This window comes from Diadema setosum, chromosome 13 (assembly GCF_964275005.1).
Source record: "Diadema setosum chromosome 13, eeDiaSeto1, whole genome shotgun sequence".
Taxonomy (NCBI): Eukaryota; Metazoa; Echinodermata; class Echinoidea; order Diadematoida; family Diadematidae; genus Diadema; species Diadema setosum.
Window position 1 is genome coordinate 35316514 of NC_092697.1, and position 135369 is coordinate 35451882.

Genomic DNA, 135369 nt, shown 5'->3' on the forward strand with positions numbered 1-135369 from the left:
TCCAAAGGTTCGTAATTTCGAAAATGAAATAAGGTTCGTTCTTCCGAAGCTTCGTTACTGATCCAAAAATTAAAGAAAAAAAGGCCCGTCACAATTCTGACTCCCGAAGGTCTGTTAATTCTAGAATGAAAAGAAGGCAGGGGCGGATCCAGGAATTCCGTAAAGGGGAGGCGCCTTTACAAAATTATTGGGGGGGGGGGTGCGCACGAGCGCCCCCCCCCCCATTTTTTCTTTTTATTCTTTAAAAAAAAAAAAAAAAAAAAAAAAAAGAGTGGGCGCACGCCCGGTGCGCTCCCTCTGGATCCGCCACTGGAAGGTGTGAAGTACAAACGAATTTGACCATCGTGTAATTGCGAATCTTCAACGGGTTAGTTTATGGAGTAACAAACCTTTGGAATAATAAACTCTTTTTTTTTTCGTTTTAGGATTACTACATAACGATCGTTACGTAATGCAAAAACCTTCGGAATAACGAACTGTTATAACGAAATGACATAAAACATTGCATCGCTTTTGAAATACAAATTGACGCGCGTGAATTAATCTGTACTTTGAGTTACTTATAGAAAATGAATATAATTATCTTTTAAGGATACCAGAACCCAAATACAAAATGTATGCTTGTGTATTGAGTAAAAGCAACAATATCAGTAGAACACATCAGTGAAAGTTTGAAGAAAATCGGACAATCGATTCAAAAGATATGAACATTTAAAGTTGCGATGCTGTCATTGCTGTAGGCCTACGTAAGAATAGAAGACTATAATACTGCAGTTCATGACTTCATTTTGGGCAGCAATACGAAGAAAACATAAAGAGAATTCCATAAATTTTCATTCTTCGTGAAAAAGTACAGACTTGTTACTGGCATAAAGATACATCTCCACTGCTTTATATAAGAGGTGAGGCAAGTGAAGGGGGCAAGCGCTCTTTATATATGATAGAAAAGTGAAAATGTTGAATTTTCTTTGTATATTCAAATTCATGAAATTCTTCCGTCGAGATGTTTTCATCGCAACTGATTGACAAATCAATCAATTCAGTCCTTATTTACGTCGATGTGGGGAAATTTGTCAATCAGTTGCAATTCTTTACATTGTTGTTCATAATGACGCATGAAGTCTAATAGTATCCTCCAGTGATGACAGCACTGAAACTTAACGAAATCATAACGTTTGAATCGATTGTTCGATGTCCTCCAACGTCCACGGATGTGTTCAACTGTAATAGTATTGCTGCTTTCACTCTATATCCGCATTTATATCTAATGAAAGTCGTCCCATCCCATCATCACAGGCATCAGGGCGGTGAAGTCCAAACGAATTTTCTAGCGTTTTCCATGTGCTGCACAATTTATGCTGTGCGCTTCCATTATAACACTGCAAAAAGTCCGGTGTTAAATAGTGAACACCGAGCTGGTGTTAAATTTTCGGTGCTCATTTATGGTGTTAAATCAACACCCCCGGGTGTCATTTCCAAATTTTAAACTGTTTTTTGAAGAGTTTCTTAGTAACTGCACTTCTTGTTGATTTTTAATTTAAACAAGACGATCAAGAATTTTACATTAAAATACTAGATTTTTGAAAAAATGTGAAAATAATTTTACACCAAAGTAACACCAGCTGGTGTGGTCCCTTATTGAAGCTGGACGGGTGTTAAACCATTGATATTAACACCAACAAGTATCAAATCAACACCATGTGGTGTCATTTTTTCATTAACACCAGTACAGTGTCAAAATAACACCAGGTACAGTGTCAAATTAACACCACGAAGTGTCAGGTGAACACTTTTCAACACCATCACAGTGCATTTTTAACACCTGTGGGTGTAGTCCTTTATTGAAGTTTGATCGGTGTTAGATTTAACACCCGTGGTGTTAAATCTAACACCCATGTTTTTACAGTGAACGAACACGGTTATAACAAAATTCCGGTACAACGAATTAAAAAAAAATAAATAAAATAAAGAAGAAAGAAATCAGATCCCTAAGCAATTCTCTATTAGACCTAGGCCTATATATCTTTATATTCTTTGTTTATTCCGCTATAACGAATTCCAATGCAAACACACACACACACACACACACGCACACAAACAACACACAGACACTCACATACACATGCATTACGTGTAACAGACATCATTGGCCTAGATGGACACGAATGGATAAATATACCAAGTACAGTGTATATCATTTTCTTGGAACAATTATGTAACACTTCGTACACGTCTTAGGTATATAAGGAGTAATATTGTCTCTTATGTGCAAAAGTTGAAGATAGAATTAGAAATTCTATTCATATACAGGTACAATGTATGTAGATAGTCTCAGAAGGTCATCATGTGGAGAATTGTATGTATATGTTTCTACCCTATATTTGAAGTTTGTTCGCAAAAACAGATAAGTCCATTTTTGAAGATTTTGAAGTACGGTCTCTGTCATAAAGTACAAAATAATACCTTTTAAATTATATATTGGTCACTACCTATAAAGGTACATTTTTGAAGTTATGGTCAAAAGAAGCAAAAATTTTCTTATCATTCTCTTTATTTTTCTTGACATTTAATCGCAAATATCTCCATTTGGCAAATATGGACTTATCGGTTTTTGCGAACAAACTCTTCATTTGTTACTTTGAGTACTTTGAATTAATTGTTATTTTGTTATTTTGCTGCAGGGCCCCCAAGAATAAGAGTAAACCAATGGTGGGGCAACCCTTATTAGTAAAGAATATTGAATAAGTAATACAGTATTTTTTTCCCCGTACAGTTTATTTTGTGGTGTCAGTTACACCTGTACACATACCAACCCCCAAACTCTCTGGCCAATTACATTAATATTCCTCTATGAGAAGTTAGGCAGACATCAATATAAGAAGACTTCTGAAGACCCCAAAACACCATATTTTCAAAATGATTTAGGATTCATTCTGATTATCATCAGCCAAAAGAAATAACAATCAATGGTTTGAAGTGGTAAAATTTATCAATTTCTATGTAGAGATCAGCTGCACTTTGCATATTATATTTATGTCTCACAAAAGTAAACATTTATAATAAAAAGGAATTGGACAGTATTAGATACAAACAAAAATGTGTGTTTTTTTTTTTATTGAAAAAGTGAGTACTTTCACAGATATCTTGTACATGTACACCACTGTCAGACAGTACATTGTATTATCTTACACAACAATTCAACACATCACAGTTTTATGTGTATTACTTATTAATGCATGCAAGAAAGTGTTTGCTCTTCCAGTGTAATGACTTCTTGCAGAAAATGAACAGAATATTCCATTACAGTTAGTATTACAGATCCACTTTCCTAAAACTCATTGCAATTTTAACAGCTTCATTCATACATAGTCCTTTTTGTGTCTCAGAATGATCAAGTGATTTACAGAAGGATGTCAATATGCTTATAATTGATGACAGGAGAAATGTCTTCAGAAATATTAACATTTCATATTCTTAAGCAGATAGAGATCATAATTGTGTAAAATTTGTTTTCCACAACAACAAAAAAAGTAACAATGTTTGCTTATCAGGCACGTATAGTTGAAACATTTCAAATACATTAGAAAATGCCATAAAAATCAGACCAGCTAAACTCAAAATGTACAACATATGTGGATTGCACACCTCCATAACATTTACAATGTACAATTTAATGTCCCATGCAGAATCTCCAAAAATAACACAAATATACATGTACATACTACATGTACATACACAATATGAAGTGTATATTCTTTTTTTTTTTTAGGAACAGTGAAATTTGAATAGCAGACTAAGTAAGCTATCACAGCATCTCAAAGTATGCCATCAAGGTCATTTTACCAACAAAGGTCAAGTGCTAAATAAAATCCTCATTTGGTTCACCCACAGAAAGAGTCAAACAATTTTTTAAACAAAAATTGCACATAGTAACTCACTCATGCTCTTTCTACAGAGAAGCAATTTAAACTGAATACCTCAATACAAATGTAAAATATAATGACTTATTCCATTAAAAGCAAAGTTTGGGGTGGTTTAATAAATGGCATTCCACAAACATGAGGGGAGTACTATACAGTCATATGACCAAGACAAGACTATCACTATCTGGGCCCCACTTCATAAAATATGTTAGGATAGCAACTCTTGCTAGTATGGCACCTCCGCATAGCAACAGCCAATCAGGAATCTGGACTCTTGCTGTTACCACAACAATGGACATTCCAGCAGGAGTTGCTATCATATCATTTTTTTTAATGAAATTGGGCCCAAATGTTATGTGCAGTGGTTTGGTAAATACAAAACTGTATTCAGTCTTCAAGATCTCAAATAATTATTTCATTACAATAGATTATTGTGCAGTATTATGCAGTATCAAAACATAATCTTATTTGAATAATAAAAATGAAATAACCAAAAATAAGCAGAACCACCTAAAGCATCATCTCATCAATGACATCATACCTGGTACATGACAGTCAGAGTTGCTATTGGCTGAACACAGTTGGCAGTGGTTGTGGTAGAAACAAACTTATCAGTCTGAATATCTAGGCAAATATTAACCCTCAATAATATTAAAGGACAAGTTCACCTTCATAGACATGTGGGTTTTGTGAATGCAGCAATATTAGTAGAACACATCAGTGAGAGTTTGAGGAAAATCTGACAATCCGTTCAAAAGTTATGATTTTTGAAGTTTTTGCTCAGTCACGACTGGATGAGAAGACTACTATAGCTTGCGATGTCACATGAGTACAATGACATAAAGAAAGTATAAAGAAAATTCAACATATTTTTACTTTTCTTGCGTAACAAAAGAACATTCAACTTCTCTCTTTCAGAAGGCAAGGGGAATAATATTACCCTTAACATACGTCAGTAGCAAGTCAAAGAAATGTGCACTTTATTCAAAAAGTAAAGTTTTGTGAAATTCTCTTTTTATTTTCCTTATATCGTTGTACGCATGTGACATCATACACTGTGGTAGTCTTCTCATCCAGCAGTGACTGCGCAGATATTTAAAAAATTCATAACTTTTGAACGGATTGTCCGATTTTCCCCAAGCTTTCACTGATGTGTTCTACTAATATTGCTGCATTCACAAAACCCACATGTCTATGAAGGTGAACTTGTCCTTTAACCCTAAACAAACATGACACACACTTCCAGTGATGCATACATGTATTATGATGCCAAGACACTGCCAAAATGAGTGGCAATGTTAATGTACAAAACGCAGATTATGTGTGCACAGGCAAACATAGAATAGACTGCAATATTTTCAAATGTTTCATGTACACTGTATTCAAAAACATGGCAGACAAATTAAACTCTTTCTGTTCAAATGATAACCATTGTAACAGCCCCTTTCACAATTATATAAATAAATAAAAATATACACACAAAAGATTGACTTCATACTTATCATTGATGCTTGCTGAATGCCATACTGACATTACATATTGCAAGAAAAGAAATCATGTATAACTTGCTTCAACTGTTTGTGGATTGGTAATTGCTAATACTTCTACATGTATGGAGACAGCACAATAACTGACATTTATAAACATGGTCTTGGAGGGTTTTTTTTTGCATGTCACAAGTGTTATTCAGCATCTCTTGTAGAAGATATGCAAAAAAAAAAACCCGTCAGTTTGTAATAATTGAATCCATTATGCAAGCAATCAAAAGTGTAAACACCTTCCTGATCAATAGCAGTCACTTGTTTAAGAGTCCAACTGGCAGGTGTTCATTGTTATACATACATAGAATAGGGGCCTGAGTTTGTGTGATGATGCCTGTCCACATGGCAAATTTGACTTTACAAGCACAATTGGCATGATTTGTGATTCCCTTGTAAGGTTACACATTCTATAAATGATAATATGAAAAGACAGACCTTTCAGGCTTAGCAATAATACATGACATTTTTCACTTTAAAAGCAATATGTATTTTGAAACAATTCTCCTGAGTTTACTTTGCCTAAAACATAAGGCACATTGTAGTTTGAGTTGCCATGTCTTCTAATTCTTTTCATTAACATGACCAGTCAAGCTTATAAAGATGAGGCATTTTTTTTTTGCACCTCCTGCAATAAAGAAGAAAGTGAAGAAGAAAAAGAAAGAAATACATGTATACACACATATTGCCATGCTTCGCTCATTCAACTCATGCTGTCTAGGGCTAAGAAAGCGACTTGAATGTAATCTTAATGAGATACTTCCTGAAGTTATTTGAACCTATCTTGGAAAGAAAGCCGATCATGAAAATTACTATGGCAATAATCCATGTGCATCTCAACAGCAATTTGCCTTCAAAAATTTAGGTAATTCTAAACCCACCATAATAATTCTAGAACATAAGAAAAAAAGAAAAACAAACAGTGAGCATAAAGAATCAAATACACTTTCATTCAAAGGAAGTATGAACCAAAAATGTAAAAATAGTCTTTAGTTCTTGTCTTTGTTTTTTGGACAAGTGACTGTCACGCACAATATGCTCGGTTTCTCTGAAATCGCATCAATCGGCCATCATCCGCTGTGCAACAATGTTACGGTAGATGATCGAGACATATATCAGGAGGATGAGCACCACAAAAATATCATCAAAAAGGCCCAGGACTCCAAAGACGGCCTCGGGAATGATGTCGAGAGGAGAGATGAGGTACATGAAGCCGACGACGAGACAGAGCAGAATCCTGAACCGGAACATCCAGACGAAGCCGTGCGGGGTGAAGAATTCCCTGACGGCATGGCGCAGCAGCATTGGAAGGTCGTAGATGTAGTCCATAATCTGGCAGAGGGGTCAACAGGTGGATTTGGAAAACAGTGTGAAACAAATCCATTACAATTATACCCACATCCAAAAGAGTGTTTTTAGCACTAACCATGAAGCCCTGGTGTACCTTTATAACAGACTTGTCTTAACCATTTTTGCTATAGAAAGAACAAATAAAGTTGCCTGAAAATATCAAATGGGCAAATTACAGGAAATATTCCTTTTATTAGGCAGGAAAATTGAGGTATTATCAACTAATGTTGTGAACTGGATGCCAAACAAATGGAAACATATACAGTATATTTCATGGTGTACCTTTTTTTTTTTTCTTTCTTTTTTTGCATATTTCATGAGTTGACTGATATTCATTAAATTAATAACTCATGAAGATGTTGCCTCCTGTAATAAAAAGTCATTGTAAATCATCTTTGAGGTGGGAAATCGCTAACTTTTCTCTTTAAATGGGATAAAACTTATCACTCATTTCGTCATCTTAGTTCTCAATTGCTAATTCAACCGACTGCAATACTGTCTCTCATGTCCAAATTTGTGAAATAGTCTTGCGAAATATATTGTGAAATATATGCATATGTGGTATGGATCAGGGATCATTATGGATCAGGCTGGTATTCTTACTGGTCTAGGCTCCCCAGAGAATCTTCTGTTGTAATCCCTGATTTCAGCTGAGACTCTTCTGCCTTCATCACTGTTCTCCTCCCCTTCTTGGAAGATTGGAAGAATCATCGTTACCTAAACAAGCAAACAAACAAAAAAACAAAGAGAGTCTAAAAACGTAAAGACTTGACACATCATTTGATGGTGTCTGCAATGTTTACTGATGCAGGATAATTTTTATGGGTGCTGTTATTTACAACCATCCACATCAAGCTTTTCTGACTGCAAAATTGCCTACAAGACTAATGACAGTACATCACATTTCTGGCATAATCTATAGATCTGCACCATTTGACAAACTCAGTGACATTTTTCTTTGCAACTGATTGACAAATTGCCCTACATCGACATAAATAAGCACTGAAACTGAAGATTTTTCTTGTTACAAATTCACTCAAAGAACAATTTACATGAATGTGTTCACAATGTCTGAAATTAAATGAATTGACCAGAACAATGTTTCCAAATTTGCTGGTCACAATGCAATCTTTTCAAGCTGGACATGGTGACCCTTCAAACTTTATGATACAGCTTTCTACTCTTGGAATGATTTTGGCTTGTCTTTCAATGTATAATACAATGTAGATACATTTAGTAGATGATGCTAGCCGGTAACACTATTAATCAGACACTTTCCCTGTCAGATTATCATGTGCACATTTTTCACAAGACATGCTTGCCATAAATTGCATGGTGAAAGCTTCCTACCCACCATTTTATTTCATTAGTATTATCATTATTACTAATAATATCATCATCATCTTTTCTCTTTTTCATGTAGGGCCTATAGTGAGTGGTATAGGGGTGTAGACTGTAGAGAGCAGGTAATTAATGAAGATTCATACATCGATGAAAATTGGCAAGCTAGCAATCATTTTTTTTTTTTCATATCCCTCTATGAACTACAGGTTCATTTCTTGATTAGACAACGCAACTTTAGTGGAATCAAATATTCACATCCATGGTAGTCACTTTTCATCCCTCAGATGATTCCTTCTCTAAGAAAAAAAAAACACAGACAGGTGTACTGTCAACAACATACACTCATCACAAAAATCCTCCTGAACTGACATTCACAGACAATGAAATAACCTACTTTACATTTGCTGTTTTCTCACCCTTTGTCTGCATACAGGACAACTAATAGCACCAAGCCATGTCCCATGTCTCCAATAGGCAATTAAGCAGTTACCTGAAATGCAATTACACAGGGTCAGCTTTATGCTTTGAAGTGTCATAAACCTTATGTCATCTACCACTCTGCATTTTTAGGTGATCTGCAGCATCCCTGCAGATCACCTCTTGATTTCGTCAGAATCTTATTTATTTATTTATTTATTTCCCACCTAAATTTGTTAAAGGTAGGGAATCCCATTTGCATGCCTTAAATGAAGAGTTGTATAAACACAGTGGTATGTTGAAGAGAGTATCATTTTAGAAACTCCCATAAAGTATTGAAAGTGGAAGGTAACATTTAGTACATTTTTATTGACCGTTAGATTTTGAATTGAATTTTTTTCGGGGCTCACCGTAAATTCCAGTACATGTAGGCTACCTTTGCAGACCCATGCACTGCATGTGTGTCCACCATGTATATTTTGTGAATAAAGTTCATCAAAATTTACAAACATTTCTATATACATTCTTGCCACACACTCTATATGTTATTACATCAGCTCTTATACTTTTAGATTTGTGTTTATAGATAAAAAATACATAAGACTGCAACAAAAAAGCTTAAGTGTGGTTGACACACAGAACTACTGAGTCGTTGAGCTTTGTGCATTATTCAAATTGTAGATAACTGTTGACTTCCAAATTTCTAAGCAGTGGCCTAAACAAGTCCACTGAGGTTCATATTTAATGTTTTGCTGCATTTTAGGAGTTCTGTAAAAGGTATCCCCTACCTTTAAGACATTATCTCAAAAAATCACAATCTGATCATCACCAAACTTTCAGCACAGTTTTGTCCTTGTCAGGAATAGAAATGCCAACTGAGACAACGTGATCAGTCGACCGTGACGTCACCCATCCGCCATTTTGAAAAATCACATTATCATCAATATCTTCATAACTAAATACAATAAATCCACCAAATTTAGCACACATAAACTTCAGTTCATGACTTAACATACGGAATTTTTTGGTATTTTTAGCACGTTGTTAAGTGCGCATATGCGCGCGTCAAAATTTTAAAATGCTCAAAATCACCAACTGAGACAAGGAGAGTACATTTCAGGTTATTTTGAGCATTTTTCAAATTTACGCGCGTAAGCGTCCGCGCGCGTGTTTTGCACGGGCGCAGTGTGTAAGGAACGTCGAAACACCGTTTTTCTTACAGTTTTGGATTCCTGATACAATACTTAACAAATTGCAACAATTTTCAACTTTCTCGGACTTACCATAATGTCGCACGCCCGCGCCAAAGTCTGAAATCCGCGCGCGCCTCTATGGAGAATAACACACAAAAACATGTCTATCTTTAAACTGCCACAGCTCCTTAGAACGCACGGATACCCCCAATTTTTTTTTATATATTTGGAAAGCCTATGAGTTGTAGGTATGAATCCATGCATCATTTGGGCCGATCGGACATTGTGACGTCATCATATAGTCTCTTAAACTTACAAAATTGATTTTTTTTAAATGACGTCACAAATTTTGAATTCATTTGCGCATATCTCGCTTATTGGTGGTCGATTCTCTCCGAAATTTTTTGACAAGTTGTAGCTTGAACTATTTTCTTTCGATTTACCCCATGTCAGAATTTCGATTAGAGGACGTCTTCATGGTCAAAATTTGGATTAAAGGCTAAGTGTCAAAATTGACACCATTTGCGTGTTAAGTCTATGGAAGGTAATTTTTTGGCAAAACCTGAATTTGCATTGCAATGTTCTTTGCGCCGTGTCTCGCTCATTTTTGCTCCATTTTCTCCCAAATTTCAGTATGTTGTAGCTGAGACTATGGGCTTTGCAGCACATGACCTTCATTTTTTGATTAGATGCCAGGATCATGCCGAAATTTTGCATTGAAAATCAAACTTGCAAACTGAACCATGACACAGTTTGACCGTCACGTGTTAAGTCTATGGGGATATTTGTGCCTCAATTGGTAAGTCATCTGCCTGCTAATGTATTGGACGTGGGTTGGAATGCCGCTGTTGGCGGTCAAAGAAAAAATCATTTTGCTTTATTTTTTTCTTGATGTTTTACATCTGGCTGACAACTAATTAAATTTTCTATTTTATGTACAAAAAAATCAAAAAAAAAAATCACTGCTGAAAATGATATGTTAGAACAATGTAAAGTTGAAACAAATGCCAAACATTATCACAAGATCAAGATGCTGCAGATCACCCCAATTCGTCGCAGTCACAAATTAAATCTCGTTTGTTTTGTTTTGCTCTGCACTTCGAACAACTTTGTAAAGAGTACATAATACAAACAAATGACACACAAGAAATTAGGAACATTATCATCCTCACAGAATGAATGTCTTCAAATGTTAGTGACAAGTGATTAATTCACTTTATCCCTAGCTTAATACATCAGCATTTTGAACTAATATTGCATGGACATGTTTTTCTAGGATTTTGTACATTAAACTTCACTTGTTTTTCTCATCAGCAAGACTATTTTGAACTTAAAAAAAAAATGATTACACACTTGATGTAAAGTGTACCCTGTATTGAGTGTCCTTTTTTTCTGTTAACACAAAATTTAAGATATTTACAGGCAGTTAATCAGTTTGGCAAAAAATGCCAAATCAAATGTAAGGCTCACCACAGAATACATGGCCACAGTTGGTTTCTGCTGCACATTCCTTTTCCTGGAGGCATATTGGACATGCAGCGTCTACATTGTACCGCTGTGTCGGGACGGTTGGAGTTGTGTTTGTTGCCCCATTTGGTCCGCCGTCACTCTGTCCTGGTGTGGCCCCAGACTGACCTCGAGCCTGGGCCGGTTGGTTTGCTCCATCAGCCGGGAGGCCTAGTCTAGTTCTGGTTTGTTGAACGTAGGCAGCATGTTCCGGATGAATTACACGAGTTGTATTCCTATCATGGGAAAGCAAAAAAGGTGGGTGCACAAAATCAGTGTTTATGCATCATTGTGTGTGTGTATGTTGTTGTTGTTGTTGACTGTTGTATGTGATCTTCACCTTCTCTAATATGTCTTCCATGCACATTTTGTATTTTCATAATGATTGCATCTTAGATTCTATACAAACAAAACAATTCTACTGCAGACATGTTCTTTAGCCATTGATCTATTTGGCAAGGTAGTTGTCTCACTTCATTTTCCTCAATTGATTCTTCTTCCTGGGTAGCAAATCATCCAATCAACTTGCCGACTATTTAAAGCATGTCACTTTGCAGGAAGGCTGGCATTGCATGTAGCAGTAATTCAACCCTAGCCCTGTTGCAGGGCGCTGAAACGAGTACGTGTTTGGGTCGCTGTAACCGCACCAGCGACCCCAACATGTACCTAGTCACAACGCACCACGCCGGGATTAGGGTCGCTGTTGCGGTAATAGCAGTAATTGTGATATCATGATAACTTTTTTTTTTTTCTTTACGGGGGGGGGGGGGGGGGGGGAGCTGACCTGTAAATGAACACCATATATACACAATAAAGAGATGAATTCATGAATATACATACCCTAAACAAAATACTTGTAATACTAATAGATATGACTAGAATCAGCCTGCTATTGCTAATTTGCATCTGACTTGACTTACACTTTACGAGTAAAAATCATTTTTTATCATCACCAGTGATCACAGTTATTCAAAACATGATCTGCTCATGATCTTTTACACAACTTCACAAGCATGCCATTACAAGTGAGCTCTCGTAGGACTCTATTGTCCTACTCCTAGGTCTACTTGTTAGGAGTAAGGAATTTGACAATATACTTCATACCCGGTATTCAACATGCAACATCTTGCGTGTCGACGTGTCAAGAATTACGAAGTGGTTTAGGCAGCCCCTTCTTCTAGCTAGCCCTACTATACACAGCCCAGTCGCTTCTCACAGCGTCTGGTCGGGCTAGCTAGCCCCCATGCCCCACATGCTAGCACTGTAGCAGACGTAAGGCAACCCAAGTTTTCTTTCAGTCCCATTCATTACAAAACACGTTTGAGGACATAAACATTCCCAACTTACCGATTCATATACGCGATAAAAAGAGGAATTGCGACCACTAAACACAAACCCACAAAGTGGATCAGCTCGTCTCCAACACCCTCTATGAGCGTGCCAGTCTCCGGTACGTTCATTTCCGCCCTGAAAACTACAAAATACCCCTATATTTACTAGTACTGACGTGTCGATCTTGGCGTCTGACGTTGCGCAATACAGAATCCTATGCTTCGTATTGACAGGGACCAGTGCTAGTGTACGTGTAGTAGGACAACGGGCGCCCTGACTTTCGGCCCGGGTGGGACAGGGAGGCTAGAGGTCTCTCTACCCAGCTCACGTAGCCAACTCTTTCGTTCAATTTTTATTTCCGCGTTCCGTCGCTCATCAATCACATTGCATTGCAGCAGAAATGGGCCTTGTTGCAATGAATGTGGGCATCAGTAGATGGCGCTGTTTAAATGTAGGTAAAGACTTTACTTTTGCTGCTTGCAGCTGCAGGGTGAAAATACAATGTTTTGGTGTGTGTTTCTGTTTACAGGAAGCAAATTGCTGGCCGACAAAATTAATTTTGATGAAAGGTTGGCCCGATTAAGTTCGTCTCTGATGTCATTCCTAAGTAAACTTGCATAAGGTCTGGAAGTAAAACCAGTTTAGTCCTTATTGTCTCCTTTCCCCCTACAGCACTGATCGCTTGTCCGAACACCGAAGTTCAAAATACTACGTGTGTGCTGTTTGTGCATGTGTGTTGTGCAGTCGTCAAGGGCAATATTATTACAAATAGGAACCCATATCGTATTATATCAATCAAGCTTTATGCCAACTTCGAATAGATAGCGTAGTAATTGAATAAAAAAGGGGCAATGATGGTGATAATGATGTCAATAGTGATAGAGATAAAGATGATACTAAATACAGTCATCACATACTACGGATAAACAACAATGATGGTTGATGATAATGGTAGAAATAGTAACAATAACAACAACGACGACGACGACGACAACGACGACGACAATAACAATAATCATCACCATTATCTTCTTCATCATCGTCGTCCTTAACAATAACAATAATGATAATCATTTCATTACCATTATCATGATCGTACTTATGTAATGATAGAGAGGGGAGCTTTTTAGACAAAGCAGCGACTAGTCTTAAAATTACTGTGACAGCCTGATTCGCGAGTTTTTACTTTTTACTTGCCATCCATCACCATCACTATATCACCATCACCATCACCCTTGATAATTCACAGGCGAGTTATGGAAAGTTTTGGTATTTATGGGATAGTATCAACATCTTTTGGATAAAATTTTCACCAGTCTACACAGGCAGGAAGAAAAGTGAAGCAATGGACACCCCCCCCCCCCCCCCTTGTGCAGGAGCAGATCTAGGAATTCCTTAAAGGGGAGGAGCCTTTACAAAAAGGGGGTGCACGCCCCCCATTTTTTCTTTTTATTTCTTTTGTTTGAACAAACAAAAAAACTTTTCATTGGGAGCCCCCTTTGGATCCGCCCCTGTTGTGACATGCTGGAGACCCAGAGGATCGTTTGGAGGTTTTTATTGTGCTTGCGAGTTTCTTTGTTTCTTCCCGATTCAAAATATTTGTTTTCTTCTTTGTTACGTTGTTGCAAGATGTTTTCTTTATACAGCAACAAAGATCGTGAGTGATGGAATGGAGGAGACTGCACCCCCTTATAAAACTCTCTATATTTTGACCCCTTGATATGCAAGTTATTGAGTGATTATGATACATGCGGGAGCGGATCCTGGAATTCCGTCAAGGGGAGGCGCCTTTACAAAATTAGTGGCCGGTGCACGCACCCCTCCTCCATTTTTTTCTTTTTATTTCTTTTGTTTCAACCAAAAATAAAGAGGGGATGTGCCCCCGGTGCGCCCCTCTGGATCCACCACTCTACGTGCATTCAGCAACAGCAAGATTTGAACGTAATGGTTTCATCTCAATTTTGCCATATATAGTAAAATAATTGTAACTATGTGAACCACATAAACACTGTGAGAGAATTGTAATGCGATCAAACTTCTACGAGCCTACTGACATACATACAAAGCAGGACCGAAGAACGTCGAGTGTGATGGGGCTGCAGGCCGGGCGTGGGGAAGGGGGGGGGGGGGGGTGTGTGTCAAGGGTCAAAAATTGTAACCACCTCTTAGACCCCCCCCCCCCCCCCCGGAAGAATACCCGATTGGAGCCTTACGAGAGTCAATGTATGGGCTTTGAAAAGGTCTTTTATTATTATTATCTTAAAGATTTTTCAGCCCAAATTTGGTTACGGTATGCATTCTTTTTTTTGGGGGGGGGGGGATGGGGGCTGCATGTGAGCTGTGTCTATTTTCCTTTTGGTAAGTCGAAGTAAAATTCCACTTACCAAACTTTCTTGTTTTCGCTGTCAATTCGGGTTTTTGTTTGTTTGTTGTTGTTGTTGTTTTTTTGGTGTTTAAAAACAAACCCATTTTCTTTTCTTTTTTTCCTTCTCTTTCAAGGTTGTCGTATCTTCAAGCTACATGCTTATTTTACCACAGTCTTCTGCATTCTCACTCCCAATACATCGCCATAATTCAGTCAGATCATTTGATTCACTTTATCCCGAGTGGTTCCCAGTTGATGTGTTCTCTTATTCTTTTCTTTAATATGTACTCGTGTATCTCAGTAATGTTCGGATTGTACACACTGTATGTTTTATTGTCTTGAAAATAAAAAGAAATAATTGTATGTCATTTTTAATCATGTGTGTATATTCAATGCAGAAAATTTCCAATAAATTCATTTGAATAAAAAAAAAATCCTCAACAGCAACGTGGCACCACTGTCACAAGATTCGTAAAATGACAATCTACATTGTACTATAGTGTGAGAAGCCCCAATTTTCCATAGGCGATCGATTACTCTTCTACAGAACCCTCAACAGATTTCATTTTACTTTATTGTCGCGTTCAATGACTAGGATCACGGAGATAAACATAATAAGAAGTGTTCTTTCGTTTTTGAGTATCCTGTGAAATCAGTAAAACATATCATCCTTCACTACGATTCTTCTTTTTCTTTTTTTTTTTTTTTTTTTTTTTTACAAATAGTCTTGGGAAATTATGTTTACAGTGAAGTCGATATTAAAGTTGAATAACCACATTCGCCTGTTCAAACAAATACTCCTTATAAAAGCGGCAGTTTCTAGCCTCTTTAGATACTACCTTTTCCCTCTTTTATCTAAATTTATCTCGAGAGTATATTGGCAGGTGCGTAACAGGCTGCTGCCAGCTGCGGACCACGAATACTCCTGTACTCTCGTACATGTACGATCGACGTTGTCGTCGCGGCAGCGTAGCGGTCACCTCATAGCTCATTAGTGGAGTTACGCATCTTTCACAACAAACAGACCGTTGCCAAGAAGTTTACGCTGATCTGGAAGTCTGAGCTCGAAATATTTACAACGGAATTGCTGATTTGAAGGGTCAAAGAAATGTGATATCAAAATAAGTTTATAAAATATCGATAGCTATATAGTTCAAATATAGCATTCTGTAAAGATGACGGAAATTCTGTGCCGATGGCTCAATACTGAGCTTGGAGTTTCGCAGCATGTCGGTAAGTGGCGATGATAAAGTGCGTGGTCCCATACGTGTTAATATGTGTCAGATTAAATTCATGCCTGGCGGTCGGGAAATTTTTATGAAACCCATCGACGATTTTCCAGCACTAGGTTGATGACTTGTAATATGTTGAAACTTTATATAAGGTCTAACGTTAAATCTAATTGTAGATATTTACTCCACATTTGATATCAACTGACTTGAATATGCTTTAATTTTAAACAGCACTCGCGCACGGTACAGACAATCGATGTAACTTCGAACGTTTTAGATTAGTGAATCTTAGAAGCTAATTAGTAGAACTCGTAGTTTGAGTCTATGACATTAGTTTTCTATAGTGCAGTTAATAATAACTGACATTTGCTTTGAAATTTCAGCATCAAAACATGTTGCCCTCCCATAGGAATAAATGGTGTGTACTTTTATGATTCCAATGATAAAGACATTTTATAATGTAGATAGTATTTAATCGAACAGAACATTTTCCCTACTGACCCTAGTTCTGTTATCGATGATTTTCAAACCAGTGTTAGAATTTATAACCACTGATAATAGATATCTAGTCCCTATAATAGGCCCTATTTGATGCCTTTGGCATTGATTTACTGTATTCATGCCATGCCCATGCTTTTGGAGTCATTTAAGGAAAAAAAAAAACATTTAAGGTAAAAAACAGGGAGCTGAGCTAACCTGTCTCTGTTTTTGTGGAAAATGTTAAACAACCCTAGCAAGTTGATGAATAATGAGGTCAACAAACTCCTGTTTTCCTTTTTCCTCTCCAGATGACAACAACTTTGCAGAGGTGTGCGGCAATGGGTATCTGATTGGAGAAGTCTTGAAGAAGTATCAACTCCAAGATGACTTTGAGTTCTTCTCACAGAGCAAGTAAGTTCAGTGAATGTCTTTGAAAGTATTTTGCCATTAGATCAATATTCATAGCAGTGTAATGCAGTGTAACAGCTTGTTTGTCATCCATGATAGAACCCCTCCACTCAAGTAGTTTATGTAATCAAATTTATGCCCCTTTATTCCACAAATAGAACATCGGACTCCAAGCTTAACAACTTCACCCGTCTGGAGCCCACCTTCCGCCTCCTGGAGGTGCCTTTCGACACCAATGTGGCTCGGGACATCATGACCCAGAAGGCGGGTGTGGCCACCCGTCTCATGTACCAGCTCTACATCGCACTCCAGAACAAGGAGTCGGCCAACCTCACTGGGGTTGCCATGGAGACCATGAGGCCCAGGGCACCTGTCAAGCTGGAGAGCATGGAGAGGGTTCCTTACAGAGAGGTGAACTTGTGCTACCAGACTCTCATATACAGAACATGATTTATTGTAGTTGTGCTAGAAGGATTTGTGCACAGCATGTCCATCTGTGTGAAATAATGTCCTTCAATAGTCAGATTTGATGCTTCCAGTGAGCAAAGTCATTTATCCAGAGATCAATTATTCACAGCCATCTTATTGTTCAAATGGTGATTATCTTAATTTTTGTGGCAAGACAGCTAGGATTTGGACAGGACATCGCTTAATGACTGATCATCTGACGATAAATCTAAAAGTGATTTTCACTAAAAAATCTTAGATATACCAGGTCTTGTCACCCCAGTGATGATTTGATTCATTTAGACTTTCATGCCGACATAACAATCACAGTCTCTGACGCAGAAAAAGAAGCAAGCAAAACAAGGTTGCTGTCAACATTTTCACTGTGTTGATACCAGTGAAAAAAAAAAACTTTATATCAAGCTCTCAAGTTTTCCTCTGTTATCATTGTTTATTTTTGTGGCCAGTTATGGATGTATCTTTTGGGGTTAAACAACATCATCTCCATTCTCATTTACTGCAGAGGCTGAAGGTGCTCACTCCTCGCCAGACGGATCTGAACCTCGACCAGCTGGTCGACAAGTTCCGTGAGAGGAAGCACAGCCATCTGGATGTGGAGTTCAAGACCAAGTACGAGGAAGAGGAGCGCCGTCGCCTATGGCAACAGGAGCAGCGAATGAAAGAGCTTGAGAAGGCAGCCAGGGCTCGGCAGAGACAGACTGAACTTGTGGCCCGCATTAAGTGAGAAATTCTTTCTGTTTGAGTGCTTGGTGTTGTTGGCTATGAACAAGATATAATAGGCGCTAATAACATGCAAAAAGTGATACAGGTTTAAAGATTTTGTGCTCTTTGATGTAGACTTGTGATGTGACACTGCATCTGTGGAAAAATGTATGTCTTTGCATGTATTTCTTGGTAAAATCACATTGATTTGAGATTCTGGTGTGAAGTTCAAACACACCAAAGAAAAGTCAAGTAAACAAGCATAGGACTTTTCACTAAACAATTTAATGAACATACGCACCAAATGATGTTGTCCACCTGTATTAGAAGGCTTTTTCTTTGACTGTGGTTTTTACATCATTCCACATCAATGGAAAAGAATCAATTATAATCAATGTTAACAACCAAATTTTGTCGATGCCACAGAGCTGCTACCGTGGAGATCCCCAAGCCGCCCCCAAATCGTACTCTGAGGGCCATCGCGGTCAGGAAGGAGCTAGCTCGGAAGCGTGAAGCAGACAACACCAGTAAGGAGATAGCTGCCTTTGAGCAGCAGATCAGCCGCAGTGTGCCGGTCGGCGTGGAGACCCAAGATGAGCCGTGAGTAGAAGCGTCCTAGCTGGTGAAACTGCCACAGCAATTTAAACAGGCATGATCAGATAAGCAGAAGGAACAAAATCATGCTAATGCAATCACTCAAAAATATTGTGTTTTTTTTTCTTCCTGTTCTTTCTCTGTCACTTTTGTGTAGTGTCATAATACAAGAAAAATCAACAATCTTATCTTTACTGTAATTACAAGAATACCTGCAAATTCAAAGAAATGCAAAATCAAGATTAACTGGCAGTTCTAAAGAGCTGTTATTCTATACTCCCAATGTGGATCACATCATTGTTGAAAATGTCCTCAAAGAAATTAAATTTCAAAACTCAGCTACCTTCTAGCTGCCTAAAGGGAATTGCATATCTCTGGTAGAACACTAGAGATGATATGAGCAGAAAACCAGCATTTAGAGGAGGTGTGTATTTGTGTGTGTGAGAGAGAGTTAGAAATAGGAGAGAAAGAGAGAAAGAAAGAAAAAACAAACAAGCAAGGAGATGTTAAGTTGTTGAAAATTAAAGCACAGATTGTACAAGTGATATCCTTAACTGTTATTATGTTTTGTGTCCTAGGGATGTTGATGCTGAAGTGGCCGCTTATTTACAGCAACCAGAAAAAACTCCAGTTGACCAGGCATCGCTCATCAAGGTAAGTGATTGTTATGATAACACTGTCCTCTGGCACAAGTACCGTACCCCTACTATGTTATGTAAAGAAATGCTAGGATACGGAGTAATGTGGTAAATTCATGTTTTCTAATTCTGAATAGTGGCGCTGGTAGATTCCGATAGCACACTGGAATGTGAGAATGATAGAAAGAATAAGTTACTGCTGATGAATGTGGTGAACGATGCTTGAACAATTGAACAAAATTGTCTTCTGTAGATTACATTTTGTCAAATGTGGGAGCTAGTTTGAGAGAACTTCTTTACTATCACTTTATCTTTCCAGCTCTGAATCTCTCTGTATTTTGTATCCGCTCTATCTTTCTCTCCCTCTCTTCCTTCTTCTGGGTTTTCTTCCCTCTCATTTACTGTTTCTCTCTCTTTCTGCTTCCATCTTTCTGTCATTATTCCTCTATTACTTATCTACACCTCTTTCTCTCTCTCTCTGTCTAATCATCTCTTTTTATTAATGTACATTGTATCTATTTTCTCTCCCCCTGGTTATCTTTCTTCATCTTCATCTCCCCCTCTTCTTTTCCCAGCCTGCCTCCAACGATGACTACATTGGAAAGATTCGTAAGAGGCTGGAGGAGGACGCAGTGGCCCGCCAGGAGAGGGAGAAGAGGAGACGTAAGGTCCTGGTGGATCAGCTGAAGGCCCATGAGGCTAATGAGGTGGGCAGAATTTTTGACATCCACAGTCTTTGGTTGGTCAATGACTATCAAAGGGGGGCATTTTATCAAGTGTTTTGTCATTTTTTTTTCTTTTCTGACAAATTTGTTGGGTGCCAATCAGTTGCAGGGATTTCAGTAGCTTAAGACAGTTTGTCAGAAAAAATATTTGACAAAAACTTGATGACCCCCCCCCCCCCTTGAGGTTGTATTTGAACTTCATGACATTGTACAAGGATAAATGTCCTGATTCACAGACGATGGTGTGTGTTCTGATTCCCATACTTATCTCATGTTGTCACTTGTAATATTGGTGACTGTCAAACTTTGTTATACAGTATTACATCATCATCAGTGTGACTTACATTTGGATGTGGATCAATTGACAGATGTCATATTTGAAGGTTTCTTAATGTGGCATTAGACCCATATTGTCAGCCATCATGTAAAGGGACTCCATTGTTAGGTATAAGATACTAGTATTGGTATTTTGTTACTTGACCAAATTTAACTTGACCCATTGTTTATTTTATGATTGCAGTTTAATAAGGGAAACATTAAAAGAAGCTTACCAATAAATTGTTGGCTCTATCCTTAGTTATACCATTAAAGTGATTTTCATAGTGTCACCTATCACTCATAATTGCCTATAATTGTGCAATTAGAACTAATCAGCTGTCAAAAAAATAAATAAAATAAAATCCCCTTTCTTGAAATAATATCCTGTGAGATATCTCTATAGATGTATTTACTATATCTTTTGAAATCTTTGAAAGATACCACTCACCTACATCTATCCCCATGCAGGAGATGAGGAGGGAGGAGTTCTTGGTTGGACGCCTGATGCGCCAGTCGCAGCAGGAGCGCCGCATCGCCACCCAGCTGCTGCAGCTGCGCCACGAGAAGGCCGCCATCCAGCAGAACCGCATCTTCCGCCAGCAGCAGTACGAGGAGCGCCGCCAGAGGGACTTCCAGGAGGCTTTGGACAAGGAAGCTGTAAGTCCATGAATCAGTCATTTTCGGATCAGTTTTTTCGGATCAGAGTTTTACGTTGATCATGTGCTGACTTTCCCCAGAGGCAGCTACTTGTGTGGGAAGCACTTCATTTTATTTACTGATTTATGAAAGTTTGGATTGAGTGATTGAAAGTGAACCGCCATGCATGGAGTCCTATGGGAGCCCTGTTTTGAATCCTTGTTAATAGTGTGCAATCATATCACTGGGCCCCTTAATTACAAGCCTAATATCAGGCATAGCTAAATGTGCAGCTGTGTCACGAACAGACTTAAAGAACTTGCAGCTTTTGATAGTGTAGAATCAATAACTGTTTAAAATTTAGAAAGTATGTCATGCTGTCAGTGTCATTCTTTGGAAATATTGTTCTGTAAAAAACTTTAAAAATATTTTGTATATTATCCTGTTCTATTTCATCATAGACTACTCAAAAAGATCATGGCTATTTGTTCTTACCTATCATGATTTAACTAGATCTATACCTCGGTACAGCTGGATGAAAACAGAGACTGATAATTTTCTCTCTCATCTTGCAGGAAATGGCTCGCCAGGCCAAGCTTGAGTACATCGAGCAGACCCAGCGGGACAAGGAGCTGCATGACCGCATCGCACAGGAGAGGGCCGAGGCCCGCTACCAGAGACACTTTGACCACTGCAAGAGCATCCTGATGGACATAGTGGACTTCTCATGCAAGGTCGGCAAGTACAGGGAGCTGACAAATAGGTGGGTGTTGTCTCTAGTGGACATTGACTATCTAGAGAAAGGATGTTATCATGTTGATCTTTTACATATTTGAGAAGTATGCTTTACCCCCTGTTTATGTATAGCATTAGATTTCTGTACTTATCAGATGCACTGCCACAGATATAAAGTGATGAAATGTTTTCCTATAATCCTGATTAGAATTCAGTATGATGTGAGTTGAAGTAGTGCGAATTTAAGCAGTAGATTACAAAGTATTTTTACAATTAAGCAAAAAGCTAATCAGGTGCTTCTCGCTTAATGAAATCTTGCTGTGCTATGATACGGTTATGAGAGAGTGTTTAAACTCTGCTGAAGAACAGAAATGTAATATGTATAAAGTATGACTTTTCTTTTCTTTTCTTTTTTTAGGGAAGGGTGGAGGACATGAAAGGGAATGAGTAGCCATGCAGCGAAGTTGACATGCTTTCTTTTTTTTTCTTGTAATACTAAATAAATTTGGCACAAGAAGTGTCATAGAGATATTTTGCGTGAGATTACAGATCAGTGCAAAAGAATCTGTTGCTATTCTTTAGATTCTTAAAGTTAATGTCTCCATTTATGCAATGTCCTGTGAACTTTCAGCACATATCATGCACTTTACTTCTTGCCTGTTTAGATTGCTGCCACCAAAACTAATGAGGGAATGGACATTACTATTCACTTCTGGCCAACCTCTGTATGAACAAGTTGAGGTGAGTTATGAGTCTCCCTAGTAGCTACTCTGCCAGTGCATTCATCTAACACTCTACGTACATGCCCTTGTTTGTAACTCTTTCTCTTTGGAATTCACCTTTTTTTTTCTTCAAATGTATGTGTGACAAACTGGCTTAAGTTTGACAATCTATAAGCAGACCATTTGGCATGTCAGTTACTGTCACCGTGTTATACAATCGGCAGGGATGAACTTGATCATGTAATCCCTTTTCATTGACACCTGATATCAAGAAATATGTGTGACTGATGAAAGACAGCATGCAAAGGGTTAGAGAATTTTTGTCACATTTCTCTGCACATTACATATCAATTCATCAAAACCCCAATGAAAAAAAAACAAACAAACCAAACCAAAGGACGCGTATTTGATGCCAGCAAGAAAAATCATAAAGGCAGTCCAAACTTTGTCATCCTGAGCCCTCTCTCACAGAACAATCTCACAGTAGTATTGTTTAATTCTGATGACGTGTGTGCTGAAAATAGTGTGCACCTTCTTTCCCAACCCCATCAGGAGGAAGAGTTTGTTGAACCCGAGGTCTTGACTGAGGAACATGTGATGGAGGAGGAGAGACAGAAGCTGCTGGATGAGGGAGACTTCTTGGAGTACAAGGTACCTTATATCTCATCACTTACCTCATAGCCATTGAATGATATATGCACTTGCTCCTCCTTCTAGGTACTTGAGCGAGTCTACGGTTCTTGATTCTTATATTCTTTTCAAATGTTTATTTAAGCAGCGTATCAAACAGTGAGTACATGCATAGATGAATGTGTGTTTTGTAAGTTGTCTTTTTATGATTGTGTTGAGTGTAATTGAAGGTATATAGGCTGTACTGATCTTACCATCAAGCAAAGTCTTTGTATGTAAAGACACTATCTGTAAATTGTTTTCTGTTATAGTGGTTAATAACTTACAAATACATTTGTGAAGCTGTGTTTAACCTGATTTGTAAGTGGTAATAAGTGAATGATATTCATGATAAAATTACTATAAAATGCAATTACACCAAATGCATGTTGTCTTATTCAGTATGAAAGCATAAATTGTTGTTTCATTCTGTAATCACTGAGCAGTCTTTTAAGGACTGTACAACTGGCAATCCCCACCACAGTCCATTATTGTCAGCATTTTTGTTGTTTGCTCAGAATATGGTAGGTGAGTGGCAGCCACCTGAGGATAGTGAAATCAAAGGAATCCCCAGCAACAACGCCATCTTAGGCCACATCCTCGCAAGACTCTTCAACATCGTGTCACCGCCAACGGTAAGCCACAATAAAGCCCTCTCACACATCATCACTTATTGGGACTAGTAAGATTAATAGAAATTCTGTTCTGAACAGCAAGTTTTCTAGTCTTCTCTCGAGCAACATGATCAATGATAATGATATACCAGAATATCTTATCTTTGTAGTGATGCTGGAGATTTTGTTGTTATGGTGTTCATTAACATTATGCATATTATGATAAAGTACTGCTGTTGAAGCTATCATTGTAGAAATAGAAGTGATGGGTCTGCAGTAACAGGTAAACATTCAGCTCATGTTGGTTGAAAGCTGGTGTATATCTTAGTCATCTAGTAGATTTAGTAGTGGTATTATGCTTGTAGTAAAAGCAGTTATAATAGCAGATGTTGTAATAATGGAAGTAGTATCTTATGCTGGTGAAGTAGTCATTATAAATGTAGGAGTGGTAGAAATAGTAGTAACAGGTAAACTTGCAGCTCATGTTGTGTTGGTTAAATACTAGTAGTTGATGTAGTCATCATTAACAATGAGTTGTACTCATGGTGTAGGCACTGCTCGTGATAAATCTTTAGTGATTTGGCTTTAAATAAAGGGGCATATATTCCACGGTAACTGCTTATACCTATTGGTTTATGAAAGTGGCAGCGTTATGACATGAGTGTATTTTTGTTTGATATTCCTGCAGCCCCCTCCAGCCCCACCCGAGATGCCTCCGTTCCCAGTCAAGGCCTGCTTCCTTGGCAAGGCATTCTGTGGCAAGACCACCTTAGCAGAGGCCATGGCACAAGGTGAGCAAGTATAGATGATGTTGTCCAAGAGTCCTGTATCAATTGAGCTTAAATCCATCTTGAGCTGCCTTACCTCATGAATTACTCCAACATATTGATGCAAATGGTAGTTTCTGATAGGTGACTCTTGTCTCATGTCTGCCAAGTTACATAATATTATCCTTTCCATTTGCAATGTTACACCACTGTTATGCAGTGGGGAAAAAAAAAACCAACAAAATCATACACAAAAATAAGAATGTGGTGATATCACATAACAGATCAAAGTAATAATTTCACTGTGCTGTAGTCCAACAAATTTTCAAGTGATTAGCATGACTAAGATGACATTTATCATTTATATCTGTTATTTCTTATTCTTATCATATTTCACATGGGAAAAAAGAATCAAATTCTATCTTTCAATATGCACTCAAACACTTGGCATTGTGAAAGGGCTTATTGTCCCCGCCGAACGAGTTCGAGCAGGGGACTATGAAACGGGCTCCGTACGTGTGTGTGTCCGTGTGTCCGTCCGTCCGTCCGTCCGTGTGTCCGTCCGTCCGTGTGTCCGTGTGTGCGTCCGTGTGTGATCAAAATGTTCAAAATGCTACTCCTTCGCCATTTCTAACCCGATTTTGATTCTGTTTGCTTTATATGATAGCACTACATGGGAGCTTTGAAACTTCTATACAAAATTTCAGTTGTGACCTTTGACCTTGACCTTTGACCTATATTGTACATTTTGCTTCAAAATGCTACTCCTTTGCCATTTCTAACCCGATTTTGATTCCGTTTGCTTTATATGATGGCACTAGGTGAGGGCTTCAAAACTTCTACACAGAATTTTGACCTTTGACTTCTTAGACCTTTGACCTTGATTTTTTACCTATATTGTACATTGCCTACAAAATGCTACTCCTTCGCCATTTGTAACCCGATTACAATTCCGTTTGCTTTAAGTGATGGCACTAGGTGAGGGCTTCAAAACTTCTACACAGAATTTTGACCTTTGAATTCTTTGACCTTTGACCTTGATTTTTGACCTGTATTGTACATTTTCCTACCAAATGCTACTCCTTTGCCATTTCTAACCCGATTTCGATTCCGTTTGCTTTATGTGATGGCACTAGGTGAGGGCTTCAAAACTTCTACTCAGAATTTTGACCTTTGACTTCTTTGACCTTTGACCTTGATTTTTTTTACCTATATTGTACATTGGCTACAAAATGCTACTCCTTCGCCATTTCTAACCCGATTTCGATTCCTTTTGCTTTATGTGATGGCACTAGGTGAGGGCTTCAAAACTTCTACATAGAATTTTGACCTTTGACTTCTTTGACCTTTGACCTTCATCTTTTTACCTATATTGTACATTTTGCTACTAAATGCTACTTCCGGCGGGGACATATATTACGCACCGCGTAATTTCTACTTTTCCTTGTTTAAAGTATGAAAAGACTGACACTACATATTCAGAACCTGGGGATATGTGTCACACAGAAGTTTCCAATCCTTTAAAATTACCATGGCAATAAATTGAAGGTTACTGTTAAGTTGATGTTGCATAAGTGTTTCCATGATCAGGACAGTTACTGCAAATTACAATATTTTTGGCTCAATTGTCTTGTTGTCAATGCCCACAATCAGTAAGCTGATTTATTGTTATGGTGTACAATAATGATTGCTCTAGGATGCTTTACGAAGTAGTGTCCTGAAAACTATGACATATTTGTACATATTTCTTGCAGAACATGGTCTCAAGGTGTTAAACATGGATGCCTTGGTGCAAGAAGCTGTAGATGCCTATAAAGGGGGAGAGATTGCAGAGCTGCCTGAAATTGCAGTGGTAAGTAGACACGCATGATGCCACTGCTGTATTAGTGATCCTAATGCTATTGTATCACTTGTCAGATAATAATGATATGTTGTGAAATTTCGTTACCACAGTTTCTGTAAGTCTTTCATATGCAAACTGATAGAGTGATGTTGTAGGGTCTCATCACATTTAGTGCTAGCAGTCAGCCACAATTCTGCTGTATATATTGGTAACTTGTCATATTATGTCAGGTTAGGTAACATAAGGTCAGGATTTGTGGATTAGAAAAGCAATACTGTGTAAGCCATATATTTTGCAGTTGTCTTACTTTCGCAAATTTTTAGTCAACTGAAAATAATGATATGAACAATATGAACAAAATATTGCCTCCAATTAACACACACATGTGCAGTATAGATCATCGTCATAGTTAGAAACATTGCTCACTCTGAAAATGTTTGATACTTCTATTTTGTCGCTGTGATTTATGATCACAAATTTCACCCACTTGCAAAATTGTTTTGCAAGTCCCAATTTACGAAATTTATTATGCTCGCTAGATATACACACCTTCCAACTGTTCCAATTTCATAAAAACATTTCTATTATTTCTTAGGAAAGAAGAAGCGTCAGTCAACTTTGTGTTCCTGTTTTTGTCAACACCTAATAGTGATAATATTTGGGACATGAGTGAAAATATCAGATTTTTAAATCATTTTCTCCCAGTTATTCTAATTTCTTGAATTTTATGGTTGGTAGATATCAATATATGATAAATACAGTAGATCTCCTATGGAAGGAGGGGGGGGGGGGGGCTATTCAGATCATATGTTCCTGGGCTCAGGTAGTGCTGTATGCTTATCATTGAATATGGGTTTGTCTGCTTTGTTCTGTATAGGATGGAACTACAGTGACTGAGGGCGGAGAAGCTGACCTCCAGACAGAAACTCAGACTGGTGTCAATATCTCAACCACTGTGACTCCTGCTCCCAGCACAGCTGTGGATGGTAAGCATACTTGTGAGAAGTGGAGAAGAGTGGTGACCATCATACTGTGCATCCAATAGTAATAATAACAATGATATAAATAAACATTTATATTGCGTGGCTACTGTAATGATGCACTCTACTGCACAAAGTAAAAATCTTTACATACATAATTCAAACTAAAAAGCATTTCTAAGAAGGTGAATTTTCAACCTGTTCTTAAGCTCATTAACTGTAGGTGCTTGCCTTACAAACATAGTGTACCATTGCAAGTCTTGTTTTTTTCCCCTGTCATCCAAATTATTTTCTTGATGATAGATATATAGTGCACAGAAAACAATGATTAATAATAACACACCTAGCTGTTTTTAGTCAAGATTGTCTCTTTTATCCCCCATCAGCCAAGACTGCAGCCACACCGAAGACACCCATGACAGTGAAGAGTAGTAGCGTTGACCCTGATCCATCAAGGGAGCCCTCTAGAGACCCGTCCCATGGAGCTGCCCTGGAAGAAGGCAAAGAGAAAGGTCTGTCACTACTTCTGTAACTCTGTTATTTGCAATAGATCGTAACCATGTGCTGATGCGAAGCATAAACCCTGTAAAATTCACATACATACACATACACCCATACAGTGCATTAACCAGTTTCAGCTGGGTTTTACGATCAAAATTGCCCTCACATCAATAACTTGCAAAGTATTTGACTTTCCAAATTGTGTGTGGGGCCATGCAATCTTAATCTCCACCAGAATAAGTGAGGGTTAATTCTGTAGCAAACAACAGCAAATACACTGTAAAACCAGAAATATTTTTGACTGAAACTTTCACGAATTTGAGCTGACAGCCCTTTTTTGGCAGCATGAAACTTTTGAGAATTGCCACTGGTCAGTGCATTGTGTGAAAAAAATCTTTTGCATGCATTTTACTTTCACAAATCGTGGGACCTCGTGAAACTTTTAAAAGTTTCATGCACGCAAAAATTCTAACTTTGCAGTATCTTGAAAGCTTTTGAAAACTGATCTGTCTTTCTCCATCAATCCACAATGATATCTGAATTGTCTTATTTCAGGTGATGAGGAGAAACCAGAACCTCCAAAGGATGAGACAGGAGGAGGAGAGAGCAAGGAAGGGGAGGCAGCCGAGGGAGATCCCAAGCAGGCCAAGAAGAAAAAGAAGCAAAAGCCAGAGGTAAGATGAAATCATTTGTTTTACTCTCATCGGCATGTTCAATGAGTGTAATCTTAGTCTGTGCGTCAGGTGGACTTGCATTCCTACTTTCCAAATACACTTTTCATTAAAGTGTGAGAAGAGTTCCTTGTGAATATCTAGTAGTGCTGCTTGAGTTTTTCATAATGCATCTCTGTGCGATCATGCAAAATATTGACTTTGTGCTTATATTTCAGAAGAAATGTTGTAGGCACTCTGAAATAGGAATGAGGTTGCATATTTCTTCTTTCATAATATCCTGATGATAATGCTCATAAGGGGTATTTTGTGCTCTCAGTTTTTAAGTCAACTTCTGTGATTTGACATTGTAAGCCTCATGCTGAAATTGGAGAAAGTTAAATGACCTGTGTTACAGCCTGCCATGGTTATATACTACATGCTTAATTAATTACCCAAAGGATATGGGTTATGAAGCTTCAGATTGTACAGCATTTTAATACACTGTCTATATTCATACATTTCCATTAAGCCAACAGGACTGATTTTCTCTACTGTACTTTCAGTTGACCTTTTGGGTAAACATCTCCTTCCTTTTCAAATAAATTAGAAACAATCAAATACTGGAAAGGAAATGTAAATGCCTATTCACTGTGTGAAAAAAAAAAATAAATAAAAGAAAGCCAGGACTTATTCTTTGCAGAAAGTGGTTATACCGAGCTTTAGAGTATCAAGATACCAAAAGTTGTAAATATAGAGCTAACAGAGGGAAGCATCTTTGAATTTTCTTTCCAGCTGAGTGCTAGAGGCAAGTTGGGTCAAAAGGCAATCAAACTCCTTCGAAAAGGTCAACCCCTGAAGGATGACCTTTTAATTGACATCATGGTGGAAGCTGTCAAGTAAGTTGTCATATTTAAGAATATAAAAAAAAAAAGTTATTTTTGTAGCCAATTGTTCTTTCATGACCAACATCAAGTTTGTGCAATTGAATTCTCTTATTTGTGAAAATGCAGGATGCAGCTGTTCATTTCTTCAATCCATTCACTGTCACAGTTGCAAGCATATTGAGTGCAAGGTGTTTTGACAGATTTGTAAAGTTTCAAGCATTATGTACATTTAAACAGTGGAAAAGTTGTGTATGCTATTAATAATAAGGATGCAGTGAGAAATCAGAGGTGAACAATGAACTGAAAAAATGTCATATGGTATTTGAGTTACTCCTTGTTGGTAGAGTTGTTGGTAGAGGTAGAGTGACAGCAGTTATGTACTATCAGAATTACTTTATTAACCAGTATTAGCTTTAAATGGTGAAGGGTAACATATGAAAATGTTCTTTTCCACTTTCTCTTACCCTAACTAAGGGCATGGTTATTTCATAATATGTTGTCTTCCACTTTCTGCCTTCAATTCCTACAAGCTTTTGCATCTCATTGGTTTCCTTCATGTTTCTCTCTCTGCTCTTTTGCATCTGCAATATCACATAACAACCATCAATGTACATTATTTATTGTATATTGTAGTGAAATGTGTTTTGTACAAGTTGTATATTATGTGTTACCACAAAGTATTGTTTATGTTTTACGAAATATATATAAAAAAAAATCAGATTTGAACTGAACTGAACTTAATGTCATGTTGTTGTATTTCTGCTGTTTTGTTCCATTCTGTCTTAATTATTTTTGTGTTGAGTATTTGCAATTACAGTAAGTATTTTTGAAGAAACACTTGAGGGGTTCACGATATACAAGCACTGTTTTTTAGTGGACCTCTCAGTTCACCTTTTCCCCTCTAAACATAACCTAGTATTTTGCCCGTATGTATGTACGTCTCTGTTTGTTAATTATCGTTTCACACTCTATGTATATATGCTTATGATAAAATTCTTGCTTTATTCTGTGTTATGTTTTGTTGGAAGGAAAACATGCATGAAGATAACTGACATAAAATTAATGATTCCCCCCGTGATTAGGCGTGCTAAAGAAGAGCAGGGATGGATTATGGATGGCTTTCCTACCACCGTCTCCCAGGCAAAGCTCCTGGAGAAAGCCCTCAGCGGCTATGACGCTAACGCTAAGCCGTCGAAGAACAAGCTGCGCCAGAGCCGCCTGGCCCCAGACCCCAATCCGCCCAAGGACCCCCCTCCGCCGGTCAGTGGCATCGATGTCGTGGTCCTCCTCGAAGTCCAGGATGAACTCGCCATGCGGAGGGCTGCAGGACGCTCATGTGAGTATTCTTGCTTCTTTTCTTTTCTTTCTATTCCAATGCAGTTGCAACAGATATTGCTTTAGGGAGGGGAAAATGTTCTCTGCGTCTCCTCTAGGGATGGAGAGAGAATTATTTCTTGTTACTCTATATTCATTTGATAATCTGTCAATGCGTTCCATGTCTTCCATAGTAGTACATATCTGTCACAGCTGTTTCAGTAGATTTGATGAAGCATACATTTACTGATCTGCCACAGTGCTGGTTTGCGGTTTGCACATGAGCATACAGATATCATTTGTAAATACTAAAAAAGAAAGAAATTAGGACCAGTTTCAAAATCCATCAAGCTGAAAATGACTCCTGTCTTTGAACACTGTCTGATTTCTAAAGCATGCAGTCTTTTTTTTATGTTGTAATTCTTTGTCCAATTCACCCTTAATAACTGCAAGACATGAATACCTCAGTGAAATGCTATTCATCATCATCATCATCATCTTTAGAGTTTTGTTGTTATGCAATTTTTCTGTGATTAGAGAAGAATTATTTTCATTTGAAGATAAATAAGTGCTTACATGAGCTTTCAGCAACATTAAACAGCTTTGTTTGAACTACATTGTCCTTAATTAAATTGCATGTATCATAAGAAATGTGGGAAAAAAATAGTTCCAAAGATGACATAATTTTTTAATATGGTACAGTGGTTGCAGGAAGTAATTATGGATGACTGTGAATTGTCTTTTCCTCTTTCGGCGTCCCCACAGTTGCAGCTCAGGCTGAGGAGGAATTTCACCAGGAGTTCAAGCCGCCTCCAGAGGGCAGCGCCACGGGAGTTGGCAAGCAGGAGAAGGTCCAGCAAGTCAAGGACCCGGCCTTCGACCAGGAACAAGTGCAGCACAGGTGAGAAGAGATTGTCCTCCCATACCTGATTTGCTCAATACTTTGCTCAAGTTGGTGCTTGCTTTTCAATTAGCTGTAGGGGTATCATTGCTAGGAACACTGCAATAATTTTACTCTGATAGCTCTAGGCAGCTCTGAGTTTTCCCATTATGTCCCTCTCCAAAGTAAAAAGTAAGAAGTTTTGAAGTGGTCATATTGTAAAAATCAAGTAATGGAATTAGTCATAATGACAAATAAAATATGCGAATAGATATCGGGAGTGGGGGGGGGGGGGGATGGGGGTGAATCTTGATGTTGGTAAAATGTGGGGCTTTGTTTCTGAGCAGATAATATTTGCGTGAAGGCAGAAGCATAATACTTCTGGTCTCTTTAAAGTCACTTTAAACAAAATTGTAACACCTCATCAATCAGCATTTACTGATGGGACTAATAATGGGTGATGGTTATTATTCTTTGCATCAATGTTTTTCACCCCCTCACCTAGGATCACTGGTTTCCAGGATGCCTGGAAGAAGATGGAAAAATGGTTCACCGGTTTCCACATCCTCCAGAAGCTGGATGTTGCCATGGAGAGAGATAACGCCTTCCAGGCGATCGAACGACTCATGATTGAGACTAAAGAGAAGGTGAGTAGACAGTTCTAATGAGCGTGCAATATTGCAATGATTTCTTCTTAATGTGCAGCTCGAAGACACATTAACTTTGTACCGTTGAGGAGAGCAGGACTAAACTTTGATTTTTTTTCCCCTTCCAAAAATAGGGAACTCTAATTATCAAGCACTTAGAGACAGTAAGGGTAGCACACACACACACACACAAGATATTTACTCATAATGGACGAGGAATTGTGCGGGAAACTTATTAGGACTAACTCAGTGCAAGATTCATTTCAGATCTTAGCAAGGTAGCTTTAAAAATATCTTTGCTCACATCAACTTCTGTAATCATACCTGTCCTTGTTGCATCTGACAGACACTTTGCAGATCCTAGCAGGATCAAATTACAGGGATTTGATATTGACAGACACGTTCCAAAATAACAGGGATTTGATATTGACAGACATGCTCCAAAGTAACAGGGATTTGATGTTGGGAGTATGTCAGTATGCAATATGGTAACTATGGTTTGATGTCTTAGCTGGCTCATGAGAGATGATATCATGCCACCTGTTCTTTAACCCACAAGGCCGTGGGGGAATTTGTAACATGTATCATCAAACATTCATTAAATTGGCACTGTTAGATATCACCTCTGTTTTACTTTGGAGAAGGATTGGAGGGACTGGGTCAAATTCATTAAGTCTGCACACACTCAGAAAGAAATCTATAAAAAAATTGCCACTTTGAAAGAGAAACAGGAACTTCTAAAATTTGTTGCCAGTTTAAGGAACATTCCTGAACTTAAAATAGCAGATAAGAAGCTTTTGAAAAATTTGTGACCCAGAACAAACAATTATATCTAACGAACAAAGACTCAGCTGAAAGAGAATTTTTGCTCTACCTTGACAGAAATGCTGGTAATGAATACTAGCAGTAAAGATTAGTAATGCAGGCGCGGTGGAGCACCCCAATTTGCATCTCATTATCGCCCCGTTCTATTTGAATTTCCAACGGGCATCCACGGCTGCCCGAAACTGAGTGCATGAAAAAGTCAAATCTTTACCTTCTCCTTGTGCCGCTATGCGTGCCGCTAGTAAACTCAAACTTCCCACACTATCTAAGTTTTTAAAAATCTTCCTTTTGATGAAAAAATTATGAAATTTGCTGCACTAGAACTTGAGATATTCAAGCTTTTTGAAAATCACCTCTCGCAAAACATGCTCTCTGTTTTTTTTCGACTGGACCATGGCCGGGCTCCAATGTGTCCGAAATTGGCAACATAAGTTCATCAGGCCTCAATCCATGTATGGTGAAAGTTTTCGCTTGATTCCACCTGTACTTTTTGAGAAATCAACTTGTTTCTACAGGGTTTGGAATAGAAAATTGTAGTCAGCGAAACATTTGAAAATGACGTCATTTCTTTTCCTGTAACATGGGGATGCGTGCGTGGATACGTGAGATTCAGGATTTCGTGCGTTGTTGTTGGTTTGCATGTGACACTGTGCGGCCGCAGTCAATTTTGCCAGCTGGGATTCTCGTGCTGTGTGATTTGGTAAGTAGGAAGTTTGATGAAATTTCATTCGTGATAATCATATTTGAATGTTGTATTTCTTACAAACATCTTAATGTTTCGTTTAAATGAGTAAAATAATCATAACAATGTAACGGTCTGACATGATGTGGTTTTGATCGGACTCTGCTGCGCGTCTCTGTCGAGGCCGAGCTCGAGGTTCGGCCCGGCCAGGCCGGCCCGGGCGGTGGACCTTAGCAGTTGGTAGAAAGCTGAGCGGAGCCTGTGATTGTGTTTGTGAATGTGTGAGGCCCGGGTGTGAAGCTTGTGATTTTGCGCGTTGTTTTTGCGATTTTGGTAGCACATGCGATTAACTTCTTCATAAAAATCATAAGCAGGAATGTGTTTGTTATGAAATTTTCTATTCCTAGTTATGAATTCAGCAATGACCATGGCCAGCAAAGCTGAATGAATAACACCGTATTTAAGTAACACTAACATTTAAACTCTAAATTATAATAAAATTCAAGTAGAAATCAAAGCACTCAATCATGCAGATCATCCCTCTGTTAACTTGTGAACTAGAATCTAATATTACTTCTCTCGGAATTAAAGCTACGGTCACAGATATCCCTGCAAATGCCGTACAAAGATTTTTGTCCATTTGGGGCTGTACAAATCGGTCATTTTTACAGTGTTCGTAAGGACTTCTGTGACCGTAGCTTCAGTGGGATGCATACTTCTGTTTATGCGTTTCTGTACGATTGATGTGCACCGAGTTGGAAGAGGCAATCATTGAGGAAAGTGATGCTGCTATTGGAATGTGTGAGAAGGATGCAGGGCTGCCAACATTGGAAACTACTTGAGAGTGAGACTCCCATAGGCCAATGCTATAATTTCGGAGTCAAAATGAGTGAGATCAATAGAAGTGCATGCAAATGAAATAAAGTTTTAGAGTGAGAAAGGACCAAAATGAGTGAGTCTCACTCTCAATGAGTGAGAGTTGGCAGCCCTGAGGATGATACATGATTTTGTAAATGTGGACAACATCTGAGAGGAAATATGGAAGGATTTGTTGGAAGAAGGTGCATACACATAATTGTAGCAAAAATTACTAGTACTTAATACATAAAAACACTTTAAAACAATGTACATAGGAAGAAAGACAGTACCACACACATGATAGTGATAAACACACACACACACACAAAATTAATGCCTACCTGCATGTACATCAATAAAGAACATGGCCGCTGAAAATAATTCAGATTTACATAAACTGGCCCCCCATCTGCTTTCGTCCAACTATGCCATCCACCCAGTAGAAGGTAATCAAAAAAAAAATAATTTGAATAATAATCATATAAATAAAAAAAAAATGATAAAGATTGGATTTTCTGTGTCATCGAATATTTATGAACAAATAGTTTTTCCTCCTCCCCCCTCCCCCTTCCCTAGGCCAAATTTTCTTCTTCCTCACACATGCCATGTAATGTGACACAGGAGTAGATTTTTTGCATTTAGATCTATATTGTCTCAGAGCACAGTTCTCAGTTTTTAGATTAACATGTCAGCTCAGGTCAGTCTGCATACTTCTACTTTCTCGTGTTTTTGTTTCCGTTAAAATATCTCCTTCGTAGAAGGTAAGAAATTACATTTATTCAATCAAATAAAAGTGCAGTGGCCGAGTGTCGCACGGCGGTGACTGCTGAGCTGCTGCCGCGCACGCTGCATGCAGCAATGCGTTGTGTGTGCTGTGACATGCAACGCTACAGTGACGCGATTATATATACATGGGACCGACCTGTACGCTTAGCGTTCGTGTCATTTTTGACATCACCTTCTGGTTTTTTCCGACACAACCATGGCCGGGAATATTACGGTATGACATTTAAAATGCAAGCAGATAAATAAATGTCGGTGTACTTTGTCCGAATGGCGCTTCTGTTCCGCAATCACACTTCGTGAATCTTAGGATGATTTTCGAGGCATATTTTTGGTAATTTTGCTCGCCAGGTTTTCGCTAAAATTTCACATTTTATCATTGTCAAATCCTTTGATATGTTATATGTGAATATTCGGACATGTTTTCAAATTCAAACTAACTCAATTTTAATCCAAAAATAGGTTTCCTTAAATTGTTATTAGCTTGAGAAGTTGTTTACTTTTTCTCAACTACGCGAGTACATGTTGTTTACTTTATGCAAATGAGGCTCGGCTGCCGATGGATTTCTGCGAGATAATTGGGGTGCTCCACCGCGCCTGAATGGAAATAAGATAGAGCCCAAAAGCTGCAGAGATGTGATTACCTGGACTATGTAGATAGGTTAAATGTTGTGTTTGTTGTTCTTCCCTGCAGATTGAGAAGGCCAAGGAGGATGCCTCTAAGGCGGAGGATGAGGAGGCATCTAAGGCAGCCGAGCCGGTCCCGCCCACCACGGCTGACTCCAGCTCAGCCATGCCTACGGAGGGTCTGGAGTCTACAGCACCGCAGCCTGCCGAGGCAGCACAGGTATGACATCAGAAACAGACGACACATGCATGCTCTCATTGTCAAAACATAAAAGAGATGTGTACTGTAAAACATGATATATTCGCGGCACGAAATTTTCGCGAATTGGAGCCAACGGCCTTTTTCGCGGCAAGAAATTTTCGCGAATTACCTCTTGCGTTCAATGCATATAATGTAGATAAGAAATTTTGCGTGCATTTTAATTTCGCGAATCTTGGCGCTCGCGAAATTCGCAAAATTAAAATGCACGCGAACATTTCTCGTTTTACAGTATACAAATTTGAAAGAACAGCTTTGTCACAAGGGCGTCCCTTCGTGGTGAGACATAGAGAGGAGCCGAGGACTTCCCACTGGCAAGCAATTCAGGCTGGCAGGCTAGTCTCATCACAAGGCTTCCCACTGTGCACCCCCGGACCAACACGAACAAGCTTCAATATATCCCCGCATAGGAGACGCCAGTTCCGGACGCATCTGACGTGAAAAGTGACGCCGCCGGACCGGCAGCCCATGTCTCCGCTGGTATATGACCTCCGAACGCCACATCAACGTCCCGGACGTCACTGACCCCGCTTCCCATAAGGCCGGTGTGACGCACTCCGGTAGACGCCGTGGTTGGACTGGTACCCTCACAGGGGGACTCTGCAGAGTACTGCATCTCGCCGGACGCACCACGTCCGCGACGACCTCGCCAACCTCGCCAACTTCGCCGACCTCGCACTCAACCGTCGTAGGGCTCTACCCCAGCTGTACTACAGGAATGTTCTTTCACCCCCTCTTTAAGATAATTTTTACCAAAAATTTTCTAATAACCAAATACCCACCAAAATTATGCCTGCGCGTATAATTCTGCAGGGAACTGAGCTGAAAACGGACGGATGCGCACTCGCTTCCCTGGTGCCACAATTCTGACAAAAACAAGATTAATTGTTATTATATGCACATACATATATATTATGGTATTGCGGATTCGTTTCCAACTGCATAGAAACGTGAGCGTATACTCAAAAATTAGATGCGAGCAAATTGCCTGATTCGCGCGGCTGCGCCAACATATATGTTAACTAATAACATTAATAACTTTACCTGACTTACACCATACTGCGAGGAAGTTTATCACCCTCCTAGGACGCTTTTCTCCCTCCTAATTCACGTCAAGCGACTCAAATAGTCTGCTCCTATGTTATCTCTACCTTTGATAGCTTCGATCCGGAATCTATACGGTTGGAGTGCCAGAGCCCAGCGGAGTATTCTGGCATTCGCGACCTTCGATCGTCGTATGGCCAACAGGGGATGGTGGTCGACCTCCAACACAAATTCCTTACCATACAGGTAGGTCTCAAACTTAAGAATGGCCCATACTACTGCGAGGCATTCTTTCTCGATTGTTGAGTACGCCCTTTCTCTCGGGAGCAGTTTCCTACTGGCGTATGCCGTGGGGAACTTCTGCCCCTCGTCTTCCTGAAGCAAGACGGCACCGACGCCCGTCTCTGAAGCGTCCGTGCGCAGGATGAACGTTCGGCTGACGTCAGGCAGACGGAGGATAGGCTGACATGATAGCTTTGCCTTCAACGTCGTGAACGCCCTCTCTTGGGCTTCTCTCCATCGTATCTGATTGGGTGCACCTTTCTTTGTGAGGTCTGTCAACGGTACCGCAATCGCTGCGTAGTTGGGCACAAATTTGCGGTAATAGCCCGCCAAACCGAGGAATGATCTGAGTTGTTTCTTCGTTGTGGGCTGCTTGGCATCTTGGATCTCTGCGATCTTGTCGTGGTTCGGCTGCACCATTCCTCTGCTCAGTCGGTGACCTAAGAACTCGAGCTCGGCATATCCCACCAAGCACTTGGATGGTTTCGCCTTCAGATTGGCAGCTCTCAGCCGCAGAAGTACAGAGGTGACAGCTTCCACGTGTCCTTCCCAAGTCGGAGTGTGAATGAGGATGTCGTCAATGAAGTTGTCGACGTGCGGCAATCCTCGTAGCACGGTCCTCATCACCCGGCTGAACGTCGCGGGGGCATTCACCAAACCGAACGGCATAGTCGTGAACTGATATAGGCCGTCGGGAGTGATGAAGGCAGTCAGAGGTTTGGCTCGCTCCGTGAGTGGCACCTGCCAATACCCCTTAGTTAGATCGATCTTCGTGAAGTATCGATCTCCGGCAAGCTTGGCAAAAATTTCTTCCTGATCTGGGAGCGGTTCCGAATCGATGATGGTGGCAGCATTCAGCTTTCTGAAGTCACAACAAAACCTGTTAGTCCCGTCCTTTTTCTTGACGAGCACGATTGGTGATGCGTACGGAGATGTCGAATGCTCGATGACTCCGAGAGTCATCATCTCCTGTACTTCGTCTTTCACTACCTGTCGCATCGAGTGTGGTAGCGGGTATGGTTTACTCCGAATAGGCTCATTGTGTGTAAGTTGAATATCGTGGTGACCTGCACGAGTTATACCTGGCACATCAGTCAGTACGTCGTCGAACACCTGTAGGAGTTCCCGTGCTTGATGACGTTGCTCCTCGGTTAGAGTGGGGTCAATGTTGACGTCATCCACGCTCTGCGTCCGTTTCACTGCAGGGATGTGGAGCAGATTCTCGTTGCTCATCCTGTTCGAAATCTTCCGACTTTCCTCGTCATCGTCGTCGACGTCCTCCTCCTCCACCACTGAAGTTGAGGCGACTTCAAAGGGTGCACCAACCTCCTGCTGTTCCACCCTGCGGATGTACTTTCTCAGTAGGTTCGCGTGAAAAGTCGTGACCCTACTCCCGAGATCCACGCGATAATCTAGTTTCCCCACTGTCCCAACTACTCGAAATGGCCCCTTCCAGTGCATTAGTAGCTTATTGTGATCAGTGGGAAGCAGCACCAGAACCTCATCATCCACCTTGAATGAACGCTGTCTGGCCTTTCGGTTGTAGTTCTGTCGGTATCTCTCGTGGGACTTGAGTAGCTCGTTGCGTGCAATGTCGCATGTTTTTTCCATCTTCTCTTTCAAATCCAACACAAACTGGTACGTCGATGTCTCTGGTTCAGTGTTCTCCTCTGTCCACAACTCCTTCACGAGCATGAGAGGTCCCCTCACAACTCGGCCATAAAGCAGCTCGAACGGAGCAAAGCCGGTGCTGTCCTGTGGGGTTTCGCGATACGCGAACAACAATGGGTCGATGTATCTGTCCCAGTCGGTTGGGCGCTCCTCACACATTTTGTTAAGCATTTGCTTGAGCGTCCCGTTAAACCTTTCTGCCAATCCATTACACTGCGGGTGGTATGGAGTGGTCGTCACATGGCGTATGGACAATAACCTGCTCACCTCACGCATGATGTCTGATGTAAACTGTGCGCCTCTGTCGGTTAGCATCTCCTTGGGAAAGCCTACCCGCGAGTAGATGCTCAGCAACGCTTCGGCAACCGTCGGTGTGTCGATGTTGCGTAACGGGACGGCCTCCGGATAACGCGTCGCGTAGTCCACCAACGTCAAAATATAGCGATGTCCTCGCGTCGTGGCTGGCTTGATGGGGCCAACTAGGTCCACTGCGACCCGATGAAACGGCTCATCGATGACTGGCGTGGAACCAAGCGGAACTTTGGTGACTCGCCCCTTGGGTATCGCACGTTGACAGGCGTCGCAGGACCTGCAAAATCTCTGTACATCGGCCTGTAAGCCTGGCCAAAAGAAATTGATAAGAATCTTATCAGCTGTCTTATTTGCGCCAAGATGGCCCCCCATGATAGATTCGTGTGCCAATTTCAAAATTTGTCTTCGAAATTTTTCCGGCACGATCAACTGGTCACTAATGTCATTTGCACCACGTGAAATGCAATTAAATTCTCGGTACATGAGACCATTCTTTATCTTGAACTTAGATGTATTCCCATTTCTACTCTCCTTTACCTCACCCGACGTCACGTGTCGTCGTACGATGTCGAGAGTGGGGTCAGTCTCTTGTTCCTGTCTGAACTCGTCTGGAGCTACGGTGGCGACCTGGCCCGGTACCTTAAGTGCCCTCAGTGGCCTGGCAGCCTCCCTCCGTTGCTGCCTCGTCTCAACAGCTTCCAGCAGCTCTACCGGCATCCATTCCTCATCCGGGTCTGCTGGATTACGCACACCTGGCACGTTCCCCAGAATCAAGGGGTACACTGGGTTATTCATACACATTACATCCAAATTCCCAACAAAGTAAGGTGTATCAACACTTACTCTTGCCACTGGAAATCTGCGAGTTGTACCATCAATGAGAACGCAGGTGCGCCATTCATCTGTCATCTGCTCCGGCCTGACCAGTTCTGATCGGATGACTGCGGTCGAACACCCACTGTCACGGAGGACTCTCACTGAGGCTCCATTCACGCGTCCTTCTGCTACTGGCATCGCTCGAATTGGCTGGGCGCCACATGCTGCACTCATCAGAGGGAGATCGTCTCTCTCGTCCCTCATCTGTCTACCCTTATCACAAGAAAAACAAGAGTCGATCAGTAAACATCCATGCTCACTTTGACTACCTGTAGAATTACTGACCTGCCCGTCGCCTCGCCGTGGAACTCGCGCTGTTACGTCGGAACGTAACTCACCCGGTCCCTGGCTCGACGGTGGCTGGTCGTCTGACGTCATTGTGTCCGTCCGCCGGTCCCGACTCCTCTCCTGGTGACGTTCCTCCTTCACGACGCCCGCGCCCAGTTTCTCCATGGGCCTGTTCCTCCGGTTGCAGTCTCGTGCGAAGTGCCCGATTCTCCCACAAATGCGGCATCCTAGGCGGTTCGCACTCTCTGGTCCTGTTCTCGGCGCACTTGGAGGGCGTGAACCTGTGTTAAAAGTCTTGGGACGGATGTTAGAGTTAGGGTTGGGAGCCAGTGACTTCTCCCTCACTGGGGTCTTCCCCCCTTGTGGCTGGTTCCACCCCGAGTGGGCTTCAAGGAACCTGTCCGCCACCCTTGCTAGTTCCTTCAGATTGGTAGGCTTATGTTCCCAACAAACATGGAGAGTTCTTTCGAGCAACTCCTGTGGAACTGCTCGATGAGCATAATCTCAACTACATCATCGTAACTCTTTTGAAATCCTCCCAGAGTCAACCATTTGTCAATATATCCCCGCATCCTATGAACAAACTGCGAGGCAGTCTCGCCTGACTCTGGTTTTGCACCCCTTAGTTTCCTTCTAAACCCCTCGCTAGTTAGATCATAGCGCTTCAGTAGGGCTTCTTTCAATGTCTCATAATCGACTGCTTCCATTTCACTAAGTCGCGCATACGTATCTAGCGCTTTCCCGCTTAGCAGCGCACTTAAGTTAGTAGCCCAGGTGGCGGGCGGCCATTCATTTGCCGTGGCATATCTTTCAAACCGATTGAGATAGGTGTCTAAATTATCCTTCCCTTCCTCGAAAGTGGGCAGTTTCGGGGGCCTAACGTGGGCTCGCGATGCTCCTGTATCTCGTTCGCCACGCTGCCTTTCTCGCTCTAACTGCAAATTAAGTTCAGTCAGCTCCAACTCTCTCTTTACTCTATCTCGTTCTTCCACTCTCGCCTCTCTTGCCCTAGTCTGTTCTTCTTGTATGAACTCCCTCAGCTCGCTCCCGCTCAGGCCTAAGGACTCCCCAATACAGTGCAATTTTTCGATCTCCATTGCGAGATCATTCAGACCCAAAACATTAACCAAGCGTAAACTTACCCCGACTTCCAACTGTGTCACGGCGCCGGTCCAACACGTTGACCTATACAGACTCACTTATAGTTGTCAGCAATGATTGTTTACCTAAGACAAAAAAAATACCTAGATCTGGTTAATGAAATAATTGCACAACTACATGAAAAATTACATGCACACAAAAGGAAATAACCTGTCAACCAAACCTAGCAACCTCACTACCAAAATTCCTTCTTATACAACGCCTTCTTGTACACTTCTACAACATTAATGAATTTAACAACAGTCCCTTCGTGGTCGCCATTTAATGTCACAAGGGCGTTGCCCACGGAAGAATACCATGAACTACGACACAATGCACGGTGACTCTCTTGAATACTTTTCAACTAAATCAATTTAATTTTGTAATTTATCTTGTCAATCAGAGAACAAAGCAAGTGAAAAAAACAAAAAAGACAAAACAAGTATTTCCGAATATCGGAGGTCTCTTACACTACTGAAGCCCGCACACACTACAAAAGCTATACAGTTAACCCAGCCCAAAACCCAGTAATCAATTGGCACAAGACTTCAAACCGCGCGCGGAACGTTCCTGTAGTACAGCTGGGGTAGAGCCCTACGACGGTTGAGTGCGAGGTCGGCGAAGTTGGCGAGGTCGTCGCGGACGCGGTGCGTCCGGCGAGATGCAGTACTCTGCAGAGTCCCCCTGTGAGGGTACCAGTCCAACCACGGCGTCTACCGGAGTGCGTCACACCGGCCTTATGGGAAGCGGGGTCAGTGACGTCCGGGACGTTGATGTGGCGTTCAGAGGTCATATACCAGCGGAGACATGGGCTGCCGGTCCGGCGGCGTCACCTTTCACGTCAGATGCGTCCGGAACTGGCGTCTCCTATGCGGGGATATATTGAAGCTTGTTCGTGTTGGTCCGGGGGTGCACAGTGGGAAGCCTTGTGATGAGAATAGCCTGCCAGCCTGAATTGCTTGCCAGTGGGAAGTCCTCGGCTCCTCTCTATGTCTCTCTCCCTCTCTCTCTCTCGTGCACAGCTCTGCCCCGTCCACACGGAAGAGCGCTACTAGCTCCACCACTCTTTTCAAATTATCTGATGTAGACTGCCCCGATTTTGTGTGTGGACCTTCCACAACACCTCGGTCGGCTTACCACGCCAAAATTTCGTCCAATCCCCAGACCAAATTCCCCCATATCCTAGCAACCCAATAACATTTAAATCAGTGCCTTAGCATTTTACCTCGCACCTACTGCTTCCCCGGTGCACGCCATTCCAGCCTGCTCGACACAGGTGTGCCGCTCGCACAAACAAAATACCAATCCCGTGGAGTCAAAACACGAGTGACAAGCTTAGTCTCCTCACACACTCTTAGACAATCTGTATTGACACGTGTCGGTGAAGGGTCTAAACAGGAATGAGACAGTGTAGTAGCATCACATGGTAGGCTTGTTTCAGAATATAGTGTAGGATCATAATGCAAAAAGTATGATACAAATACACATGTCTCATGTGTTTATGCTCCCCACCCCCTCCCCGACCTGGTCCCGCAACAAGCTAACTACTCTGTGTTGCCATTTAGTACTTGCCTTACCCAGAAAAAAAGGAGAGAAAGCGAAACTTGAAAAGAAAGTACCGTCAATAAAGTTAGGATGCATATGAAACAGCTGACATCTGTTTGTTTCCAGATAACCTCATCACCTTTTCACTCCTACCTGATTCCAGTCAAAGCAAAAGGAAGTGTTGTTTCGAGCACAAGGAATGATAGTTTTCTTTACTCCATTGGCAAATATTATGTAAATGTACAATGAATGTATCAGCCTTTGATATTAGCATTTTAAAGCTTCCCTCCTTTCCTCTTGATTGTGTTGGCATGCTGTATTTGTTGGTTTTATTTTTCAGCCCACCCCATCAGAGACGAGCAAGTCAGCTCCTCCCGCCTCACCCAAGGGATCAAGGGCGGGTAAGTTCAAGTATTATCTTTCAGACATTCAGTCATGGTCTTTCAAACCAAGCTGCTGCTAAAGCCAGTCCTGGCTAAACCACATTTCTGTGTGCCACTGACAGTACTGTACATTCTGGTTCATATTGGTTATTGGTAGATATGTAATACAGTGAACTTATATGTTTTTATCTCAGCCTGAGTAAACCAGGGAAATTATCGACACACTAGAAAAGGGAGGAGGATGGAGATTTGAGTACAGGTTTTGAAAGGTCTAATTTCTGTTCCACTTTGGCAATTCTATGCAAATCACCATACAACTGTGTTGGTTATTACAAGTCATTTGTGAATACAAAAATCCTTGTGCAAGGCTGGATCTGTCAATCAAGCGAAAACACCACAATTACATTGTATTAATGATCATTTTTTTTTTGCAAAAATATTGAAACTCCTAACCTTATATTTATGTTTTCCAGAGTCATCAAGTGGTAGATATTCAGGAGGGTCATAGTTATCTGGGCAGCCTGGGTCACTCTACAGGGTTATTTAGAAGCATCGACACTCAGGCTATATATGTATTATAAAAAAAAACAAAAAAAAAAACAATAGAGACTGAGAGCATTTCATATTCTCTACTGCATTACAATTTTCTAATCATATATCTAACAAAAAAAAAAAAAAAACTTTTACTTTTTACCTATTTGTCATCTTTGCTTGTCATCAAGGATGAACTTGACATGAAAAGTGATCATGAAAGCATTACTTATGATGTTCTCTGTCACTTTGATTGGAAAATATTTCACCAGGTTCAGCCAAAGGCAGGGGATCTTCAAGGGGCAGGTCACCCAAAGGTGAAAAGGGTAAAAGGTCAAGCAGCAAGGGGTCACGCAGCGGAAGCGCCAAGAAGTCTCCAGGTAAGCATACCATATTGGTTACCCCTCAGCCATATTCTTTCATATTCATCCACCTCTTAATTTCCCCTTTTATATCATATCTGTTCTTATATCTACTGTAGTTCTTATATCATGGCGGTGCTCTGTGCTACAATAACACATCATCATTACCTATTCCATATCTCATTTTGAAAAGAAAAAAAATCATTGATTCTTCAGTATTTATCAATCTGTTCATTTCTCTTTTATATCAGCTTTATGGCTTCAGTTTATGTCAATTTAAAGCTTGGTGCTCAGTCAAGGAAAATGAATAGTACCTTTTATTTTCATTTTTACTATTTCTCATTTTGCATAATTTTGTATCTGTTTCACCCATGGCAGAGCAAATTTGGTAACAATATTACTCATATTGAGGAAACATCTGACATAAGAGGCAAAATGAAAGATATTTCATGAGTTACTTAGACAAACAGTATTCCACAGAGTAGTACCTGTTAAGGGTAATCTAGTGATGCAAGCCAGAAGATGTAAGATATGAGAAAATATATTTGTCAATTGAAAGATATTGAAAGACAAGTTTCCTGAATTATTTTGCATACTACAACCAATCTTACCATATTTTTAATAGTATAGCAGAAGTTTACACTAATTAATGACTGTAAATATGTGACGATCCACACTGTAGATGTCACTCTTCCGCAAAATAAAATACAATGCTAAAGATTTTCAAAAACTTCATAAATGTGACACAAAAACATGTTGGTGTTAATAATGTGAAGTGAAGTTCAAAGGAATGTGAAGGTGACATTTTTAGAACATGGATGTGCTACATCTCATAGATCTTCCTCATAGGAATATTCTCAGCAACTGACGGTGAAAATCATGGACATTAACTCCCTTGAGGATGAGTCCCGAGTATGCTCTTTCAAGTGTCTATGGGAAATGTGTGTTGTAGCAAAATCAGCCCGTCCTCAACAATTAAGCTAAAACCAAACTTGGAACAAATGAGCAGAGGTGCTTCCTATCGAGAGAATGATGCAGATAGCTGCTTGTCAAACCTCTCGTGTTTGTCGTGATCTTAAAAGACATTCTTTGTGTGCTCTTTCAATGCAAGACAAAGGAAAGAAAGGAGGAAAAGAGAAAGAAGCGAAAGGAAAAGGTTTGAGTAGCCGTGGTTTGAATGGATATGAAGACTAACTATATGCTGTCCAACAAGTTCATGTTGTGAATCTCTAATATTATGACTGTGCCATGTTCTATCCCCTTGCAGAGTTTCATGTAAGAATTAATCAAATCCATTATTTGAAATGTGCGTAACATTTTGAAAACTCATTCTCACCAGACTCCATAATACATCTAACTCATCTCACCCGTTATACATTGACTATCACTGTGATGATGTTTGTACATTTGTGCCTATATACCAAGTATGAGTGAGATACCAAAAGTTTAAGAAAAGGAAGAATAAGAATTTCATGTGAGATTAATACTTAAAAAGTGGTTGCCTTTTGTGAAAATATATGTTTGCAGATGGATTTTTTTTGTTTGTTCCAGATTTCATCCATTGCAATTGTTTGATAACATTTAACCTACTTACTTTATTTTCTGTGTCTAACTACTGTGACGAATAAAGGAACTTACCGGAATGATGTCACTATATTCATAACAATTGACCAGTTGACAAAATGAAATGTATGCTGCACTCATTTCACTTCTCGTAACAAGACCAAGATTACAAATTCAAAATAATTGTGCCCACAGTACAGAATGTAAGTGGATTTTTACATTATGGAATAAACATAATTGCAGTTTCCTGCTTCATATAGTGCAGGATTTGCAGTTTAGAAAGCAATTAGTCCACAATGCAAACAGCTGATATGTGTATAACAGCTTTGTCAAAACAAATCTCAGTGTGATAGAGTGTGATCAAGGTCACATGCAGTCTACTGTTTTTGAAAAGAAGATATATCATTGAAACGGAATGCCTATTTGTTATGAAAGAATAATAATGGCCAGTTAATTTGCATACCTCATTGATTTGTGTTCTGTTGAAGAATGCAATTGACTTGAATTGAATTTAAAGGATATGAATTAAATTGAATACCTGCAAGTTAGATTACTTCACAACGTAAGGGTACATTGTGTGTAGTTGTTGGATTTTCTTTTGTAAATAATTGGTATATTTGACACCCACAAAGTGTTTATATAGACTGACAGAATCACTTTTTGATTAAATCACCTATAACATATGATTATCCTTTCATTTAATGACAGACATCCTCATCATATCCCCCCCCCCTTTTTTTTTGGGGGGGGGAATGGAGAAAAAAGCACTTCAATAGTAGAAAAGGTCCCCAGCATGCACTCAAATATACTAAGTTTATGCACACACATAACTTACAATGATCCTGTATGACAACACATTAACCCATATACCGTACATTACAATACATCACAGATGTAACAACACATATCTAACCAGGAGCAGTGATATATAGGGATGATGATGTTGCCATGGTAACACATCACATTTCGCTCCCTCCCTGCATCACAGGAGGCTCACCTAAGCGGAAGGGATCCCGCAGCAAGTCTCCCAAGAAGCGCCGCACCCCAACGCCAGAGCCAGAACCAGAGCCAGAGCCCCCCAAGGAGCCCCCAGGCCCACCCCCTCCCCAGCCTGGTTCAGAGGATTGGGTGTATGTGGACGAGCCCATTGACGAGGTATAGGGTTCAAATCTCCTGTCATATAGGATGATTTTTATCAACTGTATTGTTTTCCAAAATTCTATCATTATTTCGAGCAATCCTAACTGAGGATTGTTTCTATGTATATTCCACTTTTTATAAGTAAAGCTCATTTTCCCTTTCTTTCTATTTGCATGGTTGGTTAGAATAATAAGGAAAATTAAAGCCCTCTTTATATGTCGCCATTAAACATCACTTGAATATCATTCCACATGCTCCATGTAATTATGAGATGTAACTCACCACTTGAAACTTGATACTATCATTATTTCTTGTGCCTGTTTCATATAGGGGCTTGAAATGTCATCTATTTCAAAATAAGAATTGCATGGGCAGCTTTAATGACCGGAATCGAAAAAGATTTTGTGCCTTTTGAACTGGTGGAAAGTACTGATCTCTTAATAGATACATATGTTGTTAGTGAAATTACTGCTATGGGTTTCCAAAATTCTGCATCTTCTTACTGAGATCGGTATTTCTTAATACATTAGGAGAGACAATTTTGTTACTGTTCACTCTATGCTAGCTGATATCAAACTCCTCCATTTCTGCTCTCCAGAATTTGGCTCATGCCCTAGCGCCCCACTGGGACAACACGGAAGCCACCTACCTGGGCTCCAGCAAGCACGTCTTCCGCAACATCCGGCACGAGCGGGAGGACATCTACCACTACTTCTACCGCATCCGGCGCAACTTTGAGTCCTACCTGCGGCGGCCGGATGGCAAGCAGGAGTTCGTCAGCATGTGGCAGCAAGAGTACAATGAGATCGCAGAGGACATGCGAGATGACGATGAGACTAAAGCCGAGCTGCACCAGAGGGTCCAGGTACAGTACTTGATGATGAGGGCCTTCTTCTTCTTCTTTTTCTTCTTTGTTTGACTGGCACATTGGTGCCAGATTTGCCAACTAAATTATTTAGATTGATACGATAGGTAGTCGTGTGAAATTTGAAGTGGGGATGGCACGAAGTGATAGTTGCATCTGCTTCAGCATCATGGCCATGATGGTACAAAAGGCTTTTTAAACTTTATGGGAGGTATGATATAGAAGAATGGGGATGATGATGATGATGATGAGTGATGATACTGATTCTTGTTAGTTTGTTGGTATGAGGGTTATGAGGTTAAGATGCTGACATTGGTGGTGGTAGTGGTGATGATGATAAGGATGATGGTGATGATGATAGTGATTATTATGATATCATGTATCATATATGATATTTTATATGTACAGTAATATGATGATGATGAGGAGGAGGAGGAAGATGGTGAAGGTGATGATGATGATGATGATGATGATGATGATGATGATGATGATGATGGTGATGATGATAATGATGATGATGATGATGGTGAAGATGGTAATGATGATGATGAGGATGATGATGGTGGTGGTGGTAGTGGTGGTGGTGATGATGAAGACAATAACAGTGATTATGGTGGTATGGTATTCTTGGTGCAAAGGTGTCAATGTTGATGTTGATGACATTGATGGTGATGATGAAGATGTGATTAAAATTATAATAGGAGTGAGATGACAAGATAAGTCTGTTGTGTCTTGACCATATCATACTGATTCTGGTTTGTATCAGTCATCACACTTGATGTTCTTTCTTTCTCGCTTTCTTCCAGGACCTCAAGGAGCAGCTATGGGAGATGTCTGATGAGAGGAAGCTGGAGGCGGAGTCTGAGCGCCAGTCTGTGATTAATGAGGGCTGGCTGGAGGATAGACTAGGCCTCCTCACCAATCACTATCTCACTCTCATGCAGGTGTGTTAATTCTCTTTCATTTTTCATTTCAGCAGTATCTCGTACATCTCTCTCGGATGCAGTCATTTTTGATTTAACATGAGTTTGTCTTTCAAAAAAGCCATTGTGTAAGAGGAATCATATATCGAGAGGACATTGTGTGGAATGGTGCTAGCTAAGTTTGCTTCAACTAGAAGCACTTTATATGAGGGCCCTTGTCACTCTATTTGTGGAATGCCTCTGAAATAGCTGACACTTTTTTTTTTCCAAACAGGGAATTCATAATTGCTTAGGGATCCCTCTAAGAATACTCATCTTTGTTGTAGGATAAAGTGAAGGATGATGGCATTTTCAAAACACGGAGAAGGGTCCTTTTTATATTGAAAAAACAAACAAACAACAGTCACCTGTATATTTGCTGTCTGGAAATAGAAAATCTTTTAAAGTCATCCACCACTTTTTTATCCGTGTTTGCTCTCTCACACACCATCCCCTTGACCAGTGTGAGGTGGATCGCTACCAGGACAGCCTGCGCCTCCTCAAGGATTACTACATGGGTATGGAGGGCAAGATACCAGAAGAACTGGATCCCGGCTTCGCCCGCATCCCCCTCATCGACCTGCCGCCCATGGAGCGGCCCGGATCGGGCATCCCACCGGCAGAGAGTGCCGCCCCCAGCGAGAGCCACACCCAGGTGGTCACCCCTACCCCGACCACGCCCTCTGCCAAGGGGAAGAAGGGCAAGGGTGAGGTGGTGGAGGAGGTAAAGGAACCGGAAGATGAGGTCAAGCCAAAGTAAGTCAGTAGCCACAGTCACGCTACACAAAACTACACAATAACTGCGCAATAAACTAAAGTTGTTCCCTTTAATACACATTTTGAAGATGAAACTCTTCAAAGTTCTTCAGTGGAGTATTTATTCTGATCTTTAAACCTTTGGAAATTTCACTATAGTAGCGGTGGTACCGGTACTTGATAGATCTTGCTGCCCTGTAACGGCCAGTTAACGATCGCCCCGTCACTGTACAGGCATGCTAGCCTGGAAACATTAAACTGCACATTACTTGAATATGAGACCATTCAGAATCAAATAATTTTCACACAACAATAAATATATAATGTACACTTAAATGAATCCCACAAGGATTGGAACAATCATCCCCCAGCATTCCCACTGATCCCACTGATCAGTTACTAGCCATCCCCTTTAAAGGAAATTTTACCCCAAATATATAAGTTGATTCAGTGAATGGAGAAATGTGAATATACTGTGGCAGGGAACTTAAAGAATTCACAACATTTGATTATAACATCTGATTTCCTCAGACTTCACTGGTGTGCTCTACTAATATATCAGCATTAACTGAATGCACATTTGCAGCATGTTTCAGATGAATTACCCTTTGAAAATGGGATGTTGTTGCTCAATTTAAGGATGCAACTTTTTCATTTACCAATATTGAATGAAGATAAATAATGTACAAATGAATATACATGTAGCAGCGTGATTCACATGTGCATTAATACAATCCTTCACATCTCATGTACAGTAGATCATATTGGGAATGATATCATGAGTGATACAGATACTGCTACTAAATGTCAGTTCATCTAATACCTCCTTCTCTTCCATCCATCTGCTGTAGGATCCCCCTAGTACCCCGCAGACCGACATCGTCGGAGGGGTTCTTCCCCATCCCGACTCCGGCTGGCGACAAACCCGGGGGTGCCAAGGGGACCAAGAGCAGGGCAGGCAAGGGTAAGGAGAAAGAGAAACCGGCCCCCTCCACCAGCGCAGATGAGGCCCAGGAGAGCCCCCAGCCCCCATCGGATCCAGACGAGAGGGTAAGCCAATTGCTCCAGCTCTACATTTGGCCTGTTGTTTTTGTTGTTTTTTTTTTTTTTTTTTTGGGGGGGGTTACTTTAGTTTTTATGTGTTATGCAGTTGTAAACAATAGTAAAATAAGATATATTTAGATGAGATTTTTCAATGAAGTTTGATTATCACTTGGTTCAGAGGAGGAGGGTATATCAAAGATCAGTGTCTGACAAATAAAAGAATTTTGTATGTAATGAAGCAACATTTTGAGGTTGTTTTTGTTTTGTTTTTGCTCTTTTTTTTCTTCTTTTTTTTACAAGAGAGGAAGACAGAGAAAACTCAAATTACTGGTCTAAGATGCTAAGTGAGAGATTTTTACATTTTCCTTCAGTTTATGTAAGATTTCACCAGCCATGAGTCGTAACATGTTAAGTTTTACGGATTTGGATGGTAGCGCACAAGTTGTTAGTCATCCATGCAGTATTTGGTATTTCAGCCATCAGTTGCCGTGTTTCAAGTATGCGTTGTGCAGGACATTAATATATCGCTCAATAATATTCCTCTTACATGGCTGTTGAACTTTACTAAATATTTTAACTTTGCAATATTCTTTCATTACATGGATAATTCTCAGCTTACTCATTAAAGTTTGTGCCACAAAAAAAAACAAAAACAACAACAAAACAATTACAACAACAACAAAATGATCACCTCAGGGAATCAACAAGAAAATCAACAACATACAGACTAATAATGTTATGTTAAATCAAAAGTAGAAATAAGATTCTTCATACTTCAAAGCCATGATGGAACACTGAAATTAGACTTCAACATCTTTAGTTAATATATCATCATATTTCAGCAGCTTTGATACCTGGAGTCGTCTCAGAAGGAAGGCCTTTCTCAAAGAAAGGTCTTTGTGCTGACTGCTCCCTTTAATCTTTTCTTCTTGCAGTTGATCTTTGAAGCCTACCAGTTTGGACTCCACAAGATTTCTGAGATGGTAAGTCACTTTCACTTATGTCTCTTTGTGTATAACAATCATAACAGACCACAGCTACCAATCTGCCTGACATTTTAAATTCCTACAAGCATCTGACCCCAGCTCAACAGCAATCAAAATATTATGTTTGAGGTGTATTGTGTGTGCCATATATATATATATTATATATATTGTTTCATACTCAATGCTAATGTTGCAAGTAATATCTGCGCTATAAATTCGCAGGTGATCTCTTTCATCATTTTGCTACATTCTTCCCCCCCCCCCCTCGATGCCAATATCAAAATATACCTCTGATACCTGTTTAACAATCTACTCTAATCATAATATCAATATATCTAACATATAAGTTATATTGTAATCGACGTATGACCACTGAGCAGTGTTCAAGACTAATTGATTCCCTTATTCAAGAGCATCGTTTTAGAGTTAATATTGTACGTTCAAAACTTATAATCATAAGTTTAGCTGATGTTGATTTTTTTTTAATCAAACCTGTGTTTGAATCTTAGATCGAAAAACAAATTATTGAAGACAATACCATGACAGATATGAACAAAAAAGTAAATTACAATGTGTGCAATTAAGTCAGTTTTATGTGGTGCAATTTTTTTTTTTTTTCAGCCTTCAATAAGCCAGTTTTCTTTGTCCATGTCACATCTTGTTTAGTTTTTTGTGCCAAAGAAAGCTTGACGAGAACAAACATCTTTTGAAATTTACATAAATTTTGTCGGATTCAGCAACATCACATGATCTGTATGAAACATGAAGCTTGTGTACCGAAAAAAAAAACAACAACAACATTGCGCCCATTGATTCAAGTTTTTTGTGTGACTGTATTCTCAAAGGATTATCACATTGAGTTTGAAATACAAGCGGTAAGTAGCTGCCATCTCATCGGACGACAACTAGATTTACTTTTTCCTTTCGTGTTTGCTTTGCTCATCCGTTGTCCATTTTGACATAACAAGTTGATTTCAGTGACTTTTATTTCCACCAAACCGGACCATCCAATGAATTTTTCTCAAATGTCATTCCAGGAACATTTAGAATATAGAGGGTTTCCCTGAGTTTCCCCATTGATTTTAACATTCCATTCATTTGCTCTGTAGAATTGTTGATCATTCAGTGAATGCCTAGAATCTTAGAGTAGATTTTAGATAGCATTTCACTGTAGTTTTATTTTACTTTTTTTTTATCATGTTTTGTTATTTTGCATTCCTTTTTTAACTTTGCCTTCTTCCCGCCGTTGCATCCTTACCATTTCAACTTGTTTTAAATGCATGCATTCCATACTTACAGTGGGATAACTATAAGAATGTAATTTTGGTAAGTTACAAGAGCCTTGGTTGATGGATTTTAGCCATAAAAATAACCCCTTTTTTTTTTTTTGAGTGTGCGCCAGTTTGGCAGCTGATTCATCAAAGAGTGTCGATTTAACTAACAGATTTGAAGCACTTGCACTCAACAATCAATTCATTGCAACAGTATGTCATCAGTTATTTGTTTTGTGTTTAGTGAATTTTACTTTAACCAAATGATTTACTGATTATCAGAAACCCATCAAATCTCAAAAATGTTACTTGGTGCTGTATCCTTTTTGTTTGTTTATTTATTTTGTTTTTTTAATCAGAATTACTATTCATTGTTATTGTTTCATAGGGAAAAGTAGGAAAAAGTCTTTTATCAAGCCCTCTGTTGATCTTTTGACAGTTTGTGTCAGTCGCAACATTTTCAAAAGCCTCTTAATTGCCAACTGAAAAATCTGAATTTTAATTTGGCAACACATTTGAGAAGGCTAAGTTCCACCCATTTTTTTTAGTCAAATTGGCAACTAGCTGTTCATTTCTCTTTGAATGTGTGCAGACAATAATGTAATTGGACCTGTTGCAGATAGTCTTCCTCCAGTGTGAGGTATGCAGTGAAATCCAAAGGTGCCAATTTGATGATGATCACAAGCATAATATGATTTCTGCCTTTGAGACTTGATGGGTTATATCCAGGGAAAAATTCATGCAGCTTGCTCTTCTAACATTATCCATGTGAAGTTCAATGTTCAGTCCACAAAATTAGGAACTAAAATACTATGTTGATGGAGGGCATCTAGAGGTATTGATGATTGTGTGTACATTTTTTAAAAATTTGTTTGTCTGTTTGCCTTATAGTAAGAGATTGAATCAAACTTAGAGCGTAATTGTGTGGGGGAAACATTGATCATACTACTTTAGTCTACACACTTTAACTTCATAAAAAGAAACAAATCAGCCATATTTCAGTAGGCACTTATCATCAGTTGAGAATCAGCATGCTGAATTGTGATGATAGTTCGTTCTATCTCATAGTTAAGGGAAAAGGCTGAGAGTCAACAGTTAATCAAACAGAACAAAGCAAACGTAAAGAAGGTTGGGAGATTACTAGAGATGAAAGCCCTTTCCAGGAATGTTGTAGTCAGTAACTAATATCCTCTGCTAACAGAATGCTGCTTTTTTTTTGTTCTTCATTTTACCACCGTCTGGAGCAAACTGGTGATTATGTATGTCTATCTGATGATTTTTGTCTGTTGTGAAGACTACGAAAAAGGCAAGAAATGCACCATCCTTTACATCAATGCCAAAAACTTTGTCAGTTACCATTATAAATAATTATCTGAGAAGTTTGAGAGAGGGAGACACCAAACCTTTTTGTAGTTGGGTCATCTATGTTTGCTGCAGTTGAAGGAAATTTATTCTTTGGTTCATTTTTTTTTTCTCTGAGGGTAGGGTGGTGGATGGTTTAGAAGTTTACATGCATGAGTGTCCCTTGGTTATAGACCATCACCAAGCACAAGATGTGAACCGTACCAAAATAGAATTTAAAGCTGCAGTACCCGCAATTCCCACATGCACATTTGCACTAAGAGTTAGTGCACCTCAAGAAATTATGACAGTTTGCAGTGTTATGTTTTGTTCCTGTCTTATTTTCTCTTATTTTTTTGTGTATACTGAGAATCCTCATGTATTGATATTTGGAGTAATCACACAGAATCAGCTATTAAACTTGGTGTGTGACAAGAATTGATTGATGGAATTTTATCTCACTCTGTTCTTGTATGAATTAAGAAAATGGCATGGTAGGCCCCCCCCCAAAAAAAAAAAAAAAAAAAAAATGGATTGTCAGGAAGCAACATGTTCAACACTCTCCCAAACTTTTACCAGAGAGATTCCTCACATAATTGCCTTTATAGAGTTTGCATACTCATAATTCATACTCAACTCATAATTTGTGAATCAGTTATACCATACACAGGAAGGTGCAGGCTTTGGGAAAACAGCTTTTGACCTTTGAAAAATGCACTTATCTTGCTTTTTCCTGCATTTCTTGTGTTTGTTTTGTTGTTTGTTGTTGTTTAAGATCACATTTTGCTCACCCCACAATATGATTTGTGCAAGCAAGAGACTTCAACATGTACAATGATAATGTGCTTGGGTAAGAGTCATATATGCCATTATCGGTAGATAATGCTGTAAGATGAAAAAGAAATTGGCATATGCTCTCATGCACTCATCACTCCAGACAACGTGGAAAATCTTGATCATCACTTGCCCTATTCGATGAGCAGATCATCAAGTTGGTCGCCATGCTGCAATGAAGGAAATGTGCCTATCCCCCACCCCCCCCCCCCCAGGTCAACTCTTGTTGTCAGTGATCATATTGTTACCCAACATGTGGTAGAGAAAAAAAAAATTCTTTTCTTCCTCCCATCCTCCTACTCATCCCTTTACATATTTCAGTATGTTATAATCCCAATGTCTGTTCACGGCTTCATTCACAATGTTCATGTCTTTTGATAGAATCCAGAGAGTAGAAATATATCTGGTAATGTGTTGTCTTTTGAAGTCATCCGTCACTTCCAGTAAAAAATGAGAAAAAACTGCCACTGCTGTAAGCAAAAAAGATCTGTTTTTGCCTTCATGCTACTAGGTTTTTCTTTGCCCTGAAAGATCAGTCAAGGAGATATTATTCTTCCAAGCCTTTGCTGTCAATGCGCTTTTTTCATTGCAGAGTTTGATGATTGTGCTGATTTAATAGAACTCTTCATTTGATTCTCATGACTCACGGTACATGGGGGATATATCCTAACAATTATTTTTATTCATAGTCGTAGCTCATTAGATGAAAATGCTGCAAAACCAAATCCTTTCTTCAGTGCAACTAAAGTTCAGTGGGCATTCCATCCATGTTCATGATCACTTCATTGCAAAAGGTTTTCATGACTTGAATCTGCTTGGCATATTTCAAAATTGCCATTTTTTCATGCATTGTTTTGTCTTTTCAAAAGTAATTTGCTTAGTTAGTTCAATTGTCCCATAAGGTTTCACTAATCAGTTCACTGATGCATCCCTGTTGAGTTCAACTTCATTGACAAATAGATTTTGATTTCTAAAAATCATGTAGAGTCCAGTGTCTGCCTTGTATTGGGCTTTTTGCTCATCTCATATTATTAATTAGTACTGTGCTGTCTGGAAGCAGTTGAAAATGCTGTTTACAGGGTTCATACAGGTCATGGAAAACCTGGAAAGTCATGGAATTTGGCCTTGTCTTTTTCCAGGCTTTGACAGTCATGAAAAACTGATATTTCCATCAAAAGGTCATGAAAAGTCATGGAATTGCAAAAATTATAGAAGTTTATCTGTTGTTTGTGTGAGATGTGTATGTATTCCCTAAGTTGCTTCGCTTTGATTTGAGATCAAATTTTCAGTCTAATGTGTTTAAAAATAAATGTGAAAGTCATGGAAAGGTCATGGAATTCTGGCTAAAAAGGTCATGGAAAGTTATGGAATCTAATTCATGAGAAAGAGTATGAACCCTGGTTTAAGTGATGCAGAATTAAGTCTTCATGCTTTCCAGTTCCGTTATTTGCTGCCAAGGTCAAATGATATACCCCAACCCCCCCCCCCCCCAAAAAAAAAGAAAGAAAGAAAGAAAGATAATGGAAAGAGGGATACAAGGTGTATTGAACCATAGTGGAGGGTATGTTAGCATGGGTAGTAAAAAGCTTCATTCAGACATTAAGATGATGAAAGGTAAATGTCATTACAGTTTTAATAGAATAGGAGAGTTTAAAAAGATTACCTCTTCTTCAAACCTGTGAGTTGCATCAGTCTCGGTCAAAATATGCCTTCCTCCTTCATATGTTGCAACATATCCTTTAGGTTTACATGTGGTAAGGATGAGAGTTTGTCAAGAATGTATTTTGTACAAAGTCAACACAATAAATATTTTAATGTGCAATCCACCATGCTAGAGTATATTAGGATGTTGTCGATATGTTTGAATCCCCCTCATAAAACCAGAAAAACCTGAGTAGCACATTCTTGCACTTTCTTTGACATTTCTTCTCTCCATGGCCTTTAGTATCACTGAAGTACTTCTGAGAATTGTTCTGTCAGATTGTGGCCCCATCTTGGAACTAGAAACATATCTTTCCCTCGATTTGTCTTTCTGTATGTCCATTGCGTGATCAAGACATGTACCTTTCAACAAGAGAGAGGGAGGGAGAGAAAGAAGACAAGATTTGTAAATTATTCTTTTAAATTGTGAAAAGAGCTTGGGTGAGGACAACAGCACCATTTTTACTTAAAGATAAACATCTCTGTTTGTAAATGGGTAAAGAGATGTTCAAGTTGATCCCTGTATTTGGCTAATGGAAGTTTAATGTTTCCCTTTAAAGTCTGCACTGATGTCCTTATTGTTTTGAAGTAAATGCCTGACACAGCCAACACAGTACTGACTTCTTTAGATGATAATCGTGTTTCAGTATCTCCTCATAAGTCCTCAAAGCTTTAACAGATGGTTGTCCCATTTTAAGCTCCATATAGCACTATGAATAAACCACCAGAAAAGAATGTCGTAAGCCTACTTTGATACTTCCTGTGTTTAAAAAAGAAAAGAAAATAAAAAGACACATGGTAATGTCTGCTGCTGTGAGTTTTGGACAAAACATTGCCATGTATAAATTCTGGCATTTTGACACGAGCTTGCATTTAAAAGTGATTAAAACAAATGAAAGGGATGCAGTCATGATTACAAATGCCTCACATACTGTTAACTGCACCTAAGGGGATTCTTCAGTAAATTTTCTAAACTTTGATTTGCTATTTCTCGGTCCTTGTGATCCAAAATTTATGGGAAAATCAAAATCATCAAGTGAGAACAAGCCCTGTCTTATCAAAAGATATAATCGATTTTGAATTTCCTTAACACACAGGCTGCCATAGACTTATGATAGAAATCAATTTTAACTCTTCATAAAACAGGGCCCAAGTTTCTCTCAAAACGCTGATTCTCAATCCCTTTAGATAAAATTGGGCTTTGAAGTAAAAAGTCATGCCTCTATTATTTCTTCCACTGTACTTGTCACTGCAAAGAGTATTGATAATTCTTTAATTGTGCTGGTTGTACCACGTTGCTCCACTAGACGGTGTCTGAGCTGGCAGCCAAGGAGGCTGAGGAGGAGGCAGACCGGGCCAGAGAGGCGGAGAAGGCTGAGAAGGCGGCCGAGAAGAAGGCAGGCAAGGGCAAGGACAAGGACAAGGGGGGCAAACGAGCCAAGAGCAAGTCACCTACAGGTACATCAACAGGTGGTAGCTGGAACCCAGCCCACCCCCTTTCTAATCCTAAAGACTTGGTAGTGTGGGGATACCATGCAATTAGAAGGCTGGCCCAACTCGGATATACTGTGTAACGTTTTAATTTCGCCAATTTCGTGAGAGCCAAGATTCACGAAATTAAAATGCACATGAAAGTTCTTGTCTACATTATATATGCATTGAATGTTAGAGGCAACTCGCGAAAATTTCATGCTGCAAAAAAGGCCGTCGGCTCCAATTCATGAAAATTTCATGCCAAGAAAATATCATGTTTTACAGTATTCGGGAATGCCCGTAATGAATTTTGTACACCTTTATAACTGATCTCTAATATACCAGACACACAGGTGAAGAATCTTAACTGTCCAACATTATGGCTAAGCATAAGCTTTGATGCATATTTTCGCTGATGGGAAAGTTTGCTGTAGCTAGCAGACCTGAGCTTGCCATGGTTTTCCACTGTACCCTGGTGGACAGCAAATGGAGATCAATTCAATCAGGACAGCCTTTTTTTCTCACACTACTGGGTTTTTGAATCTCAAAAGCTTACAACTGTATACTGTCGACATCATTGCAGAGTTGATGCTTTGTGTGTATCAGGTCCATTTATTACTATATGAGCACATCAATCATTAAATTGATGTGGGCTTAAACTAGCAAAAACTGTATGGATGAGTGAGATTACACAGTGGATCTACTGTAGATGTGAATTCTCTTTCTCAGAGCATTTTGTCGTGTGTGGCTTTACCATTGCGTCTACCATGAGGCTTAATTTGCTGAGTGTATAATTGTCTTATTCCCTTCATTGTCAATGATTGATTTTTATTGTGTTTTTGTGAATAGGTGCTTCTTTGAAATGTTGACTCATGCTTTGCGGAATTCTCTTCACAAACACACCCCTCATTTAAAAGAAAAGGGGTTGAAGAAGAGTGTCAACAAGGAAATATCGTTGGACGTATTGCTCCTGCAACAATTTCAAAATGTCTGCCTTGAAAAAGCTGTATTTCCTGCACCGGCATTATGAGATGGTTCTGTAAAGACTTTATATCTGTAATTTTATAATAGTGGTGAACTGTTTCTCAGGGGATTTGTCTATCCCAGCACATCTTTGGAACATAGGAACCCTTGTGCCTTTCATCCAACAAACTGATATTCAACTCCACATGCTTTCTCCCATCACTCTACAGGCAAGAAGACTCCAGGAGGCAAGAAATCCCCCAAGAAGGGTAAGAAGGCAGCCACACCCACCCCTCCTCCAACACCACCACCGGTGGAGGACACCCCCGAGGAGAAGGCTAGGAAGAATCTCAAGGACCGCATGAAGATGGAGTATGTGGCCGCCATTTCACATGAAGGTCAGCCAAATTTCAAAGCCAAATTTTTCAGTGTTGTCAAGTGATGGGATAAATGTAGATGATGGGATTACTGCATTATATCATTTGAGACACAAGTGTTGAACTCAAGAGAGAATTCAAGGATTGAAAAATGGATCTCAGAAGAAGGGATCATGCTCTGGAGGTGACTAAGAAGCAATGTTGTATTGTATATTGGTATCTGCTTGCCCCCATTGTGACCCAGAACTTATGTAAATACAATTCACCTGTATTGTCTTTCAGTTTTGACATGTTTGATGTGATGCCTTTGTAAACAATGTGTTGCGACTCATTTGCAATTGAAGAAACAAACCAAACCAAATCAAAGAAAATTCACAATTCATTTTAAAGGGTGTAAACACCGATTGATTTATTGATTGATTGATTGATTGATTGATTGATTGATTGATTGATTGATTGATTATTTCTTCTATGAATTTCTGTTTGAGCATTTTGTTCAAACATCTCCACAACTGAGATTGTAAGAAGAATGAAGAGAACATTGAAGAGTTTATGTTCCATAAAAATGAACACTTTGTGTGTGTGTGTGTGTGTGTGTGTGTGTGTGTTGACACTTGATGCACCTTGCTGCATTGACTTCTGAGTCAATTTCTAGTATAGCATTGTTAGATATTTTGTCATGTAGGTTTCTAAGGACACCATACTTGTAATGATTGTGTCTGTGGTTCAAGGATGATGGCACACAATGTGTGTAAGGAGACGCATTTCCAACTTACCCTACCATCTTGCCATCATGGCTAGCTTTAATACGAGACTGAATTTCAGTGGAGTTTGAATTAAAAACATTTACATTGACATCATTACCATGAACCAGTGTCTGTCTCCTTTTCTGCCACTAGAGGGCAGCCTAAAGACCCGCATGGAGCTCATCAAGATCCACGCCATCCAGGTCCTCCAGGAGCTGAAGGCCAAGGCAGAGGAGGCCTACAAGGACATGAATGACTGGCTGGGAGCAAGGTTTATCCAGGAGATGGACAGGTATGGACCAATCACAGCCCTTGTCTCTATCAGTAGCACTTCCATTGGCAATGTTATATGAAATAGATACAATAGAATGTGAGCAATGTTTGCCAATATGTGGATGGAAGACATAATGTTGTACCATTAAATCTTTCTGTCCTTCACATAATTTTGTCAAATTGTGTAATGCACCCATTGTCAGATCTTTGTATGCAGCTGCCACATCACAGAATGTTCTTGATATGAATACAGTTTCTGACCTTGAATTGTGAGCATTACACTTTTCCAAGTTCGAGACCAATGAGAATACATTCACATCAACTGTAGATTGAATATACAAACTATTCAAAATGATATCATTTACTCTCAAGAAAACATGTTCTATCAGGGTACATCAATCATTCAGATTTCCCCTCCTCCACAAAAACAAATCACAATGAACCAATATCCTTGTAGCTCCTACTTGATGGTATTTCATTAACTCTTCAAGAAGATATACTGTCAAAATGTCTGCTACAACTTACCCTGTGTCTCATGCCCAATGTGCTCCGCAATTGCCCTTTGCCCCTGGCAGTATCAATGTCGTGTGTCAGTACTTCGGAGAGGCCATTGAGAAGAGACAGAAGGTGCAGCCGGAGCTCGTCGTTTTCCAGGATGACTTTGCCATCAACAAGGTGAGTTATGATGGAAGACTTCATCCTGTTTGCTCTCCTTGTAGCAGCCATGGACTCTTTAATGTTTTAGTCTGGATTCATGCATGATTCCTTAGCATTATACCCCATGAAGGGAAGATCGTTTAAAATATACAGCTGAGATTGGGCATAGCTTAATTGTGATGAGAACTTTGCATCTATAGTTGCTTGTCACTATGATTGATAATGGATTGTGAATATTGTTAGTGTGCTTGTATGTTCACCAACATCTTGCAAGATATTTATAGGATTTGCAAGGTATTTATAGGATTTGCATGTGCACAAATAAAAATCATTTATTAAGATTCTTCTCCTTGCTAAGATAAAGAATATTACACATAGTATTTTCCATGATGGCATTATAAACTTTCATAGGTGTGGTTGTTGCACTCTCTACCAAGTTTTCAAAGTGTACACAAAAGTGCATGATGCAAATAGTAGAATATTTGTTGTAAATCAAAGCCACCTGACTATGAGATTGTGATAGATTAGTCTTGATTTCAGCAGAGAAATTTTACTTATCATTAAGTTAGAACAAAAGTGTAGTTCTTGATTGTATACTATAACTGTGCCACTATATACAAATTGTAGCTATGAGAAAGTGCTTGTGAACCAAATCTCAGCATTGAGAAAAACAAACATCCTAAAGTTCTCCCTCTCTCACCCACCCCTTTTATCTCCGTCATCCAAACAACAGCTGGTGAAAGTATACCGCACCCCAAGCCCCCCACCACGCCCAGACCCCATGGAGTTAGCCGTGGCGGATACCTTCACAGTGGAGCAGATCATCAACCTACAGGCCCAGTTTGTCAAGTCGGCCCCGTCTGGTTTCATCTCCGCCAAGGGCTTCATCGACACCCTGTGTGACCTCACTGCCTTGACTGTGAGTATAGTTTCTTGTCACATGACTTATTTTACCACTACTTCTACTATGTACTACTACTACTACTGCCACTGCTGCTGCTGCTGCTACTACTACTACTACTTATACCACTTCCAGTGCCACTGCTGCTGTTACTGTAGCTGTAAACCCAATGGCATACACATGCTGTAGCAGTTCAGAACTAAGTTTGGTTCCTCTCACTGGATTGATACACTGGGAAGAATACCATGATGAACTAACCAAAGAAGCTCAGAGATTTAATGTAAAATACCTCATTTGAAATATCAAAAGTATATATGATGTGACTGTTTGAGGCTGCAGTGGGGAGCTGGAAAAGTTTTCCTCATGGTATATTTGTTGTGTAGAGGATGTCAACTTCAGTTCTCCTGTGATTTTGATGTTATAATTTTCTGCAATGCCGTTTTCTCCTCTCTCTCTCTAGCATGGCATGGAAGCTCTCCCTGATGGCTGGATGAATGTCAGCATCAGTCAGGTGCGTATTCATCATGGCATTTTTATCTCTACATTTGTGATTTTGTATTAGTGTCTTCTGTAATCTTGAAAGAGTTTTGGCTCCAGTAGATGGGATAAAATCCAGAAGACTGTGGTTTTAGCATGTCACAGTGAAAGGGGATTTTACTACACTAACAAGATTATTAGATAGGAAGTCATTTGATACTTCCATGCTGTCATCTATTGCACAGTGCCATTCGTATCTACTGATATGAAGCATTATCGCACTACCTACTCTGTGCCATGTAAATTTTGTAGAAACCATCATTTTTTTTTCACACTCAAGGGCACATACTTCATGTTACTTGATGATAATTTAGAATATACAAATGCATCACAGTGTAGAAGACATTAGAGGTCTATGTAAATTATGTAGACCTAATGTTGAATTATTTTTGCCACTTTTGGACAGGGACTGAGATAATGCATTGCAGTATGAAAAGAGAATGTTAGAAAGTTGCCAATCAGGTCGACTTGACTCAAATTGGTGCTTTAGAATATGTAATATGTACCAATTACTGATAGAGTTTGAATAGTACTTATATTTGTTGTGGCTGTCTGGTAGGCACATCCAGGTAGATTGGGATCTTCTCACTGTATTCAGCAATATTGTTATCATTATTATTTCATTCATACTCTAAAGATAAATTGGTATTCAATTATTCACAAGATGTTTTTGTTTTTTCTTAACACCATAGCTGGAGACCCTGGCTGGTCAGCTCTCACCAGACTCAGAGTACATCGACTGGAGAACCTTCCTCCTGCAAGCCTGCCACCCCTGGCCCCAGCCCTCCCAGGCTCAGCTGCTAGCCACCCTGGAGGAGTTCCGCAAGGCTGACGTCCTGGGTACCGGTACCCTCACCCGGGAGCAGTTTGAACAGGTAACGATAGACACTTAGTGACACCATGTCACCTCCATTTCCTGACAGTGATGATCTCATGGACACACCCAGTGTTTTCCCTTTTTATTTCCATTTTTATGGGGGAGGGAGGGGGAAGATTTATATTATTTATTGAGATCGAAGTAGATACAACATTCTGGTGGTGATAGATACATCACAAACCTGTCACTATCAATATTAATTCAAATCAAAACAGTTTTTGTCAAGGAAAGGCATTGAGGATCATAACAGGACACTAGGGTTCCTGATAACTTATATATTTGAATTTTTGCTTTTAGAGGAGTCATTGTAGTCATGGGCATTGTGCTTTCTAGAGCTGAAGACTTTTGACTGATTTCTTGTTATGTGATTCTATCTGATTGGATATCTGTAAACTCATAGTCAAATTGAAAGTAGAATTCTGATAACTGTATAAAAATTCAGAGCATGAATGTTTACCAGTGCAGTTATGATATTCATGGATGTCTTGATTGCTGTAACCCTCCCCATCCCCAGGTTCCTCTCTGGTACTGTAATGACCAGCCTCCACCGACACCGGAGGACCCCTCCGAGCCCCGCCCGTTTAACCGCATCTCGCACATCCAGCGCCTCTACTTCGACATATTTGCCGACACCTCGCAGGTGCCTCCGGTCCTGGACTATTCCAACATGGTGAGTTAGCCTGCCCTTTAACTCAGCTGCCTTCATCCCACTGTAATCCAATCACTGATCCTTTTTAACCCTTTCTATGCCAGGGACTTTGAACAGTGTGTGCAACACTTTGGGGATTTCTGTGCCAGTCAATACTCAAAGCACACTTAGGGTTAATCTGTCCACCAATGAAACTTGTCTAGACCAGCTTTGAGACCTTCTTCGCTCTCCTGTAATCACATGGCAAGAATTTTTTTTAAGGGGGTCGTGGTTCACTTCTGTCACTGACATCAGTTGGACTTTCAAGTCTTCACTGCAACTCTCTTAAACTCTCAAGTTCTGTAGAATTGGGGATTATCGTGTGATATATATAGTTGTCTGTGTTTTGCCTTGAGGTACAAGTGTATGTCCTTTCTTATACTTCAGCGTTAGGATCGATGCTCATCAAAATTATTCATCAGGATGTGAGCACTAGTAAATACTGTTACCCATAAATGTGTATCTGCTCCCAGCCTTAGGATATTGATTTACTTATTTTGAATTAGGTACCATTTTGCTGATGTGCATTATTGAAAGTAATTTGCATGGTAATTGATATTGTGATATTATTTTGAAAGAGCTTGGTTTATTAAGAATACAGAATTTTACAGTGCTGTGTTAAATTGATAACATCCAGATATCTGGGGATGAGTCAAGGATAGTACGCATTCTTGAAGACAGAATTTTGTGTCGCAAAACCTTGTAAGTTATGATAAGCAACTATCAATCCTTCAAACTGAAGCAAAATTCATTGAGGATTCATTAAGTTTGTCATACTTTTTCGTCATTTTTCTAACAGCGTGTTTTAGGTCTGGTGTTTTCTTATTTTATTTGTAACATTACAGTATCTTTTCAAAACTTGTTTCATCATGTGTGTGTGAGAGAGAGAGAGAGAGAGAGACAGAGAGACAGACATAAGTTAAAGAGAAAAATTTAGTGATTTAGTTATTGAAGTTGTCGTCTACCATTATATAGATGATGACTGGCGGGGGAGGGAACATACTGAATGTTCCACTCGAAGGGTTTGAAATGCTATTGAGGGAGGTTATAAGTCCCGAGACGAAGTCGAGGGACTTATAGCCTCCCAAAATAGCATTTCAAACCCTGAGGGTGGAACGTTTGGTACATGTTCCCGACAACAAAAGTCATCATCTGTTATGTTATATTGGTTAGTCGAATATGTCAACGTCAACCACCAGCACAACGCAATCGATCGCTCGCGCAGAGCCAAATTCACTGTGCGCGCCAGGTCCTTCTGTCATTTGTTACATGAAAATGTTTTCCCATGGGAGAACATTACAAAAATGTTCTCCCATGGGCGAACATAACAAATGTGCCTCCATCACGTGACTGTGTTTAGCCAATCACTAACTGGTATTTGACTAACCCATTTAATATCATCCAACGTTTCTTAACTTTTTTTTTTTTGACTCGCACAGCTGCTGTACTTCAGCATCGACCATGAGGCCCTTAATGGATTCTTCCGCGCCCTGAGCGTGGCATCAGGCAAGCACATGCCGCGCCCTAAGCCGATCGACCCCAACCATACTAAGGCTGAGCTGGAAACCATGAAAGAGGTCAGTCAAAGTTTCCATCACTGATGGGAGTAGGGGGTGTTTATAGCCATCCCATTGTATCATTGTATCTCAGGGCAACATGTAACATTGGAAATGTTCTGACTTCTGGTACAACTACATTGTATATCAAGCTAATATCCCAAAGTATCTAAATAAGCTGCTCTTATTTCCCATTAAGGCCTATCTTGACCATACTTTCAGGAGCACTTCATTGCGGTACAAGACTATTGCAGGTTTTTACACAATGTTGGTGTCTCTTTCAAGCAATTTTCTGCAAATCTACAAAAAATTTTCAGACATACTTTTTTTTTTTCAATATCTACACACGTTTAAACTATTTAGAGTTCAGGCTGACACCAACTGTGGAAAATGTGCAGTCTTGAAGAGCCACACAAACAGTTCATGAAATACATACAGCATTAAGGTTGATGTGAGATTGATTCCAGACTTGGTAAAAATAGAAAGAGGAGAGAGAATGGTCACAGTTGCAGCAATTTATATAATTTAATTTTGCTTGTGGCGACATGAAATGATTCACAATTCATTCATACAGTTCATTCCAATCCCCCCCCCCCAATTTCTCTATCCAACAGGTGGTAGAGACGATGACTGGGGAAGACTTGATCATGGGTACAGGCCCCATTGAGCAGAGCCTAGGGCGTCCCGAGGAGGGCATCCTACCGGTGGCTCTCACTGCTACAGTACCCCTTGCTGCTCTCGTCCAGGTAAGACTTTAATGAGCAGCTGTAGGTATGCAAGCTGCTTTTGATTTGAAGGAATCTAATCATGACTCTCACCCAGCTTGAATGCATTTGATAAATCTTGGAATTTTTGTTGGTATCAAATGTATAGATTAATAACTCGAATCTTTAGATATGCTGTGTAATCTATGAAAAAATATGTAACAATGAAATGGATCATTGAAGTCAACTTTGATGAGTACATTTCATTGTTCAGGAATTCTTTGTAATCATATCTCAGGACAGTGTGTTGGTTTCATAGTGAATTCTCACAGTAAGGAAATGACCACCTTGCCATCTTCTTTTTTTGTGAGGTGATATCTTTAACTACAACTGTACACATATCCACAGAGCCCTTTTTGTGCCAGGGACTTTGGACATTGTGTACAATGATACAATCAGCACTCAAAGCATGCAAAGAATTAATTAAAAATTTCTGCTGCAAGTATGGTGTGCGCATGTTCTTCTTTCCTTTGCAACATTCCATGGCCCATTACCTGCCTTATCTTATTTGTATCACTTTCCATGACCCATCGTTCCCCATGTATTCCCTCTCATCTTTCTTGATCTGCCAAATTTGACATCACGTGACCACAGGTTCTCCATCACGGTCAGCCGTCGCTCGGCGACAGCCATCGCTTCAGCGTCACCTCGGACCCGGAGGACACGTTCAGCCAGGAGCGTCTGGCAGCCGTGTACCGAGAGCTCGGGTCAGAGGAGCTGGAACCGGTTCCTTTCTTCACCCTGATAGAGCACCCCATCATCCAGGACTGCCTCTCCCTCTGCCACCGCTACAAGGCACCGGTAAGCAATGTCTCTGAATCAAACACACTAGAAGGGTATAAACCCCAGCTCTCTTTTCAACATCCTACAAATCCCATAGGGTAAATTGCTCCTCCCTTTTTCCGTCAAGTTTTGAACACCCTACTTTTCCAAAACTGCCCATCTCTCTGCCATTGCTACAAGGCACCGATTTTCCACATCTTATGAAACTTGCAAGCTAAATTGCTCCACGTCATACCTTCAAGTTTAAAACGACCCATTATTCAGGACCATCTCTGTGTCTCATGGATAGCAGTAACCATTACATCCTAACATCTAATACACACTTAAACTCTCAAAGGGGTAGTGAAGAAAGTCAAGCATTCAAGTTACTATGAATCTCACGGTGGAAGTTAATTCTTCGGACATATCTAGTTTTTGCCCCCTTTTTTTTTCAATTTTGTAAAAGTCACAAAAGGAATTTCTTTGTTCTAGTTTACCAAACACTCAAGGGGTTATAAGCCCAGCCCCATGACTTACATGTATTCCTTTGGACTTTTAAAGTAATAATGACAGCTCTCTCTCTCTCTTCCTTCTACGACTTCCAGTGTAATTGTCTCACCTCTCCTTTGGACATCATGTAACTGTTATGGGCAATATCTGCAGAAGATATGAAACGATCAGGGTCAGATAGATCCCCCAATGGTTCTACAGGTGCAGATGTGACCCACCATACTGTCTTTTTCTTAGTTCTTGGCATAATTATATCTGTTACATGTTCTTGTCACCAGGTTTGTTGTGTTAATGTGCATGTTTGGTATGCGAGACCATGTCCATGCAGACCCATTGCGAAGAAATGTAAAGAATGCAGACTCACTTGTATCGACTGCACTATAGTATCTCACTCTCAGGTGATTTTTATCGTCATTACCATCCACATCCATTCTTTCTTATCCTATTTCCATCTTCACTCAATCTATCCCTCTCTCACCTCTATCTCTATTTTCACCAAGTGCTTGTCTATTAATCACTTTTTCTCTCTTCTTTCTCTCCATGTTTACCACCTACCTATTTATCAATTTACCTATTAATCTAAATATCAACGTACATGTATCTATGTATTTATCTACGGATCTATCATCTACACATCTTCCTATCTATAAGTTTGTATCCCTACCTACAGGATATATATGTATTTATCCTTCTTTCTATGTTTATCTATCAATCTATATATGTACTGTATATGCTGTTATTTTCGCAAGGATTTAATTTGTGCGAATATTGCGAATCACAGTTGGACCGCAAATTTAACAACACACGAAAATGTCGCCATGTGCTAGGGTAATAGATAAATAGATAGCATTTACAACAGCCTCGGTGTCCATTCGTGAAAAAATCTCCGAAAAATGTCTGTGACCTTATTCGCGAAAATATCTGTACGCATAAATAACAGCTTATGCAGTATCTATCTATCTATCTATCTATCTATCCATCTATCTTATCTATCTTACCATCTACATACTGTATCTATCTATCTATACATCTATTTGCATATATCTAGCACTATCTATCTATCAATCAATGCAATTCCATTCACACACATCTCTGATCTGCCGTGTTTTGCCTACAGGACTTCAGCCTGGTGTTCACAGCCCCCGTTATCCTGCCATCAGACAATGACGCCCACAGCATTATGTCTTGAGAATGCGGGGCCCCGAGTGGAGGAAAACCCAGACGACTTTCCTTCATTGGAAACACCTTAGAAATCCACCTTCCGCAACATCTTTTCCCCTTGACAACCAGCATGCATCATCCTTATATCACCTCTTCTATGATATGTGGAATCAGAAAGCTGTGTGTATTTTTTTTTTCTTTTGAGTGAGATTTGTGGAAACTGAATTTGTTTTCTACAGAGATTTTGACTGGGGCTACATATTCTTAGGATGGGCTGCCCTCTGGTAAATCTTTTTTTTTCAAAGCTGAGTCAATGTCCCATCAGATATATGACATCTACATGGCATAAATCAGTGGTGACTAGCATTTCTTTGTTGTTTCTTAGGAACGATGCATTACAAGATAAATAATGATTTTCCCAGAAGATAGTATACTTGTCTTTCCTCCCCTCAAATAATAGAGATCAGATATGTAAATGATTTTCCAGCATATTTACAGTGTGATTCAAGTTATCCATAGTCCAAACCAGTGCATGGATCCCAAAAGTCGAAGATGAATGTAAAAACGTGTCACACAACCCAGCTAAAAATTCATGGCCTTTCAGACATGTCTAAATAAAGTTTCACAATATGCCAAACTACAATATATAGTCTCCATGTCTGTACAAAGAAAAAAAAAATTGAAAACGCAGCAGTGAGGCAGTTCAAAGTTTGTTGAGTCCATTTTTTCATCACTTTTGATCTGGTTGAACTACATCATGGTATTCATATAGCATTTATGCACTTAACCCTTAATGGTGTATATAATTCCTTTGACAGATGCAAATTTCTTTTATCTAGTTCATATTTGTGTGATTTTGAATGTACATAATATGACCTACAACAATTTTTTTTTCTAGACTTGAGATTTGAAAATATGGAAAGAGTTGTTTAAAGTACTCATCCTTGTTCATTCTAAGATAATGTTATGTATGTATGTATCACCTACAGAATTTATACATTTCAGCATAAGCTTATACTTCTAAGTATAAGCTTAATAATACTTCAGTAGACATTTGTGTATGATGTATCTAACAGTGTACAATACAAGCCCCAAAACAAAATATATTTGCTGTCCATGGTGAGGCATATTTTTGAGTATGACTTGCACATTTTTGTTGTTTGACCATTGATATACAACACGTATGTATGTGAACTCTTACTATGTGCTAGCTCATTGCTACAGTGTACTTCCGTCCTTTCAAGTAAATATTCGCAGATGTGTTGCAGAGAAATGTAACTTTTGATAACCTTTAATTTCAGATGTTTGGTCACATAATCTTTTTCATTCCCATGGATTGACTGAAGTGTAAATAAAGCAAAATGAATGACTTATCTTGATGTGATGGTCACAGTTTGATTTGTGTGTGTCCGTGTCCGTGTGTGTGTGTGTGTGCGTGCGTGCATGTGCACTTACCTGTGGTGTAAAACGAGGACACACATACGAACTTTATACATTCAAACCGGGGACACAAAGAGAACCAAGGACGTCCTCGGTTCGCAGACCATTCCAAACGGTCTGCTTTTGCATGTAGGGGTACATGTTTGTTGTAGGTCCTCGATTAGCATTATTGTAACAAGTCCTTGGTTGTATGATAATATATGAACAAGTCTCGGTTGACAAGAGTCCTACTTACACACAGGTCCTCGGTTATGTGGTAAATTCTTGTGGGTAAAACAGGTCCTCGGTTTCCACCATAGACGCATATGTGTGTGTGTGTGTGTGTGTGTGTGCGTGCGCTTGGTTTGTTCTTGAGCTTTTAACTTAACATTTTGCAGCTGGGAAGATCCTAACTTGTCACATCTATTCTTTCTACGATCATCTCTTGTCTACAACACTTTGTTTATAGTTCCTGTTTTATTTCAGCACTCTGGGAACCTTTGCATCATGGGTAGAGGTGATTTTTTTTTTTCTTTCCGCAGTGAGAAATGCCCATTCCTCTGTAACACACAATCATCACACAGACACAAACGGTCACTTTCACACAAGTCAAAGTGCACATATACAAATCATTCCCACGTCATACTCTGCCTCATAAATGTGCAGCTTGATCACCATGCATTTAAATTCACAGTGAAAAAAAAAAAATAATAAAAAAATAACGTGGAGAAAAATATGGTGAAAGAAAAATCACATGCACGTATCATAAAGACACATCAACGGCACCAAACTTTCCATCAGCCTCTTGTATAAAACAAGTTTTTTTTAATTTACCATGAAAATCACACGTTAATATATCCAATCTCTTCTTTTTTATGCTTTTTCTCACGTATTTTTTTCTTCTTTCTTTTTGTACAACACACTTGAAACCTCCTTTAGTTACCAAGGCAACTGGGGAGATGGGCCGCATCAGTGGGCGCGGCCAGTGTCCGGCCGGCAATGAAGGCCACTGACCGGTTGAGATCTCCTTAAGTCAAGATATGTTTGATACCGGGGATAAGGCACATACCTCTTCCCCTAGTATTATCTCAAGGTTTTTTTTCCTTAAAAAAAAAGAAAAAACAAAAATTAACAGACAATCTGTCCGTTCTCTATTTAATCCCAGAAAGGCTCTTGAAAAAAGAATAATAATAATAAAAAAAATGTGTAGGCCTGTTATTACATACCTAGAAAGAAAGATGTTTTAAAATATTTCCTAAAATCTATACAATACTCCAAGTCCAAATTTGCTAAAAGTGGTAGTTTGGTTGTTGTTTTTTTTCTCAGAATACAATTGTAGGTAAGATTCATCGACTGATTATGAACAAAGCTACTGAATGAGCTACTTTATCGGTGCACAACCTTGTGCGTTAAAATCTGTCTTGACGTCCAAAAAAAGAAACGGAAAAAAAGTAAAACTTTGGTATAAAAACAGGAATCATGATTATTGTCAAAGGAATGTCTGCAAGTGGTCATCGACCCTTCGTGTGTGCTCAACAGACTGACCGTCCTGTGCGAGGTCAAAGGTCGGAGGCCAGTGTTTATGAAAGACGATGTCGGGCTGGGATTGGAGTATATATATAATATCAATAAATTAATCAAGTACAAACGATTTTCTTTTAGCTCTAGTTACACCACACAAATTATTGTCTCAAACAGAGAGAGACTTGCCTAGCACAACTACATTTGAGAACACGAAGGAAAAAAAAGATGCACTTAACAAATTGGTTACTTGAAGGAAAAAAAAAAGAAGATATCTAGCAAGTTGCAACAAAAATGTTATTTGGAAAACAAACCTCACGAAAAGAGAGAAAAATGAGAGAAGTTAAAAAAAAAAAACACAGCCTCACACTTGAGATAACACACACAAACATATGTTGCAATGAAGAAAGAACAGCAGAATACAAGACTGAAGAGAATACGACTGTTCTTTCAAAAAGAGAATACATGATCGGAGAAGAGCCAGAGAGAGGAGAGGAGGACACGAGAGAAGATTTTTTTCGCACAGTATTGAGAGTTTATTAGCAGAAATAGGAGAAAATAGAGAGAAAAAAATTAACAAAGGATAAACGTTTCGTAGGAGGAGGAGAAAGTCAAAACTCAATATAAAAAATGGCGGGATACACGGTGGCTTGATGACCATGGGTGAATGAAAGCAATTACAACTCATAACCACTTCCGAAGGACACGCTGCTGTCAGGACGCGGGGGATCACGGGACCGACCGGTACTGATCATGTGACCCAACGGTATTGATCATTAGTTGCGCGGTTTCCTCCCTGCAGTCTTATGCGCAGGGATGTGTTTTGAGACCAAGGCGAGAAAATCTATGTAAAAATGGAGGCAACTTTAATTTGTGTCTTGCTGTTGACTGGTCAATACCAGTCCATAAAGTCTTGCTTGGTGCGGTTACGGTAACTGTGATGGAGCGTGATGAAAATTTGTCTCTGATTTGCACAATTTAGAGGGCATAAACTGCTTAACGCCAAAATATGTCCTGGCAGCAGCGGCATCAGTCGCCTCTACAATGACTGGAAAGAAATGCATCACACACGACTTTCTCATCCCACGCTCTCTTTGCGATCACCCTGTCCCTAGAAATGGGCAGAATGGCCTCGATCAATAGGTACAGGGTGTCACATATCTGGAGGCATTTCTTTCCAGGTCTTTTTTTTTGTGTGTATGTGTGTCCTTTTTTTACTTCTTTCTTTTTGTTCCGAGTGTGCATAACAGCAACGAGATGTAGTGGACAAAGCCAACGACTTGCAGAATAGAGAGAAGTGTAGCGATAGACCCTTTCACACTTAGTGCGTCTGATCAAAAGGGCTTTAGACAGACAGGGGTGAGTGAGTTACTTTCACACAGGTGTAGATGTGACAAAGGAGTAATAAACTCAAAACTGGAATTTAAAAAAAAAAAAGTTCATGACGAGGAAGAAAAAATGTAAAATACAAGCTGTCTTCACTTAACACAATGTGAATAGGGGAGGAACAAATATATATACAGTGAAGTAGGGGGGAGGCAGAGAAAACCGGTGTGCGTGTTAATGCTTGCTCAAAAAAAAAATCACTCGCCAATTTTTTTTTCTACGTGTGATAAACATTACATGCTGCCAGCCAAAGATGTGTGAAGTTAGAGGTGTTAAACTTCGATATGAAGAAGCTGCTGAGAAGTAAGATATATGATGAATGTGTGCACAATGCTCTAAAGTAAGCACAAAATGCACACGTAATGACGATCTACTCTTTGAGAGAGAAAAGGAGCGGGAAAAGAAAAAAGGGGAAAATACTCTCAAAAGGGTTTCCTCCTCGACGAACATGAAAAAAAAATAGAGCAGTAACATTGATACGTAACCTAAAACCACTGCTTACTTAAAATCTTAGCTAGCCAAAGGTACACTCTACGGTCTACAGTAATCTGAAAGCTACATTGTAATCCTGTGTCAAATTTTACAAGCCACATAGTTATGAATACCACGGAGATAAAAGACATGGAATAATATGAACTTGCCTTTACACTACATATACAAGATTAATAAAATCAGAAAGTCAATCAGCGAAAAATGTATTCTCTCTCAGAGGCTTGTAATGAAATGCCTCACACACAGAAATAATTCATTTCACTTTGTGTCCTTGCGCCTTCTTGATACAAACCGAATAAGTGACATACACCAACTTTGTTGAATAGTGAGAAGAATAGCAACGGATGGGGGATCTAATAGAAAAATTCGTATCCAAAGCATCAGATACACACTGCTGGGTTGCATCACACATACAATGTGAACACAATGCATACACAAGTGAAGTGTCGTGGAACATATCCACGAATTTCCTAACTTAACACATCCCCATGTTCAGACTATACAATGATTTCCCCCATGTCCAGTGGCTTACACATATCATGTCCAATTTTAACAAAAGCGGGGCCTCTTTTTTTTTTTTCTTTTTCTTCTTCTCCCTCGTTACATTTCTCGATGCATTCATCGCTTTTTGCACAAAACTTGCGAGACTCACTTGAAGCTATTTAAGTCATCACCCAGCATTAAGGCACATTTAATCAGCCTCGGGGTTCCAGAACACGGGAACTTAAGATGTGACCTTACGATATAAGAAGTCAAGGAAAGGAAAAACACACAGAAAAACAAACCAACCACAGCAGCATTAACCTCCTACTCCTACTCTCCCCGATCATCTTCTTCTTTAGCAGCCATATGCACAAAGGACATACCCAGAGTGGTGTTATGTGAGGGTGAGGAGAGACAATTGAAATATGGACTAGACACTATTCAAAACACTTGCTTAAGAATGGAAGGGTACGTACAGTATAGGTACAAGAAAAAAGGGGTAAGCAAGAGAGATGAAAAGCAGGGTATTGAAAAAGTTTACGATGCCATAATTTTCCCGGCTGGGCCTATTCATTCTCAATGAACATGATATCACACTGCAGATATAGCAAGAAGGGAGAGAGAGAGAGAAAAAAAAATCTTCTAATCTAGAAATAACATGTACAAGATTTCAATCTCTGAATATACAACACAAGCATTATTTTCATATCTTGAAAGATGAGAAAAATCCTACGAAATACATTAGATGGAAAAAAAAAAAATCAGTAGATGAACAATACATTACTGCACATATTTCCATTTTGTGTTTAGAATAATTGACATTTATATAAGTTATAAATTCAGCGCACTTCAAAACAGGAGATTTATACGCTACAGCCTCAATTATTTTGAGCTCTTGCTCCATTCATTGTGCCTTAACAAATAAAAAAAAAAAAACAACCACACCGCACAGTATCTCTTCCATTGAATTGCTGTCCATTCTTTTGACTCAATGATTGTCTCAATGAGTGGATGTTTTAAATATTGCGGGATCAATGACGCGATGTTATACCATCCACTTAAGGCATGCATGCTACACAAAAAGCAATGCTCACACGGACATCGGGTATACGGGATGTCATAAATTGAACGACAAGGTCTGAAGCGGGCAGACTATCCCCTAGTCAGCACTGCAGAACACTGTCATACATGCAGCACCTGACTTCATGTCTGTGTTTTAAAGTTTTCTCTTATTATTGCTTCGACGAGCCGAACCATCATCGCATCACCTTCAAACTTGTTCACTTCCCGGCAGAGACAACTCCCGTGGTTGTTAGGCACGTTTTCACGCTTTGCCAAGCATTAAAATGGAACACGGAAAATAATAGGGTTGCGCTAACACTTAAAATGGAATGTTGATTCTTCTGTCAGTTTCTCACCGATACAAGCGGTCAGTCCCTACTTTCTAACTGTCCACAGAAAATTGCTACGTGTTTACCCACCATTAATTCGGAGAATGACACTGAATCTCCACTCTTCTTGTTTATTTCTCTTCCCTTCTTTTTTCTTTGAAAGAGAGAATTATGCTAGTAAAGCATGCACAGCAACACAAAACAACAACAAAAAACCTAAGATCTAAAAAACCACTCAAGAGAGAATTTGCTTTGCAAGAAGTGATGAAGTTGATTTCCTTTCTCACAGAATCAAAGTTAATTAAAGGATATTGCTCTTGGAGCACATGGAGAAGCAAATTCGAGTTATACACATACAGAGATTAGAAACTTGACATAACCAAGGTGATCAACCAAAGGTCAACTAATTCCTCTTCTCTGACCAAATCGCATGATTTCAAAATCATCAAAACTGACGTGACATTGATGGCTTATCCTAGACATGTTTTCGGGACAACAATATCCGCTATATCTGGGACTAATGATACAAGAGAGAGAATATGCAGTAAATCAATGAAATATACACCACAACACAGTACAATCCAGAAGATAAGAAGCGCGAAAAAAAAAAAAAAAATGGCGCTTCCCAGAAAATGAATTCATGCAGATAATCGAGAAACATTTTTCAAACAGAAATCGATAGCTCGTACACCAGAAAGCAGATGAGCGATCCGTACATTGTCAATAAATCTTCCTAATCCATCTAAATTTCTCCTAAAAGTTTTAATCTATATACAATGTATCACTCTAAGCCAAAGACCGGGAAATGGGTAAACAGTGCGCCTTAGATAACTTCTGCAACATGCTTCTAAGAGGTTCTTGTCACAAAATATTGCCACAAAGTTGTAGTCAAGAGTACCCCACACAAAAAAATAAAAATGATAACAATAAGTGAAATGACAAGAACGCACCTCAGTTGCAACTGTTTCACAGAAACACTCTGCAACTTCAAACGCCACTGTAGTGGATTCAAGACGACGAGAAGATTTTGCATTGGGGAGGGGAGAGGTTGAATAACACCACGCAAAAGCAACCAAAAAAAAAAAAAAATCATCAAATGAAAAGCAAAAATTCAAGGGACAGAAACACCCTGTGAGTACACATGCAAGATGATGTATAAGTTACACAAACAAGCTGTACTGTGCCTCTATCTGCTTGCCACATTTACAGCAAAAAAAAAAAAAAAAAAAAAAAAACTCGCGTCACTAGTGTCAAGTGCGGTCCAGAGCGACGCCGTTCAATTCGGAGTTCTGCCGAGCAACGGTTTCTTCCCGTAGAAGTCCCCTGCCGATCTCCTGCTCGCTCACGGGGGTTAAAGGGAAACGATTATCAAAGACTATTGTTCTTCTCTTAATTCGCTGTACGTCGTATTTGCATTGAGTGATCCCAATATTAATGGCACAATGGGTGAATTCTCCATAAAACAACAACAAAAAACATCTTTGCTTTCTCTCTCTCTCACTCTCTCGCATCGGCGGTCCACAAGGGTGACCTATTGTGCTTGTAGATGTACTGCTTCGCGTAATTCTATCCGTTTGATTTCTTTCCCCCGCCGCCCACGATGCTGCCGCCTAGATCTGGGCTTTGGAGAATGACACTCGGAGATGGTTGGACTCAGCCAGCTGATAATTGTGCATTGCCTGAAAGGAGAACCAGCAAAAATGGGACAAATTACTGATGAGAAAACACTTGAAACACTGGGACTTGTAACATGAAATCTTCTTGCTATTGCAAGTACTGCAAATGATCACTAATTTGATATACTCATGCTTGGTGTACTGATGATGATTTGAGTTGTATCTTGAAGAAATCTACCATAAAATTTTATCCATTTCATAAGAAGGAAAAAAAATTCCCTGCAAAACAGTGCAAAATGATCAAAAGTGGATAAGAAATAAGGAAGTTATGACATTCTGAAATTTCAAAATTTTTTCTGAAGACACTTCTTGAGCAGTCCTTGCAAATATTCAAATCAGCAAGTTGACAATGTCACGCTCTCACAATTTCTTATTCATTTCATATACAGAAATGGCAAAAATCTCATATCTTAGCTGTATAAATATAAAACTTGGCTTAAAACCACCCAAAACAAAAAAGAACAAATTCTAACTTTGATATATCTTGGTATGGAAACGTGCTTTAATTTATATTACCTAAAAATAACAATTTTCCCAAATTTCATAAATAACAGACGTGAAACATTGTGATGGTTTGACATCATCAACTTACTCATTTAAATATTCATAAGGACTGGTCAAGAAATGTTTTCAGAGAAAAATGTGATATTTCAAAATGTCGTATCTTCCTTATTTCTGATCAGATTTTTGTCATTTTTGTATCGTTCTGTAGGAAATATTTTTCTCTTTCCTTTTGAAGTTTATTATTATTATTACTCTTTTTTTTTTTTGGGGGGGGCGGTTAATTTCCTCTTTAAGCTTGGGGTTGTTTTGATCTACAATCTACCTAGATGATGTTCAAAACAAGAGAGGGGTAATGTTTCTGGAAAGAGGGCGGGGCGGGGCATTACTCACAATTAGGGCGTGTGTCGCCTCCTCTACCGATCCCATCTGAATAAGAGCCATCTTCCTGTCTTTCCTGTTGGACGGGAAAATAGAAACAAACATGTCATTCCTGTTGTTATCTACTACATGTATCGGGGCACACAAAAATGGTTTTATGAGAAATGTGAAAATACAAGATGCAATCAACAGATGCGATCAACAGATGCAATCAACAGATGTAATCAACAGATGTAATCAACAGATGTAATCAACAGATGTAATCAACAGATGTAATCAACAGATGCAATCAACAGATGAAATCAACAGATGCAATCAACAGATGCAATCAACAGATGCGATCAACAGATGCAATCAACAGATGTAATAACAGATGCTATCAACAGATGTACTCAACAGATGCAATCAACATATGCAATCAACAGATGCAATCAACAGATGCAATCAACAGATGTAATCAACAGATGCAATCAACAGATGCAATCAACAGATGTAATCAACAGATGCAATCAACAGATGCAATCAACAGATGCAATCAACAGATTAAATCAACAGATGCAATCAACAGATGTAATCAACAGATGCAATCAACAGATAGAATAAAGTGGAAATTATGCACGAGCCTACAGTACACATGAAAATGTAGCAGTAATGTGATCATTCCTTTCTGATTCTGTATATCAATCTATTTCAAATTTCATATAATTTTTCTCCTTTTTTTCCCTCGTGTAATAGGTGTCATTCCAACTCTCTCCTGACCATGTGGGAGAAGAATGACTGGCAATTTAATCACTACGATGTAAGTTCTTGTGTCAGTACAGTTAAGTACTTACGGGAAAAACTTGAAGTTGGCCACAGCACCATGTTGACTGAATGCATCTTTTAATGTGTCTTCATCAACAGTGGGCCTACCAGGAAGAAAGCAGTGAAGGTCAAGGGTCACATAACAATGATACAACAAAACACACACAATAAAAAAAACATTGAGCACCTCATACTTTTAACATGTCTTCGTACACATTGGCTGCAAAGCCAGAAGGTCGTAAGTCCACCATCTCTACGTAAGGTAGTCAATGATTGACTGCTTCCACATTATGAAGCATTACAGAATGAATGTCCTAACAGCAATCTTTGTGAAAGATCGCTCAAAGAATAACAGGTTGTCATTATCCTCATCATCTTTACAATAAATAGTTGTAGCGCCGGCAGAGCACAAGATACATTTACATGTGAAGAGTTTGGTTGCAAAATGGGTTAAACACCATTTTTAAACATTTTTAAAGTAAGTCTATCATCAAATAAAGCAAAATGAAACCTTTCCAGTGATACCTCGCTTGTTACATAACATGTTTTATTCTAGAAGTTATGATGAAAAATATCCCATATTTTCTTGTAATTTTCCTTGTTTATTTAGCAGCTTTAATTGCAAATATCTCAAATTAACAAAATACTTTTTAAAAAAAGGGAACTCACGGAATGTTTGAGAGATGGAGTGTTGAACTCGGTGGATAGATGTTCAGGAAATTCTTCGAACCAGGCTTCTTGAAGCGGTGAAGCGGCGACGTGCTGAAGTCCTTGGTCAGACCGGCATCCTAGCAACAGGAAAGCAAACAAGGACTTCATACATGTAGTTTCTGGCAAAATGAAGGACTCGTTATCAAAAATTGAGGCAATACAGGCAGATATGGTAGTGCCCTTAACTTCTACCAGCAGTCTATTTCACAAAAACTACTAGCCACCTGTCTCTTGAAGAGTCTATCAAATTTCACGTAGCAGAAAAACTCTTCACAGCTTCTGCAGCTGTGGCATGTCATTCTATTTTCAAGTCAGCATGATTACAGCCAAAAACACTAATAGCTCATTATCAAATCTGCAATCAAACCCAATACAGGCTTGTATTACTCTACGTAGAGACTGATGAATGGAAAGCCGATTTGAGTAAAATAAAATAAAATGACGCCTGTAGATGGCGGCAGACCCGCCGCTCTCCTTACCGGCTGGCCTTCTTTGGGTAGCTGAACCATCTGATGCTTGGACGACGTCACACGGATCTGTTTGCCGTATAGCTTCACTCCTGACAAGTGCTTCATGGCTGTGAAATGATCGAGTGATTGCGGTCATTAACTTGCACAAATATTCATGAAGAATCATGGAGTTCATATATATGAGTTTTTTGCACGCACATAATACACAAAATAAAAAATTCTGCCCGGCACATTTGAATATGTTGTCAATACCAATGTGCATCTATCCCTTTAACCTGTTGAGGACGGACTGATTTTGCTATAACAAGCATTTCGCATAGACACCTGCCTGAGTATTCTAGGGACTCGTCGTCAAAGGATTAAGTGAAGTACTTGGTCAAGCTCATTAAACTTCCAATTCTCATACATATTCTGTACATTTACTGAACTGAAAATAGAACTCAATCCTTGGATGTTGTGTACCATAAAAAAACAACAAAGAAACATGAGTAATATTTCCCTAATTATGTCTGCATACTTCAAGTTAACACCATTGAACAGTTGTAAATAAGCACTCTGTAAAAACCATTCAACATTCATCTTTATTTCTGGATTGATCCAGTGTCTATACATAACATAATTCTATCATTCCCTACATCGAGAAAAAAAAAAAGCATGGAAAACTCATGGCCTAATCTCATATACAGTGTAGTCTGTTTTTTCTACTTACTAAAACATGAATATTTACAATGTAAAGGAGTGGAAAAGAGGTAAATATACACGTATATGTTTGTATCTTCTTCACTGTCATTCTATATAAGCAATCTTGCTTAGCATTATGAGTTCATTATGACAACAGATGAAGTGAATGCTGTCTCGTTTTGGTCGCCTACATACCTAATTGAGCCTGGTTGGCATCCGTCATCTGAATGAGGGCGTTATCACGCTTCTCATACAGAATCTTTACCCGCTGAACATCTCCGTATACACCTGCAAAAGAAAAAAAAATTAAAATACAATAAAATGAAATATGCAAACGAACCACGAACAGAGAGATCGTCAAAAGATTTAAGACTGCACTCTAGCAACAGAATAAACACCTATGTCAGTTAAAAAATGAAACACACAGTATAACAGCCATGCAAGTATGCTACATTTAAAAGCAATTTATTCTATTCCATGAATACAAGAATAGAAGAAAAATCAGAGACCACACAAGATAAGGTCAGTCGATTGCACACTTTGCAAGATCATGCACCAGCCGATGATTGTTAACAACAAACATTTAAAGAAAAGCAAAGGAGATATAAGGAGAGACAGAAAAAAAAAACAGGTGCACAACAGATTTAATAAGATGATCTCCAAGAACAAGATTAGAGGTGTGGAGTGTAAGACCGAGTCAGTATCGAGATGAGATTTAAAGGGGAGCCACTGGGGCAGAGAAGTTCACTCATTGCCTTAAGAAACGTGTTGGCTGGTGTTCAAAGTCTTTCAGGATTGCATCGTCTATTAGGAAACTCGTCTGGGTGTCTATCAGTCATTCAAACTCACGCTTGAAAATATTCTGCTATCATGATTTGAGTCACATGAAAGTGAAACATTTCCAATTGTGATTTTTCTACCAAATTTGTTCAATACAAATCTTGATCTTCCCGGCCAAATGAATTTAATGTCATCACCAATTGGGATATTTGAGGAATAAACCGATACGAAAAAAAAATGGGAATCTTAAACGGTTTTATAAATCATGAACAAACCACAGATAAGGGCCTTGCCATTTCTTGACCTTTTCAGTTACTACACCCATATTGGCGTGAAATAAAGGAAGAGGAGAAAAGAACAACAAGAAACAGAACCATGCAGATATAATATATATGTATATTCAAAAGAAGTCAGGAGGAGGAAGGAACATTTTACTATCCTGGGAGCAAACAGCGTTAGTTTGCCATTTTAGAAACAAGCATTCACAACAGGTGTTTTATAAAGTTGGATCAGATTTGGTTCAGCAGGTGCAGGGGGTGGACTGATACTGGCTTATTATGCAATACCTGTGTCTCTGGCATTGACACCTATCTCAAAAATGTGACAGGTCATAATTTACAGAAACACTCTTTCAAAACTCTGCTTTCATGTACTCATGTATTTACTTGTATATTTGTTTATTTGTTCATTTATTTTCTTCTTTCTTTAAGATAAATTATAAATAGGCGTAGGGAATTGGTGTCATGCACGGCAAACAGACAAAAATGTCAAAATCACAGCAGAGATTATTGAAAAAATAAGGACAAAACATTGAATAATAACAATACATACATACAATGTCAAATCATAAAATCAAATTGATACAGAACAATCACTATGCACAAACACATGAAGATGATGAAAATCTATCTAAATATTTTTTCTCTCCTTCACTCATCAGAATGATTTGAAGTCATCCACAGAACTGAAATTAGTCATAGTTTCCCCTGGCTTATAAAAATAAGAACGAACTCACTACCCTGCCACAAATATTACTCATCTCTTTGATTCTTACACATAATATATCTTCTGCAGCCTAGAGTGGCATTACAAAACTGTGCCAGAAAATAAACGGTTGAATTTGCGCCTATTTTTAAATCTGCAATTAAGTTCCATTTGGGCTTTGGCATCCAAAAAGTGGAACTGTTACTTCTCAAATGCTTTACCAGGTCAAACAATTATCGACATACAATACTTGTTTGTTTTTTCCCTCATTCAAACATGTATTTCAAAGCCATAACCTACTCATGTGTTTTGGATTGATGATATACTAGAAAGTCTTACCCAGTTTTGCTACCATAATATGCAATTTTACACCATTCAATGACCTCAGGAATAAAATTACATAAAATTTGTGCAAAAAAAAAAAAAAATCATACAAATTTCATCTCTAGCTATGACTGGTATACTAAGTTAAAGCACAAGACTGCTGAACACATTTAAACTTTTTTTTTTTCCTTATTTTAACATTAAATATACTGATTAAAAATATCATTTCTGATATTTCAAATTTCAATTTTCAAAAACAAAGGTTAAAAGTGCACTGATCCAAATGAAAGTCAGGGTGTTTGAAGCATAGAAACATGTTTCTGACTTTAAGAATAGAGAGAAAAAAATACAATCTGGTGAAAAGTATATAAAGATGGAGTAGAATTGAAACATTCTAGAAGACTGGATTTTATCCGAACAGGAAGTAGTATCAATTTTCTTTCCACAGTTAGCCGTCCTTTAAAATTCTGATTTTATTCTTATTATTCATACTCACCATGAGCGAAAAGGTTATCGCTGGTTTCAGATTCATTTGAAATTGAACTCATTTATGCAAATCTCTGATAGTGATTGACTTTTGATATTTAGCCAGTTAGATCAGTGGGGGAGGTGTGCAGCCTACAAACATTGGTCTGCACAAATTTGGCACATGGCATATCTCAATTTCTCTATTCCTAAAAATTGACCAGACCTAAAGTTGTCAAGAACACTTTACTGGTCAGCCCCCTTCAGTACACTATGATCACAATTCACTTGTTGAATGAGTGATTATATTGAGATCAATTGATGTAGTGTTTGCCACATTTCTAGAAAACTAAGCAGTGCCTTTGAATTCAAAGCTGGACAACTCCATACCACTCAAGATTGTAGAATAAAACTCATTCTGTGACTCTTGACTCGTATCTTGAAAAGGACATCTTCACAGTCTGTGATGGCGTGAGGTATTTGATGCCTAGCATAACTGCGCATTAAAAATGATACAATTTTGTGGGGTTTTCCCATTCTGGTTTTTTTTTTCTTTCTTTTTTATTTTTTTATTTTGAAAGCAATACAGATCCCTTGTCTGAAAGATAGTTGCTAAGTTTGCTTCATTATTTCACGATCATCTGTTTCAAAACAGCACGGGGGCTGGCCAGTAATACACACACCACCTTTTTCTTTTCTGAAATCAAGGCACAAACTCCTTATGGAAAAACAATACTACTACTCTTACCAACAATGGTAATAATGACAATAATAATTTTAAAAAATAAATGAAAAAAAAAATGGATGTGTATGATGAAGTGCATACCGAAAAGGGTAAAAAGGGCTTGAGGTGTAACCAGCTATATGCGGAAGTTGAAGGATGCAACAGCGAAGAGGGGCACAGCGGACGGATGAGGATCGAGAGGACAGACGACAGGTTTTTTTTGTTTTTGGTTTGATTTGAGGGAGAAAGAGAGAAGAGGAAAAAATGTGAAAATTAAAAAATATAATATAAATATATTTATGTATATAAATATCAAAACACATGATGAAATTCTTCAAGTATACAGTTGTAAGAATACAGACTCATATTTTTTTTTTTTGAACAGACTTAAAAAGGTCATATGACATATTACAAAGGTTTCTTTGATTTTATGGAAAATGGAAAACAGAGTTGGAAATATTGCAGGTTGTTCTTTTTTCTTTTTTTACATCAGCATAGAAATGAAAGAAGAGGCATTATCAAAGGGTCATTTAAACCAGCACTACTGTCATATCATAAAGTAAAACAATAATATTTTCAGCTATAAGATACATACAAGTTGAAGATTACTCATTAAAATGTGACAACAAAATGCCCACTTGGCACCATTGTCCAAACTAATTTCAGCAGATGATATCGGCACAAAACACAGGACACCTCTTCAGCTGTAAATATGCATCGTGGATTAGGAACAATGACCTTATACATTCCAAAGCTCACTGAACTGTATTACATACTGAACCTGCTGCTCTCAATCACTAAAGTCTCAATCTTAAGCCTGTCACTGAAAAATTTAAGTGATTGAAAATCCTCCCTCCATCCAAATGGCATTGCCGTGGGAATGCAACGCAACTAAAAAGATTAACACTCTCGGTGCTGGAAGCATGTTATTTGTACACAAAGAATCCATGGCTCTTTGATTTGGTGGTCTCAAGATCTGTGCAATGCAAATTCACGTTGACTTGGCTACTTTATTACACCCTTATATCACTTTTGTGGCCACAAGAATATCTAAATGTGTGCCATATATCTTATAATTTTCTCTGTTTTTCATCAGATTGCTTGGATATGGCTACAAAAAAACAAAAAAACAACTTCCACATCAAAATTTAGTGGATGACATCATCTGTCGATCAATGCTACTGGTCGAAATTACAGACATGATAAACAAAAGATATTGAAATGAATCTTCCCCTATACTGAGCATAACTTGCACCTTTCCGTATTACTAATATGATTTATAAAAGACAGTGTAATTGTAATCATTATACAATATAATGGTACATATAATCGAACAGTAGATAGTAATTTGACTACATAAGTGATATTGAGAGTGTCGTAAATCGAGACAAGTTAACATGCATTTGCACTACATAGGTCCTTTAGGGGTAGAGATCAGGTATATGGTGAAATCAAAACAAGCCTTTTTTTTCTAGTGTGTGTGAGCGTGTATTCTCTCACACATGAGTTGATTTTACCCAAATTTCACCTAATTTTCAACTTAGCATTGCATACTTTCTGCTCAATCAGATCTGCTATTCATATCTTGTCATGACAAATCATTCCAAGTCAATGCAATGAAACACAAAAAGGCACACCATTTTTTGAGCAGGGAAGAAATTTCACCCCTTTTTTTTTTAACTAAAGACACAGTGAAAGACAAGGGCAAGGCATCAAGGAAAGTATGAACGTAAAAAAGTAATATCTATACTTTTTAATCGAAAAAATAATATGAGAACAGAAATGAATCCACTCCGCCATTCCACTAAAGCTGGATACATTTTGTTATCAATACAGTTTTAAAGGAAAATGAATTCAGATACGCTATTCTTTTCTACTAAAAGTAAGTGTCAAGCAAGTAAAGGAAACCAGTTTAAGGAAACCTATCATTGTCTTTTGAGAAAATCAGCCTAATGTGTATAGATGACAGGACAGGATTTTATGCAAGCCAGTAAGAGAGCTAACTTTCTGATATACACTATACAACATGCCGGAAGCATCAGCAAAACTATCGGAATTAAATTTGTGTCATACTTTATACAGTTTTCATTTTGTACGATTTTTGTTTTGTTTCATATTTTCATTTCTTGGGAGCCTTCAAAAGTCTCCTATTACAGATTCTCACAAATATAAAAAATTCACAGATCAGAAGTCTTGTAACACTTTTTATCTCAAAATTTGATACCGTAATTTGTGCCTTTTCAAAACATATCTCATTATCGATGATATTACTACTGATAGAATGGAGTAATGACATTTGTAAATAATTCTTGCAGTCAGTGAAGCTTTACTAACAAAACTCATATGCATCACTGAATTGTATTCACTAGCTCTCTCCCGCTCTTTCACACATACATACACTCTATGAATATGAACTGATGCCTTGGCAAAATCATGTTTTTCCATTCATAAACTGGTTGGGGGGGGGGGGGATGAACAATGAATTAAATTATACTATTTGTTTTTATTTGATCTGTCAATCTTGATCTCTCTTACACATTCCATTTAAGGGTATGAATGCATTACAACTCCCTGAAAACATACCAGGCTCAAGCTTGGGATTTTAACTGTTAATGTTGACAAAACCACTATCCCACTGTACAAAACTCTTTATGGGGGGGGGGGGGGGGGGGGGGGGGGGCACTTGGATTGAAATCCTGATTAAATGCATACTGTACTAGAGACCCAAATACCATGTCATCTTGCCATGTCAGCTAAATAGGAAATTTGAGACTCAAATTGAGATTTACAGCGAAATAGTCTCAAGAGTAATTTAAGCTACCAATCACAACTCAACGTCATATATCCCCCCACCCCCAACTGACCCCCGTATTCTACTCTCAGCTTTTACGCTGGCTATGTACGAAGCACAGATCACCTGAAGCCATACTAATTATCCTGCACTGTCGTCTTTCTCGCCTCCCTTTTCCTCATCAGCTAGCCAAACTTACCTCGGGTGTCAGGTTACTAACGAGGAGAACGGACGTCCCCGGCTGCATGAACATCCCGGGAAGGCGCATCCCCTGGGCCGCCGCGCCTGGCAGAGCCGAGAGGCTGGCGGGGAACGCCGGCACACCTGCGTAGGGACCCGCAGAACACAGGGGAGAAGAGACGCAAGTTAGACCATAAAAAAAAGATTTCCCCGAAAAAACAAAACACATAGTTTTGTAGAGCATATATGAGGTTAACCTACGGCCAATAGAATGTGACATCTTTAAGTTGTAAGATAATAGCGTAGCCCTCTGCTCTATGGAAATATGAATGAAAGAGCAAGAGAGAGAGGGTGAGAGCACACAAGAGTTAGAGAATTCTCAGAAGTGTCTACCACAGTCCGGCAACGAAAATTTGAGTCGCCCAATCATATTGCTCTATATATTTGAATAATATATGACACACCTGACCAGAAAAAATGTGCCTACGGCTTTGAAAACAACCAAATCAATTCATCAGAATCTACAAACTTACACCTAACAGTCTGTTGGTGGCCCATCTATAAGAGGGCTTGTCATTTCAACGCATTTGTCTTACACGTTTTATTATATCTAAAGAGTGGAACAAAGAATGCAGTGTATACTAGACTGAGTTTTTCAATGCAATTTTCTTATTACCTAAGAAATATTCTAATCTGTTCTTCTTTTTTTTTTATTTTTGAAAAAACCAGATCCAGAAAGGGTTGAAGGCACTTTGGCTAAATGATCCTTATGGATAAAAACACACATGCCTGAGATTTTACATAGTTTACTTACATACGACCTCAAAGAAAATGGGAGGAAACGGCTTGACCAAATTAGCACAGAGATCTTACGACTGGTAAAAAGGCTAAACCACACACTGCAAAATGTGCTTAAAATGTGAAGTGGGGTACATATGTATCAAAATTACGTGTACGCGTGGGGGGAGGGGGCAGGATCAGAAGAGCAATGTTGTGGGGGAAACTTTTCTCCAACACAGCTACATATTCACTTTTACTGACCATGTCTTGGGACATGGCGGGGTGGAATTATGGGAAGGCAATGAACGGCATGCAGGGTAAAAGGTCAGATGTCAAGGGTTATGGGCAATACTTGAGGGTGCTGGGCAGGTGTATTTGTACAGTTAATGCCACTACATGTATTACACCAGCAAAGAGTATAGATATTTTGGTCGTTAATGGTTAGTTTGCAATGTATGAGTCACTACTTGCTATGTTATGATACAATACATTGGTGGTGTTACTTTCTGCATAGCTTTGGTACAGCAAAAGGCAATCAATTATCCTGTGATGCCCAACTTTGAATAAATTTCTACAGGAAATTCCCAAACAAAGCGCATCAATTTACAGTGTATAAGATTTCATACCAAACTGATTTTACGGAATTTATTTGCATCTAATATGCAGTGATATTATCATCTGACACTTAAAATAATTCTTTTTGACAGAAACAGGAAAAAATAGAATTGCAGAAGTATATACAGAAAAAAAAACCTCACAAGATTTGATTGATAATGAGCCCAATGTTGTGTGTGTTAAAACCACAGCAAATACAAAAGAAAAAAGACAACAACAACAAAAAAGAGAACACACAGTTTTCTTCCTCAGTTTTAATCAATGTCAAAGATGGAATTGTAACCGATCCCAACAAAACCAGTAAAAAGCCGGCAGCATGATTCATCAATGAAAATGTATGCATCTAGAGACTTGCTTTACACATTTTATAAGATATTGTAAGAACAACATTATACATTACAGATTTTATTCTTACTGCAATTCCAAAATCCCAAAAACTTACATGATAACTGGGCATTACTTGACAGAGTTTAAGTTTACTAGCACAAAAAGTCTCATGTGCGATCTTTTTGTGCGATCATGTCTGCAGACTTGTGACTGATTTTGCGCGACTTGGTCACATTTGTTCGATGGATTTGGGGCGGTTTCTTTTTTTTTTCTGTGTTGTTAAACAATGTTACACTAACTAGATGGATGCATGTTTATAAGAATACATAGAATATCACCATGCCAAGAGGTCATGTAGCTTGTATTGAATGAGAAATCTCACTTGGAAATAAGGGCTGATTGGGAGTTTTACGCCTGCCATTCGCGTCTGTGAGATCGAAAAATGAACGAAAAACAAATCATGGTAAGCATTTGAATTCTTTCCTCTTTTTTTTTTAGATCCGGGCGGGGCTAGGAGGGGGCAGGGAAATACGGAGGAGGAGAAATGTCATCCACTCTTGTGGTGTTAATAACTTCATCTGTACGACTTTCTCCTTCCCACATTCAATATAAAATACACAATCCTCTGGCCTCAGCTGATGCGATCATGTTAAAATATTTGTTTTTCCTTTGCAGTGAAAGGAAGGGTAATAGGCTATGAGGAAAGAAGATTGTGCCCACTGGAAAAGAAAAGAAGAGCTCATTATGCATCACATGAAAATAGTCATATGTCGATCGATGTAAGAAGGTGACAAGGTACAGAGATCTCAGAGCAAGCATAGAGTTGATTCATATACAGATGTTGAATGTCAGAGATATAGCGCAAAAGTTGTATGAAACATTTTCGTTTTAAATGGGGGTTAACTCACAAATGAGGCTAAATAATGAACTTGGAGGGAATTTTGTACTTCTTTTTCTTGGTGTAAATGTCTTGATAGTTGCATGTCTTTAGCATTTTCTCAGTATTTATCCACACGAAGTCAAAGAAAGAAACAATTTCTCTTGGACTCTTTCCAGGGGAAGTGAAAATGAAGCAACATGATGGATTATATCTTCCAAAGTGAGTTTGGCAGAAATTTGATCATTTGTGAGTTACTCGTTTCTCGTGATCATGTCTCGGGTGTAAAATCACAAGTTTAAGAACAGAGAGCAAAAAGATTGCCTTTTTTTTTTCAAACTCCACTCAAGTTCTTAATGAATTTATATGATAGACTTGAAAATCTTTCTTGTCAGGCATGATGAGGAAAAACCGGAGAGGAAAAAGGCAGGAAGTCACCGGCATCAGAACAAAGAGAACCCCACCAGAAGTTGCTTGAGAAAAGTCTAAAAAAGAAGAGAGCTGTCGAAGAAAGAGGACTGTTGAAAAAAAAAGCTGGTGAGAAGGAAAATTCCGAAAAGTTAGAAGATTCAAAAAGGAAAAAAAAAATTGAAGAAAAATAAAGGGCTTGAAAATCCACAGAACAACAAACAGCCAAATGAGCCAGGGAAAAAAAAAAAGAAGAAAGCTGACAGTTAGATTGATAATCAGACCTGCAAAGGTCAAAGGGTTAAAGGTCAGAGGATGTCCGGCTCACAGGCAGAAAAAGGCACAGGAGAAGAAATTCCTCACGACAAGAAATGCACGGCAGGCAAATCCCGACAACTATCTTTGGAGCTCAGTAAGAAAAAAGGGACTGTTGATCCCCGAGAGAGCTTCTGGATGGAGGGAGGAAAGATGTCAAGGGTCATGAATTTCTTCCAAGTTATTAGGGCAAAGGAAGACGAAAGAATCTTCCAGGAATGGGGAGGAAAACAGCATAAAGTGATACAGTTACACTCAAAACTGGGAGGGGGAAAAAAAGAAGGGTTGGAGGTGTTCTTCTCCAGTGAGAAGCTAGGAAGAAATGTTCACGCTGTCAAAGAGTGGGCACAGCAACAGGTGGAATGGGAGGGGGTTTGTAATTTGGCTGATTAAATTGTGATGAATTTAGAAGGGTATGAGGACACACTGACAAATGTGACATAGAGGAAAGTAAGAGAAAAATTGAGTAAGGCTTAGCTTATAAGAAGGTACAAAGAGAAGGAAAAAGGAAAGGGAAGGAAAAGGAAAGGAAAAATTACTGTTTATATTTGGCAAGAGTAAAGATGTGATATGATTACAGAAATGACTGGAAAGTGTCTTTCTCAAGAAAACTAATGTAGGAAAGAAAACACACGATATATTATAAGAAAATTATCGGACAGAGAAATATAGGACAGACATATAAATGCACAAAATGACAAAAGGACATCATGGAGTTACAGAAAGTAGATAGTACAGTGCCAGAGAGTTGTAGTAAATAATGCAAAATGTCAAATTGTTTGATACCATGTTGAGTGAGAGAATGAAGTTTGTCGTAAAAAAATACGGCAAAGGAGTGTCATTCACAAGAGAACAGCAAAACTGGCCGGAGTCAACAGGTAGAGAACCGACTTCCGAGCAGAAATCGAGGATTAAGAGAGAGCAGAGAACCCGCGATAGACCACCCCCTAGTTCTTTGCGTGTCTAGTCTATGGTGAGGAGAGAAGAAACAGGTATATAAAAGTGAGGCCGACAGAGTGTGTGTTGAGTGAGAGATAGAGAAAAGAGATAATTGATTATTGTAACCAAAGAAGTACCTGCTGGTGCCCCATGGAAGCCTGCCGCTGCTAGCGAGACCGGTGTTGAGGGCGCGGCTGCGAAGGGCGATCCGTGCCCCGCAACCGCGTAAGGCGATATAAGGCTGGCAGCCCCACCAAATCCTGAGAGAGAAGGGGGATGGCGGTACATACACGGAACATACAAGTGGGTTAATACCAGTTTGGTTTTGTTGGTGTTTTTTTTTTTCTTTTGTTGTCAATAGATGAATATGAAAGAGAGAGAGAGAGAGAAAGACAAGCAGGCTGGATAGATGGTGGACGGGGACAAACAATATGTAATGATACAGACATCTGAAGCTGCAACCAGTCCGTTACCAGTTTTGTATTTTGGGGTCTTTTCTTTGGAGGGGGGGGGGGGGAGTGGTGCTACCCACTCCCCTCATTTAAGCCTTCACTTCTTAGTAAATTTCTTTGTAAATTTCATACATATGAGTTTTAAAAAAAAAAAGAATGCTCATCAATTATTGGACACACTTTTTTGCAGGGGAACAGAACAGCTCATTTTATAATTGGAAAACAACATTTTTGCTTCATGGAATCAATCCCATATATCTTGATTTATTCTAACCATAGAAGACGAGGCTACAAAGATCTGTCTAAACGACAGAGCTAGTCATATCCAAATTTTGACAAGCTCATCAACCCCCCAGGACCACTGCTGTGCTTCGGGTCCTGCCGGCTCGGCTGGTTGCAGCTACAATTCTACTCGGTTTGAGCGAGATACCAAATATAAAACGAGACATTAGACAATGTTGGGGCAACGTGTTAGCACAATGCACATTCAGGAAAGGACCACAAACAGAGCTTCCACATATGCCTTCCCCTTGTCGAGATTCTGGAGGATACATACACACACACACACCCACACACAAAATGCTACCTTGCCCAACTCCTTAGTAAAATGCAATATATCGAGCTTTTCTGGAAACATTCAAGTAAGCACTACCACCGCCATGCACTAAGAAAACACAAGCAACCAACGGAGAAAGAGTAAAAATCTCTCTACAACTTCTTGTACACAAGATATGAAGAACAACGATACTAGAGGAGTGAGAGAAATCATAAATTAATTAAAAATACACTTGAAATATGAATGAAAGACAATTGCAATTATGACTTTTGTGTATCATTAGAATAGTGCAAATCTTCTTCATGACAATGATAAATTTAATCATCAATAATGTTATCATTACTAATACTACAATCATCACTGCAACTATAACTATCATTATCAGACATGGTCATGCTCATTCTCCCTGTACAAATAAGTGATTATGTATACCCCTGATGCAAATGTTCCTTGCAAGACACTAAAAAAGTTGCATCTATGATATTTGCACTATCGCATGGACTCACTAGGCACATGCTTTCTTCAAATATTTGTGGCTTATGCAGATTTTTTGTTTCTTTTTGTCTTAAGACTGGAGGCAGCATCATTTTGTGGGTGTCTAACTATGGAAGAGGAAAGGTGGGAAAGACAGTGACCCTTTTTGTTTCTCTGGAACATGAGTGCGAGATCCTGACATCTACATTGGTGTAAGGTTTTTGTTTGTTTGTTTGTTCATTTGTTTGTTGATGTTGTTTGTTGATATTGTTTCTTTGATGGGGATTCAGGTAATCATCAAACTACCCTTTGCTGAGTTGGTTGTATCCATGTAACCATGGCAACTAGCCTATCTACCAATGTATAGTCACAATCCATGTCGTCTCTGGAGGAACCCATGTCAAAGTCATCTACACACCATATCCCTGATTTTCATCTCTTCCTCTTTCTGTGCTGTTTTGTTATGTTTTGTTTTTTTCATTTTTTCCCTTATAATTTCCTTTCTCTTCCAGATAAATTGGAAGCCATTTGATATGAAAATAGTGCCTCTACCTTCCAATGGTGCTGGAGGCATGGAAACAAAGCGACCCAGAGAGAGGACCAGTTTTCTATTTTGCAGCGTTCAGATATACCAGGGCTGCCAGCATTCATACATTTCAAATCAGGGAGACATGTGTTCAACATGTACCTCAATGGACAAAAACAATTCTGAAATCAGGTTTACATTACGTCAGGGTTCTGATGAAATAGGTAAAATTTCAAGGGGCCTCCCTGCAGATTCAAGAAGACTTGGAAATGCTTGGTTCACCCTTGATTCATCTATCTTCAGTGCTTTCATGAATAACATCATATATGTATACTACAAGGGAATGTAGTCTCTAACATCATGCTATTGAACAGACCAGCATGGGATTAGAAAGTGAGAGTGGGAGGCTCACACGAGGGCAGCAGACAGTCTAATTGCACTCATGACTGCAGCCTTGGAACTTGTTCTTGCATAACTAATCAGGAGGCTTTCACTGTTGGGGGAGCATCACACCCACCCCCCATCAATACAGCACATGAATTATAAATATGTGTTTGTGTATGTTGCCCATGTGTGTGTCTGTTGGGTGTTCATATTATAATGCATATGTGTTTGCACTGTGCATGTTTGTGTTTGTGTATGTGCGCAACAAGGCATTTTGTGCAAAGTTGTGTAGGGCGTTTATCCCTTTCTCACTCAACTGCAGGCCATTTGCTTGTTGAGAAACATGTCCCAGTGTGGTGAGAGAAACGGGAAGTGTCTTGAAAGACAGAGGCGAGCATTCCTGTATTATTCCACTAATTCCCAACACATGAATAGTTGACATGGGTGTATTGTAGCCTGCCCCATGGAGCATTTATAATTAACAGGGAGATCCACAGTTCAGCTGGGAAGAGTCATGCCATATAATAGTGACCATCTACAAGGTCAACATGGTTGGGGGTTGGGGGACCTGAGGCAGCATTAACGACACTAAATTAAGCTACTGGGACTAAAGCAGTGTGGATAAAGGATGGTGGTACACTGATTGCTATGACATGCAGATTCTCTTCACTGACATGGAAGCCGTTTTCTGAGCACACAGAGTTTTGGTCTCGAGCTCAGATACATTTACAGAAGTTCCACAATGGGCCAAGCATCTCTCGTACCACATTCTGAAAATTTGTTTAAAAGTTACAATAACCATTCAAAAGTTAATATATTGTCATATGAACACATGTAGAAAAAGAAGTTTTCACAGAAAAACAAATTTGATAAGATATTTGAGCAAACAATCAAAACAATCGTGGAAAGATTGCAACAAATATCATACTGTGAGCAGTGCCATTTATAGTACTTCAAATAAAAAGTATGATGGCTTTGGACTGCCTTTCATAACGGATAAATTGGAAAATATTGAGATCTAAATATTAGTATCATTTTTACTAATTCTTTGAAAGTACGACAATCTTTTATATAATGAAATAACAGAGGGGAAAATCAAACTAAAAACTAGGTTGGCATGCAATAGCAGCAATGATACAGAAAACATTCATGCTTTACTCAGGCTAAACAAAAAGATAGCACATGCAGCTGGGTTTTATATTTTCAGGCACAGTCTAACGGACATGCTGCCCCGCATATAAGACTACAGTAGCACTCGTGGGGAAACAAACTCAAAGAACCCCTTTGCAGCCACACAGACTCCCTTTACTACATCACATGATAAATCTACAGAGACACAACATTCCAGCCACTTTGCTTTATAGGAAACTAACAAGCCACATTCCTCATGCAAAACTATCTTAACACTCTTGACAGTCGGCGCACACAACATGTATACATGTATACATTCATATTTGAATATTAAAACTTGGTACAATTCATATCATTCAAGGCTGAGGGGAAGCTAGCTCAGCACAGAAATGTCTTGGATATTATCAAATATTTCCCTCTTAACTTTTTTTGCAAATTTTGTGCATACATACTGATCACAATAAAGGCATCTACTCCAGCGTATCTGTGTGCGTGTGTGTTTGTGTGTGTTGCATAGGTCACGACAACAGATTTCAGCTTGTTACTGGATGGCTGGATAGGGTGAGGGAGGGGGTGTCAGGGAGGGAAGAATTCAACATTACAGCCAGAAGTATGCTGAGCAAGCACTAAAAACAACATTTCAATTTGTGGCCTTGTGTCACACAAACTGGTACAATCATAACTGAGGGGGTAAAATGATAAATGGTAGTTGAATTCAATGCTTGTTTCAGCTCATGGCATTCTGGAAACAGGAGTACGGTACCTTATTTTACAAGAGATTCAGACCTCACAGGAAATATACTCCTCTATACAGTGGAGCTAAACATTAATCACTCATCAAGACTCTGTAGTATACAGAGTTACATGAGATGGTTAATTTGTTCAAGATGTGGTTAGCCACTGAGACACCACTGTTACCAATCTCACATATTGGTAAAATCTCTCTTCAACGGGGCCTGGATGTTTATTCTTCAGAAACTGAACTTGCAATGAATTAAGGAGAACATAAATGATGACAACTGTTAATTTGATTGGTTGAACTTTGGGGTGTGGGGGGGGGGGGGGCATTACGTTAGTGATAAGGGGAGAGGGTGTACATTTTTCAAAAGCGACAATGGGGAGAGGGGGTGAATGTGAAATGGCACTGAGTCAATTTATAGCACCTGTTTCTTGAAACCTGTAAGTATGGGTCAGAGGTAACATTGAGAGTAAAGGCTTCATTTCAGCCAACAAACGAGAACCTATACATTCAGGAATAGGCCATGTGAGGTTAAGTTCAATTAACTAAAGGTGGGGGCCATTTATACACTGATAAACCATGGGTGACTGGGTTGTGAGAATACACTGAAGGAGGGAAGGGGACAACGGCGCGGGTAACGATTAATTTTGGATTATCTGGACGAGGTGCAAAAGCATTGTGAGTGTTGGGACAGCACCTATACACTGCTAATATCGGGGGTGGGGAGGTAGGAGGGGTGATAACAGGGGGCACAATTTTAAAGGCGTGGCCTTCCTAGGAGGGGGTTGCTCACCCAACATGGCAGCGGAGCTGGGGTCAACGCCCGTCAGGCCATCTCCGACGGGCAGGTCACACGTGTAGTCGCGGCTCTTCTCGTTGTTGTACTTCACACTGAGGTTGGTTAGCTTGGAGAAGTCGATTCGCAGCAGACAGCAGTTGTTGTAGATGTTCTTCCCGTCTAACTCCTGATAGGATAGGAAGTCAAACAGATGGGATGAATAATGTTTTAAAACTTCAGGGGTCATCACCAAGAGCCAAAAAGTAGATTGTGATTACTAACCTTACGAGTTCACAGTGCAAAGAAGATTACATTAATATTTCTTTCAGTCTTTCTTTAACTTTAGCAATTCCTATTTCTGTAGAAAAAATAAATAAATGAATAAATAAAAAATTAAAAAGATGTAATTAATTCCTCATTCCTCCAGAGTCCTAAACAAGTGTTAAATAAAACTAGAATGGGCTCACACCAGTTCTGGATAAAAGTATGTCATATCTCTTTAGCAAAACATCACTCCTTGACAACCAGTAAATGTTTCAATATTGTTATTCGAAGGGTGATGCAACGTGCCTGTTATCCACAAAATTCAAATTTATAGAGGGGGCATAATGAAGAATCATGCATGGGTCAACAAACTTTGAAGCAGTCTGAAACGCCAAACGACACAGCCAAGAGTGATCAAGGGGGTGGACAGTTCCTGCTAATCCCACTGATGTTCACTATTTGTTTTATAAAAACAGCTCTGAAGATTCTAGTTAATGGAAAAGTTATCATGGTTCTTTGAGCCAATCATTATCATATCATGAGCCCCTCTGCCAAATTGTGACTCCTGCTCAGAATTTGCCTAGTCGTTTTCTCTGGTTCAGACATTAATACCTACAGTCTACTGCTAGAAACTTTCTCATCACTGTCTAGCCTTTATTAAGTTTATAGTAAATGGATTTGATCCATAAGTCATATTTTATTGGTCCATTTCAGCAGTTTTAGCCGTTTGTGTTTTTAACTTTCAAACTTACAAGCTTTGCCGCAGCAGCATGTGTTGCATCTGAGAATTGCACAAGAGCTTGGAATTGACCTGCAAGAGAGAGAAAAAAAAATGAAAGACGGAATGAAACACAAGGTTTGATCACCGCACAAACTGTTTGTCTGACACATACAGGTTTTTTTAAACACACTTCAATGAATCTTCAAAAATTGTTTGTATGTAATTAACACACACAAACACACACAACGTTTTGCTACCATGCATGACAGCTACCACATCTACATGGCAAAAGCAGATGCAATCAATTTCTCCCTAAACTTTGATTCTGTTTTCTCAACTGGTAAAGCAACAGCATTTTTTCTTTTATTTTACTCATTTATCTTTATGCTCACCCTGTAATTTGTAGACACTTGGTAGCCGATCCATGAACAAAAATGCAACTAAAAACTCTGTTATTTTGGTAATCACACATATTCACACCAAATTTGACAATGCAGCATAATAGATATGTGTTGGAATTTTGGTGGCAACTAAAAACTTTAACTTTGTTCACAGCATGATATACTATATATAAAGTACTTTTCTTAATCCTTTGTTGTTGTTTTCACGCTACACTTCATTAAACCTTTTTTTTTTTGTGACAGAACACAAAAGCTCAAGGACATATGCGTCACAATCCATATGTTGTTTTTTTTCCTTCAGACTTAGGAAACCTTTTAACAAGAGCCCACCCCCTCCCCCTATACATTGGGAGAAAATTCCCACAAAAGTCATGCATGAATGGGTGGACTGAGAAAGTTCTTAATCAGTCTTGCCCTTAGAACTTGCGCCAAAGGATTGTGTCCACTTCAGTGATTACATTCAAGGGGAGATGAGAAAGATTGGAGGAATAAGTAGAAGGGACATGAACATGTCACTAGAAAAGAAATTTGCTGCTGGTAAAATTCAGTCAAGTGACAGACAAAGAAAAATGAAAAATCAAAGCCTAAGCATAGCTTATGATAACATAGAGAAAAATCAGAAAGGATAAATGCTTAACACTTTATTATCATGATCTGTGCATTTCTGCCACACCGTCTTTTACAAGCACAACTCTCATTAACAAGCACAACTGTCTTTGACAAGTGTATAGATTCCCTACAGTGCTCTCCCAAGTGTGTGTGTGTAAGCCTCTATCCCTCTCTCTTGGTCGCTCTTTGCACGGATTACTTACCACCCTTGACGAAGGTGACGATTCTGAGCACCGTGCCGTACTTCTTGAAGATCTCGTGCAGCGTGTCCACGGTGATCTGGTAGGTCACGTTCTCCACGATGACCCGGAGGATGGTGTTGATGCCGCCCCCTGTGTCCGGCACCTTGGGGTGCGACTGGGCCAGCATCTGGGTCTGGATCGGGTGCTGCTGCGCCGCCTGGAGCGCCACCTGTGATGCGATTTGCTGCAAAAGGCGAGAAGCGAAATTCAGTGTCACAACGAAACCCTACTTCACCACGACACCATACGTAACATACTCTACTGAAGCACTAAACTCCACCATCATCTCACGGCTGAAAATATGAAAAACGGTGCATCATCCAAGTACTGTTCCTCCCCCCCCCCCCCCCACCCATCAAACAAATATCATGTCAAGGTGTCGCACTCTTGAAGGCAAATTACTCAAAACTTAATTACTTGGATGACAAACCTCCGCTTGCACCCTATCAAGTGATCCTCTACGGAGAACATCGAATATCTGGCGCTATATTTCTTCCCAGGGCAAATTCAGGAACTAGGTCGTGCGTGAACAACAGATTTAAACATGAATTCTTGACAGTAGCTGTTGAATTAATGGTAAAATTAACCAGGCATAGGCTTTAATCAAATGACCAGTTAATATTCCCATAAATACATAGTTAATAGAAAGAGGAGTGAAGTAAGTCAATTTTCTATATCTTTCCACCACCCCAAAATCTTAAGCTGTATGTAGCATCAAGCGAAACATCTTCCCAAAGTGACCTCTCCCCTCATTCTCGCTATCACTCCCCCGATCGTCCCGACCACCGGACACAGGCGCATGCTCTCTCTCCCGTTTTCTGCACCTCATAATCATGGCGTCACTTGCCGGTGGGGATCGCCGCATTAATTCTCCGTCTTTCAGTGATTGAAATCTACCATAACATGAATCCATTTCAGAATTGGATTACGCCGCTGCCGGGCGCAGGACAGAGCCAAGAAGTCACCGTGCTCAGATTACCTGTTTATTTATTTTCTCTTTATTCCTCTACTCTTCCCCCCTCCCCCTCTCTCCTATCTAATTTTCAGTTTGTCCAAGTCCACTATCCAAAGTCACTTGAGGATTGCCTAAAAACCGGACTACCCCGACATGAATTGCAAGAGACACAAACTCGCCCTCTTAAGATTCGCCGGTGCGACTTGCCGCTATTAACATAACACGGTCCAAAGAGATCGTTTCGCATGTAAGTGTATATGTGATATCGTTAAGAACGGTATTAGGCTACCGTCCCTCTCTCCTGGGTGATGATACTGTGGTGCCAGATAATGCCATTGCTAAGCCCCTCGTATATGATGGCTTGCCTAGATTTTGAGAAAGTCTCCCATTGATGGGACGATGTACTCATGTAGAAGAATAGCATGAAGGAACGTCAGGGTCAATTACTGTTGACAGGATCAAGGGCTCTTTGCACCAATGTAGTCTTCCATCACGTAGAGGGCAGTATTCATTTCTCCCTTTTTATCTTATCCCTATAAGAATCCCCCCCCCCTCCTTGAAAAAGGGTCACATGACATGAATAAACCAGGCCATGTTCAATCCAGCATACATTGTAGTTTGAAACATTGATCTGCTACACAAGTTCTAGAGGTCCCCTTTGATAGGTCACAAAGAATGTGAAATTACAGAAGTGCCAGTTACATTGTACATATGATAAGTAAGTAGGACAGATGCTTCATCTTAAAGGTAACATCCTTGGAAGGAATGATGCCCATCTTAGTGCAAAATTGTACAGCACCATAGAATTATGCTGGTATAAGGGATAAATAAAACCATGCCTTTTTAAAACTGACAAGGGGACACTTACCTCCAAATTTTCATCATTTATCTTATCTACATTTGAAATTGATCTTGTGGTAGTCAACAATACACAATATACAGCTTGTATGAGCAAATTCTGCTAAAGGCCTGTAGATTTTGTTTTGTTTTCAATATCTGCCTGTGTACCTCTGTGTACAGTATGTTTCTGCATATACCTAAACCTGACAAATTATCTTTCTTTCCGCTCTATCTGTCTCATCTACACCATCATCACTCTTTCTTCTGATTAATTCTTTGCTTCCACTTATTCTAGTTGAAAAAAAAAGAAAGCCTTCCATTTCTTAAAATTTTAAATATCCAGCACTAAACCACAAACTTTTTTTTTTTCATTATTACAGTACAGAAAATGCACAATAATGAAAAAAAAATCTACATTGTAGAACAAGGGAAAGGCCAGGGAGAAAACTAATATTGAAAGGCATTGAAATGTTAGTTTCTGCACAATCCCATGGAATAGTCAATGGTTATAATCCAGAATAGGTGTCAGCCAAGCAGTACCATTTACAAACCCTTTATACCACCTGCTAGCAGTACCAAACTGGAAAAGAGTGTTCTATTGTTTTTATAGTAAACTTGACCCTTTCCTTACCTAAAGTGTGACATTATATCTATGATGGGGGGGGGGGGGATGGGGGTCGGTGGGTGGGAAGGGATGACCGCATCTGGAGGATTCGTCTTCGCATTTTTCATTTTACAATCATGAAGCACAGCCCCAGTGATCATGGGTACCCAATATGCTGGGAAAATGATAAACGGGTCAATATACAAAACAGGCTCGGTAAAGGTATGGAGTTTCTAAACATTAAAACAACAGAAAATTTCACTACTTGGGATGAAGTGTAGGGGAAGGGGGCACTAAATAAATGGGCACAAATGATTAATGGGATGACAACTTAAGAATTTCAGATACGACTGTTCCTATACGGAGAGAATCCACAGCAAACTTTATATGACAGTTTTATTATCAGACTCTGATTCAAAGTTGGATAATTTGTCTGAAAGAAATTGCTCATACAGTAGTTTGAATTCACAGGTAGTAGGATGATAAGAAGATGAAGGAACTTCCTGGAAATATGGACAATTTGATTAGGAGTATACATAGTCTTGTCAAGAAAAGTAACTACAAGGGAAGTAAGGGGAGGAGGGAGATTTATTATGCAGCATTGAATGTACAGGTGACTGATAAAAGTTAAGTGAATGGTGGGTTAGATGTAATGGAGAGATCAGACCTCAGTATGTAAGGAAAGTATCCAGTAGGAGAGAGGGGAATAAGTATCCTAGTTGTATTGGTAAGAATGTTCATAATGACCAATAAACAAGTGGCATATATTCGAGAGGCAAGGCTTGATTGATATATGAATATGTATTCCTACTCAAGTCATGAGACACACAGAGAAAGATAGGAATGAAATATATCGCCTACAAATCTGTATCATGAGATAAACAAATACATGAAACACAAGAAATACTTTGAGGTATATAAAGAGGATACACAAGAATATAAATATGTCTGTATCGATAGATTTAACAGATTTGAAAAAATATATATATGTAAATATATATATATATATAAAAGAGAAACCAACAGAGATGGCGCTGGCGTCCAGAATAGAAGCACTCGAGGACGACGAGGTATGCAGAGGAGGAGAGTCACGGAGATGGTGAGACTCGCCGAGACCAGAGGACATGGCGTTATCCCGCTACCAGTGTGAGAGTAGGAAGGAGCAGAGGAGGAGGAGGAGGAGGCGGAGGAGGAGGAAGTGTTGAGGACCGCGTGGACAGCGGCTAGGGCTGCCTGGACAGCCATGGCCTATTGGGAATATATAACATATATATGTATGTATACGTATACATTTTTTTTTTTTTTTTAAAGAAAGATTTGGGGATGAGAGCCAAATGTTAGAAAAGTTTTGAGGGAGGGGGTGATGGTGACAGGAGTGGGACAGAAAAGATGATGGAGGGGGGCGGTTTTAGAGAGTGATCGATGATAAAAGTACAAAATGTAGGTGAAAGAGATACATGGAGGAGGCCAGAAAGAAATTTTGTCCGAGGTGGGGGGGGGGAGGGGGGGAAGAGATGGCGGTAGGTGTGGGGGTGATGAATGGCAAAAATATGAGTGGGAACAGGACGTTGGTTGACAGGGGATGTTGTGGTGGTATGGGTGTATCGGTGTGGTGGTATGGGTATATCAGTTGTGGTGGTATAAGTGTTTCAGTTATTGTAGTATGAGTGTATTGGTTATTGTGGTAGAAGTGTATTGGTAGTGTGGTATTAGTGTATCGGTTGTGGCAGCCGTGGTGAAGTTGATTGAACGCGTTGTGACAACGTTTGCAGAGGATCAACGCATGCAAAATGAGTAGAGTTGATGCAACAGAGTCAATGAAACATGGAAGAGGGATGGGGTGCATTCAGAGAGGTTATTCATAAGACACAGGACAATTAGTTAGTACCAGCACGGTTCACAGAGTGCCACGAACAGAGCAGAGGGCAAGCAGAAAGGACAACGGTCAAAATTGTTAAATGAAGACAAACATCCATGTTAAACCGTACAGATAAAAAATGTGCACGAAACAGATGCGGATGAACATGGTAGTACCAGTTGCGCAGGTCCAGCACAGAAAAAAAAAAGAGGTGATTTTAAAATGGGGAATGGGGGTCGAGGGATTCAAGGAGTGGTACATAAGTGTGTGGCCATTGTGTGCATTGAGAGCGTACCCAGCACAAAATAAATAGACGTTTGTGTGGATTTCCCAGACAATTGTCAATATTATGCAGGGGCCATGGTGGCACAATAGAGCAGGTCATGTGAGAGCGGGGTAGCGAAGGCAGCGAGAAGAGAAAAGAGAGACAGGCGAGGAGAAAGCGACAGGAATTAAAAGAGCATGCCGAAGAGAGAAGTGGGTTCAGCACGCATACACATGCGTAACAAACCGGGATATCGCAGGAACCACATGCCATCACAATAAGACACGCAAAAATAAGAAGATATTGAGGGAAGGGGATTCCAATGAAGTACATTTTAACAAAGAAAGGGCAAGAAACAAAATGAATCAAACCGTTCAAGCAAAAGCAAAAGTTGGTTGGGTTATAACGGAGCAGAGGATAATAAAACGAAATATTGCACGCAACATTAGGGTTCAACCAAACAATACCAAGGCATTACAGTGTACGTTGTGTTGAGTTTTTGAGCATGTGTGTGTGTGTGCATGGATGAAAAGGTTTGGGCCACAGGTTCCAGATTGCGTGGGTGGCAAACGGCGTGGGAAAAAAAAGCATAATGACAGCAATTTCATTCGGAGGGGATTGAAATATACACAGGTGTAGCGGGGGCATGATTTGATTCACCGATTTGAATCGACGTGAGATGTGAGACCATGCGTGCAAACGGGGATTCCGCACAATACGCACATTGGAATAGCCCATGAAGAATGGCATAAGGAGTTAATGAATCGTTTGGATTAATGAGGAGCGTTGAAGGAAACGTCATGTAGTTATTGCGTGGTTAAGATGAAAGCAGAATAAAAGGACAGGTTGACACATTGAATGAAGACAAAAGGGAGAGGTAGGGAAGAGCAAGGGAGAGAACAGGAAGAAAAATAATGAACAGGTCAAGGCAGAAAACATAACATGAAAAATAGCACAAAGCAAACAAACAGACATATTCAACACAACAGATTTTGGGGGGACATAAGCGTAAACATCCATTTTCAGTCAGGAGAAAAATTGCAAAAGAGAAGGACGAAAGGGGAAGTGTGAAAGAAAAAATAAAAGGCGAAAGGGAAATGGAAAGAAAGATCAGAGAGAAAATAAAAGAAAGACAGGCAGGCAGAGAGAGAGAGAGAGAGAGAGAGAGGGAGAAAAACACGAGAAAAGAGACAAGAGAGAAAAAATCAAGTTACAGGTCATGTCAATGAAAAAATAAATCTGTATTTCTTGTGCAGAACAGACACGTAAATTAAAGTGTGAAAGATAGTAACAGCCAAAATGTTAAGGGTTACGGCCATTTACAGAGGAAATTCCAGTTCAGTTCACAGGCAACCGTTCGCTCATTCCAAGTCAAAAGAAACTCAGTTACTCGTACGGACAGTTCTCCGGATACTCAGAGAATAAAGGAGTATGTTTGAATCGATTTTCAAATGCACAAAGTAGAAGAGATTTAAAGAGGAGAGAAGACGACGTATCTGCATGTGAAGGAATCATACAGAGTGTCTACATGAGAGCGAGAAAGGAAGAAGTAAAAGGAGAAAAGACATGCTGAATGGAGAAGATTAAAAGTTCTTGTCTGCTTGCAACAATGGAAGCAGCTTGTCTCGAAAGATGTACGTGGTTATTTCTAGCTCTTTGCATAACCACATGTAGGGCTGTAGTGTCTGTCTCAGCTCTGTGTCTATAGACAAAACAGAATAGAATTGTTTTTCTTCTCCTTCTTGTTCTGCTTCTACTTCTTCGTCTTCCTTCTTTTCTTTCTCTCTCTTTTTTTTAAGGACAAGTATACCAGGAGACCTCCAAATGGTTTCATCCTCTTGTTCAAACGTCCTTCCCGGGACTTTGCGCATTCCCCACGAGGCGATTGGGTGATTTGGCAAACTCCCATCCCCCCCCCCCCCCCCCCCCCCCCCCCCTGTTTGGAGAGCCTCTTCAAACCCTTGTTAAGCTTCACATTCAAAATTTCAATCATAATCCACCGAGGCACTCTTACACAATACCCAGCAGGGCTACCATCCCCCATCCCCCATCCCCCCCCCAAAAAAAAGGTTTTGTGATGGTGACATGTTAGCTTTGCCACAACATGTCCTGTTCATGGAAGTGACCAAAAACCGCTATCTAGGATGTTACATGATCATACATTTCTTCACAAAAGCTATTTTGTATAAATCCTGGAAACCTCTCTCCTACCTCAAAAAAAAAAACAAACAAACAAACAAACAAGGTTAAGGAAGGGATTCATTCTTATCTATGAATGTGTTGTTGCTTCTTCCATTTTGCAGAAATAGATAATGTGTCTACATCTCAAGACACACTGAGTCTCTCCTCCATTGAAATCAGCAGAAAAACTTTTTACAAAATGTGATTCATTCCGGAACTCTACTCTTACGCTCGCTCTACTTAAAGGCTTACAGAAAGTGACATAAACACTGAAGATTTGTATATTTCTTTTGCCTTTCTTATACAATCCACAGAGGCAGCATGACTTGTGATCTCACAATGCAACCTTTCATTTCAAAATCATAACTTAGGGGGCATCTAAGAAATTATGAAAGCTCACTTCTCTAGGCAAAATATCAGCAGAGTATACAAGGACCATTTCTCTTTAATATGATCATCCATGCTCTATACAAATCAGAACAATAGGAAGAATTATATTACTGCCATTGCAGAAAGGTACAACCACAGAGGATCGATTTAAAGGCATTTTCTCCAATTTCCTCTGCGGATGAAACACATCAAAGGATACTACCACTACACCCCATTACACAGAGGTCAAAACGGAGAGAACTCTGTTTGCATGTAATCATGTGACCACTTTCAATGAATGACACTACACATACCTACGAACCTACTTCTAACTCGGAATGTCTACCACAAGTTAAAATAGCAGCCAAAAAACACCCGCTGTAACTACAAGCTGCTTGAAACCCATTATTGAATGTGTACTTTTTATCTTTTTATCAAATCAGAGAATCAATATAATTTTGCACTAGACAGAAAACTGTTTTAGGAGCTACATGTGTATCAGTTTTAAATCACAAACAAAACCATCAAAGGTCGAAAAACATTTTGTGTTGTGACCAGGAAGACTTTGCATGTTCTTTCAATGCCATCATTCAACACACCATAAACTTTAAAACAAATATAATTTTCCCCTTGTATCCGAGTGACAAAAATGCTTAGCTTTTAATTGTTAGGTTCTATTCCTGGGTTTCTGCACATCAAAATTTACAAACAAACAACCTCAGTTTCCTTGAAAGCCTTCAGTGTATTACATTCTCTTTGTCTCTGTGCATTACAATGCATAAAGTCAACTACAACAGCATTTCCATTCAATTTGCTGAGTCTTACTACAATTAAATCCAAAGTGCATGATTTGCATGAGTGAATTTTGATACATGCCTTCTCTTTGTTCTTTTTTTTTTTCAAACTGATTCTCACACGATAGTTGCTATAATGGTTGCTGTTTTTTTTTACAAAGCCTCCTTTTGCCGTTTCCTCTGTTCTTCAAATGAAGACACAAGTTATCTTCCCACTCCTCTTGATACCGTAGAATCTTTAAAAAGGGAGGGCTCGGATTCATCTGGGAGCCCAGAGAGACAATGGGAGGAGGGGGAAGGGGAGAGGGGGGAGTGGGGGGGGGGGGGGAGGGGGTGGCGCACCTGTTGCGTGTGGGCAAAGTCGGTCTTGAGCTCCTTGTGGTTGGAGAACTGGCAGTAGATCTGTCTGCCTCGCACCTGACTGGGCATGTGTGTGTAGTGGTTGATGAGAGTCTGTGCTGTCGCCTCATCTGCCATCTCCACGAATGCCTGGAGGAGGAGGAGGAGGAGGAGGAGGGGTAGCAAGAAATGGAATGACGACAATATACTAATAACTAAGCTTCAACATTTGAATGAGTAAAAAGCAGAACAAAACAAAAATGGATAACCATCATTCATCTTTATTATTCAAAAAGTGTATTTTTCCACCCTGTAGGGCTGGAGAGTACATTACCTTTATGGCTTGCTCTTTTCAATGTTGTTCTGTCTTAAAATGGATGACAGAATATAAAGTGGTCACAAGGACTATGCTACTGTTCTTTTAGTTTTGATTGAAGAATGAATAAAAGATATATTGAAACTTTACACAGAATATTATCATACAGTTTCAATGTGCCTTTCCGACATCTCAAACCTTTACATCACTAGCATAGGGAGATTCAGTATACCTTCTGAACTTTGTACATCGAGTTCATTTCAGATCATCAGATGTGATTTAAGATTCTTCGGACTATGGGAGAACTGGTAGAAAGAACGGAAATGTGTACAGGTTAGATCCTGTCAAAGTGAAAATAGAACTGTAAGTAGAGCTCAATGCTGTCATGGTATGTCGGTGAGACCATGTCTCCCATACAATGTTTGATCTTAAACAAATATGAGAATTTTTTCTGTACAAAAAAAAAGACACATTACTGCTGTCATCAGAATTCCATCATTTTCCCACCCAAAGATGTCAGATGTTACAAGTTTTGAGACCGACGGTAACACGACTCCACAAGAAACGACTCGCGGAGGCCCCGGATGAAGATGCTTGTTCATGTGATGCGTCACTTCATACCAGCGAACACGCGACTCATGTTCACAGGGTAGAACAAAAGTACAGCAGCTTGCGTGGTTACGCAGTGCTGCCGGTCCATGTCCGTGACAGACCGCTCACCCAACCATTCATTTTTTGCCATTAATCATCTGAAATTATTACTCTGTATCTTCTTTCTTTCTTTCTTTTTTTTTTTTTGGGGGGGGGGGTGGATATTTTTGTACATGCTATAGATTGACTGATTATTATTGCACATGTCATGTGTATTTGATGACTAATACATCAATGTCAAAGGTGGGGTACTTCTTTCTTGTGGCTCTTTGAACAATTGCTTCAAAAGAAGTTTTCGAACAGATTCAACAATCTAACATAGCTTTTTTCCCACCAAATGCCCTACATAATCTCATTATCAAATGCATGACACAGATTTTAACATATGACTGCAAATGGAATAAAATCCAATAGGGTTAATATAAGAAGAGGAAAAAAGCTGAGAAGATTGGCATGTATACGTAAGGTTTTTCCTGTCTTTTAGCATTCATCAGGTTCTGGCAGAACTTGGTACTCCAGAAACACCTTCATTAGTGCATACGTGGCTGAGATTTATCTAGGGGCTGTCAAATTTGTATAGTTTTTCAGCATTTTGTTAAAAGTAACATTAAATTTCTTTTTCTTGTACAAAAACTAGATATTAGTCAACTTCATATCAAAAGCAGACAATCATCCATATTCAAAATTTTTTAACTTCTCATTTTTGCTGAAATTTCCTCTTGCTACAGCTTATCATGGGCGTAGAAAGCACACTTATCACAACACAATCAGCAGTGATTACCTTCTCAAGAGCCCATCAGTATTAACGCTTCCGTTATACACAAACCACAACTCAACCACTGTACCATTTGCAGGAAAGCATGCAATTTCACCTGCCCACAAAATGGCCGTTCACGGGAATCAATTGGTCCCCGTGTAATATTCCCCCTGTGATTTACTGCAATCCTCCTTGCTCAACCTGGAGCACCGAATCTAAAAATATACATATTCATTTGTGCCGATTGCAGATGGCTCTCAGTTAGCAGTCATAATGCACCCCGAGTTTTTTATGCGGGTTGAATGAGCAGATACAGGGATGCGATTTGTTGGTTGCATTCCAGGCAATTATATCGTGCAACCCATCTGCGCTCTCACGTAATGTGATCCATGTATCTCATAACATCCAATTTAACACAGCACTTTGTGTGCAGCTCCCAGAGGGTGCCTACCGCTTCATATCATGAATTATTCTCACCCCCTTCCAATCTTCTGCTACCGTTGGGAACCCATCCCATCCCCCCATCCTTCCCCTCATCCCCCCATTTGCCCCTCTACCCTCCCCATTCCCCCCCCCCCCCCCCCACCAACTCTTCATGGAACTTCCAATATTTCCTCATCAAACGGTGATCTCAGGCAGAACGCATTCGCGACATTGTGCACGAATCAAACTCAAACAAACACACCCAATAGCAAGGTAAATTTGTCGTATCACATCACCATATGTTAATCCAATCATCACTCCTCTCGTGTCATCACAATCGTACTTTGATATCAGACGTGCCCTCTTATTTTTTGCCAAATCGAGGGCCAATTATTTCTTTCTAATGTCTGGAGTGCAAATTTCCTGCGTACTTGCAAAGACTTTAACACACACACACAAAAAAAAATCGAAATTTCTCTTATATTGACCAAACAGAACTGTATGACTCAACATGTATTTTTATGTTAACATGACAAGGTGAATCACAGTGTCATGTATCTGCGAAAGTGAAACTCAAATATATCTGCCTCCTATTGAAAGGTCGCCGGCAGAATAAATAATATGAGAATAATTCACAGCACCTCATATGAAACTAATGTGAAGGAGTGCACAACTAGAATGTAATCCGTGCCCACATCCAAACATCATAGGATTCGTATCTTATACATTTTTAACAACCAGGATGTATTAAATATTCTCACCCTTTCACACTTTAAAAATTTTCAATGACATGATCAGCCATGACATAAAACTGTGCAATGTTCGGACTGCCCACCTGGTTTTTGCCTTTCAGCATAAGGTATTTGTTGACACGGCCGAACGGTAACGCCAGGTTGAGGATATCTGCGTCTAGAGCTCGTTGGCGACATTACGTATGTGAACGACTCGGGACGGTGATGCCTTGTTTTCCTCTTCACCTAGATTCGAAAAGGAAGAGAAAGAAAAGTGGAAAGAAAATACATGATTAACAATGGTTGTCACTTGCTTATCATTATTAATAATTCAATATTTCATGGAAAATCCCCAGCATAGTGATCAAAGTTTGTATACAACGTTATCTGCTGCATACAGCAATCTCCAATATGCAATGCCGTCATTCATAAATGTTTCCAATGAAGTTTGACACATAAAAGCCGTGAGCTGAAAGCACACCATGTAAACCGACATGCAGGGTCAAATTCATCAGGTTTGCCATTAGAATCAAATGGCTGTTTCGAGCTCGCTATTCAGGAAAATCATTCAAATTTGTTATTCCAAATGACTCGTACGTATTCATTTCACAACCCCCCTCCCCCAACTCAATAATGTCTTGCCATTATAACCACAACTCTCAGCGGAAAAACTATTACAGATACTCTCCACAGCTAGAATAGTGGGGATGATAAACACTACTGTATTCAATGCAGCAGCCTCCCCCCCCCCCCTTCTCGAGAAGGGGATATTTGTACATGAGTGGCAGATGACACATTTTGGCTGAAAGGCTACACGCAGAAATCAATGGAGGCCCGACGCTTGTGTAGAGAGCTATGGAAACGACACCCAACAGCCCCCTCCGTAAACAAGGGATGGGATATCTTGCATTCACTCTATACAGCAAAGAAACATACACACACACACACACACATGGTCCATCATTACACAAAACAACATGCATCACAATTCATACATATACGGGTAGCAACTGGCCCCAGAAGAAGCGGTGCCGATCTGCTTTCATGCCAGTGGTTAAACACAAGCTCTGCAGCGATTACGGTAGAATCGCAGAGAAGTGGGGGGGGGGGGGTGGGTACACGAGGGGAAATTGAGCTGAAAATAATACAACAGCTTGCATGCACAATGTGACACTAATGACAAAATCGGGACAAACACGGTCCCCGCAATACAGATGTCACTCTCATTTGCATAGAGCTATACTGGCCCCACTATAAACACAGCTGTGACGCCAAACAAACTACTTTCTATGCCACGCAAAATGAAATTGCCATACAATTTCATTCAGAAAGCCCCCCTAGAGAAGGGTTTATTTTTAAGCCTTTGCATGTAAAATTGCAGGGAACAGATTCCGAGAGTGTACTTGTGTCAGGGTTTGCCTTAGTGTGTGTGTGTGTGTGTGTGTGTGTGTGTGTGCAGAGGAGGCCCTCAGTGGAAAACATGAGGCAAGCGCTGAGTCGTCATGCTCACCACTGCTTGTGCAGTATGAAATTGCAACTGATCAATAACGGGCTCAACCTCAAGGCTGCACGTCAATGTCAAGAAAAATAATCAAGTCTTTGGTTTCAACTCACTCGGGGGGGGGGGGGGGGGGGGAAGGGGGTGGAGTATCAGTCAGGAAGAAAGCCGGATGCAGAGCGAATGAGACAGTCATAGATACATGCATAGATATATAGATATGTACATTATTAGACAACATATTGATAAGCTAAATATGGACAAATTGTAATTCAAAAACAGAATCATGAAATAGAATGAGAAGAGACTGAAATCTTTATCAAGATATCTAGAAGAAATAACAAACCAAACAAAAACCAGAAAGGTAGATTGTTTTCGTGCGCAATGAGGAAGATGACAGAGAAGAGAGAGGGATCAACTTTAATGGCAAAACACTGAAACATGGCCCACGGCTATAAGTAGAGGGGGGTATCATCAGGATATCTCCAACGTTTGCCGTGCGAATTACCGAAACCACACGGATAGCTTTTCTCTGCGCTGTGGTTCACGGTTTACAGAGAGGCAATATTCCTGCACATTATTTGCAATTATTGTCCACACGGAAACCCTTCAGCCGCCATCCAGAAATGTTAACGACACCAGAAGAGCCATTCTCTATTGGAAAGCAATATAAATTTGATGTGACAGACCCCCCTTTTTTTTTTTCTTTTGAAAGGGGTGGGGGAGGGGAAGGGCAGTTAGGATTGGGAAAAACTCCTATCAGACTGCAGTTAAAACTAAAACAAGTTTTCCTGATGCCCCCCAGAAGTGTGTCCACCTACATGTACATCCCGAACATTGGAAAGCAAATCATATAAGGTATGAAGTAAATGTAATCAGTATCACTCTGAAACATAACTTTACTGGTAACCTTTGACCTTGCCGATCACAAACAGATATTGAATGGTCTGCTTTGGAAGACTAGTCGCTCTTCATCATAAAGAAAGACAGTTTCGGCACTTGCCTCCCGTGGGAAGGAAGTCGTGCTGTAACATCTTATTCTGGCCCAAGCAGTCCAACTGATTGGCATGGCCGGCCATAGAGGGAATGACCTTGGCAATGTTTAGCGTCCACTGCCAGGACGGGTCATTGTCCACTGTATACAAACCACTCACAATTTGGGCAGTTTGATCTCTCCACTGACCACAACTACAGCGGACTCGCGCGGGACAGTCATGGCAAAATTTAATAAAAATCGCCAAGACAGAATCGCGGAAATCTCTACTGGGGAGGACAGTGAACTGGAGATATTGAATTGAATACCCCCCCCCCCCCCCCAGGGTGGGGCTAAAGTGCTCTCATGTAGCAACCTGCTGTGGCCTTGGCTATCACTTTATCACAACTTATCCCCCCACCAAACAAAGCCTACACTATAAAGTGCAACATCACAAAATCAATTTGAATCTGCTAAGGACACACTAACAAAATTAACACACATAGAAAAGAAGAGAATAAAATGGCATTGGAGGAGACCAATATAGCCTTCAATTACCAATATTGGATATATACATTCCCAGCATCTTTCTAAATTACATTTTATGAGGTTTTCTGAGCTACTGTAGCTATTCCTGGAAAACAGTAGGCATCATCATAGCACTGTCTGTTGAGTGTCAGTTTGTTACTATCTTCATTAGATATCAACTTATCAGCTGCCTAGTTGCTGCGCCTAGTCCCACCTGTGTGTCTGTGTGTGTGTGTGTGAGCTCACATTTTTGCGTTGCCAGGAAACACGAGGCGATGCTGCAAAAATTCATCTAGAAAACACCGCAATCTCACGAGATCGGTCATGGAGCTTCATAACAGCTTGCAATGTACAGCTGCATAATCATAATATTCCATGCAGCCTATCGTAAGTGATTGTTTCCTGTCAAAGCATTAGCTTGTTGCGATCGGCTCTTGGTATTTTGCCAAAAGTTGTGAATCCATCAAATTGATGGAAGCCTGACTCTCGGACCGTAACTCGCTCACTGTGATGCCAACCACAGTCAAGCGACGACAGTCATTCATCATGCCTTAAAAACACCACGTCCTTACTACCCTCCCCTGAAAGCTCATTAAGAGCCTCTCAACAGGGGCTATCGGGTCCATTCGGGGGGATGGGTACGTGGTTGCCATGGCAACCCTCTCTATTCGGACATCAGTCAGACTTTCCAGCCATGTAGCCTCGCATCCCGCATCGCTTTTGAACCCTGGGAGATGACACGTGAGCTCAAGTACATGGACAATACACGTCTGGGCCATATGATGGAAAGTGATGGACAACGAAGATAAGGGAAAAGATTTGAGTAGTGAAGTGTCAGGAAAACAAGAAGCTACAACAAGAGAGGGAAAACTGACAGTAGTGGTGCATTACAAACTACGCATTACACCTACATCGTCTTATCTCTGAAATAAGAAACATCACTATCGTATCTATTTCTCTGATTTGGTCTACTGCGCAATATCTCATTTCATACTTCCCTATCATCTCAAGGCAATCAATCGTTGAAATGTTCATGGTTCTTGAAATCAAATATGGCATGCATTTTGGGATCTGAAAAAACATTCTTCAGAGCCTGCCCTCCTTTGCCCGTTGTTTTCTTTTGACAGGCACACGCTCTCTCACCACGGGCAAATCCCTGCCCGTCGCCTCCTCACCAACTTAGCAGCGCCGTTTTCTGCTTCACGCCCCCTGCAAAACAAAAACAATCGTCCCGATCGCCACTCCACTATCGGCACGGGTTGCGTCTCTCTCCCAGCCCTTTATCGCTCTAATCACTTCCCCACTCACACTATTTGGGCTGGCTCAACTTACATGGCCCGTATCCATCTCCTGTCTTCTTCATTTATCTTTTCCTTCACCGGTTTGTCCCCCCCCCCCCACCTTCATGAATGTTCCCCTCAACTTCTCTCGCTCTATCATTCTTTCTCTCCTTGTCTGATGCTACTACCTCCTGCGTGGTCATTCTTCATGTACAAGTTTAACGCCGGCACAGAGCCAGACAAAATGCAATGCAGACATATCGCACAGATGCTATGGCATCAACAAACCCCCTCACACACGGGCGCATGGACTCCGTCCCTCTGCGGACAACATGCCCATCCAAGCAGAGAAGTAATTAGTCCACTTTTAGCCCTCGACACGGCTACAGTTTCAAGATCAATGGCCGCCTCGGGGATCACCGATACCGGGGCCCGGATGATCTGGCGAGAATTGCAATCTTCATTTTTAAACCTCCTCAGAGAAGGCTGGAAGAAGACAGAGAGAGAGAGAGAAAGAAAGAGACAGATAGACAGACAGACAGACCGACACATGACTGCCATCCTATATATATATATATATATATATATGCTCCTATACGTATATGCTATGCAACACACATTGAGCACTATCATCCATTTCTTCATCAAGCACATTCACACAAGACTCAATGACCCCCTCCCCCCCCCCCCCCTTGGTGTGTGACACCATGGCTCAAATTAAGACGACGACCCAGCGTCCCCGTCTCAACTGACCGAGGAGTCTGCAAGTTCGGTGTATCTCTTGCTCCATCGCTCGCGACTCGTAAAACGTCAGCTCATCAAATGTCGCCGAAAACAGGTGTTGAGTCGTCTCTTCTCCATTGTGCTCACCCTCCGTTCTTCCATCATCAGTCCCACCTCCGTTCATCAAGTCACCGTGGCCTTCACAATTCTCCGACAGGCCCCCCCCCCCGACTTTATCTCCCCCCTCTCTTTCTCCATATCTCACATCACTCAATCACTCTTAGTTCCTGTATTCCAATACTGTGATTCCTTTTATTCCACTTGCATTTTAGATTACGTGCAGTGTCAATTTCCTCCCCCGTGATAATTTCACACCAAGCACTAGAAACTTAAAAAGAATGCCCACTTTCCCCGAATGATTGCAAAGATGCACCCGGCAGCATCCACATTCAACCTTTCAACAGGCGAGATATTCAGTCAAACAACAAAAACAAAAGGCAAACAAGTGTCAATTAGTGAATACGAATGTATGTGTCACATGGTCTACAGAGGGCAGGTGTCGCATCCTGCAAAGGAGCCCAGTCCATCGTAAACATGATGGAGGAGAGAGTGAGCAGTGTCTCCATCAGGGAGCATTAATCCCTCCCTGACAGGACAAATTGTGTATTGCTTCTATAACGCTGAGTATCATCTCAAGGGGACAACAAGGTAACTATTCTACAGATATTGCCTTTTTAGAGGTGTAATACAACACTAGACATCCCCCGCAGGAGCAGGAGTTATATCTTATCCCAAGAGATTACATTTCCCCAAAATGCCAGCACTGAGGGAAAATATTGCCTCGAGGTGAGCATATAACTCCCAGGGGACTGACAAGTGTTGTGTTTCAATAGACAAGGCAATATTTATTATAGTGCACATAAATGTATATCATTTCATTTTAGCCCCGCTGGCATGCAAGTCACATTCTGGAATTACTTTTTTCTTTTTCTTTTTCTTTTTTTGATGGGATGTCACTGCCCACATATCCACCCATGGACTGCAAACCATATGTACTTATCTTCTTATGGGAAGCCTATTGCCAAGCCAAATGCCTCGCTGCACAATCAACATCCTAATCAGAGAAAGTCAGTGAGACATTAGTGTGTTAGGCTCAATTCATTCAGCCCACTCCAATGACTATGCAGCTGGGGTGGGGGGGGGATACCCATTATTTTAGGCTTCTCCATATTCAAGACATCTATAATCTGACTCAATTTACTCACAATTCTTACCACCAGACAGCCAGTAAAATGCAATCGTTCACGTAATGGATCGTTTTTAGGAAGCACCCTGCGCCAAAGACGAGTGAAAAGGGCAGCTTCCGCTTGGCGAATCCGCCTTTTCTCCTGCCCTTTCCGTCCTCCCAACATCACTGCTCAAGGGATGACGTGAGACGCTCATCCAAACATCTCTCACTCATCATTCACACAGAAGCTCCACACAAAAGTCAGATTGATACTATCCACTACCCTTTCATCATCACTCTTGGCAATAGGTAACGTATCTATAGGCATCCTCTTATGGCTATAACCCACAGCAAAATATACACACACAGACATACACATAAACAGACACAATACAAACACACATTCACATAGACTCACACACACACACACACACAAACATGTACACTTTACAGATCTGGTTCAAGAGAACTTCGGGACTGTATGCTTCATTTTGGCCCTGCAGCAAGATGAAGAAATCCCAGAAATACTTTCCTCGACCTACAAATCTCTCCTTGCTCCCATACACAAATTTCAAGCATCCATATCCAGCCCTTTTAAAACTGAAGATGATCCCCTAACTTCCACCTTCCCATACCCCCTCCCCACCCCCTCCCTTTCCAGGTCAGCCAATATCCCACTATGATTAATCCTGGCTTTGCAGGTTGGACAGCCCCTTCAAACAATCTTTCCCCAACTGTCACGTTGATTCAGTGGTGAGCTACCATGGTGGCTGTTCTGTCTTCCACGAGGATTCCTGCCGAAGCCCTCGATGCAACGAGTCAAGTCGCTGTCATGCATCTTTTAAAGGAAGGTTCCCGCCTGCACTTTCTCTGTTCTTCCCTCAACTCGAGATAAAAGCCGAAATCAAAGGAAGAAAATGAATGTCTTATGCTCACAAAGCTGGTCCCTGCCATGGTCTAAGGCTTTTTCCAATTCCTCACTACACCCATCTTCAACTTTATTCAAGTCATCAATCAAAAAACATCATTCCTTGCTTCTTCTAAAAACTTTTACAATATTAGCACAAAGTGACAATACATTTGTCTCCCCTTCACACTTGTTCTCACACCTGCATGCCAATTTGCCGTTACTCTCTTTAAGAAATAGCAAAGCATCTCCTTCTGTATCAATACCCTGTTTGTTTGGTTTGAATTGTATAAATATTTTGTTGTTGGTACTCTTTGAGAGCTAGTGCACCTTTAAAGCAATTTGCGAGGGTATTGACTCTCTGCTCCAGAATGAATCACTGCTCAGCCAGTTGCCTGGGCGCTCTCATCAATCTTAAAGGGGAAAAAAAAAACCAACTTCTTCTGTGAACTCCAGGGGTACGGGAGGCTACATCAGGGAACAGTCTACTCGTTAACTATAAGATAATGTTACACAATGTAAACAGAATACATGACAAGCCGCATTCACTTAATGTTACAAGTGGAAATCATTTTAAACAACAGGAAGAAATGAGAAGAGTCCTAAGACCAACACAAGTTGGAAGGAATTAGATCACTGCATAAATTTGCTACAAGCTACCAGCAGTTTGGGATAAAATTTGTCCTTGATAGCACTGTTGTTTCTAAACCATATTTGCATAAATATTACCTGATGTCATTTTCATATGATTGTGCATAAACTCGAAAACTGTTAGATTGTCTGTTTGGTTTCTTGCCATTTTCAATCAAGTGCTTTGAACAACCTACACTGCAGATGTACAATGAGCAACTTCTACATGCAGTGCAGTATAATTATGTTGTCATGATTAATCATGTAAGCATGTGAACACATCAAGTGCTGCAAGTACGTTCTCTGCTATGAAAACATTATTCTGCAATGAAAATCTTTACTGCAGCCAATTGCACTGTATTCACTCGCGCTGGTTCCGGCATTAATCATAAACTTTATGATGGGTACACAGTGTTCGGATGAATTTCGTAACCTTTTGCCCCGTGCCAGGCAGATGAGCATACGGCTTATTACGAGAAAGTTGTTTGTATATGGAATTGAATTACTTGGCAGCCAAGCTTCGTAATTAGCATTCCACTCAACTAGGATGATGAGGTGCACGGACCTTTCCGTGTGGTGCACGATTAAGGAGCCTGGGAGACAAAAACAATAAATATATTCCGCAGAGCTCAACCATATTGCTCGAAATCCTGTGGTACTTCAGCGCTTTACATTCTCACTATTCAGCATTCATGAGACTCATTTCAAATGTAATGAATGAGCTCTGTGCATTAGTCTTTTGTTTTTGGTGTTGTTTTTTTTTCATTCATTTTTTTCTTTTTGAAATTGGCACTAATCAGAAAATTTGTGCAGGTAAAAATTGTGTGCGAGTCATTTGCAATGTTTCCGCCATAGTTCCCTGAAGCCCCCAATGCCGTGTATCTGACGTAGATGACACCTTTGCAAGGACTCTGGGGGAATGTCCCATCACATCAGAGATCCAACTACTATTTGGGCTGCTCAATGTACGGAGGAGGTCATGGCATCGTTCAGGGTCTGTTTCCATGACGACCATACATTCGACAGTTACACACACACACACACACACACACACACACACACACACACAAACAAACAGACTTATGAAGGATCTGGGAAGATGCCAGGTGTATACACCTTGTTACTAATGCAAGCAAGTTGAGACATGCTTTGAATTTGTTTTTGTTTGTTTGTTTGTTTTAATCCAAAAGTGCAGATCAATAGCATAACCTCAAGTAACATCCTAAACATGATGTATGGCTTCAGCACATTGTATCCGTCAATTTACTGATCTGTGCTTTACCAGCCCCCTTTCAAAGTTGCTTCATAACACACCTAAAAGAGCCTCTAATGTACTACGACAGCATGTGAGTCCATTCAATCCACTTCAAGCACAGTTTTCTTCTCGCTTTCGTTCCATTTTTCCCTCCTCCCTGACTCCGTGTTTTCTCCCGCAACCAAGCCCTGTAACCTGGCACCGAATCCTTTTCAGTCCTCCCCAAACATGAAATCCAATGAGGCGAAACAAACAATCCTTTCTCCCTGGTCCTGCTATGCATAGGTTGGGACGAAGGTCAAAACCAAGAACAAAAAATGTAAACTCCAATACGACCCCCACCCCTCTTTAAACACATTCACACACACAAACACACCAAAAGGGAGAATAATACAGCCACTGACCCAGTCATGAAGACCTTCTCACATCACCCTAAACCTGACACTTCTGACTCCACAAGACATTTTCTCTGCCAGTGAGCCTTAAAAAGAAAACGAAAACACATCGAGAAAAAGGAAACAGCACAATGGAGAAAAGAGCTCTCCAACACGATACTGTTGAATAATTGCCTCAGATTCTATTGCCTGGTAGACCCTTGAAAAAGAAAAAAAAAATACTCAGAAAACAAACGTGACTGCTGCTCCAGAGCGGCAGAGAGCAAACCGAAATGGCCAGCATGGTCACGAGCAAAATGCCGTGTCGCATGTCCGACATTATGACTAATTGAATGAGGGGAGGGGTCCTGACAATGGCTTTGCACGCAAACCATAGCAACTGTTGTTGGGATATTGTGAACGAGGCACAGTTTCCCCGCCATACATTTCTTACAATATTCCATGAGCACATCGGCTGCATTCTGCCCACGCGGCGAAAAGAGAAAACATGGAAACACACTTGAAACTGGTGATTTAGGTGAGAAAGGGCTCAAACAAACACTGCAATGCACAAACAGCCAATTTTCCTCCTTCAAATGGATGCTACCTCTCCCTACATTCAATTTTCAGAGTCAGAAATATATATAAAGGAAATGCATGTATATAAATGGGAGCAGAGAAAATAGATTTGTATGTTTGCACCAGATGCTGACCCCATCCGTTGCCTGATTTCTCCCGAGCAAAGTTTCCTATCACGGCTACCCAGAATCATCACAGATGGATAGAGTCAATATCGCCATGGATTCGTTCGATTCTGGCAGCGCGAGTTCCAGGCAGCAGTGCCGACCATGCGCTTATGAGTTAAATTGGGGAGGAATCCCAAACCACTGACTCTGTTCATTTTCAGGGAATTGCAAGTCCTCTTTCCCTTCTCATACAGCGACAAAAGAAACACAACAACGACAGCAGCAAAAATGAACAGAAAAGAAAAATCAACTTCCAACCCAGAAAGAGCATATGTGAGGATAAGGCATTTACCTTTGGACCCTAGCACTGACACTGCAGAAAAGGAAATGAAACCTTGGGTAGTGCATGTGTACTGTAGCCAAATTGTCCCACAGAAGACCAGCTAGGCTTGTAGATGTATTAAAATCCTATGTGTTATCATCTCTCTTGCTATGTCAGGCAAGTATGATAATAAATGCGAGGAGAGCCACACCCAGTGCCTTCCTCTCTAAAAATCCTGCTCTCCTTCCTTCAAGCTTCGTCAACATCTTCTCTTTCTTTTTGGGGGGGCAAAGTGGAAAAGGGAACACCCAAAACACTCACTGATTCAGCAGTCAGCTTTCCAGTAGGAGAAAGAGAAGAAGAAAAGAGAGAAAAAAAAAAGATGCACAAACAAGAAACATGCAAGTCTTAGCAGAGCATTGCTAGATAGATGCAGAACGACTAATCTTTAGCACTAAAGCAGAGCAAATATCCATGCGATTTTGAGCTTTATGCATAATGGAGAAAAATATCATTGCCATCGATATTACCATAATATGTGTAGTCTTTAAATAACACACACTCAGATCAGTCAGGTTGTGACTCCCACACAACTTATCACCCTTAAATCTTTGCAGTATCTTCATGTTTTTTTGTTTATTTTGTGATGCCATTTCTTTGAAGAGGGAGAGGAGGGTTGCGGGTGGAGAGGGGTGGGGATAGGGACTAGAAGGGGAGTAAGTTTGGGAGGAGGCGGAGAAGAAGAAAAGAGATCTGACAGAACAGCAGTAGCATCATGGGGGATAACGAAGGGGAATAATCGGCATTTCTATTTTAAAATGCACGATATGGCGCCCTCACGGCAAGCGGACAAGTCATCAAAAGTACACCCGTACAGGTTACTCCAGGCATGCGGCGACCCATGTCAGCCCGGCCCGATAAGTAGCACAAAACGTATGTTGCCCGTGAAGCGGTGCGTGCATTGCCAAAGAGCCCGTGAAACCACCTGCGCCGTGAATCTAGAGCGCGGTGCACGTCCCTGCCGGCAAGGGGACGCCATGAATATTGAAGCCAGAGAGTGACTGTCGCCTTCTCTTTCCCCCTTCCAAAACCCCTCTTCCCCTTGCCCCCCCCCCCCCAATTCTAAACAATAAGGGCTGACAGATAGTTGTAATTGGTATGTCAAGAAAAAAGAGAGATGGGGAAGGGGAGAGAAGAAGATCTCTGCGAGAGAACATTAAATCTCTCTTGGGCTCAATACCTGGGGGGGGGGGGGGAAAAGAACGACATCATCTTTAAATCCGCTCAGGGATGGATCTGCATGTACTTGCATACGTTACACAACAGTAGCTTGTGACCTTCCATGATAATAGACTGGTTTAATGAAAACAGCGCAGATACTTTCTCTTCCTTGTTTGTTTTTGTGTCAAACATTTAATACCTCCCAAGAATATCTTGACATAAAGAGACAATAATTATTGATGCTGGTAATTCTGTAGTTACAGGCAATATATAATTTTGCAACTCTGATATGTACCTACATATACATCCCTTCTATGGTTCTAATACAGAGTGCCTATATCTCACAGACATAAAAAATATCTGTATAATTACATCTTGCTAGCTTCTTTCCATAAATCAAGAGAAATTATCACAAACTTGAGCAGCGTAATTGCTAAGGAATATCCATCATGCTGGGCAGTAGACCATCTTCTCTTTTCTTTTCTCTTATATTCCAAACACTTATGTTGTAAATTTGATACCAGTCATGTGGCGTAACATGAACTTGCTAGGATGCTATACTTTAGAAGTGTACATTTCCTTCCGAAAGAAAGTATTACATTTCATTGTCCTGGTGTCGGTGTAATACTTGTACAGGTATATACAAACTATCAAAACATAATTATGCACGTTCTATCTTTGGCATATATCTCAAGCAGTATTATGTATTATTATGCTAGTCTTAACAAACAAACACTAATTTTTTAAACCCTTGAGAATAATACACAAGGGTTGAAAGCTGACATAACCTTTATTCATGATCACATGAAAAAGGCATCAAGCAACATGGTTGAGGCTCAGGCCAAGACTAACAGTTTTTCCCTTGAAAACTTGGGGTTTTTTAATAGACATTTATGCATAATGAGTACTTTAAAGCAAGCCACCAAATCAACATTACCTACTGCATAGTGTCATGATTTCAGTGGACTCCTTTTCAAAGTAGATGTCTGTATTTGTGTATTTTAACAGGCCTACAAAAGCAAATATTTAAGTGTTGTGAATGTGCAGCATCAACAAATTCCAACCAACAACACTGTTTGCAGTTTCTCAACTGAAAAAAAAAAAAAAAGTTTCTCAATTGAAATTAGACAAAACCCCAATAATTCACCTGGAAAATGTGAGCTTGGGCACTGGTTAGCCTACAAGCTCTTTTGGTATGATAATGCTGGAAGGAAAAAAAAAAACCCAAACAACAACCCTAAGATATAATACTTTTTCGCACAAGTTGCATGTGCTGGAATTACGCATAATTTCAATGTTTTCACAAGGCAGAATTCTCTTGTGTGTTGTGGTCACCAGCACCTGCACACTATTGTTCGAAGCAGACTTACTAAGGGACCCTGCAAGTAAAATAACAATATGAAGAAAAAAAGAGAGAGAGAAAGAAAGAAAGGGGGAGACTGCGTTGATCGTGGTTTTGTCGGGTTATGAAAATCGCGGGCGGTAGGTCAATACGAACTTGCCCCCAGGGCAGCTACGATTGAATGGACGAGAAGTAATACGACAGCGCCTCGCCACATAACTCCGCACTTTCCCCACTACATGTCTTGCCACTGTATTCGTGTTTTTTTCTTCTTCTTCTTTTGTCCTCTTCTTTTGATATTAAACATTTAAAGTCCCCTGGCTTGTTCAGTCTGGCAACTACCTGGAATAGTCTTACCTGATACATTATTTGTAATTCTCAAAGACTAGATCGCTCCACATCCAATACGTGATATGAGGCGAGTCCGTCATATTTGTTCCCAACTTCAGTTGGAGTAACACATAACATTGGATGCTCATTTCCTATCAATCAGGACAAAAAGAAGCATATCACAATGTACAGAAATGGACAGATGAGTGTAATGTTCTACCCGTCCAAGTTTTGGTTACATCTCTCTGTCTTTTCCGAAGGCATAGCATCAAGAGTAAATGCTTGTCCTTCCTAGCGCACATGTCCATCTAAACAAAATTCATTGGGATTTTACTTTTTGCCAGATACATTGTAGATATTCCACAAATTCCCTTTCATCTTTCATCCACCTAATAACTGGCGCATGCATGCAATCGTATTTCACTTTGCATTATCTGATCTTCATTCATCAAAGTTTGTCTGTCTGTTTTACTTCATACCTGAGTTGGTAAAATCTTTGCATATCACATCTTCCATCTGTGTGTACATTTGCTAAATATTTCTTCACCACGCAAACTGATAAGCATTCCACTGGCTTTTCATCTACTCTGTCCTTCTGTCTATCCCACTCATTGCCTGCAGTCGTGAGCCTTCCTTCACTCACTCCTCCAGCACCAGAAGGACACCAGAGAAAAAAAAAAAAAAACCTAGAAAGAAACGGGAAACTGGACAAGCCCACATACATCCCCAGCAGCTTAATTTCACTGTCTCCCAGCGAGTTCCGGCACGAGGCTTTTTTTTATTTGCTCGAACGCTCACCAGCGTAAACATACATCACCATCTTCCGCGCTCCGCAAGTGCCCGATCTTGGCCTTTCCCCCTATTTGTCAATTTTTAACGTCGACAAACATACACATATCGCAGTATTCATAATTGATGCTATTCCTGGAGCAGTGCATGGAGCCTGCTCAAACAATCCCAAGGTTGCCAGCGTCTGCAAGAAGGTCACAAGTCCAAGGCTTTGCTGCGCATTTCAGCGAGAGCCAATGGAAACCAACACATCTACCATCAAAATCCATGTACTCATTTTGCTAGACTTGAATTTCACCTTAGAACGCAGAAATGTCTGGCACAATCGATACCTTGCAAATCTTTGCCTTCTGGATTCAGACACCACATTCAAAGGTACAGTAACACTTCAAGTAAAGCTTTTTATAAAATCAGTCGTAATACAATCAGAGCAACCTCTCTCCATGGAAAATAATCAGATTGGCCGAACTCCCTAAATCCAGAAGAAAAGCACAACTCCCTAAATCCGAAAGAAAAGATCGGGAAAAAGAATATCTGACGGGAGGAATATCAAATTTCAACTTTCAGAGTAAAGGCTGATTTGAAACTCACGACCTCGTTTCGAAATCCCCCAGTCGTCCCCCTCAGCCTTCCAATACATCCCAAGCGCAGGTACTATTGACATGCACGACATGTTCATGCTCCGGGCATGTAATTGTGCAGCATGGCATCATATATGCGCGGGGGAAAGAGGTCGCTGAAGTACACCAAGCTTGTATGAATGGAAGAATTTGGGCAGAAATACTTGGCGTGCACGACACCAAAAATTAATTTGGCTTGCCTTGTTTTTCTTCGGCGCGCAACCTTTCCCCGGGACGCAAGGGTACGAATATGGTACGTGGGCAATTTGGCCACTGACAGGAGATCAACGTAAAAATTCTTTAGGGTGAGGTTCTTAGGGTGAGGGTGGGGGTAGGGGAGGGATGGATGCCTGGACAAGATTGCCATGGGGGAGGGAAGGGGTGGGGAGGTCGGAACCATCATGAAGAATTTTTTTTTTGGATCTTTTTTGGTCAGCCTTAGCAATGGAGACGCGCATCACTGCCCAGTAGGGGAACAAGAGAGGCATTACATCGGCTCATGCCGAGGGAATCCTTGCGAGGTCTCCGCGGCGCAGCTCGAACTCTGCATCCGGTGCGAAGACGATGCCCATGAAATATGGATGCTCGCCAGATGAGCAATTCCCCAGCTCTCTCAGCCCTAATGGGCTGATGGCAGCTACATAGCCGTATATCACACAGCACCACTGCCACCTTGTTGCCGTGTCAACGCGTACTGACATTTGCGATGCTAGTCATATGCCGTGAATCATCTTCTTTTTTTTTCACTAACTGTGCTGCAAATTGAACAGACCAATGTATACCAGGCGGTTTGCCTGCTACAGTGTACCTGTTGTACTCTGATTAGATGAACCACATATCACCTGTCGAGTACAAATGTGTCAAACTCGACATGACACTACATTTCCACTACAAAATCTACCCCACTCCTCATCATTCTATCCTTAGGCACATGGAGTTATTGATCAGAAAAAGACACCTTTGAGCATGCAATGTGGATCGCTCTGAAAAGCTGCGATTTCGAAAGAAAATACAGCAAGAAAACAGAATCATAAAGCTGAATAGGGGCAAACAGTCGTAAAGCTAAAATTAAGCTCCATCACCAGCTCACGCAATGATGAGGCTGTGTTTACATTCAAATCACCTCTCTACACGAGATACGGAAGGCAAGCAAATTTGTCTTTGGTACATGACATTTACCTAGGTAATCTCTGCCTCAGCCAGTTACCATAATACCAACACTTTGCACTGTGCCCTACACTGATGGCAGCGTTGCATCAAACCGTCGTACGGAACTAACCAGTAAAAGAATCAAAGAACTGCAAGCCTGGTTGCTTCATGAGCCCATCTTGGTGTATGACCATTTATATGACACACCATATCAAGGTTAACTCTTTCTTTACCATCCATGATATGCTTGCACAAAATGCCAATTGCATTCTGAAGTTGCCATCCTCAGAAGGGGTTAATCAACAAGAGTCACGGGTGTTTACAAAAAAGGGTGCTTTTCGGAAACATATTTTAGAGCATAGCTTTGCAGACCTGCATTCACACGTCATATGAAATAATCTCACCATATTAATTGCTCTCAATGTACCTGCCCTCTTTTTTTCACACTCTGAATGAAAATGATTAGCAAAAAAAAAAAAAAAAGACTTCTTCTGCCATATATAACGTACTTAATGCATCCTTCGCAAATCGAACAGTGCGTCAAACGCTACAAAAATGGGAAGGAAAAAAAAGGAGAGAGAGAGATATTCGTAGAAATCAATTGACATAGACAGACTACAGTTACCTCGGCGATCTTCGACTGACATTTAAGATTACAAAACCTGGAAAACATCAATTGTGCAAATCGGGTCCTAAAAGATTTCTAAACGCCGTGATCTACAAACCCTCATATTGATTGTCAACGTCAGGCCACTGATGCTCTCCCCTTTCTTCCTATACAATTTGAAAAAATGAAAATAAAAAATCTGTAAAAGTCTACGAGGCTGACAGTGTGTATGTGGGGGGGGGGGGGGGAGAGCCTCTGCGAAAAGCTCATCGATGAAAAACGGGAAGTAAAAGAATCGTGAGCAGCTGGATTTTAGAATTTGACCAGCATCAAAAATGCATGTAATGAGACTGTTGGCTGAATGGTAGAGGCAAATGCACAAATACGTCTTTTTCTTTTCTTCTCTTTTTTCTCAAATGCTGTCTCCATGGCAACAGCAAACAAGAGTTGCCTCACTCGGGTCAGTAGCAGGTTGCCGTGGCTTCAGACAGCACGGTAGAGACTCATCAGCCAGTGGGTGAGTATAGGGGAATATGTTTACATACGGCAAACACATTATTCTTCTCACTTCTGTGAGGCTCTATGATGGCAAAGCTTGTACAGGTTATAACTAATGTTCCTTTCTGCTGCCGGTGGCAAAGGTTTCCTGTAGGCATCCAAGGTACGGAATTGAATTGAAAACGAGAATCACTGGAAGATCATTTTCCATCCAATTTAATTTGGCTGGTCACAGATATTTCCGCATCTATCCATACTGCATGGGCATCGCTTACAGACAATTCTCAGGAATGGAACTCTGCAATAATAAATCTTTTCACTGTAGTGCTTATTCGCAACTTTCCATCGAAAATACACACAGAAGCCACACGTACTCAGCACATCCCATATTATGCCTAAGGACACAAAGTAATATTATTTTAACTTTTTAAAGGGCATGCTACATGAGTATCTATCTAACCAAAAAAAAAAGAACAAAAAGAATGCCTAAAACCTATAGAACTCCCTAATTAGACTCATACTAGAAGCTTGTAGACACCTTACGCAGCAGGTTTTAATACTACATATACTTGTTTTTGAGGGGACAGATTGCTGTAAATGCACCATTCGTAAGTGGCTTGGCATGGGTAGCACTGTCTGCTGCAGTCAACCACTACACTGGAGTTTTGATGAGAGGGGGGGGGGGGGTGGTAGGGAAGGGGGATTTGTAACATGTTTATAACTTGTCATCTCGCCGACCACGAGACTTCATCATAATTGGGAGAGGGAGAGAGTGGTGGTCAAAGACGGAAGATGGAACGTTTATATCTCATCGGAGCTGCAATTCGCAGTCGGTTTACGAGTGTCGCTGGATATTGCTCGGATATTGCTCTCTTTACGGCCGCCATATCAACTCGCCTATCATCAAGTCCTCTCTTACCTCCTTTCTTTCCAAGTCATCATTCCGTTTTCTCCTAATGCTCTTCAACATGTCTCGCCATCAACCACCTTCATGGGTGATCGGTGAGACAGTGCCGATTCACTGTCTCCACGATTTCTTCACCATTTTGAATAGAATGTAATATTCATCTCTACAAACATGCCCCCCCCCTTTATATATATATACACACACACACACACACACACACACACACACAATTGTCTCTAACCTCACTCCAATTTTTGCATATTACAGACAAACCCTGTCATTAGATTTATATTGCCCTTTATTCGTTCCCTTATATCAACAATGTTCACCTAACAAGACTGAAGTATAGAAAATGTTGACACACCTCACACTTGTACTTCTATCACACCTGTACATTACATTTAACTCTGGACCCAGCTCTGCAGAGACAGTGTATGGAAAAGGTGTCCTCAGCATTGATAGCAGGAAAGCATGGATTGAATGGGGTATAAAATAGTTGAAAACATTAAGGACTCACAAAAATACACACTCTAAAATGTCACTCATCTCCATCCCAATAAACTATTTATAGGTATGTCTTCATCACCTACTCTTCTCAAATTCACTTCATCTCCTTCCAACACTCAAACAAAGGTAAAATTTCCACTTCAGGACATAATATATACAACCGCATTAAAAAAAGCAAACCTCGCAATACATCACAGATATGAACAAATCTCGAACACCGGTGTCTGGGAAAAATTTGTGATAGCCCAAACAACTGTCCGCATGACAGAACACACACCTAGTACACTTGACAGCTCATAGGAGAAACAGAACTCTGTTCACAGCGAGTAATTTGAATACCGGCGTATTTTAACACACAAGACACTCTTCGTGATTTGCAACAGTGAAAAAAAAAAAAACGGGGAGAGGGGGAAAAAAGAAGGCTGTCGATAACAATGACACCCATCCGTCAATTGTTGCGTACCTGTTATTGCAACAGTTTTGCCATGACAGCTGGGGAGAGCGTTTGTGTGTGTGTGTGTAATATGTCCAGACACAAAGCAAGCTAGACTGTCCACTATGCTCTCAGAGAATAGCAACATTACAAATCCTTACAAAGCACATTCTTCTTCAAACCATCTTCTTTGTCTATTTTTGTCATCAATTCTTGTGATTTTTCAAATGTGGATTCTTGTTGGACACCAGAAAAAATTTCATCAGGATACATTATATATTCTATCCTCAATGCTGTACGAATATTCTACACTGTATATTCTATACTCCACTATTATTTCAAGGATGTAGTAGCTGGATATTGCAGATTTTGTTGTTGTTGCTGTTGTTGTTTTTGTTATTGTTGTTGCATGACCTAAATTGTAAAAATAAATGAGGCTCTCCTTGCGGTTCAGACAAGGTTTGAGCCATACACATGGCCATTAAAAGAGTTTTGTTGTGCTGTATGGAGTCTGGTGACCTTTACATCGAGTGCGATTTAAAAAGATTTCAGTCTGTGAGTGAAATGGCGGCATCATTGGAACTGATTTCCACGAGGACGTTCCTCCCCGCTATCTCCGGGACGTTACAAGCTTCAGAAAGCGTGGAACACCGACGAGTCGCTAACTATTTAATATTCACGGGCAGGAAGGGTCAAGGAGTCTCGCCTTGCACCTCTCCGCAGCCCCGGGGGAACGGGCAGAAACTGGAAAACGATTTCTCCGCGGCAAATTTGATTCCTCTTCTCATTTTAAGAGCCCGATCACTCATAAATTTTTCAGCAAGCCGCGCAGGCTCCGGGTCTTTTTCCATCTTCAATCCAGTCTATCTTTGCAAATCTCTTGACTCAATCTAAGCTTGCGACATACAAAATGGGCAAAGTACACATATCCATGACTTCTGTATCTGATATATAACATGCAGAAGCTACCCATGAATCCTACATAAACTTTCATGCAAAGATATGCACCCATTGTTCAAACTGTCTAAACCTCAGTTTAAGTTTATGCTTATATCTTCAGAACCAGTTTCTTCAAGCCACTTAGACAGTGATACATTATGACCTTTGGAAAGTTTTTTTTTAGCTTTGTTTCACATAACCACATCTTTGTTTGCAGTAACAAAAGACAAGTTCCGTTTACAAAAGATCCCCCCCCCCCTCCCCATGTCAATAAGAATGTTAGTGACAGTGAAGCTATTACCCAAGATTGGTACTTATTTGTTCTACAAAGCTCACTAGCAAGCCTTTGTTGTTCTTCATATTTCCTGCCTACCTGCTTCCAGAGATGGCAGCGTGGATGTTTTAATAAATATGCAAAGTGTCTCCCTTTCAAGGGAAAAGATGGCATTTAATTAGACTCCAAGAGGGTCTGAATGAAACAAACATCAAAAGGCAATTAACCTATCAACACTAGATGATTACGCCAGCTCTCGGGGACAATAGAGAGCTATGCATGATAAGTATATATTATATTTGGAGAGAGTTGACGGTGAGGATTCCATTGGGTAGCTCTAATGACCCGTGTTCAGCGAGTGGCTCGGCTCCTACGACGTAACCACGGCGATGACGCCATGCTGAAGCATCGGCATGCGCACACAATGGGGAGTAATAACTTTCCAGGAGTTGCGACTTAATTAGACACGACAGCTGCCATTCGAACACCTGTGCGTAGGGACTGGTTGTTCTCTAGTGGTGTGAGAAAGGGTGGGGAAGGGGGGTAGTGATGGTTTAGAGAAAAGAAGTGAGGTCGAAAGAAAGAGAAGGGGCACATGGGGGCAGGGGACTGGCATTGAAAGTTTGGGTTTTAAATTACTATGCAATGTGTCATTCAGGGTCACAAGAGTTGACTCCTAGCTTTAAAAAGAAAGAGAAAATTGCCCCCAGGCCTCACACTGTAAGAAGGCAGATTATTTTCTGCCCAACCAATATGCACCACTCTGAAAAGGCTCAGCTCAGCTAAGACTGACCTCACAGCGAATACAAGATATAGTCTCACGCACTGATTTCTCATTATTTGCAAATATCCTGCATTAAACTTTATTAATCAATTGCCAAATGATCTCTAACTTGATATAAAAAGAAATGGAACTCAAATGCTCCCACTTTAATATCTGAATTTCTTGCGAGATGGAGTGTGATTAAAGGGAGATAAAATAGCAAAGTGGAAGGGAGCAAAGTAATATTGTGTGTACCTATCAAGCTAACCTATCACTACTTAGGAAAATTTGCATCTCAAACTGCACACACACACACACACACACACACACACACACACACACACAATAAATGCATACATCTTACATGGATATAAACACATATCTATACATTCAAACACACCACAAACGCACACAATAAATCCATTCATCTCATATTTAAACACACACCTACACAACCAAACACCACACACACAAACGCACACCCTCACATACACAATAAATGCATGTACATCTTACATATAAACACAATCTACAAGTGTACACATCCAAACAAACACACACACAGTACACACACACACGCTAAATGCATACATCTTGCATAAAAACACATATTTACACATCCAAATATCCCCCCCCCCCCAGCACACATGCACAAACACACCCAATTAACTACCTCCCTGCTTTTTACCCACAATTGCCACCCCTGAGTCCCTTACGAGGGGGGAATGAGCACCCCTCTCAAATCTGGCAGACCGCCCCTGCAGTCAGCAGTGCATTTGCCCGCGAGACCCTTGGACACAGGGGGGCACGTCTTGGAGGCGATGAGGCGGTCCGCTACTCCGTCCGTTCACCCCGCGGCTATCTCCAGATCTAAATTGAGTGAATACGAGAGCACTCTGACGTCCTCTCGACGTCTTATCAAGATGTTAACCTTTGGAGATGCCTTCTACAACCATTTGGGAGGGAAACGGGCAAAAGAAATGTAGACTCATTTCTTTTCCCTTCCCTTTTGACCTCTCCCCTGCGACTCCTCCCTCGGCTTGAGGGGATATCTATTATGAAACGAGGTTGAGACATTATGCAACAAGTCCCCGATGTCCACTCTCCACATACTCATGGCAAGCACAGCAGATTCTATAAACATGTACAGTGTATACTGTGACACAACAAACAATTCATCACACCCTAGCAAAACAGTTCCTCTCTCAAACCGTTGGAAATGTACAATTATTTAAAGAGACATAACTACAATTAATCAACATTATACAAACACCAGGTGGCCACACTTACAATCTTTTTTTCAAAGATTGAAATAACGAACCTATGAAAGATATTTATGCAGGGCCCTTTTAACAGGTGGGGTACAGGATCATAACCACACCAGAATGTGTGCTGAAATGAATGGAGAGTGACCTTTCAACTCAATAGACACTGTGTTATGTCAACTGGTACATAATTTCTCCGTAGTACCCAACCCATGTTGACATACCTACAAAATACATTCCACGTATTCTCTCGACTCCTGTTCCCTCCTGTACGTTGCTATCACACCACACACACACACACAGAATCTTTCTTAACACTCTCGGGCCCGCTACTATCAATTACCATTCATATTGTACGCAGCATATGTGATAACGAGATTAACAGATTAACTTTAAGGGACAGATCGAACAGGTACTTCGCAGGAAGTATTATCTCATCAACTTTTCTTCCTTATGGATAATAGACTCTTCGGGGTACTTTTTTTTTTTCTTGGGGGGGGGGGGGAGGGAGGTTTTGCGGATGGGGAATTAAGAGAATGAAGGCTATATTAACTCAGATATCCGTGAAGGATATCAATATCGTTATCACATTGATGCCTTGAATAGAATGGCTTCTTGCCACTTTGGAAGATGCCCCACGAAAGGCTGCAGTCATGGCGGCATCGTCGGTTAAGTGCCATCTTTTTTAGTGCCCGTTTCAAGGGCATTAACAACCGGGTGCTTTTAAAATAATTAAGTGCAGTTCGTGAGCTCGGCGATTACCTGCTCTTGCATGCTGCAAAGTTTGTCTCCATGCAGTCACAAAATAATGAACCACATAACATGATCAATACACCTGTTTATCTTTCTTTTTTCGGGGGAAGTTAAAGGAAATGGAAAAGTGAGCAGTTACCCATGAAGACAAACAATAGTCTACTGCAGTTTCAACCCATTGTGTTTTGTTTTTCTTTTCTTTTCTTTTTTGACTGTCTCTTGTGATATTTTTTTTTTCAAGGGGGAGGAGCCACGCTGTCCTTGAATATCACTTCTTATATGTCTGCCTAAAGTTGCTGTTCAAAACATTTTCAAACTCTGTTTAGAATTGAGGCCAAAAATGACAAGGCAATATCAACCATCTGTCAGCCCTTCTTACCATTACCATCATATATCTACCCTATCTATCTATCTACATTAATTATGTATCTACAGTATCTATCTATCTATCTATCTATCTATCTATCTATCTATCTATCTATCTATCTATCTATCTATCTACCTACATACCTACAGTACCTACCTAGTTATCAATCTATTTATCTATCTATATATATATCTATCTATCTATCTATCTACCTATCTACATATATGTTACAGATATAGTCATTGAATACTACAGATGTACTTCCTAATTTTTGATGTTCTTATATCATCCAGATTCAGAGCTTTTTAGTGATATATGACCTGACTGATGTTACTGCCATGAACTGTTAGAAGTCTGATACCAAATGAAGACATCTGAAGTTTGGATGTGTACTCTAGAGTACAGGACATACACTGAAAGGTGTTTTTAAGTATGAGAGGTGAATTCAAAACATCCTTCACTTCGCACAGTTTATACATTCTGAATTTCTGAGCATTCTAAGGCCCCTGAAAATGTTGACAGGACGTAGAATTTTAAGATACCAAACTTTCAATAAGCAACAGAATAGCAAGTCTCTCAAATTCAATGTATCAGACTTTATCAGGATTGAAATGATGATGGGTAGTATGAAAATGTGTATTTATTGAAATAACAAAATTCTACTTAGACACAGAATTCGGTAAGGTCTCTAACAAAGTTGATTTCACAAGAACACTACTTGAAGCAAGCTTCTTTTATGAAATCCAAATATGAGGTAACAGGTAATTGTTAAAATGCATTCGTAACAAACTCCACTCATTCCCATGTAATCATCCGTCTGTCACTATCTTCCCATGAGAAGGTTTTGTTTGTTTGTTTGTTTTTTTAATTATTATCAAACAGTGCAATTACAGTGATTCACAGTGGTTTGGGATGGGGGACATTGCTTTGCTAATCAGAGCAGATTGAACATGGGACACATGATTAATACCTGGACTTCATTTCGGTTTCCCGTGAAAGAGACCCTGTTCTTCACCCCGCAAAGGGGACCCTAGTTGATCATCTGTTGATGAGCGAAGTCGCCGAGGCTTAGCCAATCTCGTCCAATTAGAATGAATGTGAGCCTCATGAAAATCCATTCCCTCCCTCCCCCCACCTCCCCCCCCCCCCCAAACACACATATCCAACATCTCTCAGTGCTATCAAACATATATCACCCTCTTCGTTGAATCATTTTGCCCACATGCAAGATCTGTCTGTATACATTACTTCCCAAACATATGTCCATTATCCCTGAGCAGAGTTTTGTGTTTTTTTAAAGATCCTCCCATCTATACTTGGTCCCCATTTTTCCTCCATTTTTTGTCTCTCCTAAAAAAACAAAACAAAACAAAACAAAAGCCCCCTTCCCTTCCTCTCCCCCAAAGCGGTAGAGACGAATCGAGTTTGTGGGAGAGTTAACGAGCAATCATCCTCGGCAGCATTATCGCTGCGATCGCAGAAAATTGCCCATCCCATATTGATCTTCCAATCAGGCGGCGAAACGTCACCTGGTTTGGCAGCGAGGCATTCGCAGAGCACAGCACAAAAGCGTTTCCTGTCGCTGCGCCGGGCACGGGGATGGGCTACGGTCTCCGACAAATTAAGCGTTAACTTCCCATGGGTGAGAAAGCATTGAGCTGCCTACCCCCAACTCTTTTATTCCTCCTTGATAGGACTTCCCCGCCATAATTTCGGATTCAGGGCTTGTTTACAACGAGACGAGACAGCCAGCGCTACTTGCAGCAATTCATCCCTTTGCAGCCCTATACAAATTATTGATTTTATCATTGATCATGCTGGTTTGTTTATCTCTTTGATCATTCCAGCCAATTGATCAACTT

General features: G+C 40.0%; 3 protein-coding genes across 3 annotated transcripts; 1 reads left to right on the top strand and 2 right to left on the bottom strand.

Moving 5' to 3' along the window:
• Positions 1-6427: 6427 nt before the first annotated feature.
• Positions 6428-12791, bottom strand: LOC140237068 (E3 ubiquitin-protein ligase RNF170-like). The gene is made up of 5 exons (XM_072317008.1): positions 12619-12791; positions 11236-11507; positions 8572-8645; positions 7415-7528; positions 6428-6793 (listed from the first exon to the last, which is right to left on the bottom strand). Exons 1-5 carry the CDS (start codon positions 12729-12731, stop codon positions 6521-6523), a joined length of 846 nt encoding a protein of 281 aa, XP_072173109.1. The 5' UTR covers positions 12732-12791; the 3' UTR covers positions 6428-6520.
• Positions 12792-16006: 3215 nt separating this feature from the next.
• LOC140236653 (sperm flagellar protein 2-like) lies at positions 16007-70933 on the top strand. The gene is made up of 43 exons (XM_072316572.1): positions 16007-16201; positions 16989-17091; positions 17247-17499; positions 18059-18276; positions 18685-18858; positions 19431-19506; positions 20066-20197; positions 21002-21190; positions 21745-21932; positions 22570-22645; positions 23179-23277; positions 23814-23930; positions 24598-24700; positions 26431-26522; positions 27397-27505; positions 27886-28011; positions 28556-28674; positions 29446-29549; positions 30620-30873; positions 31617-31752; positions 32237-32378; positions 36221-36373; positions 43911-43971; positions 44757-44864; positions 47398-47564; positions 48148-48414; positions 49221-49358; positions 49840-50132; positions 50984-51182; positions 52112-52159; positions 53008-53037; positions 58617-58767; positions 59976-60143; positions 61022-61160; positions 61717-61816; positions 62532-62717; positions 63160-63210; positions 63929-64111; positions 64628-64783; positions 66241-66378; positions 66972-67103; positions 67716-67922; positions 69511-70933. The coding sequence occupies exons 1-43, from the start codon at positions 16144-16146 to the stop codon at positions 69580-69582; spliced, it is 6015 nt and encodes a 2004-aa protein (XP_072172673.1). The 5' UTR covers positions 16007-16143; the 3' UTR covers positions 69583-70933.
• Positions 70934-77487: 6554 nt separating this feature from the next.
• On the bottom strand, positions 77488-110578 carry LOC140237278 (polypyrimidine tract-binding protein 3-like). Its single transcript, XM_072317223.1, is given in 16 exon segments — positions 77488-77925; positions 78817-78880; positions 79638-79712; positions 80278-80396; positions 80799-80896; positions 81666-81758; positions 84850-84883; positions 87738-87862; positions 92117-92239; positions 97035-97206; positions 98036-98094; positions 99218-99440; positions 102680-102780; positions 102783-102903; positions 107465-107611; positions 110444-110578. Coding segments are annotated over 16 exon segments (1644 nt in total). The 5' UTR covers positions 110465-110578; the 3' UTR covers positions 77488-77856.
• Positions 110579-135369: the final 24791 nt, after the last annotated feature.

Bases quoted from the DNA above. Each gene is read 5' to 3' on its own strand.
- LOC140237068 (XM_072317008.1), bottom strand. From the start codon at position 12,731: ATGAACGTACCGGAGACTGGCACGCTCATAGAGGGTGTTGGAGACGAG. The intron at 11,508-12,618 runs GTAAGTTGGGAA...TTCCCATGATAG, and splicing joins TTTATCGCGTATATGAATCG to GAATACAACTCGTGTAATTC. The intron at 7,529-8,571 runs GTGAGAAAACAG...TTGCTTGTTTAG, and splicing joins GTCCTGTATGCAGACAAAGG to GTAACGATGATTCTTCCAAT.
- LOC140236653 (XM_072316572.1), top strand. From the start codon at position 16,144: ATGACGGAAATTCTGTGCCGATGGCTCAATACTGAGCTTGGAGTTTCG. The intron at 16,202-16,988 runs GTAAGTGGCGAT...TTTCCTCTCCAG, and splicing joins TGGAGTTTCGCAGCATGTCG to ATGACAACAACTTTGCAGAG. The intron at 49,359-49,839 runs GTGTGTTAATTC...CCCCTTGACCAG, and splicing joins ACTATCTCACTCTCATGCAG to TGTGAGGTGGATCGCTACCA.